Genomic DNA, 109,706 nt, shown 5'->3' with positions numbered 1-109,706 from the left:
GTTTGTGAAATGAATTCTGTGCCATCAGTTGTCCTCAGGTGTAGTCTAAGGTGATAGTGACAATGATGTTGTAGGTTGTGACAGATTGTGGGGGTGCGTGTTGACCAGGTGTGGGTCTTAGTCCAGACTGAATGTAACCATGTGAATAAGAGTGTTTTACAGTGACCAGCATCCCATGTCAATATGTATATTGGTGCTGTTAATCTTGATCTTTTGTACACATAAAAATAGTATATAGTTGTATATGTATATTAATATTTGATGTCCCTGATTTTAAGCTTGTATGATGGTGACCATGGGACCCTTACATATTGCAGAATTTACATTCCTTAATTTTAATCAGCTCAATGAAGTCACTCTCTGACATTCCATGTTGACACTGTGACAATCTCTCTCCATGCAAATGATCACACTCTGCCCAGTGTGACCCCCCTTATGCTGAAGGTCCAGCTCTGCTTTATACTTTATATTGCAACGACTGAATGGCTCTGCTTATTATGGTGGTTACTCGGCGTGAATGAAAAGACCAGTCTTGTGTCTTTCTTACCATTTCAAACCCAAGATGACCACTTTATTTGTTGTGCTTTATCACAATTAGTTCTGTTGAATGTGACTTTGCTACGAAGGCTTAGTGAGAGAAGTTAATGACTTCTAGATTGGCCTTGTTGATCTTAATTTGTTCAGTGTGCTCTGGCAAACCGCCAGTTGTGTTTCTGAAATATTAACAAGTCTTATAAGCAGCTTTACGCACTAATTGTTGTGCAAAACTGATCATTGCATAAGCTATTCCACACTTTTGCCAACTTCTGTCTTGTGTACATGCAGTTGCTGGCTGTAGACATCCTTCCAGAAGTTTGTTGCTGATGAATGTATTATTTTATATCTGTCTGCATAATCGAGAGAAATGTCTCAGATGCTGGACCGTGTGTGTGTGTGTGTGTGTGTGTCTGTGTGTGTCTGTGTGTGTGTGTGTGTGTGTGTGTGTGGGGATGCACACACACGATGTAAGAAGTATTTTTGCAAAGCTGAGTAAAGCATGCACTTTTGCACTCACAAAACACTTTCAAGGACTCTTAAGTAGTGTTCAAATTTGGTTTGAGGTTATTTAGTATTATGGTTTCTTCATGTGTTTTTTTTGTGACTAACCAGTTACATTAATCCCCTATAACAAACATGAAACACTTTGTTTTCCAAATTAAATGCTATGTCCTTAACAGCCCAGTAAGAGGTTTCAGAATAAAGTTATCTGCATTTTCCAAAGATGGTCAGATTAAAAAGAGCACTGCTCGATAGAATAAACTAAACTTATTTAACAAAAATGAATCTCAGTCCTCAGATGAATTGATATTCAAGAATTATGAATGCCTTTCCTGCAGCTAATGTATTGACCTTGAGCACTACGACTAAGAATTCAGGTGAAAAAATATGTTCCTAAGCATTGATCCTCTTGAACGTTAAATTTAAAATATCAAAATGAACTGGTTATGAATATATTGTTTTACATGTGGTGGTCTGACAAGGTGTCAATAGATTGGATTCAAGGAATGCTTATATCATCACTTAAAATTAAAAGCTGTTTTTATAATGTTGGCTGAATCATGCTCTGGTGCAGTTTATTTGGGAATAACTTGGGGGTCAGCTGTCATTTAGGCAGGACGGTCTACTCAAATACAACTGCATTACTTTGTATAATTATTGATTGGCTTGAGGATACCCAGCAAAAAAATAAATAAAATAATCCTACATTGAAAGACAATTTGACAGGAATTTGAAAGGTAGGAAGTAAGATTTATTTTTTTCGGTTTTCTAAAGGCCAATTGTAGTGTATTAGTCTGCATTGGGCAGAAGAAGGGCCTCACACGGACAGGATGCTGTTAGAGGCTGACAGTTTGAGCTCCTCTCTGATCAGCTGCAGGGTGTCTCTGGGGGCGGCGTAGTGGGTGACGTTGGGCAGCCCGTGCACCACACAGCAGCTGAGGGCACTCCGGAACACGCCCATGTCGTGGGCGTCGTACCACTCATCCGTCTTGGCGTCGTAACACTCCACGTTGAAAGTGGTGGTGAAGCCGTTGAAGCCGCCCACCACAAACAGCAGGTCGTCCACGACCTCGATGCCAAAGTTGCTGCGAGGGTTGAACATGGTGGGCACCGTGCGCCAGGCGTTAGTCATGGGGTTGTAGGCCTCTGCATTGCGCAGACGGTTGGCTCCGTCGAAACCACCCACCTAGGACAGGACGGGGAGAGTCAAGTTCGAACTGGTCAAACGCAACGGTCATGCTTGATCAATGCAGGACTTTTTATTTTATTTGATCTGCTTCTCACCGCATAGACCTGTTTCCCATAAGCTATGATCCCCACTCCGCTCCGCCTGCTCCTCATGGGGGCGATCAGAGTCCACTGGTTGGTGCTGCAGCTGTAGCACTCTGCAGTAAACAGGCACTCGTTGCCGTTGAAGCCGCCGCACATGTACACCTGGAGTATAAGTAGTGCACAAACTCGTCATTTTCTATTCACCTGAGAGAGAAGAAGAAGAAGTGTGTCCCCCTAGCAACCACATGGTGCTGTTGTCATTCGCTCACCTTGTCGTGTAGAGTCGTGGCACTGGCGTCGCTCCTCTGCTCATGCATGGGCGCGATCATCGTCCATTGGTTGGTGTCGGGCTCGTAGCACTCGGCGGTGTTCAGTCGCACGTAGCCGTCGAAGCCTCCCATGGCGTAGATGCAGCCGCCCAGCACGGCCACGCTGACGTAACAGCGTCTGGAGTGCATGGGCGCCACCTGGTGCCACGTGCACGTGACCGGGTTGAACTTGCGCACACTGTTGAAATAGTCGACGCTGTCGAAGCCTCCCACACAGTACACAAAGCCGTTGAGGTAAGCAGCACCATGGTAGGCCCGAGGACTCTCTTCCTCCTTGGTCACATTGACCCAACGGTCTGCCCGTGCGTCGTATGCCTCAATGGCATTGGTGGGGCTACCGCCACTCCAGCCACCGATAGCCAATAGGATGGCATAGGGCAGACGAGGGCGGGTCAGAGGGTTGCGAAAATCCGAGTTTGAGGGACCATTCATGTTCAGGTCATACATGGCCTTCAAGGCGTTGATGATGATGGGCTTGCAGTCGTCATTGTCCTTTACGAGAGGATTGTTCTTCACATTGTTCATGAAGTAATCAGCTGTCATCAAGGCCATGCGTACCTGCAAGCAGATATTATGGACAGAACATTCAGTAAACAGAAAAACGTGTTACCTACAGAACATACCCTAACATCAACAATGTAGGTTACCTTGGGCAACAGCACGGGTATGAATCCTTTGCGTTGCTGGGATGCGTGGCCAATCCAGTGCAGGATAGCCTCAAACACCACATCCTCCTGCTTTACATTCAGGTCATCTTTCTCAATGATGTCACATAGCTGGGGCAGCGAGAGCTCGAGGAACTCCTCTGAAGAGCGGACCATCTCCTCGAAGTGATGCAGGATGAAGAGATAGGCCCGGTGCTTCAACTCGGGGCACGAGTAAAACTCTGCAAACTTGCAGATGCCGATGCAGTTCTCCAGGCACAGCTGGGCCTCCAGAAACTCACAGCATGCCCGCACTATTCCCAGGACGGAAAACTGGTCTGCTGTCGCCAGAAGCTGCTCGACATTCTCTGCAGTGACAGGCACAGAGCGAGTGTATGCATACTCAACGATGAGGCGCATCATGTCAGGCGTGACACCGGGAATTGTGTAGACTTTCTTCTCAGAGTTGTTCCAGCCACTTGTAAACAAAGCCCTGTGGTTTCATATGAACAGTAGGCTTCATGAATAATCTTCCCATTTCATGCCAGATACCAAAGTGGTTTTGTGTTTAACAGCTCTTGTCAGATAATATTGATAGCCAACAGCTTTCTGGAGAGGCTGTTGGCCACACACCATATCCTCATAATGTAAATGTTTAATCCCAGTACCAAGATCTTGTTTGTTAGCCTTTGTAAGCAGTTTCGTTATTTACATTAACATCCAAGTTAAGCCACTCACCTGAAGTATGAGCTGCAACCACAAAGAATGTTTTTATGAGCATTGAACTCAGTACCATTGACTATAACTACCACATCACAGAGTTTTCCTTCCAGTCTTAACTCATTAAAGATTGTACATGTCATGGAACTCATCTTCCTTTCCATGTTGCATCTTTGAAATTTTGTGGAAGTGGATGCCTCCTCCAGTTCATTCATTCTTGTTTCATAAATTCTGTAGGCCTATTTATATTAAAAACTATTACCAAAAATGTTACTACGCTATATTTTTGGCCAAGACATCTAGGTGGCACATAAACTTAATCTGAGAATTCTGAACCCTCTCACTTGCTTTTAAAAGATGATGTTCTAGAATTGCTCATTATTACATCACAATGTAAGAGATTCAGCAGAGGTCAGCATCATATATTTAAGCAATAAGCCCCATATATATATATATATATGGCCACTAGCATGACCATAGATATATATATATAAACATATCTATGAGCATGACAGCCACTTTTGAATCCAAGAGGTGGCAGCTGCAAAAAAGACTTGCCACCCCAATCCCCCCCATGCTAAAATATATAATTTTCTACATCTTAGTAAATTCCATGTACAAATATAAATATTATTATTGGCATTAATGCCACAACTTCCTCCTGCCACTCCCTTGCCACTCCAGGTGAAAATGTTTATCCGTTACGATCACAGCACATAAACTCGGTGACCTACAAAAAAATGTGTTTCCCCCACACAAATTGCTAAAAAATACTCGTTTGTTCCAGAGGTCTACAATATTCTCATTGAAAACTGTCTGACAAATCTAAAACGATTTATTGAAAGAAATAACAGTAGTTCTATACAACCAGAAATCAAAGTATCTGGAAGGAAAAGGTAGGAACGTCTGCATACAACTCTAGTGGCACTGGGGAACCTTTTTGCGCGGAGCCGTGTCTCGTTCTCCACCACTATTACAAGACAAGTCACATTGCAAGTTAACACTACGGTTTGGGTGCGAAACTAACCGTTGCTACCAAGTTTAGATACATTTCCTGAACAAAACCACACCTTTATCCACAATGGTAAGTGTTTTTCTATGCCATTCAATCTATGCATTCAATGCCCGATGAACCCTCAAACTCATGAACGCAGTACTGACAAGTCTTAAGATTCAACGCCAACTGAGTAGATTGTAGCTAGAGCTACCTAGCCAAAATGGAGCAATAAAAACTATGCTTTCATAGAGTTAATTATAAAAATATTCTGTGAATGTAACCAAGCATCAAGATAGCAAGGTAGGTGGGCAGAATAATAATTTAGATACTTGAGAGATCGACAATATTCTATTATCATAAATTTCCCAGTAGTTGTGTCAGTTAGTTTTTCCGTTTTTCTTCTTCGTGCTTTTCTAAACCTCTATCTGTCACTGTCATCTCAGATCCCAGAGCTAGCCAATCCCTATGTGTGTATGAAGGACCCTCAGCGGGTAGAGGAGATCCTCACGGCCATGCAGAAAGCTGGCTCCAACACTCTGCAGGTATATTTTTTAGTGCTAGAGTGCGTTGTTATTCTTATGTTTGATTATTTTGACTTTACATTTGTAGTTAACATGTTGTTTTGTTAGATATCAGACCAACAATTGTCTTTGGATTGTTATCCAGGTGATTTCAGATTTTGACATGACCCTTACAAGGTTTGCTTACAATGGGAAACGCTGCCCCACCTGCCACAGTAAGACTTTGCACTCATTGATCTCACATGGTTTTTACAAATCCAAAACAGACATGTTTCTTTACTTCATGGTATTACCTTACAGATATCCTTGACAACAGCAAGCTAATCAGTGAAGATTGCAAAGAAAAGGTATACTCTTGAACATATTATACGTTTGTAGGATTCTACTTTGATAATTCACCATTAGCATGTCACTGCTGAACCAAACATAACAATATCTCTACTGGATGTATTCTAGCCAGTGTGTGCTTTCTGAATGTTGTCAATACCCCATCAGCTGAAGGAGCTTCTTAACACATACTACCCCATCGAGATAGACTCAACTCTGTCTGCGGAAGAGAAGTTGCCCCTCATGGTGGAATGGTGAGACAGGCCTTTTAGTAGATTTCTCCATGACCAGGAAGCACCCTCGCCCTACTGTTAGATCACACACCCACCACCGTTGTTGATGTGCGTTCCTCAGGTGGACTAAAGCCCATACCCTGCTGATAGAACAGCGGATAAGGAAAGACTGGCTGGCCCAAGTGGTGCAGGAGTCTGAAGCTAAGCTGAGGTAAGAGGAGCTGTCCTTCGTAGCCAAAGAATACATCATGATCAGGAGTCTTTTAACCCTCCACAGTCCACAAATCTCCTCAGTGGGGATGAATACGGTGACGTTCATCAGGTTGGTTTTAAGCCTGGTGCTGTGTGTGCTGTGTGTGCGCTGTGTGTCTCCACAGGGATGGCTACCAGCTGTTCTTCGACCACCTGCAGGAGCACAGCGTCCCCCTGCTCATCTTCTCTGCTGGGATCGGGGACGTCCTGGAGGAGGTGATCCGCCAGGCGGGGGTCTTCCACCCCAACGTCAAGGTCTTCTCCAACTACATGGACTTTGATGAGGCTGTGAGTATCACCGACTCACTGAAAACCCCCGACGCTCACGGCCTCTGTGCCGTTGAGTTTGAGAGACGGTCTATGAGCAGGGAATGCCGATAATCTAGGTGAGGATTTAACACCCTGGTTTTGTTATTCTCAGGGTATCCTGAAGGCTTTCAAAGGAGAGTTAATCCACATCTACAACAAGAGGGAAGGCGCTCTGCTCAACTCGGACCACTTCCAGGAGCTGAGCCACCGCCACAACATTCTGCTTCTGGGCGACTCTCTGGGGGATCTGAACATGGCTGACGGTGTTCACAACACCGAGAACATCCTCAAGATAGGATACCTCAACGACAAGGTACCCCCCCCCCCCCCCCCCCCCCCCCCCCCCCTACACACACCGTGATGTGTTCAACAGATGTTTCTGTTGGGTTGTTTGGTTTAAGTGTAGACTTCTGTTCATTCTCTGGTGTCCCTCAGGTGGAGGAGAGGAAGCAGTCGTACCTGAACGCTTTTGACATCGTCCTGTTGAAGGACGAGACCCTGGAGGTGGCCAACGCCATACTGCTTTACATCACAGGGAAGAAGTGAACTGTTGATTATGTTACTGGCCAATCAGTAAGCGGCACTAAACCGCCACAGGGATGGGGTTGTCAATTGATATAAGGTACATACTTTTTTGTATGCATCTCTGGGTACAAATACTGAAGGATGTTTTGAAATTATTCCTATGCTAGTCTTGTTGAAGACCATTTTAATGTCACAGAATCATCTCAGAGTTTTACCTTCTTGTTATACAGTTAAAGTTAGGAAATATCAAAGCCTCAACTGATTGGACTAAAAGCTGGGGCTTATTCCAGCGTCAGTACTGCTACTAATGGAATGCATGGCCTTCAACATGCTTGTGTGGTATTGGTTTGTATTGTTTTCTGGTTATTTTCTTCCGTGTGGGTGAAACTTGAAGGAAGTAGAACTTTGCCATCCTTGGCTCATTATTCGGGATTTGTACTCTTCATGTGTTGCAATGATAAAGGGAAACAACATTGTTTGTGGCATAGGATATATATTTGTGTCTTTGTGTTGCTCTGCTTTCTCCTTCCTCACTTTCACATGATTGGATTGTCATGGCCTCTTCACATGAGCACTGTTTTATTTTCTCCAAATTGTTATTGTAGTTATAGTCTCTGACACAACAGCCTTGAGTTGTGTTTAAAGCACCACCAAGTGGTCACATGTGGAAAAGGCCTACTTATGGCTTGCACATTGCCACCGCCATTGTTGAAAGGAGGACATAGAGCCAACACAATCTATCAATGTAAACTCCATATGCTGTCTCTTGTGACACTGGCATAAATAACAATTGTGATTCCCTAATGTATCATTCTGTCACCAGTATGTAAGTTAAGGCAAAACAGTTGTCATGCATATGGTGCAGCCCAACAAAAGCGATGTTTGGTACTTTCGTACTGGTTGCACTAATAATTTGAACTGTAATTTCAAATTAAGAGCAGTGTAAGTGCCACAAAGTAAAATGTTACAGTAAAGGTGTTTGTAAATCCTATAGCATGTTGTAGGTGTAGGAGCTGTGTGGTTAAATTGTGCATGCTGTATTGCAGATTTTATACCAAGCTGTAATACATCATCTTTGATACCTGACAAGTATATTACAATATGGAGGATGTACTGTGTGTCTGAAAACATTGCATTCCATTTGGAATAAACTGCTACTTGTCTCTCTGAAGAGTTTAAAACCGGTTCTCTTCCATCATTTTATTTTTTTGCTTCCGTTCTATTGTCTTCTGACCAGCGAACTGGACTTAATTTGATCCAATGTTAACAGCGAAGGGAATGTTTAGCTTTCATGACAAATAACTTCAAGGGTTATATATTTATATTTTTTATTATAAAACCATCAGTTGCTTTCTGTGATATGATACACAATGCAAGGCACTTTACTTAGAAAAAATCTTGTATTGCACAAAATAGCCACTCTGAAATATACAACCCAGTCTTTACATCACTCACATCTGGGGGCGGGGTTTTGGGCAAAGCCATCTGTCCCATCAGCCATTTTGAACCCACCTGCAGTGCATCATGGGAGTATAGGCTAGCCCAAATGGCAGAAAAGGTAATCACAAAAGTGATTTATTAAGTTACAGAAGAAAAAGTACCAAATAGAACTGAAAAACCCATTTTTGACCTGTTATATTTTCATCCTGCTTTTCTCCAAAAGTTAAAAGCCATCTGGATGCATAGATATTAGTTTTACCATATCCATGTGCCTGTCCCCCCCTCCCTGTCCCCTTTAAATATGTCACCCCCTACAGTTCCTCATGTTTTGCTTTTTCTGAGTCCTCCTCCACCTTCAGCTTCAGCTCATCAGGCACAATCTTCCCATCACCATTGCGGTCCTGGTTCTTGAACATGTCCTTAATGATTTGGTCAGCATCCATTGCTGGCCTCAGTCTGCCTTTGCCATCTTTAACCTGCAGCATGAGGAATTCTGAGAACTGGAGAAAGCAGAGGGGTAGAATGAGAAAATATTTGCATTACACCAGTTTTACTAACCTTTACAGAAACAACAACTTTTGGTAACAATTTCGTCTTTCGATACCTTTTAATAATCTGCCCTGGTTACACTAAAAAAGGGGCTAGAATGATCAAATGTTGATAGACAGCGTATACTGCCAGTGAAGTTTACCTCCTCTAGAGGAACCTCTCCGTCCTTGTTCAGGTCCATGGCAGGGAACAAGGGGTCTGGGCTGTCTCCTAGCCACACAAACATGTAGCCATCAGGCACACCCTTCTGCAGGTCCAGCAGCTCAAGCTCAAAGTATAACACGGCGCTGCTGGGCACGCCCCTGGCTGTAAGGGCACAAGGGTGAGAAGAAGGAAGTATGAGAGCCACACGATCCAGACAGGACCAACGGCTTCAAGGGACGCGTTAGCTAGCTACTCGAGGGTCTGAGCAGGCTGGTTGAGACGCCTCACCTCCATTCTCGCCGTGCCCGAGGTGAGGCGGGACGACCACCTGCCTCTTCTCGCCCACGCACATCCCTCTCAGACCCTCGTCCAGGCCCTCGATCACCTTATTGGCCCCCAGCGTGGTGACGGGAGGACTATCAAAGTGGTCTCTGCAAGAGGAGAAAAGAAGGTTGTTACAGACCAACTGCTATCACTACATTTGATGTGTTGTACTGTATGCAACTATATATCCTCTAACATGTAAAAAAAAAAATATATATATATATTCTTTAGTATCATTTATTGTCTAAACTGCACCAACAGCCCTGTGTAGCTGGGGCTGAGTCGGCCTTCCTAGGTGCTGCTGCTCAGGCCTACTGACACCAGTCAGACGAGAAGGAGCCATCAGTGATTACGTGCAGTGTGGCGGTGCGGGGAACAGGGGGCGCTCACGAGGAGTAGAGCAGAGTTCCGTCCATCAGGGAGCAGTTGTAGCGGTACTTGATCAGGTCGTCTATTTCACTGGTGACGTTGCACTTCTTGGGCTTGTAGGTGACCTTGATCTCGATCGCGTCCTTGGGGTTGTGGAAGTCGATGACGTGGATGTCGAAGACGAGCACAGCCGAGCCAGGGATGATGTCCCCTGTGAAGGAGAACCGCTTTAACCAGGAGGAGACATAGGACTGAGATATTTACAAACTGGACTTTCCCCCCCCCCCTCACGCAATACGTGCAATGCCCTTTACCCCAGCCCATTGCCGTAGGCTGTAGAAGACAGTCCCCACGCCAGACTCACCAGTCCCCTTCTCTCCATAGGCCATGTGAGGTGGGAGAATGACCCTCCTCTTCTCTCCGACACACAGCCCCTGGAGAGCCTTGTCCATGCCAGCGATCACATAGCCCATGCCAATGTATGTGTTGTAGGTGCTGTTACGCTGGTAGCTGTAGAGGAGCAAATATTTACAACTTATTCAACACGCCAACTTAGGAGTTGATACTGGATACTTTGATCACCATAACTGGCCCACATACGGTTCTATAGATGTGTGGCGTGTGTCTATAGGCGTGTGCATGGGCTGGAGCCCCCGCAAAAGTTTCATTAGCCCCCCCCCTTCAATTTTTTTCTTCATATTTTAAATCTAAATTTGTTCATTTCTCTTCCTAAAACCCACTAGAGGACACTATAAAAGGATATTTTCAAAACGTCCTTCTGGGGGAACATGCCCCAAGACCCCCCCTAGTTTTCCTGGGTCATAGGAAAAATAACAGGTTTTATCTAGGGGCTTAGCCCCCCCAAAAGTGGGAACCTAGATTCACCCCTGAGTGTGTGTACCTGGAGTCGAAGGAAGAGCCGTCCTGGAAGGTGCCGTTGTAGTGGTAGCGGATGTAGTCTCCCACCACAGTCTTCCGGGGGCAGGGCTTGGGCACCTCCTTGACTTCCACGATCAGGTCGTCATTAGGGTTGAACAGATCCACCAGGAGCACTTCAAACACCAGGGTGGCCTGGGAAGGGATCTGGGTGCCTGTTGAGAGGGAAGGTGGGGGTTTAGAGGGATCTGTGATATACAGGCACCTGCATCAGTTGTCTCAGTGGTAGATGTCTGGGCTGGAGGAGTTTACATGTAGCTACATATAAAAAGCATTACAAATAAAATAATACTAATTATTATTATACTAATTATTATTATTATAGTGGTTGTTACCATAGCCCTTTTCCTCATAGGCCAGGAAGGGAGGGATGATGATCGTTCGTCTCTCTCCCAGGCACATTCCCAGGAGACCCTCATCCATGCCTTTGATTAAGTAACCCTGTCCCACATAGGTGTCGTAGGTGGAGTTTCTACTGTAGCTGAGTTGCACACATACAAAAAAAAACTAACAGTTCAAAACAAACGCACCTGCGCACACACATCAAAACAAAGTCCGAATACACAGTTTGTCGTCACTGACCTGGAGTCGAAGGGGATGCCGTTCAGCAGTGTACCGTTGTAGTGGTAGCGGATGAAGTCAGAGGCCACAACAGTACGCTTGCAGCTCTCTGGTTTGCTGAGGGTGCGAATCTGGACCTTGTCGTCCGTGTTCCAGATGTCGAGAAGCACCACGTCAAACACTAGAACCGTGTCTGGAGGGATGACCCCACCTGAGACAAGAGGGAAGACAAGGACTTGAAACTCATCCCTCTCCTGTTCACCCACAACACCACCACTTTGTTTAGCTAACAGAAGATGCTAATCTTCTAATAAGTGCACATTTTTGATTGGTCTTAACAATTGTCTTTGATATATGTGTAGGTAGATGAATACCTGCTCCGAGACTTCCATAGGCCAGGTGTGGGGGAACGGTGACCTTTCTACGCTCATTGACGCACATGCCTTGCACTCCCCTGTCCATTCCTGTGATGAGCCTGCCCAGTCCTACCTGGCCAATGAAAGGGCTTCCACGCTCAAGACTGTGTGTGGGGGGGAAGGGAAGGATAGAGGAAGAACACAGATTGGCTAAATAATTTTACAATATTTTTCATACATTAGTATGATCCTAATAAGTATATCGTTCTATTTCAAGGCGACGTCAAAGCGATACTCTATTAAGTTAATTCTCTAAAATATTGGACTATTTGCTCAGACAAGATATAATATCTGCACATGAACTTCTGTGCGCCGCCGCTCTTGCGTTCAGCGTGCGTGGCATGTTGCAGCCTCAAGCACCATTGAGTTGTCTACGCAGATATTGTGCAGAAACACCACAGCCAAGTAGTGGCACATCTTTGCAATCCTGCACGTTAAATGCATGTGCCTAGAGCGTCACACAAAACTGCAAAGTTGGTTACAAAGTGTCTGAAGCCACGGACCGACACCTCTTCAAGCCTTAATCATGAGAACAATGATGTGTAAAAGCCAATTTAAAAAAAAAATGTCCGCCTACTGGCGCAGGATAAAAATCTGAAAATGTTTCGCACAATTCATTAAAAGACAAGGCCCCAGCTCTGGAGGAGTAGGCTAATCCAATATAGCGTAATCATATAAATAACTTACCTCGAGTCAAACTTCTTTCCGTCTAAGAAGGTTCCATTATAGTGGTATCGGACAAAATCTCCGGTTTGTACTTCTCGGGGACAAACTCTTGGAATGTCATATCGATCGATAACAACATCTTCTAACGGTCCAGGGCTGCAGCTAATATAAACCGCGGACAGCAAAACTAAAACAACAGTCAATTTCATTATCAAGCCTAAAAGGGTGTCAACGGTTTAGCGTTTTATAAATCAATCTGAAACATGAGACAGCAGAGGTTACTACCGTGATAGTTCCGCTAGTGATGTACGGAGAAGAGTGCAGCCACCAGAGCGGACGTAGCTCCTTTAGAGGTGGGGGGAGGTGTGTTCCCCATCTCCCCCTCCTTTTTTTAAAGGAATTCTGCAAACGTGTAAAGAAAAAAAAACACGCCACTGGGTCCGAAACAGGAACCCAGGGCTATAAGCACGAGTGAAAAGATCCATAGGATGATAGATAACATGTCATTCTAGAAAGTCATATATTTATTTTACCATAACCTAATTTACTTTGTGTCACAGGCTATATTTATATATATTTGTATTTATTTATATACTCCCTAAATATGAAATAACATGTCAGTAGGCTATTCCTGATTTAGGCAATTAGAGGAGTAGCCTATAGTGCTCAGGACGTCATCAGTAGGCCAATATATGCGTAACTAAAGAGTGCAAATAACAGGTTTCAACATGTCAGTATTCTCTCGTTTACGTTGGAATGCTGGTAAATCTAAATGTTTATAACCATGAACCTAGAACACAACAGCTATTGGCAGGGTAGCCTACTAAGACCATAAACTAGTGACATAGTATAGTTTAACTCATTTCAGATTGTTTTGACATGTTAATAGAGCTGATTTGTGTTTCAAATCAGTTATTTTCATTCATATGAAACCTCAATGAAACTGACGTTTTCCCCTCAGTCTGAAAATCAAGGGCATTATGACCCGGGGAATGAATGCTAGGATCATATCCTCTTGCGTCGGACTCCTGTAGGACTAAACCCAGACTTCTGTTCCCTCCTCCTAAACTTTGAGAACCGGGCCAATGCGATGTACGTGCAGACCGACATGACCGTCTACTGGTAAAGAAAAGCCAGGATAATTTAAACTACACAGATGTTCGATGTGGATACGACAAATGAAAGAGTGAGATCATGTTCCTGCATGAAAAAAGGAAGAGCTGGTCTCAATTTTTTATCTGTATATTTTTTATCACCACGGTTCTGGTCGAAGCCCAGTATGAGAAATATAGCTTCACAAGTTTCCCCCAGAACGACATTATGCCACTGGATTCTGCTTACGGGCATGCCATTGACCAGTACTCCGCTCAGAGCTGGAAAGAGAGCATAAAATACCTGGAACTTTGTTTGCGCCTCCATCGGCTCCTGAAGGACAGTGAGGCGTTTTGCAGCCAGAACTGTACTAATGTCAGTCGGGAAAATGATACTTTATTCGCCGACAGCAGCCTCCGAATTATGCGACATTTCTTACTCCGGGCATCGTGTCTAAAAAAGTGTAAGGCATCCTTTCCAGTGTTTGCAGTAGCCAACCCAAGGCAAGATGTTCTGGAAGCTTTCGAAAAAAGGGTACCATACCGGTACATACAATATGCCTACTACCAGGTGAGATCAAAATAAAAGCGTCGAGATAAGAAAATATTTCAAATTTTAGCAGAGAAGTTCCAAACCAAAGAAATTAATGTTGACGATGTACTAATTATTTCTACTTTTGACCTATTCTATGTGTAGAGACATACTAATAATTAGCTTACGCAGTTAAACGTAACTATAATACCTGTCATTAAGATGGACAAGTCCTCAACGAATAGCCCTGAGGTTGTTACTAACCTAGGATAATTAACAGTTTTTGACATGGAATTTTAGAGTGAAAGGCTGCATATTTGTGTGCATTGACATTTTCGGTGAGGAAGTAGCCAATCCTAGCACTTTCCACATGTTCCCATCACTGCGTCCATACCTCCAGGCTGATTCTTTACGCTACAAGATCAGAGTATGACTCTACTCAGCCCTCCTGTTGAGAAGGTAGCGAACTCAGCAGTTGAGCATATGCCACGTCTCTCACCCGACATGCGCCCTATTAAACACTTCAGCCCTCCAGCCCAAACAATCGGCTCATTCTTCTCTATTAAACACAAGGCATGCAAATCTGACTACAGCTCGGATTTCAAAGCCATGTTTTGCTGGAGATGACTCCTTTTCAGTTTTCCAAGTGCACTATAAGCGTACCAATGTGCCAAACATGAATTGTATTTTCTCCATGCCCCATGTGTCCGTCCTGGAAGTTTGTGGTTGCTCTGACTAGATGATCTGTCCTCTGTCCCAGTGAGAGACATTCCCATAGGTGGGTGGTGATCTCATGGCTCATTTGAGTGCATCTGTTTCTTTGCTTACTTCTATTCCGAACCCTCCAGAACACACCACGGATGACCCAAGGACACCCTACAGTTATACTCCTAGGCCGGGCTTCCCAGATTCAGGAGTCTTAACGCTAAGAGCTTCTTAACGAATCTGGGAAACCTGGCCCTTTTCACTGGCATTCTTTGTCTTTCATAACGAAATCAGAACACTTGCCTTTTTACAATGCCTTGTGATTGGATGATAGGTAGTTACATCCTACTGTCACGTTAGTGTTGGCTCATATTGACTCGACACCAAGCCTGTGATGTTAATCAGGGACCGGGCTATAGGTCATATTGTAAGATGAAGAAATCTGCCAAAATGGAGCACCATTTGTTTCAATGAAGCATTTAGGTTAAGGCATAGGAAGGTGTTTTAAATATAAACCAGCCAACAGGTGAGAGAAAAAAAACACTTCAAATAACAAGAGCTTTACCTTCAAGACTCAGTCAATTGCAGTAGCTGTTCAATGTTAAATGAGATATATTTGTGTCTTTTGCAGTTAAACAATTTGGAGAGGGCTGTATCTGCAGCCTACACTTTCCTCCAGAAGAACCCAGAGGACCCTTACTTAACCAAGAACATGAACTACTACAAAACTCTTTTTGAAGTGGATGAATACCTCATCGACCTTGAGGAGCGTCCTTATGAGGTTCAGTATCAACACCTTGGTGTCACTATCCGACTCTTGTTGACCACTTCAATGTTGTCGTTCTGCAGCTGTGTTAATAATTGACCTCTTACTGTTACGATCTGTAACAATGAGCCTCAACATGTGGTCAGTGCTACAGTACTGTACTGTCCATTCTATCCTCCAGGGCGTCTTCCTGAAAGCTGTCAAGCTGTACAACTCTGGAGATTTCAGCAGCAGTGCTAGAAACATGGAGCAGGCCACCACTGAGTACTTCAAAGTGTATGGTTTCTGTCTAGCAGGATGCGAGGGCTCATATGAGATCACAGAGTTCAAAGACTTCTACCCTACATTAGCAGGTGAATGGGCTTCTCAATCATTTCATTGACATGACCGACAAAGCTAATGACAAACAACATTGTCTGTAATTAATATGTCTCTTTCCTCTCTCTCTCCTTCTCCATGAAGACCTCTACACTGAGGTGTTGAGGTGTAAGGTGAAATGTGAGGCGGACTTGATGCCCAACGTCGGGGGTTTCTTTGTGGAGAAGTTTGTGGCCACCATGTACCACTACCTCCAGTTTGCTTACTACAAATGTAAGGCGCATGTAAGACCATCATCCATGATATAGATAGATCTTACAGATCTATCTCTACAGCTCAGACAGACTGTTTCATATCAGCGCTTCCGAACGCCTGTTTCAACATCATAACAATGAGTGAATGATGCAGTGGCATGACATGACGGCGTTACATGTCTGGTTTTATACTGCAGCTAAGCTCCCATCCTTCCCTGAACAGTGAACGACGTGAAGAACGCCGCCCCGTGTGCGGCCAGCTACATGCTGTTTGACGCCAGCGACCAGGTGATGCAGCAGAACATGGTGTACTACCGCTTCTACCGAGAGCAGTGGGGCCTAGAGGAGAACCACTTCCTGCCCCGACCAGTGAGTGACCGTGACAACTACCGCCTTGGTGTGAACACATACGCCATACCAGGGTAGCAATTCAAAACCCATGGATTCTCGTAAAATTCTTGTGATTCTTAAATTCCTAGCTTTTTTACAAGCGTTTAGCGCTTGCTACAGCTGCCTTGAAGCAGTTGCTTTGAAGCATCCAATTAAACAAAGCCACGGTTTCCCGACACACACTGCTTATGCTGCTACTGTCGCCGTACATTGTGTAGTAAATACTTTCGAATATTGTCATTACAAGGCTGAAGGGGCAGTAAAACAAAAGGGAAACAATACAGGCCGTAAAGATAGGCACTGTTTGGTTTTCTTTCGTGCCATGTCACTCACCCCACTGACCTGCCTTGCTGTGTTTGTTTCCCAGGAAGCTCTGATGTACTACAACCAGACCACCAAGCAGAGGGAGATGCTGGAGTTTGCACTAAATTACCTACAAACAGATGATGAGGTAAGATTCAGGTGTCACACAGGGGAAGTTTCTGGACAGAACCATTAAACCGGTCTGTCATAAATAATATGATGATATAATGTAAAGTTAAAAAATATATATTTTTGGTCCTGTCCAAAATAACTAAGTTGACCTTTGAATCAACTTCTACTCACTCTCAGTACTCAGGTGAAAAACAAACCTGGAAAAAAGCCCTGAAAGGATTTAGGGAGGAGCAATGGAAAGTGTCAGTAACTATGAGAAGGAGAGATGGAGACACAGGGAGAAGGAGGGCGGACTGTTTTCCTCCGGGTGAGTGTGGTATGTAGCTGGGAGGTGTTGGCCATTGAGGACCTGCCACATGCATTTAACTCTAGCCAGCCCCTCCCAGCTAACCACGTAGCCCTGGCCTAGGAGGGGGAGGAGGTCTCGGGAGGGTTACAAGAAAAGGAAAGATAGCGACAGAGACAAAGATGACTTGCTGCTCAAAAGATTTAATGGCATGCAAAGCAAACAGGGACGTAGGAGTGACAGAAAAACCAAGCGACAAAGACCATCAGAGAAGCGTCAATAAATCCGTTTTTTTCGTAGCACTGTAAATTAATCTGTGGGGGTCTCCCCCTGACAGGATGTGGTGAGTCCAGAGGAGGTGTCCCTGGGTCCCTCCACCCCCCCTGACGCTGAGTTTGAGGGGGTAGGAGACTATGAGGAGTCCTTCGTAGCAGAATGGTGGCAGGAGCCCAAGACCAAGGGAGACACTGGTGATCCTGCAGTCTGACCCCCCTCCCTCCCCGCGATCACCCCACAGGAAAGCATTGCTGCATCTCCCCAGTCTCTACACAGCAACACACCCAATAAAGTAGCTAGCCTGAAGACACTTCCTATCAACAGTCCACTTGCACACATGCCTGGTGGGACATACATAAACAAACAGATGGAGACTTCTGCGGAACCCAAGCTTAGAGAGCCCCCTCTCAGAGAAGCCACTCTCAGACCGCTGGTGGAAATGACAGCGATCCAACCAGGAAGGAATGTTCAAATATATATTCAAGCATTTGTGTAATCTTTTAAATAAGGAACGATGTATTATGCTTGTTGATATGGCTTATATTTTTGTCTGTTACATTTCTAATTTAATGAAATGAGATACGTTTCGTGTGCCTTAGCCTAATAGGAAAGAGATCTGGGAATGGTGACTCATCAAGAGTATTTGGTACAGCAAGTTCAAATGTCCACATACTTATGGCCAAGCAAACAACTGCACAAAAATGTGGAATAAAGTGACACTATTCTTTTAAGAAAGATGAGCTTTTTATTTCATTTCCTACACGTTCAGACACTTTTATCTGTTCTCTTGATGGTCAGACACGGGAGACATTTGTCATAATACGACATTCAAGATACGAGCTAGATCTCATTATAAATGTCTGTCTTTCACCTTTGTTGTCTAGGGAACAAGTTATGTCCTTTCACTTGAGGGGCCAGTTCATATTCAGACTAACATAATCAACCTCTATCTGTATCACCCGAGTCATTCCAAGGAGGGCTGAGCCCCTGGGGAGGACCAGCTGGCTGGTGTCCCTATGTCAAGTCCCAAAGAGCACCCCCTGGTGGAAATAAGAGAAATGAAGGACAAAAGTCTTAAAAGTTGTTTTAACTTTGAGATTTTTTATTATTTCCTTCATACTTCCATTCATCTACAGGACTTGGTTTATATTTTTTTTGCTTTGTTCTTAATTCAAAAAGACAGTGTTTAAAAATATGGGCTAGGACACGTCTCTTTTTTCCACAGCTTTCCAAATCCAAAATGAAAGCAAAACGGCCATCATGTCCACAGACTGTATTTAATACCAACTCAGTACATATTGTAAGGACACTATGTACTAATTCGTTATAGTGCTCAACAGAATGTAACGGACCACGACATATCCACCCATGTCATTCTGGCTTTCTCTTAATCACTAATCTAGAACCCTATAATCTCATTTACAGTGTAACCCTGGGGATCAATACAAGGGGTCTGTGGAAGCAGCCACTAAGGGCTGGTAACAAATAGACAGTCTTAAGATCTAGGCTAGTTAGCTGGGATGGCAGGGCGACATGGCCAGGTGGCTATTTTATCAGCCACATTTACACGTACAGTGACAAAGTGGAAACGTATTGAAGAGATTTACAGATGCAAGTCAAGACACAGAGCAATGCTCGTCGAAACAGATCGAATGAATGAACTATAACATTGCATTTAAATCATCGATTTCATTAACATACAGTGTGTCAACGTAACTATTTTGCAAGTATGTACAAATAGGTGTGCGTACATATGTGAACACACATATAGGCTAGTGCTTGTTTTTATGATGTTACAGGACATAGAACATCTTTTATGTTCATGTGCTGTCATGGCGACAGAGCACAGGTCACAGAAAACATGTCTAGATGTAAAAACCTCTCCACGTGTTGGCAGGAGTGTCAAGGGGGAACATTCATCCGTTCTTCCTAGCTCTAAAAACACCATACATTCACACAGACACACTGAACCTCCGCTAACATTCACACTTGGGGCCTGGAGAGGAGGTGAGTAGGCTACAGACACTAACAGGCTTTGTTAACACTAGGTGTGGAATGTACTACTTTGACAGATTTGCGGCTGAAAACACTGAGTTGCGGTCTCTGCTGCTAAGTTCAGACTCTAACATGATCCCAAAACCCTAATACCTGGCCCTGTTCTAACACATTACAAGGATGTGTGTGTTAGTGTGTTGGGGAGAGGGGTAATTGCCCCCAAACACTTAACTTACAATAAACAAATACATACCCCATTGTCAGCCCAGGTACCCCTCTACTGGTATATTCATTCTCTGTCAAAATCATTCTGATATCAGCTAAGAATTCTTTATTGTCCATTGTTCTATTCTATCTTTGGAAAAAGGCCGGTACCGGGCCTGTACTCTACACCCTTTCAATTCCGTCCTTGTTGTTTGAACAGTGTCTTCGCTGAGCAGCTGCTCAGCCAGCTGTGGTGCCCCCTGACAGGGCCAGTCCACCACTCTGGCCTCAGGTCCTCTTCACAGAGACAGAGCAGCTGGCTCTGTTTACTTAGGACTGAGTAAGAGCCCATCCCAGGGCCAGTCAATCCCATCTGTGGTTTGTTTTCAGGCAGGCAGGCTGACACTGGAAAGACATGTCTCTGGTTGAGTTGGTCCATCACTGATATGTTCTTCTGTATACTGTCGGAATGAAAGGGAAGTGAAGACGCAGACGCACTGCTGTGGGGTCCGCTGGCAGTCCGCCACTGAGCTGAGATATGATTGCCTGGTATCGCGGTGGGAGGAGCTACAGAAGCTCCGAAGGGGTGGGGTTGGAGAGACGGGAAGACAGGAAGTAGACAGGAAATACAGGAAGTAGACAGGAAATAGACAGGAAGTAGACAGGAGAAGGTTAGCATCCGGAGAGGGTTTGACAGTTTCAGGACAGGAGTGGAAGACTTCTTTATCCCCTTTTCTCCGATGTGGAAAAGACACGGTGAGAGGAAGACAGGCGGGCCAGACACGAAAAGAGAAAGACGGGCTGGCATCTTATCCTCCGCCAGATCTGTTGGGAAATACAGCGCAGCGTGAGAGATGGTAGATCTTTAAGTTAAATTAAAAAGAGACATTCTGTAGATACTGGCAATGTAAGAAGAATGTAGAATGATAGATGGGATTTGGATAATAGCAAGTAATGGTCGTAAGACAGGTTAGAAAGTAAGGTAAGACTGAGCTTTAGGTGTTAATGAAGTCATGCAGTGGGGCATTGCCCTCAGGGAAATAACACTATGGATGAGGTCATGGATGGATGAGGTCAGTCCGTTGCCATGGATGGATGAGGTCAGTCTGGTCGAGGGTCGTAAGGTATCATCCAGTGGGGTTTAGCACCCAGCTTGTTCATACCTTCCTCTCCGGATGTTCCTGTGTCCAGGGAGAGCCAGGTTAGCAGGAGAAACATGAGGAGAGGAAAGACATGAGAAGAGGAGAGACAATAACAGCAGCAGCATCAGTGGCATGTTCATAAGAGAGGCTGTGGCGACTGACTTGAGTAGGAGTCATTTTATAAAGCCCATCACTGTAGCCAGTGTTCTAGCACTGTAGCCAGTGTTCTAGCACTGTAGCCAGTGATCTAGCACTGTTCACACCAAAACAACCTAATGTCCAGAGTTGATAGTTTGAGTGCAGAAATGGATGGGCTTTATTTTTTGACCTGAAATGAAGTAGGGTCAGCGTTAATAATCTTTTCTTTCCTCTTTGATGCACTGATACCACCACCACATCAAATTAAAAAAAGAAAATGCATTAATCAATTGATCAATGAATCAATCAAGCGTTCATTCATGGTATCCCACTATCTCATCATTTCAGCTTGCCACCATACTCCATTCAACAAAGTATAGTGTAATAGCATAACAAGCTGCTGGTCAAATTGTTATCATGGCACCAACCATCTCCCACCGGGTTGACCCCTCCCATACTGCCCGTTTGGACCTTGTGTCTGGTGGGTCCGTCCATCAACCCTGACCCCTGCTACGGTACATCCAGCCTTCACCCAGAGCTCTCTGTCTGGGGAGCACAGCTCATGCACACATGCACAGACACATACCCCTGTCCCTGAAAGGATTCCACACTGTCAGAAGTGATGGCCAAATCAGTTCCAGAGTAAAGGTTATTAACAGGGCTTTGCTAAAGCAAAGACCCCTATTTAGACCTCCTCTAGAAAAGCAAAATTGCTTCAATAGGTATAGTTAGTTTGGGTAGCTTTAATATGTCTTGTTATGTCTCTGAAGTAGGTGGAAGGGTGAAAGGGAGGACATCCTTTTAGGTCAGAGTCTGAGAAGAGAGCAGGCATGCACAGCTGGGGCACGACTGAGAAGGTAGTGAGCTAGTCTACAGGTCGGTAAGGCTGGACTATGAACAGAGGAACTATAGACTATAGGCAATAGTTCACATAATCAGTTAACTGAACAGATTTGAAACATGTATGGCTTCAGATGAGCTTGTGAAGCTGCAACTAGAGACACAGCAGGAGTTGATCCTGGCAGGGTACCAGGGCGGTCATTTCCGGTTCCACTAAGAGCTGTGTAGGGAGTCAGGTGGCTGAGTGGTTAGGGAATCGGGCTAGTAATCAGAGGGTTGCCGGTTTGATTCCGTCCGTGAAAAATTACGTTGTGTCCTTGGGCAAGGCACTTCACCCTACTTGCCTCGGGGGAATGTCCCTGTACTTACTGTAAGTCGCTCTGGATAAGAGCGTCTGCTAAATGACTAAATGTAAGAACTAGGGGACTGGGCGGCAGGAGAGGACAGGATAAAGCTACAGGTTCTTCACCATCAGGCCAGCCTCTAACGGTCACATTGCGTCCAGGGGAGTCAGGTGATGCGGCCCGATTCTAGAACACGCTACACCGTTTAAGGGCGTAGTTCAGGAGAGGTGTGAGTGGGGGCCTTGGGGAGAAGCAAACAGGTACATAGAGGCATGCCAGGACTCTTACTTAAATCCCCATCCTGTTCCCCCTAGGACTATAGCTGCCAGGAGAATAGCACCTGCGATGGACCCTATTATGATATTGGTGCCACTGGGACCTGCGCAGAGGAAGGAGGAGGAGGGGAGGGGGAGAAACAAAACAACACCACCAACAACACACATCAGAGGACAGCATCAACACTGTACATCCACCACGCCAACCAGAGGCAGGAAGAAAGAGAGAGGCCAAACAAGATACCTGAAGACACAGAGAGAGAGAGACACAAAGAGAGAGACAGAGAGAGACAGAAAGAGAGAGACAGAGAGAGAGAGAAAGACAGAGAGAGACAGAGAGAGACAGAGACAGAAAGAGAGGAGTTCCAGCACATGGGGGTAAGGAGGGAGAACGGGCGGGAGAGCGGAGGGAAGTCAGGGAGACGACAGGAAAAAAGGAGGGTTTTTATTACTTCTTTCTCATTCCCCCACTCTTGCTCTTTCAGCGGGACCCCCCTTGTGCTCAGGGGGGGGGGGGGGGGGGGGTGCCCTTTGAGAGCAACTGTCAAACTGCTCTGTCATTGGCCGACTGCAAGAAAGTAAGGAAGACATTTGAAGATTGCAGCCGGGTCTCAGCAACTCAGACACACACAAACACACACAACCATATTGAATGGCTTACACATTCAGACGTCCACTTAAGATCCTTCCATGAAACCATGAACGAGGACTGAGAGAAAATATGATGAAATGCAACTATTGATTAACTTTCTCTCTTTTGTTTTTCCCTCGGGACATAACTGAGAAACTGAACCAGGCTCTTGAAGGAGCACGGGCCAGGGTGTGATCTACTACACTCAAAGTCAACACAAAGATATCACTCCATGGAGAACAGACTGGGAGAGGGTTTTAGAGAGGGCGCACAGATAGACAGACCAGACTGACAGACAGACCCGGCTGACAGACAGACCCGGCTGACAGACAGACAGATAAGACAGTGGGGGGGTGGGATGGTATGGACCTTTCTTCTCTGGGCCGGAAGAGACGGTGGGGTCAGGGATGGGGTCAAACACACTGCAGTCCTTCCCCGTGTAGTCCCTGTCACAGATACACTTCACCTCGTTACTGCAGGTCTGAGGGAGGGAGAGAACCACACAGAGAATAGTTACACACACACACACACACGTCTGGAGCAGAAGGCTCCTGTCAGCGCGGTGGGCTCGTCTCACCCCGTGGTCGGAGCAGGTGTGTCCGAAGGCGGATCCTGAGCAGGTGCTGAGGTTGAAGGCGCCCACGGCCAGGCAGCGGCGGTCCAGACACATCATGTTGGGGCCGCAGGGCGTGCCGTCCTCCACGTAGCCCAGGTCGGACCCGTCTTCCAGCAACGCGTGGCCGCCTCTGAACACACACACACCACAGAACAAGGGAATAGAGCAGATAATGACACACACACACATGATGATTTAGTCGTATGCGAGCCTCGACAGTAAGGATTACATGTCCAGGCATGTCTGCATAGCCACCCACCGGCAGTCCAGGTACTGGTTTTGATGATATATAGTCAGGCTGGTCACCTCTCCTTGCAAATCCCCAAACTTTGGCTTCACTGTCATGTTGGCACAGAACAGGAAGCCGCACAGCACATCCCTGTAGGGAGGAGGGACATGGGGATGTACTGGGTGGTCTTTTCCAGAGCAGAGCTCACAGTGCAGTGTGACAGTACGACCTGGGGAGACTCACGGCTTGTTGCACTGCAGCCACCCCTGTCCCTCAGGGCCGAGACCACAGTTGCCCTTGTCTGTGCCCTCAGAATTCAGCTTCTCGTAACAGAACCGGTCGGCTGAATCTGAGAAACACACGGCGACTCGTTAGATATGGATCACTTGTGTTTCTGGCCCCTGCACTTCTGCAACTGACCAGCAGAGGGCAGAGGACTGCAGCAGCCAAAGTCCTATTCTCTATCCTCACCAGCGAGGGTGTGGCGTTTTCTTATTAAACTGAACTTAAACAAACTCACTGTATCCCCACAGTCCTCTGCACTGGCCATCACGAGTTCTGCATCGACCTCCATAACAACGACCCTGACAAAGAGACGGATACAAAAAGATCAAAATATAGGACAAAAGGGAACACGACACACATCTAACCATCCTGTGTTCCGTAACAGAACACGGACCCGTGAAATTGAACCAATACCTGAGTGCTGTCACACATGTATCCGTCCAGTTTATGCACATTATGTGGACACTGCAGAGAAGGGGGGGGGGGGGGGGGGGGGGGGGGGGGTGATAAAGGACGTCAGCCTCTGACATACAACACACTCATAGAAAGCTCTAGAAGCGGTTGTGAGTAGGGGGGTGCAGCACCTGACTAGAGTCTCCTGTGCAGGTCTCTGGGATGTCACAGTCGTTGACAGCGTCACGACACACCGCCCCTCTAAATTCATACTGGGGACAATAAGACACAACAACAGCACAGATTAGAGAAGCCAATCAGACGGCACTCAGACGTTTTATCACGTGGAGACGACCAGCTCCAGAGTTAAAGGAACGCCCTGCCATGCCTGAACCGAGTAGGGGAACATGGTCGATCCGAACGGGTGGAGACTTACCCTACACCCACTACAGCACAGTCCATTACTGCACATGGCATCATGGGTCAGCGTGCACTTCTTACAGCACGCCCCTCCACTGCGAGCACACTCCTGGAAGCACAAACACAGATGACCAATGAGCAGGCTCCCTGCTAGGGAGCCTGGGGATTGATTGCAGGTTATCTGCTAAAGAGATTCCCCATGACAGACACTCACCAGCTGAGAGCCACAGTCACACTCTTCCCCCGGCTCCACAAAGCCATTCCCACACTCCGGAGGGTCCAGAAGCTGGAGGGGGGGGGGGGGGGGGGGGGGGGGGGAGATGAGGGGATGTGAAAGTGAGACAAACGAGATGGGTGGAGTACAAGAAACGATTAAACATAGAGGGGAGGCCGGAGGAAGGAAATGATGGGGATGGGCAAAGTACGGTGAGTAAATATGTGATCTGAGAGAAATTAGGGCATTGGGATAATGAATTAGGCTATAAATAACAGCCCTCAAGAGGGCTTCAGCCTCCTCATCTCCCCACTAGAGCAGCCAGGGGCCTTGCTGCCTCCTACACCCCCATGTTGGGCTCACCTTGCTGGGCTTGTTGAAGAGGCAGCTACCGCCCCCCTGCAGTAGGAACAGGGTGTACTCATTGACACTACAGCGAGAGAACTTGCGGGGTAGGTAGTAACTGTAGGTGCACATCCACACGCACCACGACACAGAGAGGAAGAAAAGAGAACGAGACGAGAGAGAGACGGAGAGAGTGAATTCAAAATATATCTGACAAGATTTGAGATGGAATTTTCCCATCTGGCAGCTGAAGAATCAGAACATCTCTGCTAGCACATGACTAAAAATGAAGTATTGCACCATCTGGCACACAGTCAAAGCCAACTCAAAGCTGCCATAATGCTTACTGTTCCTTTTCGTTCACCCACCCAAAAAGTCTTAATGGCCAAACACAAAATCATCTCGACTCCAGCTTAGTATGGTGTTTCAGCAAATCATTTAAAAGAATAACTGACCAGATATCCTTGGCAAATAAAGTGCTGACTACCCGTCAAAACAACCTAGTCTAACACTAGTGTTTGGTGAGTGGATGTGTTGCAGCTTTTAGAGTGTCTAATTGAGCAGACTGAATGGCACAAACAACACTGAGGTGAGAGTGAGCTGGTGGAGTTCCCAGGTCCACTGGGTGCACCGTGTGAATGTCAGAGTGAAGGCAGCAGGGTGCTTCAGCAGGGAGGGCTGGCTCATTCTCAAGCCTCACCCTGTGTCTTCCATGATACAGCCCAGCCAAGCATCAGGGCACCTGCAGTCGCCTGAGAGAGGAGAGAGAGGTAGGGGGGGGGGGGGGTGGAAGAGAAACAGAGAGGGGGGGGGGGGGGGGGTGGAAGAGAAACAGAGAGAGGGGGGGAAGAGAAACAGAGAGAGGAGGGGTTGTAGAGCTTAGTGTAAAACGGCTGGTTGTTGTCTAATTTCGTTTTTTAGGAACAAGACGATGTATTATGATGAAACCTCAACTCTATTCCGCGGAGAGGTTAGCAGTGTGGAGGGCAGTAGCGTGAACTACTCTCTTCTTGCTCATCCTCGCCCACCCTCCTTCATCCACCTCTCTCTCCTCTCCACCTGGTCCTCACCTGCCGAGCTGCGTGCGTTGTTCCACCTCATCCCGATGTTCTGGCCCAGACTCTGGCACAGGGTGACGGCCATGGAGCCCACGTTGCCATACTGGAGGTCACACAGAGTTACAGAGTTACAGGTGTGTGTGGCATCAGGAACCACACACACCCTGGCCAATGGAAATGGGAGACATGGCTAGTTCCTGGTGGCTGTCCTCACCTCGTTGATGCCCCCTCCTCTGGTCGGAGTGCACACCCCGCCGGTGTAGGCAGTGCCACTGCGGCTGCTCTGGAACGTGCGCCCCCTGGAGGGCACAAAAGGAACGACAATGGGCCCCTTCTGCACACACGAGCGCCCGCAGTCAAATGTACTGATGGTCGGGGCGAACGTGTATTACTCTGCCTGTCAGAGGCCACGAGAGGAGGAAGGCCGTCCTTACGAGAAGAGGTGCACGGCGTCGCTCTGCTCCTTGACGCTCTCCCTCCTGTACTTCATGAAGTTCTGCAGCGTCGTCAACGGGTCCGCCACCACGGACACCATGTTTGCAGAGGACCAGGTCTCCATGGCAACCAGAACAATGCGAGTGTTGAGCTGCTCCTTGTAGATCTGGAATCCCAAAATACACCCCACTAGCAAACCATGACAGCCGCACATCTTACAGCCACGGACATGCTGGTTTGAACCAAAAAGGACTTTGAAACACTGACCCCAGAGTTAACTCTGAGGAGAGAAGGTGAGTATTATCTTACCGCGTCCGCCATGTTGACCACTGCTTTGGCAAAGTTCCTGGTCTGGGTGGTGGATCGGCGCAGCTGCACAAACTGCAGACACATGGTAAACGATTGCACGAGGCACACACACGCACGCACGCAAGCAACGGGTACGAGAGTGGCAACTCACCATTTCGTAATCGTTGACCACCATCAGCTCGATGTATTTGGTCTCCGTCTGCACGGTGGGCCTGCGTACCTGCCTCTTCGAGCGCTTCAGGGCCCCTGGGGCCCCCCGCTGCTCCACCTGGTCTCCTTCATCACCAGCACCTTCCTCACCCCCCACACTAACCGCCTCGCTGCCCTCTGTGCAATCTGAAGACACAATAACACACACACAGACAGAACGGGTCACGGGTATGAGAGACGGTAGTTTCTGCTCAGAGAGATAGAGAGAGAGACACAGAGATAGAAAGAGACACAGATATAGTACAAAGAGAGACAGACAGACAGACAGACAGAGAGAGAGACAGATATAGTACAGAGAGAGAGAGAGAGAGAGAGAGAGAGAGAGAGAGAGAGAGAGAGAGAGAGAGAGAGAGAGAGAGAGAGAGGAGAGAGAGAGAGAGAGAGAGAGAGAGAGCAAGCAGGTATGCTGGCTGTCGTGGCGCACCTGGACAGTCAGGAGACAGTCTCACATCAGGCATCCTGTGGATGAGGTGAGCTCCATTGTCCTGCGGTGGAAGAAACCCAGGAAGGAGATGAGACGCCGGGAGGAAACACGGCTCGTCTTCAAACACGTCGCGAAAGCCGATTCATACAGTGACTGATGACAAAGAGGTATGGATCCTCCATAGCTGGCTGCCGTCTAAACCAATCACTCACCTGACTGCTCCCGTTGAGAACAGGCTGACTGCTCCCGTTGAGAAAAGGCTCAATCCCATAGGAAAACATCCCATCTGAGAACATCCCACTGAGGGCAGAGAGTCGCAATCAAACAACCAGCATGTCAACAGTCCTGCCCGTCTGATACAGTTGGGTCAAGGAACCAAACAGGACTTGTGGAAGGTCTCGCTGGTGCCCTGTCAGGGTGTATCCGGCGAACAGACTCACCGCAGGCCATGGCAGGTGGATAGGGCAGCCCAGGACCCGGGCAGGCCTCGCAGCCTCCCCTGGTAGTAGCAGTGTTCCCCTCCCTGTGGATGACATCACACACCCCGTCACACTCTAACCAACTCCTCCTTCTTGCCACGGGGGGGGGGGGGGGGGGGGGGGGGGGGGGGGGGGGGGGGGGGGGCTGGGGGAGGAGGTTGACCCCACACGGTGATCTAGCTCATACAGGCTCTGTTAACTTAGTTTCCTCCTTTTCTTTTCTATGTCTCTCTCTCTTTCACTCTCTCCATTACGGCTGTTATTGCAGACTGTGACCTACTTGTCCTGTGCTCAGCTATACTCTAGTGCTGCTCCACTGACAATGGCTTCACTGCACAGGAAGCTTTTAAATAAGTGAACATGTGAGAAACCATCTCTGCGCGCATACCATGGAATACAGAAATATCAGATGGCTCACCTTGCACACTAACCTTGCACACTAACCTTGCGTGCACATGATGAGATAGACACAAGACCCTGGGAAGCTCCCATTATGGTGCACTGATGTTCCCTTCTTAAGAGTTTGGTTTTGAACCAAAAATGAAATGAACAGACTGGAATGTTGCCTAGCTGTAAATGGAGGGGCTTGTGAGGCGTGGAAGGAGCATCCAGCGGAGCCAGCAGAGCCCCTGGTCTGTCTGAGAGGCTAGAGGCAACAGGATCTAGCCTGATGGCTGCTTCACCACCCTGCCGGCCAGTCCTCCCACTCACGGCTACTGGAAGAGACCAACTGTCTGCGAGCCGCCACACTTACAGGGATGCCGGTTATGTGGAGGCACAGACACACACACACAGACAGACAGACAGACAGACACACACACACACACACACACACACACACACACACACATAGAGATGCCAACTCTAGTCTTGGAGTTGACCAGCATTTCATTTCAGTCCCGGTTGCTCTCTCTCTCTCTCTGTCTCTCCCTCTCCCTCTCCTGCTATCTCTCCCCCTCTATGTCTTCTTTCATTCTCTACTCTGCCAAGAACTTAATGACACCACAGAGCGGACTCGTTGCCATGGGAACACGTTTCTGATTGGCTCAGAGGGCTGAGGCATGGTAGGGAATGCGTGGGTGGGGATGGGGAGTACGAAGAGTTGGGTGGGGGTGTGGGGGAAGCTAGTAGCACATTTATTTCAATGAGAGAAGATTAAACACTGTCTTCCCCACTAGCTCTCGATCGAGCAGGCAGTGACATTCCTTCAGTCTATCGTCAAGATCAAACTAGGCATGGAAGTTCCATTTTCTTCAAGCTGGGGCATCTACACAACCTGTCAACTAATTATATTCTCATCTGATAACTGCACTGAACAGAATGGAGCACTTGGATTTTACAGAGGCAGGAGAAATCTATTTACCGGACACGTACTGTATGATCTACTGCACACACACACACACACACACACAAACATTGTATCCCATGGCTTTGTCTCCTTTCACACACACTGACATCCTGTACATACAAACACACACACACACACACTGACATCCTGTACATACAAACACACACACACACACACACACTCACATCCTGTACATACAAACACACACACACACTCACATCCTGTAATACGTAAACACTCGCATACTGTACATACACAATCACACACACTCAACAGCAATCTTACCAGAGACTGGGAGGGCCTGCCGTCGTGGTCAAAGTGTCGCTCCACATAATCTGAAGACAAGAACTGACTGGAGCGACAACAAAGAGATACTGTGAGACAAATATCTTTCAAAACAACTTTCCAAACACAATCTGGAGGCACACGCAACATCAAGGTCTTATATTAAGATTGAAACATGACACAGTCAAACCCTGACTCTAGTGAACCTTTATATCAATCACATAAAAGGCATTTTGGTGTGAATATAGTACAGCATGAACACTGAGGCACGTGTTGGGAACACATATACTGTCAGGCTACAATACGAGAATACAGTCCCTGTGCAACTGTAATACATGCAGTGTATAAAGGATGACAGTTATGTTGACTCACTGAGGGGAAGTGGTTCAGCTCTGGAAACTCATGAATAGTCAAATCCTAATAATCCAGGCCACTCGCATTCCCCTGTCCTGCGTAGGCTGCACTGCGTGGGAATGGGTGTGTTTGTAAATATGTGTGTGTGTGGCAGTGCGTGTGTGTGGCAGTGAGTGTGTGTGGCAGTGAGTGTGTGTGGCAGTGAGTGTGTGCCTCTTGCCCTCGCACTGTACACATCTGCTCATGCAGCATAATCAAGGGGATACGAGGGCTCTTTAATGGAAGCAGTTAAGGACAGGCCAATGTGGACGTGTATGGAGATTAAGCAAATAGGTACTGAACACCAGTTTTTTTTAAATCTATCCTGAAGAACAAGGCAAAAGAACACGATGACACGATCTATCTAATCTCATCTAGCGACTGGTTAGAGTCATAGCGATGGTACTGACTGGTTAGAGTCATAGCGATGGTACTGACTGGTTTAGCTCGAGGTCCAGTGTGAAGGTGTGTCCAAAGGCTGCCACCTGGAAACTGCTGTGGGCCACATGGACAGTCTGAAACAGGAAGACAGATCTCTGAGCTGAAATGGCTTTGCTAAATACAATATCTTGTTGAGACCAATCCAATGATGCCGGAGGGGGCATTCCTTCAGGAAGGGCGGCACAGAAGGAAGGTTCCTACAGGACCCGTTAACAGAGGAGGGAAGCCACGGCTTCTGCATGCAGATTTGACCTCGGATCCATTTAGCAGATTTTTATCCAAGGAGATGTTCAAATGCATATTCAACTGGCATTCTGCAGCTTATATTAAATTCCTGCTTACATAATATAATCAAACAAAATGCAATGGAATTATTTCCGAAAGCAGTTTAACAAATGAAAGGGAGCGAATGATAAATGTCTATCGATTGAGATCATTTCTGCAGGCCTACTTGATGCTCTATAGGGACTGAGTTTGATTTCCTCCGATAGAGATGGACAGAGAATGACGGGTTGACAGAGGGACGGTTAAAGGTTTGGAAAACCGTATAGAGATGAGCTGGTGTGAAGTCCTTCCTGAGTGACAGCCAAACCCCTGAGAAGTTCAGGGAGTGTGAAGCACAGAGAGGCTCTCCAGTCAGGTCCAGATCTACTGCACACCAAACACTGTCTCCATCAGCCCACAGTGGCAGCACTGGGTCAGCCTCACCCGTCAGTGAGTCTGACCGCAGGGGTTGCATCACTGGGTCTCCGTTTAGACAAGACCAACGGACCATTCTGACCAATCATCTCCTCCAGTGACTCCACACTACTCGGCTCAGATGCAGTTATACGACAGAGGTTGTTTGGCTTGCCTGGGATACACTGGAGATGCTGGAGTGTGGCTGTTCTACCAGTGTAGGTTATAGTCATAATAATAACATTAAAAATGTGAATAGGAAAGTGTGGCTCCTGTCAAAAGTCACTCTACGTTGAGAGATTGAAATCATACAGCAGGTTGATTCAAGCAACCTAATCAGAGCATGACTGTTTTTCAAGTGAGAAGCTTGGCTTCTCAAACCAGAGGAAACTGTCTGTGCTTGTTTTCTAACTCCAGCAGCACCTGCTCTCACCCAGCACAATCTCCCTCCACAACCCAGTCAGCACTGAGAGGACATAGAGTGACTGTGAGAGAGAAACACTGAGAGAAAGAGAGAGAGAGAGAGAGAGAGAGAGAGAGAGAGAGAGATAGATAGATAGATAGAGAGAATGGGAAACGTGCTCAGGAGTTCTGGCCCATACGACACTTCTCACACAGGCCTGTTTATATATTAATGGGGACATACTTCAACACACCATTGAATAATGGAGGAGTCAGTAGCTTCACAAGGAGGGATGATCATCGGACGTGATACGCGCATATTTCATTTAGGGCCTCATTTTATCATGAGGCAGTGAACACAGCTAAACACACACACACGTGAGAAGCCTTTGTTTCAGCTCTCCAATGTGTTGTAATGGTGCATGCAGCTTCATGAGTGTATAAAGCAGGTCAGAGGGTTCTGGATTCAAGTATTAGATAGTGTAGACTTCTCAAAGGAAAGGCAGTGTCTCACATCAAGGTTTGATAACTGAAAATAGGGAATAGGCCCTGAGTGTAATCAGACAGGGGCAGCAATGGTTTCCAAACACAAGGGGTGCAACAAAGTTGTAAATAAGTGGGTCTTAACTGGGTCTGAGAGAAACGCTTAAATTAAAACAAAAACTGTGCCTGGGGATGTATGGTTGATGAAACTTACCGACGTGTCTCCTCCACTACTGCTGTTCTTCGCTCTGGTACTCAAATAGCCGTGGGCCATTTCCTTCCCCGACTTCATCTGCTGCAGCAACCGCTTTGGATAGGTAACCTCGGCCGCAGTGTCGCTGCCGTCTCCCCGTTCCACAAGCGGGAACCAATCCCACACACTTGCATCCCGCGCAAAATCCCTAACCCCGCCTGTAACGCGCGTCAGTTAGAGGAGTTAGGTGTACTCTAGCGACTCAAGTCTTTAACTCATTAGTTTACGAACTGAACTATGATTTATTTGTGAGTGATATACGATTAGTGACTTATAAAGGTATTGGAAAAGACGTTTACGGGCATAAAGAAACGTGCATATAGTCTGGATGGCGATAGGCGCTGCGGTTAAAATGTGTTGATGCAGCAAATCTGCTGCATCGGTTGTGTTGACGGGTAAGCGGCACAGTCTACGGCTTGGCACCCAGCACCTACATTGTAAGTGTAGAGACCACAGAATAAAAAGTGATTGCAGGTGCACAATTTGACGACATAGGTCTAAACTACAGCAGAGCCTTCTGGGTGAAGTTGGATATAAAAAGGCGTTCCGTTTCTACACTCAGCTAATGTTGGCTTTACCCATCCCTTATCTTACCTGAAACGACCAGCCTCTCGCCCACTGCAGCAAAGACCAAGCACCACACCGCCAGCATGATCTTCACATATTCCTTCGGATTAACATCGAGAGTGTTTAAATGTCAAAATTGCAGATGATTGAAAATCGGCGAGGAGCAGATACTAGCAGAAAAAACATCGCCCGAGCCTGTTACACATCTGAGTAGCGTCCTTTCATCTTCCTTCTCGGAATTAGCCTAGATCTGTCTCGTCAATGGTAGTCAGGCAGCCTCTCAACATTTGAATTGGACATCAAATTCTACAACAACAACAAAAAACTCTTAGCTGAGCCAATCAATAAACTATTGATCAGCCGATGGAATGCGCATAATTGTTTGAATGGGGAAATGTGTGCACGTACGCATGATTCCTGTAGAATTGTACGTGTGTTAGTCTGTCTCAACGTGTATGTGAGTCTGTGCGAATCTGCGGTATGCGGAAACAGTGGATAGAAATTGAACAGGGTATGCGGTGAGGAGGGCACGTGGGACAGTGGAACCCTCCCTTAGCTATCGCCAAGCATCCTCCCGTTGCCATGCAGTTCTCTGCACAGGTTGGAAGCGCAATAATGCGACAACCTGGATGCGGTGCACAAGAATCACACAAAACTGTTCATGAACTTTCCATAAAGATTTGGGATTAGGAAGGCAATTCGTTGAATTTATGAAACCAGTAGAATGCACCATACATAGACTACACAAGAAATCAATATGCTCCTTATAAATTGTCACCATCATTGGGTACCCATATACCTTAAAAGTTGAATGTGATTAATCCAGTCTTGTAATTTCTCCAAGTGCTGTTACTGTATCCTCAATAACAAGAAGCCATACATGATGTAGAGGCCATATCTGGGAATGGAACAGTAAAGTAACCTTAAGGACCAAGTCCTCATGTTCAGTAAATGTAAATTGGGCAGTGTATCTCCCTCTTCCTCTATGTTATAATATAACCGATGACTGGAGAAGCTGACCCAAGGCTTTCCCACACAAGAGATTGACTGAGATTCAATGATTCAAAGATGTGGTTTATAAACTTCTACAGTTCAGGAGCATTAGCAGAGACCAGGCATAGATTTGTGGGGTCTGGCTCGGACAGAAGAGTGGTCTCTGGTTTCCTCTGCTCCGTTAAAGCCTGTGTGAACCGTGGACATGGAGGCTGGCTACCGCACTTCCCCTAATGGAGGGGCAGTCTGACGGCCTTCGATGAATTTTTCATACCCCTCCGAGAAGGAAGGAGCTTTCTCCCAGAAACTCATTTATCGGTGCCCGCAGCGAATCTAGATTGCCACTTTTGGGGGGGCTAAGCCCCTAGATAAAACCTATTATTTTTCCTGTGACCCAGCCAAACTAGGGGGGGTCTGGGGGCATGATCCCCCAGAATACATTTTTGAAAATATCCTTTAAATAGTGTCCTTTAGTGGGTTTTAGGAAGAGAAATTAACAAATTTAGATTTAAAATATGAAAAAAACTAACGACAAACTTTTGAGGGGGCTAATGAAACATTTTGGGGGGGGCTCCTGTCAAAATATGGCTAGATACGCCCATGATCTCTGTGCCAAGAAACCTCACTGTCTGTGCACCTGTCTGAAGTTGTTATTTCAATCTCCTTCTGAGAAAAGCGTTTGAAAAATCTTGAAAGCAGATAAAACGGCTGGAACTTGTGGCTCATCCTTAAGGGAAGGCAAAGTCAGTCATTTTGAGGGTCACTTGCTAACAAAAATGAAATAGAGGAACCAATCAAATTCTGCCTATTCGTGTAGACTACTAATGTATTCATGTTCACATTGATTACTGTTAATGTTTCTGCTTTTATTTTTAGCTCTTTAATCAGTGGATTCACTCTGTTTATAATATATTTTCCATTGTCACTTCACTAATATTATTGTCACAGTTACACACGTAGGCTACAAGATGTAATAGAGTGGCACACCGCCCTCTATCGTGAAAATGAATGAACTACAGTTTTTTAGACTTAAATTCGACTAAAACATTTGGTCACGCCTACCTCAATTATACACAGGTGGTGGTCAATAAATCACCTAATTAACCCTCAGAGGCCATAAAAACAGTTATTATGTGAGGCAGGCTGCTTAAACAGTACATTTGAAGGAATACACACCAGTTAATTAAATCCAGCATTGAAATCGTTAGTATGAACGGGTTGTATTCTGAAAAACTAGACGTTGCTCCTCTACAGCTCTTCAATTGTACACATGCCGACTGTGGAGCCACGTTCACTCGGGAATGGCGCCTTGAAGAGCATCAAACAGTTCACACAGGAGCGGTACAGTTTGCAATTTGCTTATATCTGAGTTTGGGCTGTCGCGTTTAACAACAGACTGTGGTTGAGTTGTGGTGTTGGTTATAGTTTGGTGCAACTAATGTACAACACCCTTACTGTCTCAGAAACCCGTTCAATGTAAGGTGGAAGGTTGCGGACGTCGATTCTCAAGGAAATCTCACCTGAGCCGCCACGCTCTCGGGCACCCCGGGGTCAAGCAATTCAGGTATAGTAGGGTGCATAAGAATCATTTCAACTGTAATTAGTGGGGTGCATATATAACACATCTTTCTTTCTGATAGGTGTACTTTCGTGAGTTGTACGAAGAGTTTCTTCAATGCTGACAGTCTGAAGAGGCACGTTCGTTATGCCCACGGAGAAAAGGATGCATATTTTAAGGTTCGTCCACAAGATGGTGCCCAACAGCTAGTGTTGCTTTAACCGGATTTTCCTGTAGCCTTTTAGTTTTTTTTCCATGTATTAATCATATTCATTTGTATCGAATATTTTATCCTCAGTGTAAATTTGAAAACTGCTTGTTGTCGTTCAAGAAACGGAGGGCGTACAAACTACACTTGAAGGTGCACGGCACCTCCCATAATTTCAAGTGAGATTTTGCTTTTCACGTTCTCCGTACTACATTTTTCATATGGCATTGGTGAGACTTTCTACTGGTATTAGTATACACTGTTCAACACCTTACTTTAGGGTGCAATAATCCTTTACTGTACGTAGAGGAATGGAACAATGAGGACAGGGCCGTCCCTGGATTACTGTTTAACCACGCTTCTCTAGGATTCCTTACGCTACCATTTCATGATTGCATATAGTGCAAGGCCCATTGTGCGCACCCGCCACGATTAGCCTAATGTTTTAAACCTGAAACTGATTTGTTGAGAGACGCTTGCCAGCTAGTTGGAATGGCTAATCTTGACGCTGATTGGTTTTGTTCCCCAGATGCTCAAAAGAGGGCTGCATGGTCAGGTTTGATTCCCATGTTACTCGTAAAGCCCACGAGAAGACCCATGCAGGTTAGTCCATGAGTTCTGCCAATTCTTTCCCTCCATAATGTATGTATCCGTTTAGGGCTTTGTAGTAATCTTGCATTTATAATCCATATTAACATTTCAGTCCATCATCTTAATTGTTTGCTAATGTTGAACAGCATTGAATTGACAGAATGACTCTTGTGAGTCTACGCAGGTTACCGCTGCCCACAAGAGAACTGTCAGATAATTGTAAACACCTGGGGCAAACTGCAGAAGCACGTGGCTAAACACCCAGGTAAATCATCCCCTCCAGTTATCTCAAGGCACACTGCGCAGGCAGAGAACTCTGGAGGAGTTGCAGAAATTGACACGATGACAGTTTCACAAGTACTTATTACTGTGTCGCATTTCTGGGCCAACTTCTCTCTCCCATGACAAGGCTGTTAGGACGTCAGTGTGGTTTCACATGAGCAAATCTAGGGTGATTTATTTCTCCTTATTCAGCTCAGATGGTTTCTCTACCATCCAAACTGAGTCACTGACACATTTCTGTAGCTGAACTGTCGGTTTGATCTCAAATCTGCTGTCCTGTATTGATAACCTGTATGGATGAATTTACTACTAAGGGCTCTGTTCCTCATTCACTAATGGCAAAATTTTAGTTAAGAACTTTGACTGTAGGTTATAGGCATGTTTGATCCTATTATTCAGGGGGTGTATCACTGGGGGTCAGATGGCTGAGCGGTTAGGGAATCAGGCTATTAATCAGAAGGTTGCCATGCAAAATGACGTTGTGTTCTTTTTCAAGGCACTTCACGCTACTTGCCTTGGGGGGAATGTCCCTGTGCTTACTGTAAATCGCTCTGAATAAGAGCATCTGCTAAATGTACTCCCATCTTGACTGAACCATTACAACCACTCCAGTAGTGACCTTCTCATTGTCCTCCCGCACAGCCACATTCACCTGTAAACAGTGCCAGAAGGTGTTCAACAAGCAGGATGGACTGAGGAGACACAAGCGAACTCACGCCCTGCAGAAGCCCGTGCTGCTGTGTCCAAGCCCAGGCTGCAAGGCCTATTTCTCCACCACCTTCAATCTGCAGCACCACATCCGCAAAGTGCACCTACAGCTCCTCAAGTACCACTGCTCCTTCCCAGACTGCCCGCGCACCTTTGCCATGCGGGTATGTTTACGTGCCTCCGTTGATGCAGTAGTGCACCTCCCGTGCCCTGAAAGACGTGCTGTTCCCTTTGCACGTTATCTTCTTGGCTACACACTCCGGCTCCCTCGGAACGCATTGAAAATTGTTTTAGCGATTTGTTTCCAATTGTTGTTATTGACAGGATAAAGGTTTTTGATTGAACTTAATTGAATGTAATTTGGCAATTTTCTGCTTTTCGATCAAGTGTTTGCAGTTCATGTTGGACATCAAATACTCTAGTAATTGTCACACTGTAGTGAACACCAAGTGCAGGATGAAGTGCTTTCAATTGCACTATCCCAGTTTCTGCTGTAGTGTAGGGGGTCCACCGTCCTACGCTGTTGAAGGATTATGCTCTAATGGCTTCATCAGAAACTCCAGTCTGCTTGTGCTTTTAAAAGCTGCCTTATAAGAAAACCCATTTGAACAAGGTCTTTCATAATGGCATCATTGCATGGGACAGGAGGCTCCTGACTCTGTAATCACTCCAAATCTGATGTTCAAATGGTTAAATCCTTGGTCCTGTGTTCAGATGCATTTTTTAAACTTGTGTGAAATATGGGTCTCGGCTAGTATCTTGGTAAATGTGAAGCATGCCCATCGTCATGTTTCCTTCTGTTCTTCTTCCCAGGAAAGCCTGTGCAGGCACATGATCCTCCACGACCCAGACACCAGCCGACTGAGGGTAAGTGTTTTCTGTCTCTCCCATGGTGAAGTGACGCGGGTCTCTGCCTACCTTGAGCCTACCTGTTGGGTGTTCAATGGTGTCTGGCCAGGGGACTATTGATTTTGATCGGTCCCTTGAACCGTTCTTTGAAGCTAGATTTTTCAAATCTGTTTGGTGGTTTGAAGGGACTAAAATGCCCTCAAAAGCCCTTCTGGATGAGGGTGGAGATGTGCCCATCATAAAAATAGGCAGTAGCATTACTTTGGCCTAGCAGGTCATAACATTGATGGTAACGCAGTTAAATTGTTGCGCAATTTAACACTTGCTACAAATTGTAACATTGGTTTTCTGAGCAGCAGAAGAGCCAGCGTTCCAAGAAGGGCTGGCAGAAGCGTCTGGAAGGCCACCACCAGCTCCCCCTGGTGACGGAGGACCTGCGTCGTCTCTTCACCCAGCGCATGCACATCTCCAGACGGGCCAAGGTGGAGGCCGACCTCTCGGGCCTCTTCAGCGAACGCAAGATCCCACACTACGTAGACCCAGAGGTCAATCTGCGGGACCTCTTCAGCATCAAACCCCCTCGACTTGGGGGATCCCCTGTTGCTCCGCTCAAAGGTTAAAGGTCCAAGTTTCCTAGTTATGATCTAGAAGAATTGTTGCTATCTTAGTTGTCTTAATTTGAGTTTTGTAATTAAGCATATTGTAATTAAGCATATTGTTTAAGGTATCTAAAGCAACGTATTGGGTCATATTGTGTTGTATGAAGAGCAATTTAAGTTTTCACTGCCTGACTTGATCAGACCCAATAAAAATGTCAGGGAATTTCATGCTTCCTGGTTTTGTTAATGGAGGGGAGATGTTGTTAGAGAGGGATGGCCAAGGGATTTGTAAAGCAACTTGCACTCCTTATCGAGTCAAAATCTGCAGTTTTCCTGAGGTGTAGTTCTTGGTATTGAGATTTTCCTTGACTCAAAACAGATGAGCAACAGAAGCTGTCAACCAGCAGGCATGTGGACCAGAGAGCAGGGCATGTGGACCAGAGAGCAGGGCATGTGGACCAGAGAGCAGGGCATGTGGACCAGAGAGCAGGGCATGTGGACCAGAGAGCAGGGCATGTGGACCAGAGAGCAGGGCATGTGGACCAGAGAGCAGGGTTTGATGTGGTTGGGTGCTTCGTTGGGAACTGATAAACGTGACCAGTGAACCATGGTGAGTTTCAAGCTCAGTGCTGGCTGGGTTGACGTACTAGGAAGTGAATGACTGGGTCCAGCTTTGTCCCTGTGGTCACCCTGAAAGGTCATTCTCCACATCAGCTGGTGAGTTGATGTCTAAGTAGCCTTAAAATATCACCCTCACTTCCATAGTATTTCTACAATGATTGATTTCAATGTAATCAGATCCCTGCAGTTTGTTCCCTTTTCCTGATTGCGTTCTACTCATCCCTATAGTGCAAGACAATGCACAGCATGGAAGACGGGAAATAAATCTGTTTATAGGTTCCACTGTCATGCTTGTTCTAGATCAGGGGTCTCCAGCTCAGGGGCGCAGTCAGAATCATATTTTTGGGTTAGGGTTAGAAAAATATGGATGGGCATCTTTTCAGTTCTTATTTACTTCGCGTTGTGCACCCGGTGCATAATTTGAGATATTTGTTGTTGGGTAGGCCTTGGAACAAATGGGATAGGCCTGTGCCTACCCGTGGCTCCGCCCCTGCTCCAGCTGGGGTCCTGGAGAGCTGCCTGTAGGTCTAAGCTCCAACTCATCCAGCGCACCTGATACTAATTAGCTGGTTGTGGGGTTGGAGCAAAAACCAACTGACACATAGCAGGATTGGAGACCCCTGTTTTAGAAGGTTAATCAAGCTCTGATAACGACCAATTCACTTGATTCAGGTGTGTTACATTTAGTCATTTAGCAGACGCTCTTATCCAGAGCGACTTACAGTAAGTACAGGGATATTCCCCCCAAGGCAAGTAGGGTGAAGTGCCTTGCCCAAGGACACAACGTCATTTGGCAGAGCGGGGAATCGATCCAGCAACCTTCTGATTACTAACCCGACTCCCTCACCGCTCAGCCATCTGACTCTGTGTTGGGGCAGGGCAACATACAGGACAGTCCCCTGAGGACAAGGGTTGTAGACCAATGGGTCTCTCTCTCTCCCCCTCAGACATGGGGCTTGCTTGTCCACCACAGAATAAATATTTGTTATATGAAATAGACTGACCCAGTGGAAACTTGGATGCCTTATTGATTTCACCTGTTAAATCCACTTCAGTCAGTTAATATGAAAGGATTGTTTGGTTAAGCCTTGAGACTATGACACTGGACATTGACAGTTGTCAACCACCAAAACACTGCCGGGTACATGCACACTATTAAACCACTATACGCACACGCCTTATCTCATTTTATATTAGATATATTTTATATTAATTTAAATTCATTTGGCTGACTTTTTTTTTTTTAAATCCAAAATGACACACAAATGGTGCATTTAGGAAGTATAGTGGAACATCAAGGCTCATAAGTGCACAGTTAGACAGTGTTTTGGTCTCACCAATAAAAATCCTACTTTAACCAGGCTCATCCATTTCAGCTGATTTCGAACTGGATTTAATACGTAAAATCTGTGAGGAATAATATTCACCTGGTCAGTCTGACATTTAAAGAGCAGGCGGTCCTTATATTTTTCTAGAGACTTAGCATTTTCTGGGGGCTAAGTAGAATATGAGTTGCAATGCACTTAGAAAGTGTGGTAGAGAGCAACACTCAAACACAGTGGTACACATGTTAGCTGGCTGTCTGCTGCCTATGTGTCCCTAATGAGACCGGGGGAAGTTTGACATTTCAAAGCCTCTTTTAAGCCCCTTTTCAACCTGTCAGTTTGAGCTCTACTGGTGTCATTACTTTTGATGTGGGTTTTTTCTTCTGCGGCTGCTGTTGTGCTCGCTCTCCAGGGTCGACTGCCTCGGGCCATCCCATCTCTAAATCTTCAACATAAACCTGTTGTGTGTCTGCTCAGCACACACTCTGACACACACACAGGCATGCTCACACACATAGATTTGTTGTTTTTCTTTTTAGGATATTTTATTTTTTGTGTGCCAGGGGTGCTTCCTAGAATGGATTTTTGTCTGGGAATCTGTGGTTACTCATGTTTTAATGGATCTGTTGTGTTTCCTTTAAACCACTATCTGCCATCTAAATTCCCCTTGAATGGCATAAATTGAATTATGTCTTTGACCATACCTGAACCATTTTAAAAGTCCTTGTACCTCATTGAAGTATATATTTGTGAACATGCTTAGGCAATTGAGGCATGCCTCATATGAATTCTTCAGAGACTAAGCTGTTCTGTTTAACATCCAGGTAGCTAGTCGCTGCTGGCTAATCTAGTACAACCGCTATTTTCCACCAACGCCTCTGCCTTGATTACTGCAGCTTCCTCAAGACACGGGTCTTGAACTGGCTTGCTTTGTTGCTGTGACACAAACAACAACCAAGACCTGAGTCCCAGATGTTGTTTCACCACACCCCGTCTCCCTCTGGACAAGCCTGAAATGCCACACTAATTATTTACAACCAGTCATGACCTTTGAGATAACATGCTCGGCTTAGTTCTAAAGCGCTTGTATCATAGAGATGTCGAAAAAAGTAGTCTTGTCCTCTCTCTCTCTTTCACAACCAGGGTGGACAGGGGCACAGTGGGAGACTGAGAGAAAATGATTTCGCATTCATCACATATCCTTTGATTGCCTCCCTGGCAATTGCTTTGAAGCCAATTCATGGATTGCCTTTCGTTTTGCTTTTGTTGTCAATAGAATGACTGGGAAAGTACAGTGCTGCATTCCTATGAGGAGAATAAACCATATTTTGTATTTCTGTTCATAGATGTACGTAGGTAGATAGAATGGGCGGTCAGATGGCTGAGCGGTTAGGGAGTTGGGCTATTAATCAGAAGGTTGTTGGTTCGATTACCGCCATGCTAAATGACGTTGTGTCCTTGGGCAAGGCACTTCACCCTACTTGCCTCGTGGAGAATGTCCCTGTAATTACTGTAAAACGCTCTGGATAAGAGCGTCTGCTAAATGACTAAATGTAAGTGTAGAATGACACAGATGAGAAGGTGAGGGAAGGAGACTGATATGTTGTGATGAAGAAGGACATGTGCATTAGCAGAGCCTGCTTCATATTCTCGTACCTGCTCTAGATTGGTGAGTGGATGTGTGGGTGGACAACAGAGACATGCAGTAACCCCTGGAGAATATGCTGGATGTACAGTACACACAGGTAATTACGCCTGATGGAATGGGTTGTGGATTGACAAATGGGTTAACTGCTGGGTTGGGGATTGTTGTGGCCCTGGTTACAGGCCTGATGTTGTTATGGAGGCCTGACTGTTTAGAGCTGGAACTGAGTGAGTGGGATGAAGAAAGAGTTCTGGCCTCTGGGAATAACAGAGATACTCACATGGGTCGGGTGATTGGAATCTTTGAAAGTCCATCTCTCTTCAAGGAGCACCGCTTTAAACCAATTAGACTTTTGAAAATTGGAAAAATTTGAATTTTGAAACCCACACCCTCTTGTCTCATTAGTGCAAATCCAGAGCCTGATTAAAGGAGAAAGGCAGACTATCATATACAGTGTACGACCACTACAGAACATTAACTGGATTGGGGATATAAAGTGAAGTAGGTTATCTGCCAGGCCTCCAAACCCACATTTAGCTCTCCCATCTCCAGAATAGATGACCCAAAACCTCTTCTCCCCTCCCTTCTCTCCCTTCATGCCCAGCCCTGTTTGAGAATACATCTGCTGCTCTCTGGAGCTGAGGTACGGCAACCTGCTAACACGATCTAAACATCTGTGCAGGTGATATTTGGCAGAGTGCCTTTAGGTCCTTTATTACTGCTGTTCAAGTGTAATAGGTCTCTGGCATTTGATGTCAGGAGTTAATTGATAGACATTTCTGTCACTTTCGTCAAAGACCAATGGCAATTGATATGAGCATCGAGGGAGGGGAGCGTTAACCTGTTCATGGCTAGGAGCCAGTGAAATCTAACATTCTTCCCGTTTGTGGTTTTGGCTTTCTTGATTGGTTGCCTAAGCAGGAGGGCCTGGTTCCTAGGTAACTGGAGCAGGCACAGCTGTGGTCAGGACATTGAAAGTCACCAGTGGAGAGTGATAGTGGTTTGAATGTCCCAATGGTGTGGTTAACAGTGAAATACACCTACCTGACAAATTGTACTGATCATTTGGTTATTTAGTTTTCAACCTCTCTTTCTTTGTCTTATTGACCATTCTAATGTTTTTGTTTTCATGTTGCTGTCTTATTGATCTTCTTTGAATACTTAAAGACATAAAAAAAAAAAAAACTTAGACCACAGTCCTTTCTCTCTGTTCATCAACCCATCTTAACCGAACTGTTAAAATTCCACTGAATTTGTATGTTTGTGTGTATCTCTTGTGTGTCTCTCTGACCACACAGCTTCACATCCCCGAGAAGGTCACAACAAATAGCCTGACCTGCCACTCATCTCATCTTCCCCCTCATTATATCACATCAGATTACAACCATACCATGTCCTCTCTGTCCACCCTGTTTACTTCAGTGCACCTTCTTTTGCTCTTGGTGGCATTTGTGGTTTTCTTTTCCGTGCCATTAATGATCCTTTTTCTTTTCCACATTGCTCCAAGCCTCTACTAATGTTGTATATACAGCTCTCTGTGGGCTGGACTCATTATACCTCCCCAAACTCCCTTTTCTCATACTGTACAAATGTTCCATGAATACATGAAAAGGGCACGGACCATCGCACCGCCTCTTTGTCTCAACTCACCTGCAAACAGGCTCGGTTTCATTCTCTTCTGTGAAGCGGAGCTATTGCTATTGGTATCACTGAGCTGCTGCTCAGGCTATACTTATGTATCCATGTGTTATATATCCAAAGGTGCCATACATTCCCTATAGCAGTGAACCTCACAGGTAGTTCTGTGTTTGGTTTGGGAATGAATGGCAACGAGCGTTTCGCTGACAGTCAATTGATGTTGTACAGTGCGAGAAACCCCTCGCACTCTCCTAGGCATGAGATTTGCATAATGTAGTCATGAATGTGAAACAAGATTTCCAAAAATGTGTTATAATTGACAGGATTTATTATTGCTGGGCATTAGAATGTTTTCTTTTATCAGAGTGTACAGTATCCAATTTATTTTGTTTTGATTATGTGCTTATGTGCTGATTACTTGAAGTTACAATTTAGCCTTGATTACATTTTGTTTTCCTGGCACCCAGACTGTCATTTGCAATTATTGCTCACAGGGGTTAGTTGGAGCAGAAATAACCTCTACCAATCATAGCACACGTCAGAATACTTTGGCCACCAACCACACAGGTCTGTTCAAGGATTGCAGTTGAGACAGTGACCACGTACAGTATATTTTAAAACTAATAATAGTTACCAATACATTTATCTTTGACACAACTCTGACCTAACCATACACTTTAAATCTGCCTGTGTTTCTGTATGTGTTATCTGGTGTCTGCAAAGCTGGTGATAAACCTCAGGGCATGTGTCTGGAAGGATCACCAAGGTGATGGTAAGGAGGGGAGACTGGCAGGGGCCGGTGCTGTCACACAGAGACCCTTATTGCAATCAGTAGAAGAATCATGCTTACCTCCATGTCCATTTCACATCAATTTATTCCTCAGAAAATTTCAAATATTTCAGTTCTCAGAATGTCTTTGGTGTTCTGTCCTTGTGTTAGACTAGTGCACTGCAGTAGCCAGAAAAAAGGGTCAAAATGTAACACTTAATCAAAGCATAGTTTGGAATGTTCTCTGAAAGACAGATTAATGAGAACGCTGTGTAAGATAAAGAGAGGACAGGATGTTAGGGTACTTCTGTCTGTTTCAGGCTATGCAGGAGGCTGTGAAAACATTGCAGCAATTGTGTGTCAACAATGTTCAGTTTAAAGTATAAAATACAAACTGGCTAATCCCTGACCCGGCACCTTTACCATGGCTTCCAACAACCAGAACCCATCCTATGAATGGCACACACCTTTCCTCTTAATGACTCCACACTATATTTTATTTTAGTTAATTGTACATTTTATTTCATTCTAATTCCACACAGTACTGCTAGTTTATGTACCCTTAGTATAGATAGTCCACATATTTACATTTTAGGTTCCTTTATGTTTATTGTATGCACCTTCGTGCCAATGCAAATTCCGTGCAAAGTCTGTGCAAACTTTCATGGCGAATAAATCCCATTCTGATTCAGATTCACATTTAGATTCAGATTCACACCTCTCCTCTCAATTACTCCACACACGTCTCCATGCTAGGCGCCAGTCTGTGTTTGTGGTGGACATAAGATACAGCTGCAGGAATATAATTGTTTATAATTTGTTATACATGATCAAAGTTTATAATAATTGTCTGATCAGGATATGGGTGGTAACTGATGACTAGTTTATATCAGTAGTGAGACTTCCGCCTCGGCTACTGGTGCTGTTGGGGTCTAAAACAAAAAGATTTTGAGTGACTGTCTCTAGAACTTAGCTAGACTGGAACTGTCCAGTTTCTGTCACACCCAAGGGTGACAGCTCTCTGATGGAACCTTATGACATGACCCAGTCACAGCCTAGTACCTGCTCCTTTTCCTCCGTTCCTTCCGCATTTCTCCTCTCTCCTGTGTGTGCGTGTGTGTGTGTGTGTGTGTAAAGGGGGGTGGGGTTGGAAGGAAAGGGGGAAACTACATCATATCTGTTATCGTGGGAGGACGGGGGTAATGGTATGTTATACTTTCTACTGCAGGAAGAATATATTATCCCCCTGTCAACAAATGGCAGCAAGATATGCTTGTGTGGCTAAATGTCTGTGTGTGTGTGTGTGCGTGTGTGTGTGTGTGTGTGTGTGTGTGTGTGTGTGTGTGTGTGTGTGTGTGTGTGTGTGTGCGTGTAACCTGTGATTATCCGCTTTGTATAGAGCAGATATGTGTTCAACCAGAGCTTCTTTTTCTGAGCTTGAAATCTCAGACAGTTACTGTCTCCATTGTTTACTGTGTTTATTGATTGTACTTCCTTCCTTTCAGAGATGGAAATAGAGAAAATTATAGTCCTATTTTGGTTGACTGTGGTTAGATTTAAACAGTTGCGTTTTGGACTGGTGGTTAGAGGGTGCAGGTGGGCTTGATTTGGAATGCTACTGAAGTGTAAACTACAGACAATAGCCAATCCGACAATGGCGATCCCATTTCACAGATGACAGGGAGAGACGCAAGGCCCTTTATGTTTGGGCTCTGTAATCTTCCATCATAATGAAGCATCCGACAGGGACAGAAGAAATGTTTTCTAACCTGAGGATTAAATCTGTGACACGTGACTGAAATCTAAGCAAGGAGGGTTGCTTTCACATTCTGTCTCTTGATTCCAGCTCTCCGCCCTTGCGATGTCAAGCTCCTTTTCTCTACGTTCTTATTTTGTCCTCTAACCTTGATCTCCTTTCCCCTGTTCTTTTTTCCAGTGACCCTTTCTGTCATGACAAAACATTTCTGCAAACAGGCACAGGCCTTTTTAACCAAACCTACACTCCTTGATTTTGTCAAGGCGCCTGTCACAGGAGCACAGAGGCCAGCGTGAAGGCGGGGGAATGGGAGCCATCAAAGAACCACACAGCTGAGGCGTGCAGAGAGACATTGTTGCACTCCACACCATATCTCCTTTCCCTGTCCAGACACCCTCTTCTTCCTCCTGTGCATCGGGAACACCATAATAGGAGGCACGAGGGCTGCTGGTACTTCTGTATGCTCTAAGGCATCCCAGAGAGTAGTCAGCGATAGTAGCACATGAATAATGATAATGACTTTTCTTTTGAAGAGAAAAAAACTCACTGTGGAGTCTGTGTTGGAGCTGGGCAGAGCACGGTGCGAAGCTTCAACCATAACGAGTTTCACAAAGCCATTATTGCCCCCCACTCTCTATTTAGTATCTGAAGAGTTGCTTGAGCTATGGCAGAGTAGACAGTAAGAGACTAGCGTTATTAATGGTTTATCTCACTGTCAGCGCCCTGTCGCTCTCCCTCCTGCCTCTTAACATTTTCTTTTCCCCTCTACCTCATGTGCCAGGGTGAATATAGATGAAGACCTCCTTACAATAACTCCAATCAAAACTCCAATCAAGACAGAAGCTGAAGTTAAGAGGGTGAATTTAAGAGGCTGAACAACAAAGAGCGAGTTAGTCATCTGCCCCTCAATGATTCATCATGTAAGAGAGAGGGGGAGGAACAGAGAGACTGAGAGGATTGAGTGAGAGATTGACTTAGATTGACAGTCTGGAAGAGAGAGACAGAAAGAGAGATACACAGAGAGAAAGAAAGAGAGAGAGACACACAGAGAGAAAGAGAGAGAGAGATAAACAGACAGAGAGAGCGAGAGAGAGAGAGACTGATTGAGTGTAGGATAGGAACAGGAGAGTTGGTCCAGTAAGTGTCGTATCAGTGTGACTGACACAGAGATGGAAGGATGCTTGGGACATCAGAGACAGACAGATAAGACCAGAAGAGGAGATTGCTGACATCATTGGACAGCAGTTTCTTCAGGTCCAGGAAGGTGCCTGCAGCAGTGTTAATCACCAGAAGAGAGGGCTGTGCGGCGTGTGCGGAGCCAGAACACATGGGCTGGACTGGGAGTGCTGATGGAAGGAGGCACATGGATGATGAAGTGGCAGAGCCCAACAGTCTGCACTCTGATCTGGGGGCCTGTTCGATCAGAAAAGATCCACGATAGGGATTGTCCAACTCTGAAATTGGCTTCAGTCCTTCACAAAAGATCCCATCGAAATAGGGAGACTCCAGTAGTTACGAGAGACACATGCATCTACCATTCAGTCACTCTAGATACGTGATCTTTTCCCATTGATAGTAGACTGGCATAGATGCTTTTCTGGTTAATCAGGGGATGTTTCAGATCAGGTTCTGTAGCAGAGTCACAGGTGACAGGATGTCCTCTACTGGCTCCCTCACTAACAGCTCATTTCTTCAGAGCCAATTCTGCAGAGACAGCGCTCTCTCTATTTCATTAGATGTCCCCAATTAGCAGCTTTAGAATTATGGTTCCCATAGATGATCCTGTGTGTGAAAATAGAAATAGTCCAAATCTCTCTGTGTGTGTGTGGGTGTGTGTATGTGTGTGTAAGTGTTTGTGTGTGCGTTAAGCTGTTGTGCCCAGCAGGCCGCTCCCTTGTATCTCTCCCGGGACTAATTAAGCAGACGATACGTCCAGACAAACACGAAGGGAACAAAAGTCCCCTTCTGCTTTATGAGACCCTTACCCGGGTACTTTCTCTCCCTTACCCTCTATTTCTCATTCTCTCTCTCTCTCTCTCTCTCTCTCTCTCTCTCTCTCTCTCTCTCTCTCTCTCTCTCTCTCTCTCTCTCTCTCTCTCTCTCTCTCACACACACACACACACACACACACACACACACACACACACACAAACACACACACTGAATTTGATGACGCATTGATGACGCATTGATGTGTAAACACATAATTTTGCTCTTCATATTTACCAGCCTCAGCTGTGACCAAGTAGATAACTGTCGTTACAGGAAACAGAAGCATGGAGACTCCATAGCCCAGGGCTGTTAGGTATAGACCTTTATTGATCATAGGGTCTTTGGGTGACTCGGAACTAAAGCTACATTCACACACAAACACCAGGCCCCTTCTGTGAGACAAGTACACAGATGGGTGCTACATAACTAGGTAATAATACAGGCTTGTTAGAGGGTGATAGATTCTGTATAAACAAACTCTCTAACCATCCAGTTTAGCACAGTTATCTCTCGCTGGTTTCCCTGCCTGCCGGAGTCAGAATCAGTGAGACAGAGAAACAAGCTGTAGTATTTTCATGAGAAGCAGGTCATCATGGGGTTTGATAGTTAACACTTTATTCAACTGTTAATATCTCATCCTCTAAACGTGTGTTAGGTATATCATTTGAGCTATTGTTCAGAGATTTTTTTTATTACTGAAAGAAGATACTTAACCACTATCTCATTAACCATGCACATTAGATATAAACAAACAAAACCTTCACTGTAGTTAAATTACCACATACTTCATTTTTATATTTTTGTTTGGCAACAACTTGATTTTAAGTTATTTCTTAATAGTTAGGGCCTCTATTATCCCTGTGTTAGTGAGTTCAGTTTGAAACATTTCTAACCGACTCATAACCCATATTCAGTCATAATCACTTAAACATGCCGACAAAATTAAACTAGCTTCTATCACCCAAACAGACCACCAGAAGAGAGCGGTGATGACAAAGTGGCATAATCTCATGGTGAATTAAATACCAATGCGCCAAACATCTTGGTTGCTCACACACACATACGATGGTTCAACATTAGAGTTACCCCCCCCTTCCGATACTCTGCATCTGTCCTGTCTTTCCTTCTCTCTCCCTCGAGCTACAAAGGGGACTGACTTGTCACAGAATCTGTCCACGTTGTCTTCCACACGGCTGTCACATGTTCATTTTCCTGAGGTGCAACAGAGACCAGCCAAAAGTATTCCAACACCTCCCCACTCCAGCGCTGCCACAGCACTGAGTGGCTCTCTGCTAAATCTACCAGAAAATCTTGACAAATCATTTGTCTCTCAGTATAGCCCTGTTATTATACTACAATTTTTACTGTTGACTTTCCACTGACACAGCCAAAACGCATATACATAAACTCATCACCACTGTCATATTCCCTAGTAGGTTCTATAAAGTGAAAATAGCAAAACAGATGTTCATTTATTTTATATTTGCCAGTTTGAAACGTACATTATCTACATTGTATCATAAATTCCTGTCTGGGCAGCAGGAGTATAAGTGTTCATTCAGGTGACTGGACAGAGCCTGAGGGCTGAAGGTCCATCCGTCAGTGTTGAGGTCAGGGGAGAGTGTGTCCTTGCTTCCAGTCTGACCGCAGAGTCCCAGAGCTCCCAGTCCTCGCGCTGTCGCCAGAGTTATCTGCCCGTCTAAATTAAGATGAAACCAAGTCCCAGCCGAGGGACCGAGACGAGAGCGAAGGAGAGAGGGCACGGCAGAGGAGAGCAGTGTGGGAGGAGCCAGTGTGGGCGGAGCCAAGTACGGACCAATGCTAGTCAACCTGTTAGCAACAACCAACCTCCACCCCTCCACCACTCCTCACATCAGTCACTTCTGCTGGACATGGAGCCCTTGGCTCCGGTGTAATCAAGCCTCAAGCTTTTAAAACCAACAGTCCATCATGAGAGCATTAGTGGGACTCCATAACTGCCGACACTAATCATCTAACCTATAGGAGAAGAACACAGGAAAAGACACATCTACTCTGAAACAAAAGTACAGCAGGAAAACACATGGTGATGAGAGCTCCCATTGGTCATGTTCAGTGGAGGAGTGCGGGGGTCCCTGACGTCTCGCAGGGTGTGTGAGTGTGTTCCTGGACATGCTGGGCGGGTCAGGACGCAGCGCCTCAGATCTCCTCGATAGACTCGGCCGGGACCAGACCTCTCTTCTTACCGCTGCTCAGCCGCAGGAAGCCCTCGCTGTCCTCCCTCTTCCCCACACAGATCTGCTCAGAGACAGGCAGGGGGAGGAGAGGGGGAGACGCAGAGGGGGAGACGCAGAGGGGAGCGGGGGAGAGAGAGAGAGACAGAGAGAGACAAAGAGAGAGAGCCAGAGAGAGAGAGAGAGAGACAGAAAGAGAGAGACAGAAAGAGAGAGCCAGAAAGAGAGAGCCAAAGAGAGAGAGACAAAGAGAGACAGAAAGAGAGAGCCAAAGAGAGAGCGCCAGAGAGAGAGAGAGAGAGAGAGAGAGAGAGAGAGAGACAAAGAGAGAGACAGAAAGAGAGAGCCAAAGAGAGAGACAGAGAGACAGAAAGAGAGAGCCAAAGAGAGAGAGCCAGAGAGAGAGAGAGAGAGAGACAGAAAGAGAGAGACAGAAAGAGAGAGCCAAAGAGAGAGAGACAAAGAGAGACAGTAAAAGAGAGAGCCAAAGAGAGAGAGCCAGAGAGAGAGAGAGAGAGACAGAAAGAGAGAGCCAAAGAGAGAGACAGAGACAGACAGAAAGAGAGATCCAAAGAGAGAGAGCCAGAGAGAGAGAGAGAGCGAGGGAGAAGGAAAAAGATGGATTGGCATTGTGGAATAACCTCTTGAGAAGCAAAGAGAAAAGAGAAAGAGAGATCAAGGGTTAGCGCTCACCTGATCCTCCTTCACAGCCAAGTGACCTATCTCCCTGTTGCCCTGGGCACCCTGGGTGACGCGCCACACCCTCTCTCCTGGCCTCACCCTTTGGACAAAGTTGGCTGGGAAGAAGCCCACTCTGTCTCCACTTTTCCCCTGCACACGGATCAACACAGACATCATCCTGTAACCATGGTGACAGTTCAGGTTACCTGCCTGTGGGGGGGTTGGGCATCGCGTTGAGGAAAAGTGTTCTTTCTAAAAAACCCTTTAGTTTTTGGTTAATATCTGTTATATGAACATAAATAAGTTGGGGCCCAGGCCAGCTGCATTCACATGGACCATTTCCATGCTGCAACTGGATATTGGATAGCGAGATTCTACGATTTTCTTTCCTGGGAGTGAAAAGGCACATCCCGTTTTTTTCCATGTCATTACAGACTCAATGAAAAGCTCTTTCAGGTCACAACGCCAGTTCAATTCATTATGCGTTACGTCTTTAAGTGATTTTCCGAGAAAAAGATGATCTATTTTTATCTCTGACTGCCTAGATGTGTATTATGGGAAGATGGCGGGCAGGTGTTAAAACATCACACATTTATGCAGTTCACACACGTGTTTGTGTTGGCTACACACGTACACTATGGAGACACAAAAGCACAGGTACAAGTCTGCATTCACACACACACACATACACACACACACACCCACACACACACATACACAAGTGATTCATTACACACCTTCCACCACTCCTCATTAGAGTCATCAGTGACCAGTACTCGATCACCAGGTCTAGAAGAGATTAGAAAGGAGGGAGGGGGAGGGAGGGCAGGAAGAGGAAAGGATAGAAATATAACAGAAATAGCAGCCAGCATTAACTAAACACAGAAACACCAAAGACAAACAATATTCAGAAGTGTATGTGTGTTTTTTGTTATGGCTCTCCTAGAGAGGATGCTTGCTCGTGAAGAATTTTTGCTTTCGGTCTTACATGCACACATGCACACACACACACACACACACACACACACACACACACACACACACACACACACACACACACACACACTCATCTGTCCTATATACAGAGTTGAGCTTGTGTCCCCACTGCACTAGTTCTGTATGTGGTCTAGGAGATTCTGAATGTGGACTATGATAATCTCCAGGGAGTCTGCTGCCCTACATGATAGTACCATTCCTCTCACACACTTCAAGATGTATGACTCCAGAACACTGAACTGCCACACACCTTACTATGCACGCATTCTCCTACAGGCCAGTACCCAGGGGTGACGGCAGATGGCTGAGAACTAACCCTGTGGTGATGCACCTGAACAGCCCCGCCCACTCCTGCCTGAAACGTGCCGCGTCCTCATTTGACAATCCCCCTCTTCTCTGCCTACTTCCTGTCTTCCTCCTCTCCTCTCCTCCACCCCATCTTGGGCCTTTCTCACTCTGTGTTATGCATCCCTTTTGTCTCTCCCTCCCCCACCAGCCCGGCTCTTGTCCCTCCCTCTGTGCCTACGCCCGTCTCAAGCTGTTCGCTCCTCTGTCGAGTTTCCCCTTACTTCTCTTCATCCTTTCATCCCCCAAATTCCTTTTATTATTTGGTCCCCCCACTGTGAACACATTTGTTGCGTAAGCTGTGTGGAACAGTAATGGCCGCTCTGTATATAATTAGACATCCTTAAGGGCGTCTCCTCCTCCCCGTCCTCTGCAGATGGTGTGGACATCTTCATCCCCGACATGACAGGTGTAATAAAACACACACACACAGCCACAAGCCACACACCCACCTTCGCATCCTCTCTATCCTTCTCACGTGTGCAACTGCACACAAAAAAAAGGCTACTCACATAAACACACACCACCAGACACACACACCAGACACACACACACACACACAGAAAGTATGTCGTCTCCTTGGTTCACTCACTGTAGTTCCAGGTCATTATGCTCCTGCGGCAGAAACTTGTAGAGTGCTACATAAGTGTGGATAGAATGAACCTCGATTCGCTTAGGCACCTAGAGAGAGTCAGACGAATGCATACTAAATATAGAGGCTGTTTGTAGGAGCGGAACACAGGAGGAGACAGAAGGAAGGATGAAGGGCTTCACAGTACCTTGACAGTGTTGTCATCGGCAGTAGGGTGGACAGACACAGCACACCCATCCTCCAGCTCTGCCTTCTCCTCGTCTGGAAGAGGAATATCTGATAGAACTGAGAAATCAGGTCCCACTGTCAACACAGACATGGACCCAGACCCAGACAGGACCCAGACCCAGACAGGACACAGACCCAGACAGGACCCAGACCCAGACAGGACACAGACACAGACACAGACCCAGACAGGACAAAGACACATGACACAGAGACACATGGTTCCTACCTCCTGCCTCCTGAGATAGCTCCTCCTCCATGCTGTTCTGTCTCTGCTCCCTCTCCTCCCCTCCCTCCCCCTGGTCCAAGAGACACAACACAAAACAAACCATGGCACCACAACACGATGACAGAGAAGGATAAGATGCACTTGGGGTATTAAACTTAAAAACCCAGGTTCTAAATTATTCAGCACAGCAAGTGTGTTGTTCACTCTCATAAAGTGCCAGACTATTGTAACAGCATTTATTGTATCTAACACTGTCTCCTGTACTAGTCACACCTATAAAACAAAAACAAACCCCAAGGCATTGGGGGGGGGGGGTTATCTGCAGGTGAAGAAAGCTTGTGCATTAAACTAGGTGTTGTGCTGCGTTTAGCGGGCCTTGACCTCCTGGTGCCCCCTGTACCAGAGGGTGTCTTACCAGGCTTTTGGTGGGTGACTCTGACACACTCCCAAAACTGGAACGGCTCATCTGTGCCAGGGAGGTCCCGAAGCGCAGGGTGGCATACACAGGGTCTAAACAAGCTCTTCCAGCTTCTGACACACACACACACACACATACACACTTTACACACCTTAGAAAAACATGAAATTGAGACTGTACACTAAAAAGTAGCTGTAATGACACTGTTTTTGGCATGTCAGGGTGACCCACTTTATATCTGAAAGGAGGCTGCTGTAGAAATCACACATGAAGGTAGGCAGAGCCTCTGTAACCCTGCAAGAAGGTTTTTCATAGAAATAACTCTCCATTCACACTGGTTGTGAGATTATTGGAGACATTTGCAATGCAGCAGTTCTTGGGTAGTTGTGATGGTAAAAAAATGTGATCGGACAGTCATACGGGATGCAAAGACAAAGTAATTCAGTCTCGAGGATTGAAAAGGCAAAGTTAAATGCGGACGGCTCATTTTCGACCACCGCTGTGTTGCTGTGTGGCATGATAGCTGGTTGATTCAGAAGCTGATGAGCTTGGAGCTGCTTTCTCTCACGCACAGCCCGTCAGTTTCCATCAGGATTTGAATCAGGCTATTTTCCTGCTCTCCTCAGGCTGAACCGAGGGCAAATGGGTCTTTCTGTGTGACAGGGTGCAGTATGTGGCTGACAGGTGATGGTCCCTGGTCCCCTGGCAGACCCCCAGACTGGGGAGGGCATCGTGTGGGCAGGGCAGGGCTCCAGAGGAGATGGGCAGCCTAACTGAGATTCTACTGATGAGTGGTGGAAGGGAGGATTGTGGGATGGACAAGTATTGACCTGTATTTTTGAGGATCAGCAGGGTGAAGGTCAGTGAGCACACGCATACCCACTTTGAGCAGGTTGCACACATACACAGACACACACAGACACACACAGACACACACAGACACACACAGTCACACAGAGACACACAGAGACACAAAGGCACAGACACAGATACACACAGACACACACAGGGTTACCTTGGGTAGGCTGGACCTCCTGGACAACTGTAAGTTGGTCGTTGATGAGCATGGGCGAACTGAAGTTCCGCTTGAAAGCTCCCGACTGCCGGAGGAAAAAAAGAGACGTCACGATTTACTGTTTCCAATATTTCCTGTTTATAGGCTTGGCTGTCTACTTTTATGTATCTAGCCCCTCATGGAATTGCATTAAAAGAAATGGATGGGAGAAAGAGGAAGGGTTAGGGTTTTTTAGAAACCCAAAGAAGTCAATAATGAGTTAACTAAAAAAGGGATATTCGAAAGCATGACGGTTTATCTGCTTAGATAATCTGTAGTTGTCCGATTTCTGACAGCCAGTTTCACAGAGCATATTAAGATGCACACAAACTCACATACAATGACACACACACATGATTTCACAGTGAATTAAGCCACAGTGATGCTTTCAACAGTGCTATTGATTTTCTTTTCTTGCACTGACTTGGAGATGAGCTCTTTGTACAGCCTAATATTGGAGAAATGGGGTGGAGGGTGGGCCATACTAAAGATGAAAGGTGGATGCTGTTAGTTCTTAAAAAAATGTCCTCCCTCAAACATCTGACGTTCTTATCCAACCTTGAAAATTTCAAAACCGTTTATTTTATATTTGGAGTTAATCTTCAGTGGCTTTGTCTGCCATTTTCCTTTGCCCTCTTGGAAATTATAAACAAAGAGATCGGATCTGCTTGGAGACAAATACCCAGTTTACCGTCTTTGCCTGAGAGAGTTCGAGCCACTGATTAATGAAACCCCATCTCCAACATCAGCACTATCTCTGCATGTACTCACTGTGCTGTGTGTGCCTAGGTTCTGAAAGCACTTCAAATTTACTGCACACATGGACAACACCTTGATAAGCACCGACTCAGCCAGCTCACATCTTTGTGTACGTGTGTGTGTGTGTGTGTGTGAGTGTGTGTGTGTGTGAACTAAAGAGAGACACACCTTGCCATAGCATGGTTGCTGGGACAACTCTGAGGTACACCACAGATGAGCTCCTATCTTGCAGGTTTTACAGCGCAGGCCTTGTTTTGAGTTTCCTGGAGGAGGAAAATCAGAGAAACATAAACAGCAGTGAAAAAAATGATGTGATAGAGAGAAGGAGAAAGAGAGACAAACAGACAGCAGGAGAAGTACAGAGACAGAGAGAGAAAGAGAGCAAGTTAAAACAGAACTACACACCTGGGAGATGGAGGCAGGAGGAGCTAAAACACAAGTTGGCTTCTAATCAAAGCAGGTTCCTCTCTGACGTCAAGCTAGTGTCTGTACCCAGAGAGCGTTGATCAGCTCTGCCCCACTTACACTGAGCTGGCTGGTCTGCCAGAGTTACAACTAACTGCAGAATAATCGACCGTCCCTCCCAAAACCTTTGGAAATTCTGTAAACCAGCTGGACACTTTTCCAGATCTAATCGATTTGGCATCATGTCCAATATATCATCAGGCTTTGTCTTAATGAAATACCATCAAACTTTGGGGGGGGGGTGGGGTTTCTTTTTTTTTATCTAATTCTTTTTTCACAGATTTCTCTGAAAGAGATCCTCTTTCACGGTGGTTGGCGTCATTGTTTTGAGTTTGTTTTAATCTATCACCAAGACTCCAAATTGGGAGATTTAGACATGTAGTCTTTCGACTTGTAGACATATTGTGCTTACCTGCCTATGGCAAAGCCAGTGCATGACAATACAGACAAAAATACATGTGACATAATGAGCCAGCCATTACTCCACCTGCCAGATTTCGTGTTTTCCTTCGGGAGGTTTGTGGTGGGCGGGGCGGGAGGTTCAGAGTAACGACAGCCCCTCTTTTACCTCCCTGGGTCTGTCTCCTTCTTTTTTGTTGCTTTAAGTGATATTTAATACTTGTTTTCACACCTTACAACATCCGACATTCATATAACCCCCCTCATTCACTCGCGCTCCAGATGCTCTTGATTTGCATGTTTAGTCCTTTCTGTTAAGCCTTTAGCTGAGTAAATCATTCACGCTTTTTGGTATCCCATACTCCAAGTGTAAACTGTATTTGTCACAGCTCACAAGCCAGTGGGAACATGCAGTATGGTTCAACTAATTGCGCTGTTTTAAAAGGAGCTGTTCCACTCAAAGCTTAACAATGAGACTCTGGAGAGGCCGATGGGGGAGTAAGGCAGCAGGGGGCCACTGGGAGTGCAGCTGAAATCGGCTGATGCGATGCAGAAGGAAAACGATGATGTATGCAAACGCAAGCAAGCTGGGGAGCAAAAAAAAAACCTGGAGCTGAATAGACGATGCAATCAATCACAGTGACAGGAAGTAAGCAAAGAGGGAGGTAGTACGACACTATAAGTAACCCCTGTGCACACAGCGTATCAAGTGGAGGAAATAAAAAGGCCAGAGTGGTCCTCAGCTGCCCAATTCAATCACACGCTCTACGTCAGAGAACAGACTTCGGCCAAGGCTGTTCCTTTTCAACGGAATGACTTCCTCTTATTTCCCCCTGCTCGTCCTTGAGTGATAACAATATTACACTGCTTTCACCGAGAAAGCTGTACAAAAGGATTTCTGATAATAGCCACAGATCCTCCAGAGGCTGGAGTGTGACCGAGGTACAGATGTCATCTTACCCACAATCATGTGCTTGCAGTGTTGGCAGTTGGTTGGCCTGCGAAACACGTGGTCCTGGAAGCAATGGTTCACCTGGGGGCGTGGTGAGAGAGTGGGCTTGGCGGGCAGCGAGGGGGAGGGGCATAGCGAGGGGGAGCGGGAGCAGAGGGAGGGGTTGGGGCTTAGGGATGGAGATATAGAAGGCGAGCGCTCGTTGGCGAGTGGGGAGCCAGGGGCCAGGGGCGGAGAGGGGGGCAGGGGGTCGTTGAGGAAGTCCGGGGGGAGACGGGCATCGCTGTACGAGCGCTGGAAGAAGTTCTCCACGCTCTTACTGCGCATCAACGTCTTGAAGGAGAGGGAGCGCTTCAGGCGCTGGAGCTGCAGAGACAGAGAGGGGTGGAGGGGTGACAGGAGAGGAGAGAAACAGAATTCAGATGTGGGGAAAAAAACTTGAAAAATACACATGGGAGAAAACCGAAATTGATCCACGCCAGCATCTTCAACCCGAAAGAGATGCGGTGTCGGATAAGCTGTTGACCAAGACTTATCTCAAGTAACAAGACCTTAGGAGAAAAACAACACTGTTAAGAAAAAGAAAGGGCTCTCTCACAGGGGGACAATGAGACAAGACTTGTGAAAGCACAGCGGGCGACACGAGAGGACGAACAGTAAAACATGGTAAGCCCCTCCCTGACAGCCCAGAGCCCAGATGTGTGCAAACCTCCTTTTCATTGGCTGTGTGGGAGGCCAAACACTAATGAAAGGCAGTAAGCCAGTTTACCCAGCGTTATCACCTATCAGCAGCCCCATCTTCAGCCTCCTAATCTGATCGAGAAGGTCACAGGTCCTCCTGATCTGGAGGACGCTGTCACACCAATGTCGACACACCAGCAAACCACATCACTGGCACTGACTCAACGGGTCTATTGGGCTCCATGACATTCATACACACAGACACATATACACACACGAGTGTGCAGTCACACACGCAAGTATGCGGGGAAACACACATGTACCCCATGCAGCATCATCGGATTACACAGCAACGATAACCCTTCTGCAATGTGATTGGCTGCGTACGTCTACTATCTCTATTGACCAAGCTGTTGCTTCATGACAAATAGGAGGACAAAGGACTAAATCCCTCCCTCCCATAATCTCGCTCACCACCAGGTATTGATTGTCTGCATGAAGGCACACGAGGGTACATCACCAGCAGCTACTGGGGTTAGGTGTCCTGGATGACCATGAGGTTAGGTGTCTGATAACAAGGAGTGCTCGGGAGGGAGTGACCTCCTGGAGGTATGGATCAGCCCAGGCGGACTGAAACACCAAATCGATACAGCTCTGATGGTCCCTGTGCATGCACACACACACACACACAGAGCCTACATGCTAGCGGCTGGCTAGATAATTTGCTTAGTGGGAGATTCCCCGCTTGCACCTCGGAGACTGTGAGAGGGAGAGAGGAAAACTGTAGGTACATAAAGTGTGTGTTGTTTTGAGAAAGGAACAGAGTGTTCTTGTGTAGGAGTTAATAAGAGAGAGAGAGAATCTTTGGGTGAGCGCACGAGCATTAAAGGACGTTCTTTTTTGCGTGTCAAACCTTATTAATAATCATCAGAGTCTCTCGGGAGTGAAAGCAATGTGCAGAGATGGGCTGGTTCAACACACCTGTCGCAGTGTTCTGATCTGAGAGGTGTGTCATGTGTTTTTGCTCCGAGCATTTTTCAATCAGAGCGAATGAGTTGCCCTAGTCCATGCCAGGCAGGAACACATGTCTCAATTTCAGCTAATCTAATCAACCGTCTGTGCATGAGTAAAGAATTCCTCCCAACTTCCTTTTATGTGTGCCGAGAGGTCCACAGTTCTGACGGGCTAATACAGATAAGTTCTGATTAAAGTCATCGATACACAGAGCCCTGTCATCTCATTTCACCTCATTTCATGTCCACCATTTCCTGATGATGTGGCTAAGCTAATCAAGCTTTACCAGACCATCCAACCTCTGTATGATATAGAACCGTGTGAGCTGTATTGTTTCCCTGCATTTTAGGATGACATCTAGACCAACAATCCTGCCACCGACGGCTACACATGGAATAAACAATGGGACAGTTCTCTCCCTTTCCTGATCATTTCGGCTCGTCTCCCAATACAGTAAGCTGCAATGGCTATTGGATCCTAAACACAGCATGAGATTTCCAATACCTGTTGAGTACAGTGATGAGAAGCCCAAACAGCCAACAGTGGAAGAGGCAACATGGGTCGAAGGACATGTCTGTCTATGAAGAACAATAAGAATAACATTGGCTTCACATCCTTACCGACCAGATCTCCCTGTTGTGAAGAGAACTGAGGTGTTGCTCATTACCTGAAGACACAAGGGCCCCAGGAGAGATGATTGGCACATAATAGGAACTACTAACTGCCAACAGGTGGCTGTTCAACAATGAATGGTTGTCTAGGTTCGTCACGTGAGCACACACACTCTCTCTGTGCTGTTTAAAATGCAAACACGACACGAGAGGTGGAACTGACTTAGAACAGTGGCCCGAGTAACGCTTCACTGTCACAGCCTTGACTAGGAACGGCTGTGATGTTTTGTCATCTTGATATGTTTTTCTCCCAGGGGTCCCCTCTCCTCAGCTCTACTCTTCACCTGTCGGACTCCCAGACAGGTACATTAAGTCGGTTCTCAGTTCAGCTCAGTCATCCTGGGACTGGCCACCTCTCTACAGAGGTTAACTAACAGTCTCTGAGAACACGCCCATCAAGCCTTCAACTATGACTTGTTTATGTTCAACATCAAACGGCCATACATTTACACTTGCATGGACTAAATCAAGAGGAGAGTCAAATGTGACATGGTTCCCAAGGTCTGTAAGTCATTGTTAGGGCCTATCTGGAGGTGTGAACTGACCCCGGGGTCTTCATCCTTCAAGACCAGGCTCTTATAACCGGCTCAGTAAGTGATGAATGGAAGGAACACAAAGGAGAAGGTCAACAGAGACCTGTGACAGTATTCCAGTCTTTAGTCAAGACACGATGCATAACCCTGTGGTTTCTATGCTGATTTACAAGATTTGTCTTTGTTTCCTTATAGGCTCATTTGTAGTTTGGAGAAAACAAGGGCAAGCTTGCGTGGGAGTCCGGGAGAGGATGAATACGATTCGTTGACACAGTTCCTGATGAATGGGTGAAAGGATGAAAGAGGTGGTGATGTGAGCTTCACTTTGTTCTCTATCATTCTGTGAGGAAATCAAAGAGGACTTGGGAGTTGTTTAAAGTCATAATATTTTCACTGCTAGTCTAAAAGCTGCTCATTATGCATGGCAGCAGCACAGCAGAATTCCAACGTTGAACATGAGATAAGAGATGCATTGGCACACTGTCAGCTGCATTTTATGTCATTGTCTCTCCACTCTTTCTCTCACCCTCAAACATAAGGTGCTGAGAGAAAACCAAGCTATGTGTAAAAATGTCTTTCCATACCTCAACACCCCCTTCCGCCACAGCAATACCCCCCCTCTCGCTCTTCATCACCCTGGTACCCTTCATCACCTTCACCCTGACAGCTCATCACCTGTCCATTACAACCCTGCAGTCGCCGTTCCCTCACAAGCCCCAAAGCACAACACTGGCTGTCAATCACAGAGAGAAATAGACTTAGATAAATTGGAGAGGAGGAAAGGGTTTCACGAATGTGGATCGTGTTTGTCTCATCAATCACTCGATCTATAAAGAACACACTTGTTGGTGGATCTTCCTAATGAACTGTGTGAATACAGGACAGAGCCCACCAGTCCGTACCTGGAGTCGAGGCGTCACATCAATAAACGCTCCAGCAGTGAAGGTGTTACATCAATTAAAGTCCCACCTCCAAATCCCAAGCCATACCACATCAGCCTGCCGACTCTCCACTTCTGTCAGTGACCCTGTTTCTAACGGAAGTCAGACACGAGGGCTATTGCAGACACAACCCCACAGCTAGCCCCGGTAGAACAATCTCCCCTACTGTACACAGATAAAACACTGGAGGGTCTGGTGGTTGTGTCCGTGTGTGCGGACTCAATACAAACTCATTCGAGTCTCCGTTGGACCCTCCTGAAGACTCCTAGAGTTTGAAGCGATTGGCTAGCCTGCCTGGACAGCTCTTGTTAGAAGAGGCTGAGAGAGTGAGTGTTGATGGGCTCGAGCACAGCTCTGAAGAGGGGTGTTGTATTGGTGTCTCTGTCTGCTTCAGCAGCATCTCATCTCTCTTCCTCAACACACTCCTGCCAGCCTGGACTTGGGCCACGGCACACCAGTGGGTGCCAGGGGCGACACTCAAGAGCTCTCCATCATGCCTTGCTTCTCTGGCTCTATCTGTCCTCCATCTCTATTTTGGTAATTTGGTCAAGTTGGGAATTCAGAGCTTCTGTTATCTGATGAAACCACTCTCTCCCTATCTCCCAGAAAACATCTTGGAAAGGCTGAAAGTTTTTTTTTGGGGGGGGGGGGGGGGGGGGGGTGTGATATCAGATTTATTCTAAATGAGTCTCTCCCACTGCCATCTCTTCACAGAGCATGTCTGATTCATTGATAACGTCAGTGAAATGGAGATAGATAAGAGGATGAAAGAGAGCTGATGGCGTGTTCACTGGCAATAGGACTGTGTGTGTGTGTTTATGGGTGAAATAGAGTATCAACAAGACCCCGTCCAGCAATCCAGTCCATTCTATTGGGTCCAAATACCCCTACGTCCTGTAGTGTGTATTTGTATGAACAGGTTTGACATTTGCAGCAATTCTCTTCTAATGGATCTTTAACAGACTCCAATGGTCTGAGTGAATCAGTGACTTTTAGGGCCAAGAGCTTTGGCATTGAATTCTAAACATTTAAACAAAGCCATATGGCAATTGCCACACTGCCTTAACCCTGAGATGGCATGAGGCAATCAAAAAGCTGGCGGGGGCCCCAAGATTCAGGGGGACACAGCCTAGACAAGAGCATCTCTTTCAAGCTGCCGCCCTGACAGGAGCACAGTGGGAGACAACAGTGAAGGACAGGTGTGCTTGCGGACTAGCTGTTGTCATCCCTGTCAGTCACAGTGTGTTGCTCCAGAATGGTGGACTGATGGACATGGCCCAGTGCGTGAGAACACCAATCTGTGCAGACGCAGACTGTCCCTATCACAGCTTCTGACACGCCGGGCGCTCTCTGAACACAGAACAAAGGCTCAGGGATGATGCCGCGAGACAGACTGTTCACTTTGTGCCTTCAAAATGTCATTCTGTACTGGATTGGCATATTGGAGTCATGGAATACCTCACAGTCTATGCTGCAGTGTCTGCTGTGTTAGTGTCTGTGTGTGTGTGCGGGGTTAGTGTGTTTAAATGTATGAACACCAAATGTATGAACACCAAGTCGGTTTAAAAACACTGATGACTTCAGAAATTGGTAGGACTGATGTAAGTGTTGCTTGCTGCATGGAGTATGGCTGAATGTTTTCCCTTTAAAAGGCACATTATTGTAAAAGCAAAGCAGAGGCGTGTTATATGGAGTGATTAATGCTCATTAAGTATTATAATTTGTTACCGTATATTCTGTTTTCAGTCATAAATAAAGACAGACAGAAAAATAGAACCTTAGCTAGAGATGCAGATCAACAGAGTAATATAGAGACAGTCTCAGTCTTTTCTGCCACATCAGACTTCATCTGAGCGACTTTACTAGCTATGACGTAACCAACTGATGATACATATTGCATACCTGCTGTCAACTACAATAATGAGGGGAAAACATTTAACTTTCTATGTAGACCGTAGCATATGCATCTAGACATTTTTATGTTCTAATATAGAACTTGGGTAGGATATTCCAAAGTAGAAATGAGTATAGCCCATTTACAAAATGTGAAAAGCCTTCAGCCTTTCTCACTACCTGGAGAAGGAAAAGTGATGGTTTTCAGTGGCTGGAACGCAGACCAAAATCACATGATGTTTGGTACTAACATAAAGGTTATAATAGAAAATGCCTGTACTCTGTTGCCGTTACGTATTTGAGCTACTTGCCTTGGACGTTACCGGCTGGATGGACATTGTACTCGGCGAGCGCTGAAGCTGCGGTTCGCTCTCCATCTCGCTGTTTTCCGTCATTGTCAGATGTCTCGTGATGCGCCGATCGGTTGTAAAGGTGTCGAACACCTGTTAAAATGCTTTTAAATCCTTGAAGATGGTAAACGACGACTGGTAAAGCTCAATTTGGCCATTAGGAAACTTCTACAGACATTTTTTTTTAATTAACCGCAATCTCTGGGAGCCTTTTTTGCGCGCGCAGGCAGTGGGTAGTTTGGATCTTTGCCGCTAGACACAGGTTTATATCCAGTTTGTGTAGCCTACGCCACAAGTCAAATCCGCAAGAAAGCAAGTATATCTTAGAATAAATGGTATCAAACTGATACAAGTATCTTTTTAATCATTGTTCAACGCGTATCTTTTTGGAGAGTGTTGTTTCTTGATGCGTAACAGAACGTCACATTTTAAGTCTAAAACAGTTTACTCTTTTGAACCGCAGGAACAATATTCTTATTTCGTGTAGGCTACAACTATTATAAGAATCTAAGAATAATTATTATAGACGTAGATAGTCTTCTAATTCCAAACGATTGGCGAGTTTCCTCCTGTTCTGTGCGCTGTAACGTTTCTATGGCCAGGCAACACCAATCCTGGGATCCAAGTGATCGTCGACGGACGTTGGCTGGGTCACAGTTGACATGGAATTCAATTTAACCGCAAAATGAGTCACGCCTACTCGTGCGTCTGTGGATCATGATTGGATACGTTTTTACAACTCTGCTAAATTCGATGTATTCTGAACCCAGGATTGGAGCATAATAGAACCACTATCAGTTCATTCTTTCAACTGTTCCATGAGTAATGGCTCAATATCAAGGACAAAACATTCCCGATCCAATCTAGTTATTTTCCAAAAAGGCCACCTGCTGCTGCCGCTGCTTTCAGGCCTTCTGCGTTTTCATATCAGTTCAATTAGAGGGGTCCGCGAGTACAGCTGGGGGTGAGGAGAGAGAGGAGTCTGGAGATCATGACAACTGGGGTCCAACTCAATACAACCGATGAAAAATATTTATACATTAATAATTCTCCATTGTGACAGGGACATCATCCATCCATCCATCCATCCATCCATCCATCACTCTGCTCTCTCTCTCTCTCTCTCTCTCTCTCTCTCTCTCTCTCTCTCTCTCTCTCTCTCTCTCTCACAATCTCTCTCTCTCTTTCTCTCATCCATCTGTGTCTGTGCGGGTGCTTGTGTGTGCCAGATTAGAAGTTATCACAGCTCAGTGTAATGTGTTTATTCTGTAGGTGTCCGAGGCACACTCCATGCATTCCATTACCTTATGTGGCAGGCACACATCAAAGTTTGTACTGAACGATCAGTACAATTGAGGGAGATGGAGGGGAGGAGGGGGGGGGGTGAGTAAGTGTGTTAGAGAGAGCGAGAGAGCGAGAGAGAGAGAGAGAGAGAGAGACAGAGAGAGAGAGAGAGAGAGAGAGAGAGAGAGAGAGAGAGAGAGAGAGAGAGAGAGAGAGAGAGAGAGAGGAGAGAGAGAGAGAGAGAGAGAGAGAGAGAACCAGGGAGCTGTAACATGTATTATTGTTGTCGAGGCTCTTGAATCACATTCACATGAATTGTTCCTCTTCTTCTCCAGTGTCAGAAGCAAGGGCCAGCTGCGTAACATGCAAGAACACAAGCTCTTCTCCTGCCTGGCCCCCCAATGGTGGAACCAGCTCCCCACCTCCATCAGGGACACTGACTGTCTCCCCACCTTCAAGAAAAGGCTCAAGACGCACTTGTTTCCGGGAGTACAACGGCACTTAGGAATGCTTGATTGGACCTGATGTTAGTTTCCTCCAGGATCACAATGACTCTTATTGAGAGACTTGTTGCTCTTGTAGGTTAGTTATAACGAAGTTAACTCTTGAACTATTGTACTCGCTGTGAAATATTTTACTGTTGATTGTTCTTCTACAGGTACAGTCTTGCACTTTTTGGGGTTCATGTTGTTTTAATTTGTAACTTGTATAACTGCATGCTCTTATGAGTCTTCCCTTGGCACTTGTTTAGTTTTTTCACAATGTATGCTTCATGTTTTGGCTGCTTGCAATGTTTGGGACTACCTCGTTGTTATGATCAGTGACCTATGCTCTTTTGTAAAGCTCTGTCTTGGATGTCACTTTGGATAAAAGTGTCTGCTAAATGCATAAATGTAAATGTAAATACAAGAAGTAAAGAAATATTCTCCTCTACCTGTTTGTACATGCTGCAGCATGACATGCTGTACATATTGCTTGATATATATTCGAACTGCGGAACTATCAATTTAATAATAATAATTTATAATTATACCTCAATCATACCTATAATTAAAATCATTTTCATAAATTAACTTTTCAAATAAGAAACAATCACATCCACTCTATTGGGATTTTGACTCATTTTCAGACTGAATTGAACCGTCTTGACTCATGTAAATGTATTCAAGACTGGACAGAATGTGTGTCTATGAATTCACACCTAGCTCTGAAAAATCCTTCTACGTTCATGAATTTTCATTCCCAAGGGGATCTGTTGGTTATAAATACACATCCAAACTGAAGAAAACTATATCTCTGATGCAAAAAGCAACAGCAAAAAAATAACTAAACTAGCAGTAACAGGGGGTAAGATTATGCAACATATCTTCAATGTGTCACAAGGACAGAGCTACAGCACCAGCCAAGGCCTTGGTCACCATGCTGCTGTCAGAGTCTTAAGTGTGCCATTGTCCCTTGTGAGGGCCAGGAAGTCTGTTCCAGACAAGGGTACTCTAATCCCAGTTACATCATTTGCGCTTTTATGCCTGGTATGGAAACTTGTTATTGAATTTGCTGCACCCAAAGTAGATCTATTAGAAGGTCTACTGCCATAGTATCATTCAGATACAATAGGACTGATTGTTTTCAAATGATGTATTATTTAGAAATGAATGCCTTAATTATGTTCCAACAATTAGTAGTGAACTATTGCATCATCTAATTGAAATCCATTAGCTCCAAAATCTGATCGTTTTCTCAAGGTTCCAGGATGTCATCATATTGTGAAAATTCGATATCCATGGTTATTATGACATCACAATGCTAATGCCACCTGGATATCTTGCCTGGAGCATTCCAATTCCAGACCACTGAATGGAAAGCTCTGTTGGAATATGCATGTGGTAATGGAATGGAATATACAATTTGACTCACTGTCACAGTTTGAGCATAAGGTTGCTCTGAGTATAACCAATAACCTGGCATCTCTCTCCCATTACTTACACACAAGAAACTAATCTTTGTATCATCTTTGATTCAGACTTTAAATTTGATACACAAATAAATGTCATCAAATGTGGCTTTTTCCAATCAATCCTGCTATTCAAGAGACTTATGCATGCCTTTGTTTTGTCAAAGCTAGACTAACTGTAACTCACTGTACATGTGAACTGTCTTCTCTGTCGCCTTCAGGGGGTGCGAAACACTACTACTAGACTTCTGACTGGAACCAAGAGGAAACACAGGGTTAGTGTTTTAATGGGCTCTCTTCTTCACCTCCCAGTTCAATAGACTTATATTTCAGGTTTTATTATTTGTTTACAAGGGATTGCATGACTTGGCACCCGACTTATAGGCCTGGATGCCTGTTTGGAAAGGCTACAGCCTTTGAAAGGGTTTTAGAACTGGAAGGCTCATTGAGAGGCAAGTCCACTGCTGCCCTCTAGTGTCCTCATTTAGTATGACTTGATCCCTTCCAGTGATATGACCTATTAAAATAGAATACTACATAAAATACTGTCTTCATTTACAGTAATAACAGACATACAAATCTTAATAATATAGTTATATATTTATTCATACATACGTATTCATTTATATCGGTTAACTGTAAAAAAAAAAAAAAAAAAAAGAATAAAATTAAAAAAAAAGGAAAAGATTTACAGTAAATTAACTACAGTCATTGTCAACATTGTAATTGTAATTCCCTGGCGTAAAACTACCAAGAACACAATTTAGATTCCTCTTGTCCTCCTAATCCCCACCCCACCCGCCAGGGATGAACTTGTATGAAATGGACTGATGAATTTGTTTTGGGGATATCCTGCAACAAGGAAACTGCTGGAAGACCCGAAGGACACAGAAGTGGTAACAGATCGTTGTTGTTGTTGTTGTACGGTGACACAACCTGGTGTTGGTACCCTCAGTGGTCTACCACTCTACGACTGTTTGAAACGGTTGTCAATACAGCCTATGCCATCAGTGTGGGCTTGGTGCACGGCCTGTGGCTCAGCATGTCCTCTCTCTAATCTGAAGGTGTGGCTTGGATGTGGAAGAGCATGGCAGTAGACAGCCAGCATGTCCAGTACGACCCGTGTGGACTCACGTCCACCCCCCAGGACTGCCCTCTCCCTGCGGGATTCGACAGTCCTACAGCACGCACACACACCCAGAGTGAGAGTCCACCACACGTCTTTGCCATGTTGGCTCCTGGATGTTCTCTAATCCTCCATAAATCCCCATTCAAACAAAACAGATCAGACTGGATTACACTGCATTCATCTCTGCACACATTATCCTCCCCTTCCTAACTGACAAATCACAAGGCATAACAAGTTAGGGGAAACCACATCAGGAGAGGGTCTGACTGCCATAGCAACACACCACACATGCCCTTAAAACACACGTCCAGGTCAAGTCCTTCATGGTCAAGCACATTCAATATGTATAACATACTACTGTATATATATCTCATACATACAAGCGATACCAATTAATCTTTCATAATGAAAAACCGAATAACATTTAAGTCATATTACAATTGCACTGGCTCCAACCGTTCTCCTGCACAAAGGCTACACTCTGGACATTAAGTAACAAGAACTCTTAAAAAACAAAAAAACGAACAAACTTCATGAGCCCAAATCTGGAAGGATTAGGGCTCAAACTCAACTGAGAGACACTGAATTCATGACTTTAAAACAAAACAGCCCCACTCCAAAACACACCAAACAGAACTGAGAAAGTAGGGGTGTGTTGTGGGGATGTGTGTTGATGAGGTCACCCTCCTAGACAGAAAAACAAAGTAAAACACAGATCCGGCAGAAAAATAAAGAAAACAGACAAGACATAGAACTGAGCAGGAGAGAAGAATCCAGAAGGCAGGCCTTGATGTGTCACACGGAAGAATCATACCTAGTCCACGATATCTCTCAGTAGGCCAGTTGTGTGTGCTCACTCCAGCTCAAGATTCAAAACACGTCCTGTTGTAGTGTCCGCTCACCCTCCTGTGTCACTGGTCCAAGACGGGGGGGGGGGGACGGGGGGACGGGGACGGGGTCCTGTTCCTAGGGGAAACCCACTGTCTCTCCATCCCCTGAAAGACCTCAAGGGTGCTGACGAGGCGTTAATGTCACTGACCCTAGGTCACACTGTGACCTGGTCACTTGAAACGGTGTCCAAACTGGCACTCCGACATCAGCAGATATCTCTTTGCACCGTGTGTGTGTGTGTGTGTGTGTGTGTGTGTGCGTGGTCTACCACATCACATTTCTCACAACTGTGACCAAAGCCCCCAAAAAAAAAACTATGCAACAAAATGAATCAGAACTAACTGAAAATAGAGATACATTGATTGTTTTCAGTTGGCTTTTTCTTTCCATTATCCTTTCTTTCTTTTTTCCCCCTTCATTGAAGTGTCTAAAATTCTGTTTTTTATCATTGTTGAGAGAAGCTTGCTTTGACCAGTTTCCCCCTTACTGTCCAAATCCTTGCTTGGTGCAAGCCTATACTGTGAACTATTCAACATGTCTCAGGAAACACTCGTTAAACAAGCGTGTTTGTGACAGTGGTTCACCGTGCTTTGTGTTGTGAGACCCACAGCCATTCATCTCTTCAGTCTTCTGTGGTCTGGTTGTGCCGACATCAGCGTTTAGATTCCCACAGTACGTACACATATATATACACATTTTGATTTAAAAAACTAGAATTGTGACATGCAACATTTGGCATCTTCTCAAGTCCCCATTATTAAGTCTCAATTGGTGTCCATTTTAGAAAAATATCAAACTTTTCTCTATTTTTTTCCACTATTTTTTTTTTTTTTAGGTACAATGAAGCATCTGATTGTAACAGAAAGAGAGGGGAGGGCATGAGAGTATTGAATTAGGTGTGTATGCGTGTTTGTGTGCAAGTGTGTTTTGGAGGTTTTCAGGTGGCAGTAAACTATATGGAGTAGTTTAAACTCATCTTGTAAAGTGCCATCATTATATCTGCAGTCAGTGCAAAGGATGATACCAACACTCATATCCCTTAACAGGCCAGTATTATATTTTAGTAGCAGTCATCATTTAGTGTGCCTGCATCCGTGTGCATGTGTGAAAAGGGAGTAGTAGGCAGTTTGTGGCTGTGAATGACACCAGAACTGTCATCTAGGAACAAATTACTCCATCATCTGAGGTCAGCTTGAAGATTAGACCTCACAAACAACCTCTCACGATCGAGCGCAGTTTTGAGTAGAGGTAGCTTGTCAGTCACCTTATCGGTCTAAGGGGCATTTCAACCTCTTCAAAATTCGTTGTGGTGGCTACATGTACACTGATGTTGTTTCCAAGCAAATTGTCTGTCATGGTCATCTTTAAGTATTTTGAATCAACCTTTTATCAACTGAGATTTTGGATCATGGTACTTCTAACAGTGTATCACAATGCTAATCTCTGAACAGCAGTGGTAAGAATCAGATCTATTGTGTAATCCCCTCTATTTGTAATACTGGTTTGTTTTTTAAACTTAGGCGGGGGGGGGGGGGGGGGGGGGGGACAGCAGGGAATGTACTCATGTTAGTTTGCGGGTGTGTGTGTGTGTACATGTCTGTGTGTAAGGCTGTTGACAGTGGGTCATTGGAAAGGTTCTCCCAGAGCCTGTGGTCCTGTTTGTCTCTCTCCCTCTCTCTCCAGCTCCGGAGAAGGGGGACACCAGCATGTATAACAGGGGACTGAGGGCCGGGGGCCGGGCAGCAGGTCGGGGGTGGGGGGGGGGGGGTGGACTGGTCAGGCGTTGGGCTGACCAGGGGGAGTGGGGGGGGTCGCTGTTTCTACATCATAGCAGGATACAGCATCGACAAAACCTCTGGCGACTTCCCCCGACCGAGGGGGGCGGGGTGACGGGGGCGAAGTACGCGTGCACTTTGATGTTAGGCAGATGGGTCTGCATGGAGAGGAACAGAGAGAGACACACAGAGACAAATCCAGCATGAGCACGCCTTCAAAACACACAGCTCAAACGTGTCGTCGACTCGACGAACGGACCGCGTTCAAATGGCAGGAGGACAGACAAGCGTGAGTGAACGACGGGCTGCTCCTACCCTCAGCCTCTTGATGCCAGCACGGGTAATCTGCTGACAGTCGTACAGCTCGATCCGGTCCAGGCTGTGGCAGCTCTTCAGGTGCTCCAGCGAGGCGTCGGTGATCAGGGGGCAGTTGTCCAGCTCGATCACCTCCAGGCGGTCGTGGGCGCAGGGGCCGCTGCCCAGGTGTCTGATGCCGTCGTCGGTGATCAGCTCACAGTGAGACAGGCTCTGGGAGACAGCACAGAGACAGGCCTGGCCTCACTAACAGCGCTCGACACAAGCTGACACACACGGCTGGCATGGCGGCGTTAGCCGCTGCTCACCAGGACTTGAAGGCGAGGACAATGGATGGACAGCTGGATGAGAGTGCCGTCTGTGATCTAGAATCAAGAGAGAGAGAGACCAGCTTATCTTTCACAGCACTGTTCTGTAAGTTGTGGGTGCTTAGGCCTGGTGGTGTGGCTGCGTGTCATCTTTGTCACCTGCACACACTCCTCCAGGTCCATCTTTTCCAGCTCATGACAGTTCTGCAGGAGAAAAACAGAAGGAGAGATGTGTCATCTTTCAGACATTTGCTCTGACAGTTTGTGTGTGTGTGTGTGTGTGTGTGTGTGTGTGCGCGCGCGCATGATCCTTGCAATAGCTGGTGTACTCACCCTAGCTAATGTAGTGAAGCCCACATCTGTGAGCTGAGAACAGCGAGCCACTTCTAATATTCTGAACAGAGAAGGACAAAGCCAAACCATTTACCAGAACAGCAGCGGCGATATATTCCTTCATGTACAGTGTCCTTCCAAACTACCTTTCAGTGGGAATTAAGACTTGTTTGTGTGTGTGTGGGTGTGTGTGTGTGTGTGTGTGTGTGTGTGTGTGTGTGTGTGTGTGTGTGTGTGTGTGTGTCTTACCTGAGGCGGGGACAGTTCTGTCCCAGAGCGTGCAGTATGGCGTCGGTGATGTTGGCACAGCCAGACACACAGAGGGACTGCAAGCGGTGACAACCCCGGCAAATAGTGATGAGGCCCTCGTCTGTGATCTGCTGCTCAGAGAGAGAGAGAGAGGGGGGCGAGGGACAACACAGAGAACAGGGGGGTCACTCTCAAAACCCCCCCACGACCACAAAGTCATCACATTCAATAACATGTTGACAAAATGGTGATGAATCCGGCATACATACAGCTAACCCACAGTCAGCATTTGGTTATTTGTCGTACACCAACATGGCCACTGCCTTATCACATCCAATCTCCACCTGCCCACTCAGCATGGATAATGGGAAGAATTCCTGTTCATTACTGTCCTTCACCCACTGTGCACATTGACAATATGACTGCAGGGGGGTGTGGGACTCAGAGACAGAGGAGGTACAGGTGGAAGGAGACAGATGGACACACAATGATTGGAGGAGAACAGTGAGAGGTGATTTACTGGCAGGAAATGAGAGGGTGACCTGCTGAGAGGTGAGGGGAGGTGCGTAAAGAAGCAAACCTGAGGAACAGAGGAGGGAGGAAGGAAGGGATGGAGGAAGGGATCTGGGGGAAGGAAACGTGGAGGGAATTTGATATAAGGGCAGACACCATTAGTGAGGATGCCAGAGCAACAAATGTGTCTGGGCGGGTTTCACACACTATGAGTTATGTGGGTTAGATGGTGAACAGCCTCCTCAAGGGCAAGCTGCAGACCAAGCAGGCCTGTGTACCAGCCTGTCCTTAACAACCCCACACAGGGAAGGGAAGGGCACAGTCTGACCCACTTCATCCCTAGCAGGCTGCGCCCAGACCTCTATATGGTTACACCAACAAGCAGATTACTCAGAACTACCTGCATCTAATTATGAAGCATAACAGAACGGATTCCAGGTGTGGGGTACTGTGTGCAATACAACATACTGATACGAGTCGGTCATCTGCAGGTTAAGGTTGTGTGAAATGTTTTTAAACTTTTGCAGTACATAATTATAGAATTCCATCCAAATGCATCATTAAGGTGAAACTCACTGAACACGTCTGCAGGTTGAGAGTGACCAACTCTGGACAGTGTGCTCCAATGTGCTTCAGCGCCTCGTCTTCCAACTGCAGCACAGATGAGTTTGGAGAAGGAGAAGAGGAGGGCGACAGGGATATTGGAGTCATTTTAAACTTCAATGAAAGATTTGCATCAAAGTAATGCCTTCACCAACACCTGTTCTTCAGACTGCCTGTGACTCATCAATAAACTACACACTGAGTTAGGACCTGGCATCAGCCATAGTCTCCAGGCTCAACAGACACCTCACTGTCCTCTCTCCATACCTGTGTGCAGCCTTTCAGGAACAGTCCTTTGAGTCCGGGACAGCATCGTACCAGGGCTTGGATGCCATCCTTGGTCACCTGGTCACACCAGGAGATGTTAAGCTGCTCCAATAGGGGGCAGCCCTCACTGCCACCGGAGGGGGGGAAGGCAAAGGAGGGAGGGGGGGGAGGGGGGGTTGAAGAGCGAGAACGAAAACATGAAACAGTTGACGAGGGAAAACTCCAAGTCACTTGTAATGCTGCATGTCTCACACTAACAGCATGCATAACTGAATAACTTAACCTGGTCACCGTGTACGTGTTCTACAAAAGCAGCCATCTGCTACAGGAGTAAAGCACCCCCCTTATGTGTGTGTATGTGTGCAAGTGTGACAGGAAACATTTAACAGACAAAATGAGGAGGATAATATAAGGTCAGGGGAGGAGGGGGGGGGGGGGTGTTCGTTAAATTGTATGATGAATTCCATCCACTAACCTGAGGGCTTTGAGTGACAGGTTGGTGATTGAGGTACAGGATGCTAGGTCCAGGTGCTTGAGCTTGGGACAGAATTTACTGAGGCTGTTACATGTACTGGAAGGAGCAGAGATAGATATATTGTTAGCGTACAGCCACGAGAACACAAATAAGTACTGAAATGTGAGTCAGACTTGAGTGCACACCTGTCTGTGATCTTGGTGCAGCCATTGAGACTAAGCAGCTCAATATTCCTGCAGTTCTGAGAGAAGGTTCTGTTGAAAAGTAAACAGAACCCCCCCCCCCCCACACACACACACAAACACACACATTAGGAATGTTTGTCGGGTGTACTTATTTACCCTGCATGTGAAAGAGAGAACTGGCCCACTAGCCCTTCCCTGGGCCCTTACCTCAGAGCACTGTCCCCCACCCCTAGACACCCCCTCAGGCTCAGCTTCCTCAGGAAGCCCCCGCATCTCTTGGAGATGTTCTCCACCACACGACCCTGCAGATCAACACACAGCCAGACACCCACATCCCTGTCAATCACGTCTGCGCTCATTTCACAATGGAATACATCCATTCAGATCTTACAAGTTGCCCCTAAGGGACAAATAAAGTGTATGGAATTGGATTGATTTTGAATTGGATTGTGAAGTGATCCATGTGGATACAGGGACAGTAAATAGATGGCCATCTGTATTTACTTAACAGATAGTGTTACTAAACAGCGCTCAGAACAGTGACAGCTTAGTGCCAGTGGAATATACAGTACCAGTCAAAAGTTTGGACACATTTTCCCGGGAAAATGTGTCCAAACTTTTGACTGGTACTGTATATTTCTTATAATTGGAGCTGCCCACTACTTCCGACAGCCAATCGCCTTTGGCGAAGGGGGCCTTCCTTGAAGCATGCCTTCCTCATTGGGTTATTTTGTGAAACCACTGTCAATCAAACTCGACCTGTAGGATAATGTTACCTATTGCAGCTTTAAGGAAGGAGTCAGAGGTTAAGAGAGAGAACCATGCGGGGATGAAAAGACAGGACAGAAATAGGAGACTTTCTGACCTCAATATCTCTCTGAAAGTCGAAGAGGTCGATTCGTTGCCAGTTGCTGCCGTCCAGAGCGAGGACATTCCAAGACTGAGAAAGAGCAGAAGAGACAAAAGGTCTAAAGTGTTACAGTTTAAAATCGTCTCTTCAACGGTGAGTAACACACACAGAAAAACCAAACAGACTTACCCGTGACACCTGGGCACAGCGACAGAGTGTCACCACATCTAGAAAGGAGAAGATTCTGGAACACAGACAGGGATAGCCCGTTACACATCACCACTCTTTCGTAAAAGGCCTCTCCCACACAGGCCTGGGACAACACTGTGGTGTAAACTCTGATGACAGACCCCACTGTGTTTGAATGTTAATTAGATAAACAAATGTGTTTACCTCAACATAATAGGGTTTTATCATGCAGATGTGTCAGTGCTTTGTCATCTCCTTAGTGACAAAGTTAGGTACACACATAGGACCGTTACTGCAGCAAATACTGCGATGTAGAGTGAAAAGTGTTGCAAAGTGTTGCAAAAGTCAGCTTCAACTGCTCCAGTAAATCAGCCCTCTGCAACTGGCCAGGCACACCCCCATGTCAGCAGGCCTCAGCTCTGGCAGCTTCACTGGCAAAGCCCAGGCTTGAGTTACGGCCTCCATTTTCTGTTTGCTCAGAGGCAAACTTTTTTTTTATTGTATTTTTTTTACTTAATCGATTTGAATGTTTTACAACCCCAAGCATCTGTTTTTAATAACAGTTTTTAGAATGGGGGAGGGAAGAGTGGAGTATGGGGCATGAGGGAAAGGAGAAAACAGAAGTTGTTTGCCAACGCAAAAAGACAAATGTACACATTCAGAGATGTGGTGTCTTTAAGAGGACTAATCAAGTCTTGTGCCCCGTTATCAGTTGATGTGGATGCTTAGCCTGGTAAATGTATGTTCACAGATGAGGTGCTAATTGTGTTTAAACAAATATAACGTTGTTCATGCTCAACCTAGAACCTACATATAAACATACTTGAGCCTTCTTGATTAAACACATGTTCTGTTAAATGCTAAAGATCAATGTTGGGAAAACCTTCACTCACCGTAGTAACAGCTCTTTGGGAAGCTTCTTGTTAATGACAGCCTCGTCACTGTTTGAGAACATCTGGAAGAGAGGAAGTAAAGACAATGGGAAGATGAAAACATCAAGCAGACTGTTAATGTGCGGTCAGGGTCTCACTCATCCAAGACAAGTTAGGAAATGGCACCTTCTTCCTGTCTATAAGCAACGATGCTGTGTTCACCACAATGTTCATGTTGGTTCTCTACGGCTTGCCTAATACACACCAAATCAAGTGGGCCATTACCTAACCTGGATTTCCTCAGCTACTTTTCTTTGCACAGTTTCCAGCGTCACACAGCTAAAAGGCTCTGGTTGCATGATCGAGTTAAATCTACTGTTCCTTTTGACAAAATTGGCATTTGACCAGAAGGTCATCATGGAGGCCTGCTACTGTTTTAGGGTCTCAACATCAATTACACTACTGACTACTTTAGCATTATTTTATTTTTTTCTGTCCCAAATTTGACCTCTGGGAAAAATATTGTGGTGGAAAATAGTTTCCTGGTATGTTTTTCAGAACTTTGTGTGTCCTATGAGAAGTCCACATGAAGACCTCTTCAGTCCCTGAGTAAATATCACAAAGAAAAAGTTGATTTACTAGGTACTTTGAACTCGATAATCAAACACATAGTCATCACAAATTCAGATGACGGGATGCCTGGTTGGGGCGTCCTATATCTTTCTCATACTCTCACAATCACACAGCTGTCTATGCATGGGTTGTCTGCCAGCACAGACATGTGTACTCTGAGGGAGCAGGGGGGAACAGACAGGCATTTCGTTTCAGGATTTGGGGCAAATTCACTGTGACAGCTCACCTTTCAGAGATCTACTCAACCGGTCAAATAATCCACAGCCATTTCTAAAAGGCAGATGCACATGTGGTCTGTGGCGTGTTTCTTTTGTAATGTAACGTTATTAGGCTGTTGTACGTCATTTGGTATAGTAGCCTAGTTAGTTATGGGCAATTTTCATGCAAGGACTGTTCAATATACATGAATGTTGGGCGACGTTGGCATTGTTTTCCTTGCAAGCCCTATGCTCAGTGTTCTGGTTTTTATCAACTTTACTGGCTAGGCAGCCAATTGGGCCTAGGAAAGCACATAATCATCCCAAAAGATTGGCCACTTTCAACACATTATACAAATGTCTCGCACAAATATAAAAATAGACTACGTCTCAAACTGATGTAGCAGTGTCTTGAACATTATAAACAACAGATAATTGACGTCTAGGCTACCTCCAAGTCTATTGTTATTGGCTAATAAACTACAGATCACGTATCTGCTGCAGCTGTCGGGCTGTCAGGCCAGAAGGTACGGCATGAACGTTCGGAGTCGTCAGCTGTTGCATCGTTAAAAATAAATAAAACCACACAAATCCCACTCTGCCTAGCTGGGGATTAAACACCACCATTCTCAGGGCAGACAGACCAATGTCACGGTGCAAATACATACAATGTATTCATCAGAGTTTACTAGACTATCTACAATGCCATAATTCACATTTTGGTGCATTCTTTGCCACTGCGTAAATTGTCGCGAAGTTTACAGGCAAATGCTGAGTAGCGATCGAGCAATAACAGCTTTTTTTCAATATCTAAGGTTTTCCATGACAACATATTAGGATCATTTAACGCTTTTAAAAGGTGTTCAGGTTAATATAGGAGTGTTATAGGCAATAACCAAGCTGTGGTCGGGCCGAGCTAATGGCCCATCTGTAGCAGAATCAACCCAAGGCCCCCGCAGCCGCAGCGGCCACGAGCGTACACAACAGCCCCCTGATCCAAAACAGTCCCAACTCCCAGACGCTTGGAATAATTCAGACTCTCATGAGAATTCGGAAGCTTTAAATTAACAATTACAGATAATATTTGCTGGTGTAGAACAATAAATAGCCAAGTCAACATTGCAGTGGGCCAATGCCTTCACGCTATTGTCTTTGTTTTGAAGGCACAAAGAGAAAACTCAAGTACACATTTTGACAACCACAAAAAACATGGATTCAGACGACAGCAAATGTAGCCTTTGGCATTAAGGCAAATGAATGCGTATTGTTTTATACGACAGGCAAGATGCTGTCGTGTCTTGAAAACAACAGTAGCCAGTCTAGGCTATATTTGACCTAATCCAAGCATTGACTGCGGAAGCTGCATCGGAGTGACATTAACGCAGTTTACCCATGAACACGCCACATCAACAATCATAGGCTAAATGACGACTGGTCTAAAACGACTGTGTTGAACCTCTAATACTATGTACAAACTCACCTCAAACCTGCTCCGCGAAACACCATTAACCTCCTTCCCCATCTCGGACGGTGGTTTACCCGACTCGATCAGGGGGATAACAAAATCGGTGTTGAAAGCACTGCAACGTGTAGGCGCTCGTTTTGCGAACTCCCTTCCAAAACTATCATAGTACCGTTTATTCGGTAGCTCAGACGGTGGATTTCATTGTTTCTCGAACTAATGTAAATTAAATAACCTACCCTTTAAGAAAAATGCACCAAGCAAATCGAACTCTTATCTGCCCAGCCACTCGTTTGCCCTCCCCTCCAATCCCTCCTGTGAACACCGCAACTGCTTAGTAGGTTACAGAAATTCTATAGACAGCTGAAACAAAACAGTAACTTTTTTTCCCCAGTGTCTTTCTTTGATAGGCCACTTTGACACTTATTAGCAGTTTCTCCATCGACTAATAGGCTACATATGAGCACATCTCATGTAATATAAACAGTGATTGTTTACCTATTGCCTAACTATGCATTAGTCTATACATTTTGCATTGGACCCGTCGAGGAGTCAAAAATACCAGAAGACAACAAATGTCAAATGAACCATGGAAGGCCTCACTCTACCTGTGCACATTACTATGACAATAGCTATGTCTGGCAGTTGTCTGTATTAAGTAATGCATTCAAGTCAGATCGTTGTCGAAAAACATAGGCCTATGGGTTCGTATAGGCCCTAAATAGACAAGATTCGTTCTTTTTCTAATTTAGACTGTTAAATGAATCCTGATCATAAACAATGCAGTAGCTCAACTTCATTTTTTATCTTTCAAATGCCAATGTGCCGAGTTACTAACGATGTGTATCGTATATGAAGACAAAGTACTATCAACACAATATACTTCCCTTCCAGTAAGACTTAAAAACGAATCGTTACATTGTAACTTTGTTTGTATGCTGTCTGGTGAATCTGCACTTCCGCTTTGGTTGTTACTCCGCCTCCAACATACACGAAACCAATCAAGATGCACATACGAAATACGTCAACGTACGTCATTATAGCGGGAAAAGAACGCATGTAAACAAGAAAAAGAGTTCAATTTTCATTCAATATCACTCCACATTATTTACACATGAATGTACAATGCCACATTTTTGACTTGACATGTAAAAAAACTGTAAGTCACGCTTTGTGATCCAGAATAGGCTACTGAGCCTTAGAAAAGACTGAGACGTATGAACAACTACGGTTCCATAGCCTTAGGCATCATCAAACTAGGCCTTACTTACTGGACAACCTTTCAACTGGCAATTCACAAGTACGTTTTGGGGGTATTGTAGGTAGGCTACTGTCGTATAGAAGCGAATTCTCTTTTACAACGCCAATACGGCTACGTGAGCACTGCTGACAGTTGGCATAATCAGCTTCTTTCAAAGGGTTTTCTTTATGGATGAAATGCTGGTTAGTTAACAGAAAGACAAGAGAGGGGATACTTTATTTCAGTATAGATCGGTGGGTTGTGTTACACTACTTAATGGCTTTACTTATGCAAAACACCTGCCTATACTTTGCAAATGTGCACAAACTCTAAAATAAATATACCAAATCAACTAAATGACATAATCACAAACTGCATCACGGGCACTGCACTATCTATAATTGCAGAAATGTCACCTTCATCTTACTCGTCGACTGCATCACAGGCACTGTACTCTATAATTTCAGGAATTTCTGCGTGTGTGTCACCTACTTCATCATTGGCACTGTGCATTATAAAGCTTTTGATCCAGTAATCAGTTTATGTGTGTCTTCAACTTAAACCCCGACTCCATCACGGGGACTGTGCACTAGTCATACTAATGTCAATACTTATGTAAATGATCATACAACACTCCTTTGAATTAAAAGCAATCCGATACGGCATTACATTTAAAGGTATGGAATTTGGGACAAAACTGGACATAATGTGCTCGTTGAAATCGAAGAATTTCCTATTTATTGTACAAGATATTTTTATATACATATCGCAATAGACAAATAGCTCCCTGACTAGGCCAATTTGGGTTTCTTAGGAGCCCAAGAAAGTCATCATTGGGAGCCCTCTACCGGCAGAATGCTGCAGCGAGGAACCAAAAACGAAAGGCGGGAGTCTCTTCGGATTGGCTCTTCCTTGGATACTCCGAAGACTGACAGCATTCGAAAGTTCCGGTTGGAATGAAATCGTGCAGTTGCAGAATTTGCTAGCCACCATAGGAGCCACAATGGCGGTTGTCTTCTTCTTGCAGGGCTGTGGATGTTACTAAATCCACTATCATCGCCCTAAAGATAGGCCTGGTTGATTCCCAGAGCCATTGATAATAAACTGGAACATCTACTGCACACGAATATACTATAATTTCAGATCAATATAGAATTTATAATAGAAAAAAATATATTAAAGGGAACATGTAAACAGCACCAACCGGGTCAAGTTTTCATTTTGTTCGTGAAACAACATCGCCTTTTAATGACGGCCTCTACTTGTTTCCGAACTCTAGAGCCGTAAATCTATGGAACAGTAACACCTTTACTAAGTTTGGCACCGGACAAGGGAATCTTAAACAAAAGGGACTTCTTTTTTCCTTTGTTTTTTTCCTTACGAAACAGCATGCTAGCTAAGCAGCAATAGCTGGCTAGCTAAGTTAGCTGGCTAGCTAAATAGAAACGGAGACGAGAGCACACGGCTCCGATTTATTGTTTGGGCCTTTTTCAGCCACTTACCCCGACTAGCCAGCTACATGCTCATGCGTTTTTGGCACTGGCTACCTACTTCGGTATTTTTCTGCTTTGACACACCATGCTGGCGACCTGATTGGAATGCACTTGGATAATGCAAAAGGACTAAACGTGAGCGGCCTGTTATGTTTATGTTGCATGTGTTTTCTGCTTGCTTAGAACACTTGGCATCCTTTTACCGGATTTTTGGAGCATCACTCTCTTGTTAATGTATTATTTCGGCTACAGAGGCCCACGTTCAGGAGAGGGACCGCCGCTGACGTGAGGAATGCCTGGGTCGGATCGACACCATGGGACCAAGAGGAAGCCGGAATCAAGCACTAACGCAGCCCTGCAGCCTCCAACAACTAGCGGCAACAGCGGGCTACACCAGTCCCAGGTCCCGCTTCATACCTCTACGGGAAACATGACGAGCAAGGACGGTAAACTTCAGTCGAAATCGTCAATGTCATCTTCATCTTCGAGGCGTAAACGACATAAATCAGCCAAACATGGTCGCGAATCTTCGGTGGCTCAAGGCCCTGTAGTTTCTACCCTTAGCTCGACGTCGCCTCCTACTGTCAACGTCGTGAAACCACTGGTAGAATATGATGATATCAGTTCCGATTCGGATACGTTTTCGGACCCCCCCTCTGCAAAGCTTTCTGAACGAGGTGCAGGAGAGCGATTAGATCCTACCATAGAGTACGCCAAGGGCGATGGGGGCGGGGCCGTTAGTGGAAGAGATAGTAGGAAGCATCGGCACTCCCGCAAAAAGTCAAAGGACCCAAGTAAAGTTAGAGAGCCTGGGGATGGGCCGCGGAATTACAAGAAGAAAAATAGTAAGGACCGCGACAAAGGGAGTTCTGGGAAGAACAAGGAAAAGGTGGCCTCTGTTGCATCTGTAGCCTCAGGGTCCCGGCGCCAGGGTCAGCTGGAAGCCGACCCTGGGCCAAAGCGTGGGGAGTTGCCCCCAGCCACTCACGTCCAACCTGCAGCCAGCGTGGGAAGCTCCACGTCCTCCTCCTCCTCTTCCCGCAGCAAGGAGAGAGGCCGCTCAGGGAAATCCCGCAAAGACAAACAGCAGAGGCGAGAGGAGAGGGGGGAGGCCAGCCGCGGCTCCTCCCTCAAGGACCGGCCAGAGAAGAACCACCGCAAGTCCTCCAAGGGCCACAAGTCCAGCCCCAAGGGCAAGGCCTCGAGCCGAGGCAGCCCTCGCAGGAAGGGAACAGCCTCCGCTCAGTCTCCCAGTCCCAGGAGAGGGGCTGCCAGTGAAAGCCCCCTGAGCAGCCGCTATGGCCAAGAGGGGGAGGACAGCTACCATCACAGACGCCGGCCGGCCCAGCAGAGCCCCAGCCCCTATAGGGACCTGCCTCGGAGGAGCAGGCAGAGGTCCTCCAGCTACGAGAGGGACAGCAGCCCTTACTCCAGGAGACGGTCCCTCAGCCCGTACGACAACCGCCGCTCGTCCAGCACCAGCCCCATGTCCCGGTGAGTAACTCCTGGTGGTGAGAGCTAAGCCACGCTAGTTACACTGGCAAGCTTGTTAGACGCTTTATCTCATTCACATTCTTATTGCTCATTGGAAAATCCTCGTGGACTGCCACATGGCCTTGTCGTGAAGTGACCTTCACGCTAGTGATACTAGGCTAGTGAAATCATGTGTAGTCTGCACTGTATGTTGATAGGATCGAAAGATGAGCTTGATGTTTTGCTGAGCAGTATTGAGGTGTGGTTACCAGTACGTTCCCCACTGTATGTGATGAAAAAAAACACACACCACCTCTCTTTCGAACTAGATACATTTTTTTTCCTCACCCAAGTTTTTTTCTCTCTTACTTTCTGACCCCTCCCCCCCCCAACGCCATAAAAACACCAATGACGTTGGTGCTATTTCCTTTTTTTTGCAAGCTACGTATCAAAAAATAAATGAGGATTGTAACGATTTGCCAGTGTAGCCTAAAGCTGGACGTAAGCGTGGAATAAAAATGTTTATCTTCAGTACCCGATTTTTTTTCTAAAGCACCGAAAACATTTGTATCTTTGAAACCAGATCTTCAAAAGGGACACACGGCAGTCAGTGCTAGTGGACTCTCAACCTGAGAAAATCTTCAGGTGTTTGGGATCAAACTGGGAGCCAGTGAACCAGAAGGAATGACCTGGTGGCAGAGCAGTGTCGACAATCAGCCATTTTGAGTTTGTGTTGCAGCATGGTAGACCTTGAGCAAAGGGGGGGGGCTTAAAGATCAAACAAGGCCTCTAGGTTTGTGCTTTTTAAGTAGTAATGCTGACGGTCTAGGTAGTATAATGAACTGCTAGGGTCTTACTGTTTCTCAACTATACATGGAAAGGCTAGCACAGCAGATGTGAAATAGTTATCCGTTTGCCATAGTGTAAATGTGGCTGTGTACCACCGTTTGAAAATGCAGTAGCAGAATTCTAAAGCTCATGGAGGAAAGCGGCATACGCAGCAGTCATTCCTGTGAGCGGAGTCACACGACGGGAAGGCGGTCACGGCTCTGTCCTGGCGCCGTGTCTCGTGTGCGCCGCGCCGGACCACGCCCGCTAACCCTCGCCTCGTCTTCCCCCCTGCAGGCGCTCAGCTCGCTCCAGGAGCCGCTCCCCTCTGCCGTTCTCCTCCTCCCGCCGCTCGTCCTCCCGCTCCCGCGGCAACAAGCACTCGTCTGCGGGGGGCGGGATGGGCGGGGGGTTGCACAGCAGCCGGCCCGCCAGCCCCTCACCCCCGGCCTCCCGCCTGCCTCTCAACTCCAGCTTGGGGGCGGAGCTCAGCCGCCGGAAGAAGGAGCGCCAGGCCGCGGTGGCTGCCGCCAAAGGCCCCTCCCCTCCCCATCTGAGCAGGACCACAGGCCCCTCCTCACGGGCCCCCAAGGCCGAGGCCAGCCCTCCGGAGAGGGACTCGGCCGCGGCCGTGGACTCCCAGCCCGCCCCCACGCCGCCCGTGCTCCAGGACGCTGCCGTTAGCGAAGAGCCGGGCGCCGCTCCTCCTTCCTCCTTCTCGTCCCCCGCGCCCCCTCTGCCTCCCAGCCAGGCTGTCACACATCCCCCTCCCCCTGCACCTGCCGCCCCTGCCCCCGAGGCCAACCTTCTCCCCCCCACAGCCCTCTCCTCCCACGCCTCCCAGCCCAAATCTCCCGCCCCTGTCCCCACACGCAGCCCAGCGCGCCCCACGCCCCTCCACAAGACCTCCACCCTGCCGCCCCTACCTCTGCCCCCCATGCTGCTGGGAGACTTTCAGGACAGGTAAGAGGCTCTTGGAAAACTCACACACAGGCTCTTCACACATACACACATACACACAAACACACAGACACACGTCACAGCTCATCCTGAAGCACCACTTGTTGCCTAGCAAACCAGTCGTCATCAACATAACAAGCTCTCCAAGCTCAGGTTTCTGCTTGCCTGTAGCTGTGTACCCACAGTAGAAAACCCAGGGGTCTTTGATATGCACATTTTAGATACACAAAATGGAAAACAGCAACAGAAACGCTACTGGCTGAAGGTGGAAATCTTTTTTGGTTCATGAACAATTCTGCCCTCTCAACCTCTCCCTCCGTCAGTCCAAAGAAGTCCACCCCTCCTCAGAGGTCGTCCCGGAAGGAGAAGGATGTCCGGGGGCGGCCGTCACTCATCGACCTGCCTCTCCCCCCCATGCTTTCAGGGGGAGACCCCTCGCCCCCTCAGTCCCCCGTCCAGCGGTCCTCCGCCACCCCCCCGACCACCCTGAAGAAGAGACCAAAGTGAGTTCCCGCCGCCCTAGCCTCCTCTCACATTCCGGTGTTTGGTTGACCCCTCCTGACCTCTTGTGTGTCTCCCTCACCTAGGCTTATCTGTGCCCCCCTCTCCAGGTTCTGCTGCCCGCGCTACGGCGAGAGGAAACAGACCCAGAGCGACTGGGGCAAGCGCTGCGTGGACAAGTTCGACATCATCGGCATCATCGGGGAGGGCACCTACGGCCAGGTTTACAAGGCCAAGGACAAAGACACTGGTGAGGGCCAGGACCACTCCCAAGAAGCAGGCTGGTGTGTTTGTGTTGTGGGTTGTGCCTGACGCCCCTCTTTCTCTCTCTCTCTCTCTCTGCCCCCCCTGTGCCAGGCGAGCTGGTGGCTCTGAAGAAGGTCCGCCTGGACAACGAGAAGGAGGGCTTCCCCATCACGGCCATCCGGGAGATCAAGATCCTGCGGCAGCTCAACCACCGCAGCGTAGTCAACATGAAGGAGATCGTCACCGACAAGCAGGATGCCCTCGACTTCAAAAAGGACAAAGGTTGGTTGGAGGAATGCCCTCTTGTTAGCTAGTGTGTTTGTTTGTGTGTGTGCATGTTCCTGTCTGTGTATTCTGTGACTCACCCCCTCCATCCCTCCCTTCCTCCAGGGGCGTTCTACCTGGTGTTTGAGTACATGGACCATGACCTGATGGGCTTGTTGGAGTCGGGCCTGGTGCAGTTCTCCCAGGAGCACGTGCGCAGCTTCATGCGCCAGCTCATGGAGGGCCTGGACTACTGCCACAAGAAGAACTTCCTGCACAGAGACATCAAGTGCTCCAACATCCTGCTCAACAACAGGTAACCTCACTCCAGGCTGGGGGGGGGGGGGGAGAGTTCCCTCAGACGCTGTCAGTCGCTGTCTCTCTCGTCGATGTAAGGTTCTGTGTTCTAACCTCTCGCCGTCTCTCTCTAAATCCATGCAGCGGTCAGATCAAACTAGCTGACTTTGGTTTGGCCCGCCTCTACAACTCCGAGGAAAGGTGAGACAAGACCGTCTTGTTCTGTGGAGTTTATATGAGGTGACTTGTGCTGGGAGGTGACGTTTGCTGGGAGGTGACGTTTGCTGGGAGGTGACGTTTGCTGGGAGGTGACGTTTGCTGGGAGGTGACGTTTGCTGGGAGGTGACGTTTGCTGGGAGGTGACGTTTGCTGGGAGGTGACGTTTGCTGGGAGGTGACGTTTGCTGGGAGGTGACGTTTGCTGGGGAACCCGAGGGAAGACCCTCACTGTCCTTTCCGCTTGCCTGCAGTCGGCCGTACACTAATAAAGTCATCACTCTGTGGTACCGCCCCCCCGAGCTGCTCCTAGGAGAGGAGAGGTACTCTCCAGCCATCGATGTCTGGAGTTGTGGGTCAGTACACACACACACACACACATGCTGCTGTTACATAGACACTGTTTTGGTAAACGTCGACAGAAAAATAAATAAAACACTACCGTAGTCTGTTCGCAACACGGCGCTGTAACGCTAGTTCGGCCGGCGCCTAACCGTGCTTCCCTGCGGCCTGTGCCCCAGGTGTATTCTGGGAGAACTCTTCACCAAGAAGCCCATCTTCCAGGCCAACCAGGAGCTCCTGCAGCTGGAGCTGATCAGGTGAGCTGCTGCCCCCTGCTGGACGCATCAGAGACACACACGCTTCCGGCCTCTGAAACTCACACAGTGTGTCTCTCTCCTGACCCTGTCCCTCTCTTGCCCCATGTCTCCTGCCCCCCCCCACCAGCCGTCTGTGTGGGAGCCCCTGCCCGGCCGCCTGGCCCGACGTCATCAAGCTGCCCTACTTCAACACCATGAAACCCAAGAAGCAGTACCGCCGAAGACTGCGGGAGGAGTTTGCCTTGTACGTATGCCCCTGAACGCTAGCCGCACGCACGCACACGCCTCTGGGGGGCCCGCCTCTGGGGGGCCTGTGTGCTCGTAGCGTCCTGAGTCGCTCTCTCCTCTCCTCCAGCCTGCCCGCTCAGGCTCTGGACCTGCTGGACCGCATGCTGACCCTGGACCCGGCACGGCGATGCTCCTCAGAGCAGGCCCTCAGCAGTGACTTCCTGTGCAACGTGGAGCCCAGCAAGATGCCCCCGCCCGAGTGAGTGGCTGCTCTCCTTCCCCTTCATGGTCCAGCCAGGGTCTGGGAACACACACACCCCCTGCTGTGTCCCTGGTCCCCTCTGTGATGCTACGTGTGTGTGTGTGTGTGTGTGCAGTCTTCCTCACTGGCAGGACTGCCACGAGCTGTGGAGTAAGAAGAGGCGTCGCCAGCGTCAGAGCGGGCTGCCCGAGGACGTGCCTGTGCCCAAAGTGCCCCGGAAGGACCCCACGGGGGCCTCCGGCGGAGAGAACAGTCGGCCCCAGGCCAGCCCCGCCGGAGCCCCGCCTCCACCTCCCGGACGCCCGCCCTCCGCTGCCATCTCAGCCAATGAACTCGCAGGTTCGGACAAACATGTCGTATTAAAGGTTGAGCCGTATTGAGGGTCGTGGAGTTTGGCGATGTGTTGAGTGTTTCTTCCAGTGACTTTTTTTCTTGTGTGTGTGTGGTAATTGTGTGTGTGTGTGTGTGTTTGTGGTATTTGTATGTGTGTGGTGTGTGTGTGTGTGCGTGCAGGGCTGGGAGCTGCAGCTGACCAGCTGAACCAGACAGAGCTGGCCCTGCTACTGAACCTGCTGCAGAGACAGACAGACCTGAGCGTGCCCCAGATGGCCCAGCTCCTGGGCTCCTCCAGCCAGCCACAGCTGGAGGGCTTGAGTCGGCCCCCGGCCCCGGCCAGCGAGGCCTCCCGCCACCAGAGGGCCTCCGAGGACCAGGGGCAAACCAGGCCGGCCTCCCAGCCCCCAGAGCCCCCCCCCGAGCCCCGGGGGCTGTCCCCAGCCCCTGGAGACCCGCCTCTTAGCCAGGAAGACCAGGCTAGCTTGCTGGCCCTCCTATTGGGCCAGTTAATCAAGCCACAGGCTGAAGGGGCGGAGCAAGGGGATGAAACCAATGGTGTCCAATCAGAAGAGGCGATGACCCGTGGTCCCTCTGCCTCCAGTGCTGATCGCAAGGGCAAGTCTGGGTACAGTCTGTAGGGGGCGGAGCAGAGAGAGAGAGGGTTAGGGTGGATTTCTCACAGGACTGGTGGGTGAGGCTAGGGGGGCTAGGGGGGCGGAGACCAGAGAGGGTTAGGGTGGATCTCTCACAGGACTGGTGGGTGGGGCTAGGGGGCTAGGGGGGCGGAGACTAGAGAGGGTTCGGCCCTTCCTTGGTTTCCTGTCAAGATTACAGATCATGCAGATCATCTAAAAGACAGTTATAGAATACTTTTAAACTATTCGACCAGATCCGAGGAAATTAAATTCAAAATTGGAACGAAAGAAGCTTTAAACGTGCTTCACAATATTAAAGATGGTTATTTGGACTACTTAGTTTATGGGCAAATCAAATGATTCTGCTATCTCTGCCCTCCTCCTCCCCCCCCCTCCCCACACCCCCCTCCCCACACTTCCTCTATCGTCATGTTAGTCCCAACTCCACATCTGTGTCGCCCATCTCTCCCTCTCCGGACTCCTCTCACCACCTCACACACACTGTCTCTGGTAACACGCACTCATGGAGCTGACAAGACCCTCCAGGCTGACCCCCGAGGGCCTCCCAGCGACCCCGCTGACACGGAGTGGGGCCCTGCCCACATGGACACGTCTGACTGGTGTCACGTAGTAGCCAGGGGCACGAGTAGTGTTACGCTATCAGAAACACCGGGTTCTCTCTGTCCCCTCCCTGTCTCTTCACCCTAACCCCTCTGTCCCCTCCCTGTCTCCTCACCCTAACCCCTCTGTCCCCTCCCTGTCTCCTCACCCTAACCCCTCTGTCCCCTCCCTGTCTCCTCACCCTAACCCCTTTGTCCCCTCCCTGTCTCCTCACCCTAACCCCTCTGTCCCCTCCCTGTCTCCTCACCCTAACCCCTCTGTCCCCTCCCTGTCTCCTCACCCTCACCCCTCTGTCCCCTCCCTGTCTCCTCACCCTCACCCCTCTGTCCCCTCCCTGTCTCCTCACCCTCACCTCTGTCCCCTCCCTGTCTCCTCACCCTCACCTCTGTCCCCTCCCTGTCTCCTCACCCTAACCCCTCTGTCCCCTCCCTGTCTCCTCACCCTAACCCCTCTGTCCCCTCCCTGTCTCCTCACCCTAACCCCTCTGTCCCCTCCCTGTCTCCTCACCCTAACCCCTCTGTCCCCTCCCTGTCTCCTCACCCTAACCCCTCTGTCCCCTCCCTGTCTCCTCACCCTCACCCCTCTGTCCCCTCCCTGTCTCCTCACCCTCACCCCTCTGTCCCCTCCCTGTCTCCTCACCCTCACCTCTGTCCCCTCCCTGTCTCCTCACCCTCACCTCTGTCCCCTCCCTGTCTCCTCACCCCTCCCACCTCTGTCCCCTCCCTGTCTCCTCACCCTCACCTCTGTCCCCTCCCTGTCTCCTCACCGTCATCTCTGTCCCCTCCCTGTCTCCTCACCCTCACCTCTGTCCCCTCCCTGTCTCTTCACCCCTCTCTTATTCTCACTCTTGTTTTTCTCATTATGTGGATTGTTTTTCACTCAGAAACATTGCTTTAGAAACGGTCTGTAATGTCAGCCTTTTTATGACGTCTAATAAATTATCAAGTGGAAATAAATGTTTTGAACCTTAGACTTCACCTGCATGTGTTTCTTTTAACTTTCATTTAAAACACACTTTTGTCTTTTTTTTTTGTTTCTTTTTTTGTTGGGTGATGTCTATTTTCAGTTCCCCTCTGGGTCATGTGACTTGTCTGTTATCTGTTGTGGCTGAGGCCCTCTCTCTGTCTGGAGACACCCTGCTCGCTTTGGAAGGGTTGCAACACAATCGCTGTGGAAACAGCCGTGGCAACAGTGTAGCTGGGTAGCCATGACAGCAGACCAGGAGACTGACTTGTAGTCGAGCAGTGTGTTGACGTGGTCTCTACTGTGGCTCCCTCACATAACAACTCTGCCTGCCCCTAGCTCAATAGCTCCTCTGAGTATGTTAGCCCCTGTGTGCTCTGTTCATCATGGTCTGGGAGTTAGTTTGGAAGTGGGTGGTCCACAACTACATGAGATTTGAATGTGTGACATGTTTTTTCTAATCGATAGTGAGGGGATGGAGGGTGTAAATAGTGAGGCATTCTCTGGTGAGTGTTCTTCACTGCATCAGTGAGAGAAGCTATCAGGTTAGCTTCCTATAGAGGTCATCGAGCACAGATCTCTTTGAGCTGTGTGTATATCACAGTCAGCTACTGTTAGTTAACTAGTGACAAAGACTTTTGAACTCTCACTTATTGTTTGGACAAATAATATAATATTTTCAACAGTTTGTATTCTAGTCAAGTCAACGTTCAGTATCTGGCAAGTCGTATAATGTGCCCAGGACTCCCCCTAGTGGGGGATATGTGCAATTAAACTTTGAATTCAGATTTATGTGTATAGACCCTCCTTTGTCATCCTTATGTCTGTAGCACAGGGTATTTCAGGTCTACCTACAGCATCATTTGCCCTGTTATAACACTGCTGTTTGGTATGTTACAATGTAGCTAACCCACTTGTCTGTGACTCTACTTAGATGGTGCTGTGACAAAGCGAAAAGCCGTCGGGGCAAACCAACCCCCCCCGTCTTCAGAACGCCGCCCCCCCTCCCCCCCAGGACCTCCCCCTTCGGCCCAGCCCCCACCTAGCGTCCAGCCCCCCAGCTCCGAGGCCCAGCCCGGCCAGGACATCAACCCGGCCGTAGCAGCAGCCCTGCTGCAGCTCATCTCCAAGCAGGACCCCGAGGCTGGCGGCCCCCCCCAGCCCAGCAAGGGCCCTTCCCCTGCCGTGGGCACCCCCATCAGGGGACAGCCGCCCCCCGCCTGGGGGGCAGACAGCCCTCCTAAACCCTCGCCTGGTTGCGAGGCCCCTGCAGGACTGGCCTCCGCCACCGCCGCCCCTGCGGCCGCAGCACAGTTCCCCAAGGACCAGGACCTCCGTTTTGCCCATGGAGCTGGTCGCTGACCGCTGTGGCGTCACGGGGCCTGGGCAGCAGGGGGCCTGGGCAGCAGGGGGCCTGGGCAGCAGGGGGCCTGGGCAGCAGGGGGCCTGGGCTGCGACGGACACCAGTGATGAAAAGGATGTGGACTCAGTCTCTCACGAGGTGGGAACAACTGCTTTGCCGAGTCCGGGCCGGCCGTAATGATCTGACAGCAGCTCGCGGGAGGCAGTCTTAGATCTGGGTGGTGTTTGTGGACTGGTGGCGGTGCTGACTCGCATCGCCGACCTTGCCTTCTTTCCTTCCTCCCTCATAGTGCTGGCCGATCCTTGGTCCAGCTTCCACACATGGAATGTGATTTCGCTGTCGATCGATTCTTTTCGTTTTTTTGTTTTTTTTCCGAGTAAATCTAATGATTGTCAAGTGTTTACTGCCGCGCCCACTACTGACAAGGCTGTGAGCCTGTGTGTTTTGGAGTCTGGTGACGTCAGGGGCTACCTGCAGGTAGGCTGGTGACGTCAGGGGCTACCTGCAGGTAGGCTGGTGACGTCAGGGGCTACCTGCAGGTAGGCTGGTGACGTCAGGGGCTACCTGCAGGTAGGCTGGTGACGTCAGGGGCTACCTGCAGGTAGGCTGGTGACGTCAGGGGCTACCTGCAGGTAGGCTGGTGACGTCAGGGGCTACCTGCAGGTAGGCTGGTGTGGGTAGTGTTTGTGACCATCCAGGTTTACACAGCTGGTGTGCGTGCGGTGGTGAACGGAGGTGGGCTTGGATCCTCATCAGGAAATGTGCAGGTACAGTCCTAAACACTGGGGAGCAGAATGAGTTGACTGTTCTGCCAGCGATGCTCCCGATCTTCAACTTTGCCTCCTCTGTGACCTTAGAGACCCCTGAATGACCTTTGCCCCCCCCCCAGATAAGTGCTTTGTTTGTTTTGTTTGTTTACCTCTGTTCTAGAAGGCTCATGCAGAGAAGACAAAAGATGACAGAAATATACAATTGCCCTTTTCATTTGTCCTTATCTCGAGACAAAAGTGCTGAAGATGGTCTTTTGTCTCCCTCGTTGGTCCGTCACCCCCTCATATAGCACTGCTTCATGGCGTTGAACCTGCAGAGGTGGACAGGTCCACTGACAGCACACACCGACTCTGTAGTAACAGCTTTATGTGCCTGTAGCCTTCATGCTCCCCCTCATTACTCACACTGCAGAGCCACTACGGTTAAGGACACCTCTCTCTCTCTCTCTCTCTCTCTCTCTCTGATAGCTCCATGCTTTCTCTTCGACCTCACCAACCCTGTCAAGTCACTCTTTCCCAGCTACACGGCGACCTGTCCGTGGCCCCTCAGCCAGGACGGCTGTGGAGCTTCTCCTGACGCTCTCTGAAAGCCTGCTGAGCTGTCTGCCCTCTGGCCCTCTGCCCCCCACTCCCCTCCCCCCCCCTCTTCCCTGATCAACTGTGCAGCAAAAGCTTTTTGTGTGATTCTTTTTTACTTACAAGTTCCATGCAGAAATAATGGTCCATGGTTTCGTTTTTGTTTTGATTTGTGAAGGGGCAATGGGGATGAACTCATCTGGTGTCAAGTGACTGTAAAAAATGATATTTTGTAATATGTGTTTTTTTCGGTTAAGTTTAATAAAAGGAAATCATGTGACCAATTAAAATCCGGACTAATTGTCTTTTCATGGTTGTTCAGATAATGACCACCAGGTGGCACCGTTTATTACTTTCCCACAACCATCCAACATGCTTAAAAATGGGAAATGATGAAGGTAAATGTGCGTGTAATGTTTTAAAACAAGTGACCGAATATTGCAAAACATTTCGCCAAAGTTTTTTAGCAAAGCCATTTGAAAAGGTGTAGTCTAGACCTTTAGAATCTAGGTGGTAGACGGTTCATAGCTGTCACATTTTGTGTTGTGTCGTGTGCGCAATCGTGTAAGAGCCCGTCAGTAAATCTCTGATTTCCATCTCTCTCAATTGTCCCCAGACCAGTCACTTGGCATGGCTACAGACACGCTCCCCCTCCCCTGCCCCACCAAGCAGACACTAGCCCAGCTGAGCTCTCTGGGTGAGGGATCTGTTAGAGTGCAGTCGATAGCAGCCACACCTTCCCCTCCCTGTCGCCTGGCGCATGTGAATGAGAGCCGTGTGTGTCCGCGTGGCCCGTGAGTGTGGGGGGGTGTGGGTGTGTGTGTGGAGAGTGTGTGTGTGTGTGTGTGTGTGTGTTTTCGCCCCATCGCCTCTCGGGGCTCAGCATGACGGGGAATGTGCCCGTGGGGAGTTTCTGTAGGAGACGAAGTGACCGTCTCCAGTGCCAAGTCACAGAGACAAGGAGAATAAATCAGGATTGAGGAGAAGAGAGAGGGGGGGGGGGGGCAGTCTAGACTCTCCCATCAATCAGGGGAGCACCTCGAGGTTGGGGGCCTGGCCATAAATGTGCCATCCTGCCAGTCGGGTCCTCATCCTCTCCACGGCGAGAGGCAGTCTCGTTGCGGTAAGCGCCTCCATTCTGCACCGTCCGCTTGCAGCATGAACCTTCTGTTCCTCAAGCTCTCTTCCAGGGGCTCTAGAATGTGGGGTCTGGATCCTCTTGGATTGGGCTGCCCCGTCGTCTGGGCAACCGTGCCTCAGCCTGACTTGTGTGTGCATGCGTGTTCTTACGCACACGCGTGTTGGTGGGATGTTGCGTGATCCTGTGTGTGTGTGTGTTTCCCCCTCCTGTGTGTGTGTGTGTGTTTCCTCCTCCTGTGTGTGTGTGTGTGTGAGAGTGTGTGTGTGTTTCCTCCTCCTGTGTGTGTGTGAGTGTGTGTGTGTGTTTCCTCCTCCTGTGTGTGTGTGTGTGTGTTTCCTCCTCCTGTGTGTGTGTGTGTTTCCTCCTCCTGTGTGTGTGTGTGTGTGCTTCCTCCTCCTGTGTGTGTGTGTGTTTCCTCCTCCTGTGTTCTCCAGGAGCGAGCAGGAGCCTCGACGCACCATAGCTGCTGTGGTTTGATGTTGAGTTTGATGACGGAGGCTCTTTGATCAGTCGTGGTGTCGTCGTCTCCGGGAGAGGAGGCGGGGGGACGGGGGGACGGGGGGGGCAGGGGGCCCCAGCGGCCCCACAGACACAGTCCCTCTCATGCACAAGCCACCCGGACTAATGAACACACAAGTTGGATTTCAGAACTCTTTCAAAAGTCGCATGAGCTCGCGGGAAAAATCTGTATTCCTTATCCAAAACTGAACATTAACAACCCACCCCACCCCTTCAACAAGCCCCACGCCCCCCCCCCCCCCCCCCCACAGACACACACACATTCACTCACACACACATTCACCATTCACTCACACACACACTCACACACACATTCACTCACACATACCCTCTCCCCACTTCCCCTCATCCCTTTGTTTTCTCTTGACCATCTTTGCCTCATCATTTTATGTCTGTCATTTCCTTTATGGTTGCATTGTTATTTATGTGATGTTTCGAAAGCTGATTGACTTCTCCGTTAGTGATGTATGCTTTACTGCAACAGTGTTTTATTGGTGCCATAACACGAGATGTATTTCCACTCTGTTTATAGTGTACCAAATGGTGTCACAATCTCATCACCAAAAAGGGTGGAGAAAGTATTCATGTCATTTGGATCCAGTCCTCCCATCAACTCCTTGTTTCTCTGCGTGGCCTGCTTTGATCACTTTCTGATGTTATCTTTCAAATGGTTATTTTACGCAGCCAAACATGTTGTATTTAATCATTGTATTTTCAGTCTTTTACGTCACGCGTGATGTTACCTCCATCACCCTTCAGATGCTATGGTCTGCCCGGGAGTCGAGCTGTTTCCTGACACACAGGAAGAAGGCTTTACATTGTGTTTTTTTTTTGTGTCCACTTATTTCTGTCTGTTGGCACGACCCGCTTTTAAAGGCAGGGGCTACTGGGATAGCATGCAGGGAGGGGGGTGGTGGTGGTGGTGGGGGGGGGGGGGTCTGGAGCCCTGCAGGACCATTTGTGCTGGAGCTCATTTGCACAGCGACACTTAATTGGCTACAACAATTAATTAATGTGTTGGAAAGTTGGCACAAAAAGTTCATTTAAGAGGGTTTTAATAAGCAATTAGAGGAAAACCAGAGGAGAGAGGGAATTACCAGAGAAGAAAAGAGAAAAGAAGAGAGAGGAAGCAATAGGAGTGTACCAGTCGTGAACATGCAGGTTAGCATGTTTGCAAGTTACAAGACAAAGCCTTCCTCTCTGACCTTCCCCACTGTCGTGCAGACTGTTGAAGAAGTGAGCTTCAGCATGGAGGATTTGCAGTGCTTCCTGACGGTGCTGTTGTTGTTTGTAGTGGACCGGAACACCATGGTGTGGATGCTGCACCTCTTCCTCCTTCCTCCCTCCCTCCTCCCTTCACTTCTTGTCCCAGTGCCCAGTGTAAAAGATCGCATGACTAATGAGTGGAGCAGGTTGGAATCCTGGGGAAGATGTCCTTGGAAGAAGAATGCATTTTCAGCAGAATAATTAACTTAATTAACAAATTCACATGCATATTCATCAGCCTATTAATGTCTGCTCCGCGCAGCTTGATGAGCAATGCAGTAATAACCATTTCATTTGCATACTGCATCCACTCTCTTACCCTTTCCGAAAAGAGAAAGACAAATAATGTCAACGAGCTTTTCATGGGAGCTTACACAACTTGCCGACACTTCACATGATTCTGCAGCATGTTATCTGCAGAACATTGTTCAGGAAAATATTACATGCTGATGTCAAATACACCTTTACACTGTTATCTGCAAAGTTTCTTTTAGACTGTTTACTTTCAAACTCGAAGGATGTGTCAGTTAACTTTCAACAGAATTGAAAGAGATTTATATTGTTTCGTATCATCCCTCCCCCTTTTCTATCTCCTCTTGTGCTTCCTCTCTCGCTCCCTGATGCTCCCTCTCTCTTGCTCTCGTTTCCTGGTTGCAGCTCTCTCCTTGTTATTTATTCATCCTTATCAGACTTGTCTTTAATTTATTTATTTGTCGCTTTTGAAGTTTTGCTCGTCTGTCTGTCAGTCTGTGTTTGTGAGGGCTTGTGTGTGGCTGGCAATTTGAACGCTTGTGACAGTTACTTTTTTTTTCTCGCGTTATGTGTGGTATGTTTGTTCATTTGGCTGTGTGTGTGTGTGTGTGTGTGCTGCACTGGTATTTTGAGAACATCCTTCACTTTCTGCTGCTGTCACTGATGGAATGTTTGTGTATTTAACTCTGAGCCTGAACATGCATAATCATGGGCTCTTACCATTGTCTGTGTATTTTAGTTTGAAGCTTTGAGGGAACTTCTACGATGCTTTAGAGGGCTCATGTGTTTAGTTTGTGTGTGTGTGTTTAAAGAGTGACAAGACAAATGATTCCATTCCACACTGTAAAAGTTCAACTTTATTTGCACCCATAGATTGACTTGGTCTACAGTGGATGACTTCATACATCTTGACACATTTTTACAAAATGGATTCAAGAAAAGCACGATACGGTCATCAAAGTTTTGTCAATGTGAAAATGGGAGAACATCCTTAAACGAAACAAATACTACCACACCTTTTCACACACAGCTTCAGAATCTTCTTCAGAACTCAGTTTTCAGTCAGTAATTGTCCCAAGATATCTAAAGGATTTTACGCAATTTATTGTCAGACTCCTAATGAGAGTGACTTCTTCATGTGACCCGTTTCCTAAAATCAATGATTAAATCTTTTGTCTTAGATACGTTTTATTCCTCTCAGCACTTGACAATGACCTGGCCAGGGCTGACAGGGTGTACATATTCGGCTGGTATGGTGTTAGAGAGACTATATACATGCATGTTCGGGTGTGCTCTGTGAAAATAGTGTTAAAGTGCATCCATGTGCATTTATGCACGCTCGTGTGTGTGTGTGTGTGTGCGTTGTGCCATCTTGTGCTCAGACATCAGCGGTTTGCGATGCAAGAATAAAAAGTGAGGAGTGATGCCAAGTGTGTCCCTGGAGACCGATTCAGGGGACAGAGAGAGAGGGAGCGAATAAAAGAGCTTGTCTTGCTCTCCCTCCCTCGCTCACACACACACACAAAGAGACCAAGGACTCTTCGTGTTGTTCAACATGAAAAGCCCTCTTACGCGTTTCACCTGGCACATTCGCAAAACAAAGACTAATTCTGACTGATGTGTCTGTTTGTCTGCCTGGCTGTCTCTTTTACTCTCTCTCTTTGTCTGTCCCTCTTTCTCACTCTCCGTCTCTCTCTGCTCCCCTTCTTTCGTTCCTTATCCGAGACTGGTGACACATTGTGTGCAGTGTGACACATTGAGGTCTGATTTCACCTCCCACTTGCTCACTGGCTTCACACCTCTGCCCCTACTGGGCTGGCCTAGCCACAGCACCCACCCTCCTCCTCCTCCTGGCTCACCAACTGTCAAGTGCCTTTACGTCTACTCGTTTTTTGTTTTTCTCATTTACCACCTCAGTCCCACAGTAACGATGAAGCCATAGCATTATGATCTGACCCTCTTGAAGATTCATAATTGCATACAACGAAATACATAAGGGGGGAAGGTGATATTTACACTGTGGTGGGACATTCTGTGTTTTCTGTGTGTGTCCAGTCGGCCAGGGACGGAGAGATTGAGATATGGAGCATTAGCCGGTGTCAGGAATAAATTAGAGGCCAGATCTGTTTTCTAATCAGAGCACAAGCACCGCGTTAGAGGAATTAGGACGACAGCTGCTGGAGGTTTTTGACTCCTTCCCCTCTCTCAGTCAGAGACAGGCAGAGCCTCGCTCAGGGACCACCTCTTTACCACAGCCACCTGTCTACACCGACGCAAGCGTGCGTGTGGATATCTGCCTGCACGTCCGACCCTCGTCTACCTGCAAGTATTCACACGCACACGCAGTCTGCTACGTCGACCTTCTTCTACTGTACATCTGCACAACTAATGGCGGTGCGTGTCATTTAATGTCGCGTCTCTCTGTTTGTGCCAAAGGCCCCTTCGAATTGGTGAGGCGGTGGGCGGCTTTCCACATGTCTGTTTACCCTGCGACTCAAGCCCCCAAGAAGAACCAGCCATCCGTGTACATAATCAGCTTAATGAAGGCAGACAAGAACACACCAGATAACTGTGTGGGTTTGAAATGTGTTGATTTTTTTCGATGTTGTGTTGACACCTGTGCTCATTAGGAGGCTCGACTGAAAGCTTGTACCTGAGGAAACACGGACGTTCTGCCAGGCAAGGGTGGAGGAGGAGGGTGGAGGAGATAGGCATGCTGCTTGGCCTGCCTCCTCCGCCCAGCAGGGGCAGGACTGTGGGCAGGACTGTGGGCAGGACCGTGGGAGGGTGAGAGAGGTGTGGGAGGTGGCAGAGAGAGCTTCACGTCGTGTCACACGCTCACTCGAGATGTGTCGTCCGACGTCAGTGGTAGCAGAAGCCATGCTTTCACCCTCTCAGCACCTCTCACCGCACCACAGCTGTTTAATAGCAGCTTTGTGTTCGGCTTTTGGTTTCGACCCCACATCCTTGACAGAATCCATTGTAGTTTGTCTTCCCCCCCCTCAGCCCGCTCCATGAATCAGTTCCAGGACTGCAGAGGCTAACGACATCGACTCCTCACTTGCCACACACACACACACAAACACACGCACACACACAAACACATTCCCCGGTCTTTCTCTCACCCTTGCGCATCACACACATGTGCCCTGCCACATACTGTCATGAATACACATACACTCCCAATCAGAGGTCTGGAGGGGAGCCAGGCCTGCAGCAGCCCAGGAGTTCAATTATTAACAGCGACCGGGGCGAGAGACAAAGAGGAGCTGAGGAGGGAGGAGGACAGAGAGGGGAGTAACACGGAGAGGTAGAGGAAGAGAGTGAGGAAGAAGAAGAGGGGGAAGAACAAGGAGGGGGAAGAAGCGGGAGGTGAAGGGATGATCGTGAACGAGAGATTCAAGCATGGCAGGAGGGTGCTGGTGTGTGTGTGTGTGTGTTGAGCATGTGTTGCTGTGTGTCTTTGTGCATGTTTGGGATGGTGTGTGTGGTAGTGTGTGCGTGTGTGTGCGCGCGTGTGTGTGTGAGTAAGTGAGTGAGGGGAGGGGTAAAGAGATGGAGGGAAATCTGGGGTGTTGGTTCTGATCCAGAGAGTTAATGTTGCGCTCATTGATGGATCCAAGTGCCAGGCATGAGGCTCCGTATCCACACAAGATGGATGGAGCTCCAACCTTTAGCTCTCTTTATCTTCTTTCTCCTTTTCCTATTTCCCAGTCTTTCCAACCTATTTCACTTGACATCTTATTCTCTCCTTTGTTTTATTGCAGTTTTGGCATATTTTTTCCCGCCTCTCTCTCTCTCTGTGTCTTTTCTAATTCTCTTTCTCTCTTTCTCTCTCTCTCTCTCTTTCTCTCTCTCTCTCTCTCTCTCTCTCTATCTATCTCTCTCTCTCTCTCTTTTCTAATTCTCTTTCTCCCTCTCTCTCTCTTTCTTTCAAAATATCATATCAGAGAGATGCCTGTCACTAATCACATTCAGATTCTTCTCATGGCCAATTGAAGCACCACATGTGTGCACACATGCTTCATGGGGCACAGCAAAACGTAGTCTTGTGTGCTGTCTGATTGGCTGTTGGCACGTGGCTGTCTAACAGAAACCAAGGTGGACTATGAAAGTCTGTGTGGCTGTGTTTAAGCGTTGAGGAAGATTTGAAGCATTTTGTGCATTTTGTGCATTTTGTGCGCTCATATCTGGGCGGGGGGCATCAGGGGTGAAGTGATCTGTGCGAAAGCCTCCTGTTTTGTGCGGCGTGGAGCTGAGGCAGAGGGGGATTGTGGGTAGCTGTCTGCAGGGGTGGGAGGGCGGGGGTGAGGGGGGATAGAGGGGGTTTGGGAAGGGGGCAGAGGGGGGGCCGAGGGGAGGTTGCCGGGGCGGGGGGGAGGTTGCCGGGGCGGGCGGCACCAGATGGCGTGCCACACTGTGAGGGCCGTCGGCTGGCATCCAGAGGAAGGGGAGGGGGGAGGAGGGAGGGGGGGAGCGGGGGAGGGGGGGGAGGGGGGGGGGGAGGGGGGGGGGAGGGGGGGGGTGGAGGGGGGAGGGGCACCGGGATTGGAGGGGCACTGCTCCCAAAGTGCCAGCAGGCATCAGGAGAGAGAGAGAGAGCGAGGGAGGGAGGGAGGGAGAGAGAGAGAGAGAGAGAGAGAGAGAGAGAGAAGAGAGAGAGAGAGAGAGAGAGAGGAGAGAGAGAGAGGGAGAGGGAGAGGGGGAGGGGGAGGGGAGGGGGAGGGGGGGAGGGGGGAGGGGGAGGGGGAGGGGGAGGGGGGAGGGGGAGAGGGGAGGAGGGAGAGAGGTGAGTCTGATGGGAGATTTTGATCACAGGCTGATATAAAAGCAAGCAGTTGAACAAACCCGGAAATCAGGGCTTTATCAGTGAACGGTTTCCGAGCTAATTGCATCCACTGAAGGAGAACCAAAAGACAGATTTGTTTTTGGAGCCAAATTCACCAGTGACTTTTGACCCTCTCCCTCACATACTAAATAGGAATCTATAAATGTATAAATCAACAATTTATAAATCCTCGTCACCCTGACAGCTGTTTGGATTATGGTCACAGGATTGCCACTGGGGGTGGCAGGAGGTTGGCGTGTGGATGGCACAAGGTTGGCATACGTGCTGTATGGCACAAGGTTGGCATACGTGCTGTATGGCATTGACACAGGCTCTGAAATGACATGACATTTGGCATTGTACTGCCATGCATGCAGCATGAGATTTGCTCAATCTGGCAATTGGAGTAATCATGCAGTGTGTGCATTGTGTCCGTGGCAAGGGTTTGTGTGTGTGTGTGTGTGTGTTCGCCCCCAACTGCCATCGCAAGTCAGGAGTTGACATTGACACACAGGAGCTTAATATTTCATGGCTGAACCTCACTCCCTAGTTCCATATACTGTATACCTACATTACCCAGAAGGCTTGCAGGCACACAGGCATGCAACTCACAACGACTCAAACAGACTCTTTCTCCAACCAGGTCAAACAAGCTCATTTGAGCTTAGTTCAGTTTAGTGGCCAATAGCCGGTCGTCCAGTTGTTCTCAAATGCACCATGGGTGTTTGAGAAAGGTTGGGTGTTTTTTGCTCCTGACTGTAGAGCTGGTGAAGGGGACCCGCTGCCCCTGTGCCGGACACAGAAGCCCTACTGGACCACTGGTTCATCCAGGCTGTCTGCGTGCTGTGGATGTGTCTGGGATGTTCTCATGCTACCTGGAGTTTCTGTGGAAAATGAGTCTGTCTGAATGTCTCCCTCTAATTAAAGTATGGGAACACACACAAACACAAGCACACACACACACTCACACACTCGAGCACACACACCCACACACACACTCGAGCACAAACACTACAACGGAGGATGGATGAACAGATGTTGAGGAATTTAAGATGCAAACGGGAACTGGGACTGCTCCTCTCTCTCCACCTCCCTCCCTCCCCACTCCCCCCCCCTCTCTCCCTCCCCCCCCCCATCTCCCTCCATCACACAAAACACACAGAAGCACCCTCTCACTGTCTCTCAAATAAACACACACACAATCACTCGCACACACGGGCACACATGCATAGTGCAGCCCCCCCCCCCCCCCAGGCTGGCCCCCCACTCAGGGGGGCACCATGTGGCACTCTATCCCCCCTGGCACCATGCTCCAACTCTGCCAGCCTTGTATTGTCCTCTGTCTATTCTGGAGAGCGGACGCTCAAATCTGGTTCCCTGCCTTCCTCTTTATTCACTTTGCCATCTATTTCTCACCTCTTTCTCTCTCTCTCTCTCTCTCTCTCTCTCTTCCTCTCTCTCTCTTCCTCTCTTTCTTGTTTACCATGCATTTACAGAGATGGATTACGTTAGCTTGCTTTTGGTCTCAGAAGCGTAGAAAGTGAAGATTAATGGGTATAAGTGTGCCCTGGTGTAAGGCTATTGGGAAAAGATGTTCCCGTGACAATGTCAGTGGTTCAATGTTTTCTTTAGTTTTCATCAGATCTAAATGACTCAAACTCAACTTTGGCGACTCCCCCCTACCCACAGCTTGAACACAGAGTTCTCCATCACAGAGAGCGTTGTTTGTCAGAATCCCACGCTGTCCCTCGATGCTGGAGGTTTTCCAAAACTTCCAGACTCAGCGAAGAAAATGCCACTTAAGACAACATCAAACTTCTCTTAGTAGTGCTTGTCCCAGAGCCACTACAGGCAGAGCAGGTTTGAGGCTGGTGGTTGGCATCTCTCCCCTCTTCCAGCCCGCCATGGAGAGGGACGTGCTCTGGCCCGGCAGCACAGCCGCGCTGGGTAGCTAGGACGCACAGGGCTCTGGAATCTTAGCTCTCTGTGTCTGCGTGAGAATTACCCAGCTTTATCGCACGCCTTGCCTTGTAATCTCTTAATCTGTCCGAGGCTGAGAGGCTGAGAGGCTGAGAGGCTGAGAGGCTCAGATGAGGCTCTGCAGGGAGGAGGCTGAGGCTGAAGGGTTGAGAGCTGGGAAGTCTCTTCTCTGCATGCCTCTCCTACTCTCCAGCCTCAGCAGAGGCATGACAGAGAAAGTGAGAGAGAGATTCCTTCAAGAGGGCTAAGGGAGACATTGTTAATTGACAGAAAAGTTTGCAGAGTCTGAGTGATTAATGAGTGTGAGTTTGTGCCCCCCCAAAAAACTCCAAGGAACCCATGATGGGCCATGATGAACAGCTACGATCAGTGTGCATCTTTCTTTGTGAGAGCAGTTCTATAGAGGAAGATGAATACATTGGCAGACAGGACCCCATTTGCCAATGTGCTCATCTGAGTTGATTTATCAAAGTCCTCATGCTGTTAATCTACACTCTTTAAACCTTTAATCTGGTTATGTTTACAGACACACCACTAATGCCCCTTCACAGTGTACTGGCTGGTGTCCCTTTTCGGCCCTCTTTCTTCCTCATCCGACTCTCTCTCTCTCTCTCTCTCTCTCTCTCTCTCTCTCTCTCTCCCTCCCTTTCTCTCTCTCTCTCACTCTTTCAGACACATGCGACATCTTGAGTGCCTGCAGCAAGATTCTTCCCCATGAGCGACATTCCAGAGCAGGCCCTCCCAGGGGAGCTGGGGAGTAGGATGGGGCATGCTGGTGGGGGCAGGGCACAGGGGGGCGGGAGGGGGTGGTCGGGGGGGGCAGAGGGACCCTGACAGACAGGACACGGGGGTGGGGGGGTTCTTGCTAAAGTGGAGATGGGAGCCACAGCCGTACCACACTCATACGGGTGCTCACGCACACCCTGTACACGTGCAAACACAGTTATTGGGCCTTTGCCTTTGACAGGGAGAGATGGATGTAGTCCTGTGTGCTGGGCTGGTTGGTGCACACCCCGGTATCAGCCCTGCCAACCCGCTCTGTCTGTCTCCCTGGTGAGTCCGTCTGGGATCTGTCTGCCGTCGTGTCACCACCCCTCCTACCTAACTCAGGTACTGCTTCACACACAGCAAGTGACAAGCTGTCACTGTCACATTTTGTCTGTAAACGAGATTATTTTCTTCGGTATTTCATTCTTGGTCACCGTGAGTCACATCCATAGGGATTGGAGAATTGTGTTTGTTGTTAAACCAAACTTTTCTTTAGTTTGTTTCAGTTTATCAAAGCCTATTCCTGAGCATCACAACACCAAACAAAACAAAGCTTTTTGTGCCACTCGTTCACTCTCCCTCTTCCAGCATGTGAACCGGATTTAGTTACAATGTCATAGGCACTTCGTGCTCATGTTTGTCTGCATTTGCATGTTTCCGTGCCCGCATGTTTGTCACAAATTATCCTATCAGAGGTTTCTTCTACCCATCTTCCTGTCTTCTTTCTTTATTCTGTCAGTCTGCCTGTAAATATTTAATCTGCTGTGCAGTTCGGGCAGGCTGGTGCATTAACCAATGGTGCCAGTTGAGCTTTCTGCTTGTGGCTGGCTGTATAAAAATAAACACACTCTAGTTGTAATGAACAGATGTCACTGAATATAAACGTGCACTCCCCCTCCCCCCCACACTCCCCCCCCCACACTCCCCCACCCCACACACCCATCCCTGCACACACAAACCACCCCCCCCCCCACACACACACACAACCACACACACCTTCCCTTTCCTCCCTGCAAATGCAAAAAGCAACACACACAGCATACAAATACAAGAGTGTAATCATATGTGTTCTCTAACACACACACAGACACACACACAGACACACACACACACACAGACATACACACACAGACACACACACAGACACACACACAGACACACACACAGACACACACACAGACATACACACACAGACACACACACAGACACACACACAGACACACACACAGACACACACATGCACTCTCTTGACGATGTTGGAAGCCACCCACACATAGGTGCTGAAGCACTTGTGTGCATGAACGCAAGCTCTCGAAAACATTTGTTGACATGCATATGTAGAGAGCTCACACCCAAACACACACACACACGTTCAACACCTCATCTACACACAGGCACTTCCATATTCCCAGGTGCATTTCTTCTGGCGTGGGCCTTGGCATGACTGCCAAACCTCTGCCTGTCTTGCTCTCTGTCTCTCTCTGTCTTACCAGGTAGCATCGCAAAAGTGGCCTCCTCTTTATTCCAGCCTCCCCAAATCCTCCTTCCTCCCACAGCACAGCCTGCCATTCCAGAATCCTCGGTTGTGTCTCTAGCCCATGCTGGTGCTGGAGGGGAAGGGTTATACGTATGTCCACCGCCCTCCTGACTCCCGCACTCTTCCCAGTGACTGTGTGCCGGCTCTCTGTGTCTGCTGGCTGACAGGGATGAAGGCTAAAGGATGAAACTGAGCAATGTGCCGCAATCCAACCCTGTGTTTTTCTTAATCATCAACCAATGAGATCAAGCAATCTCAACGAAACACACATACCTGGCAACACCCGGAACCTCCAATCTCCACCTGGCGTCCTCCCTAATCTCTGTCTCTCTCTACCACCACCACCACCTCCAACCCTCTCTCTGCCCCCACCACCACCACCGACCCTCTCTCTGCCCCCACCACCACCACCGACCCTCTGTCTGCCCCCACCACCACCTCCGACCCTCTGTCTGCCCCCACCACCACCTCCGACCCTCTGTCTGCCCCCACCACCACCTCCGACCCTCTGTCTGCCCCCACCACCACCTCTGACCCTCTGCCTGCCCCCACCACCACCTCCGACCCTCTGTCTGCCCCCACCACCACCTCTGACCCTCTGTCTGCCCCCACCACCACCTCCGACCCTCTGTCTGCCCCCACCACCACCTCCGACCCTCTGTCTGCCCCCACCACCACCACCGACCCTCTGTCTGCCCCCACCACCACCTCTGACCCTCTGTCTGCCCCCACCACCACCTCCGACCCTCTGTCTGCCCCCACCACCACCACCGACCCTCTCTCTGCCCCCACCACCACCTCCGACCCTCTCTCTGCCTCATGTTCTTCTCCTGGCTGTGTTTCCAGGAGTTGCACATCCTCTGTTCAGCTCCAGCCTGCCCACACTCCGTGGCCTATTGTGTGCTAACAAACAGATGCTGGGGAATTTCCACTGAATTGCCTGCCAGTGACAGCCTTTCCCCCTGTCTGGCATTGGCACTGGCATATAGTGTGGCATCAATGAGTTTTGAGACTCAGTTTGTCTTATTGAGCGTGTGTGTGTGTGTCTGTGTGTGTAAATGCCCATTTATGTTGCTGTATAGGTTGTTTAATGATACAATAATGAATTGGTATGAAGGCATAAATTAATTGGGATAATCTCACATAAATGATAGTGATATACCTATTTTTCTTGGTAAAATTGTAGTGTAATTAGGCTGGACTGATAATTGGAATTCACACCAGTTAAGTACTTGTGACAATTTGATAATGACACTCTTGACTGTTATGTCAGACAAACACTCTTTTTTGTGCCCTATCAAGTTGAGTGAGAAAAGAGTGGGCATTCGCGCTAATTAAAACAGCGAGATTTCTTCTCTTTTTGGCGGGGAAACGGAATTGTTTAATGTCAAGTTTTATAATAGAACTTTGTAGAACTTGAAGACGTGATCAAAACAATTGTTATCACGTGTAGAACGTAGAAGAACAGTGCACGATGCGTTATGGTGTATCACGTAACTTTGCTGATATCTGCAAATAATCCATTTTAATATTAGTTTAGTTTATAAATGTGCCGTTCCCTGATCACTGCAGATCTACCACCTGTGTGCGCGAGAGGAGAACGCTGACACCGAGTGAGAAACCTTCCCAGTGCGCGCCCCTTTGGAGCTGTCCACAAGGCTAAACTGTTTTATACCATGCATTCGTTAAAAGCATTCCTATAGACCCATCTGTATCAATAGTCTGTAGTCTTGGCTATACTTGCAAAAACGACTTATTCTGCGATATTTGTCACTGTTGACTTTCCATCTCAGAAAGTTGTTGAAACTATTAGTTCATAAATGACTTTTACAATTAAAGGTAGGTCATAACGACTACTTACTGCTTCTCGCGCGTTTGTGTGTGGTGAAGGGTGAGTGTATATAAGAGGGTTCTCGTTTAAATGTGCTGGATAATGAACAGATGCCGCGAAATTAGGAAAGAAACATAGACTCCTCCCAGCAGTGCTAGTTTGGCCGGGCAAACTGGCACGCGGCAGCGGCGAGGCATGCGGGTGTCCTCTCTAGAGCTCGTGGTTGTACTGGGGAACATTAAGGAACTTGGCACGCTCCCCTCCACGACTGCCAACTTCCGCCTCTGGAAAGCGCGCATGCACCTCACGCCGGCCGGACAAGGGAATATGTTGATAGATGCCCTCTTCCACTGCCTCTATAGCCTGAACTCTCCCAAAATGTTTTCCTTAGCCAATTTGACAAAATATAGCATATATAAATATTTATTCATGGGCAGTTATTCTGAAAAAACTACGTAGCATAAAGCACCCAAGTTTATTGCCTGATAAGTTTATGCTCACACATTTTAATGGGATAATTTGACAGTCCTCTGCCACTGAATTTGTTCACGGCCAAATGAAAGACTGAATTGCCAGTTAATGTCTACATTAGCGCATCATTCGATTTAATCTATTTGTCACAGTATTGTTTCAGTTGCCAGTATTTTAACTGTAAGGTTCACATAATAATGAATATAATAGCATAACTTTAGATAACTGATAGCTAACTTCAACGGGCTGTGCTTCATGTCCTGTCAATGATACACGTGTCAAACAAGCTGACATTTTTAACTGTCTCTGTTAATAGCAAATTGTTAACATTGTGGCAGTTCTGTTAAGGCCTGATTTATAAATAGGAAGGTGGAATAAAAATGTGATACTAGAAATATGTAATTTGGGTCCATGCGGGTGACCCGGATAATCGGATTGAAGACTGCAATAGCGCTCTGTGCGCCTGCGTTAGTTAATAGCACCCTGGCCATTTTGCGGAACATATGGGTCCCGGGGCAGCCCTCCAAAGCTGTGCGGGGCAACAGATTATCTGAGCACAGCGTACGCGTGAGGGCAACAGCTGCACTTTGCATTGTATCTGTACTGCACATTGCATCTGTGCGAGTGTGTCTGTGTGTGCCTATATATAAAAAAAAGTTTGGATTCATTTTTACATGCTTTCCTAATTCGATCAATTATATTGCTTAAAATGTACATTTTTTTTAAAATAAAATATTTAATACAAGGCCTCAAATCGAAATCATTTGTTACTTTAATTAAGTTGTACGGCAAGTCAGAAGCCTACTTTTACTTGAACATTTCTTCAATGTAATATTTTATGCCCATGAAATTTTTGGATGGCTAACATTATACAACATTACACCTATTTTAATCAAGTTTTGAATCGAATTTAGCTTTGTATTTGTTACAACATGTTTAATTAGATGTTTAAATCATCTTCTCGTTTCCTTTTATTATATTATTTAAGAGAGTCCTTTATCTTGGCTTGCACGTAAAGGCCTTTAATTTAATGTGGCTGAAAACTTTGTAATGTCATTACAAAACCACAAAGTTGATTGGAAAATAAATTATGTTTATCGTTTTCTCACTACATGGTAAGATTTAAAGAGGCCTCTGACTATCTGATGTGCAGGCTATATGTAATCCTAAGAGATGCAGTGCTACAATTCTCCGAATTTTGCTTAAATAAATCTTATGCATTAGGCTACAGATAAGAGAAAAACGTAGTATAGAGAAACAAACAAAACACATAATAATTAATGAACAACATTTCTTGCATGTAGGGAGTCAGATGGCTAAGCGGTTAGGGAATCGGACTAGTAATCTGAAGGTTGCCAGATCGATTCCCGCCCGTGGCAAATGACGTTGTGTCCTTGGGCAAGGCACTTCACCCTACTTGCCTCGGGGTGAATGTCCCTGTACTTACTGTAAGTCGCTCTGGATAAGAGCGTCTGCTAAATGACTAAATGTAAATGCATCGACAGATTTTGTTGTAAAATAAATGGTGACAGAAGAATATGGCTCGTAGGTTCCATAGACCCCGTCCCCCTAATCCTGGCTCTAATAGTTTACATCAGGAACTGAAATCATATAAGAAAGGCAAACAAGCAGGACAATAGAAGAGCAGCTCTTGGCCATAAGGTACAACTTTGGAGCCTAAAGCGTCATCATTTACATGAAGGGGAAACGTGTGCATCTGTGTGTGTGCAGTATCATGCACCACACATTTCCATGTATTTAATGGACAAATGTTACCCGCTATGTTTCATTCTTAAATTTCCCCAAAATACCAAAACAGCACTTTAGATAAGACTCTTTGTGTTTCAAAAACACTGTATGCCCCCAAACGGCAAGAATATTGACTCCAGGGCTAACATATGACATATTGGATGTTATGTGCTTTGTGTTTAATAGGTCTAAAATAGTTCAACCCCTTCTACACCACCCCACATGCCATGACATGAACATACATTTATCACATATGCTAAATATGATTCTCGGGCTAATAAAACAAGAAAAAAACATATGGCTTTCATATTATTGATTAAACTGTAAAAAGTTACACAATGTGGTTTACCATAATTTTATTTTTACCACACAAGTGTTTAAGTACAAAGTTTGTACTTTCATGAAACATTGTCAGCAACAGATTGATGATTCAAGGGGCCCCTTCATCTAACTTCCATAGCATACTAACACTGACATAAAAATAATCAAATTAATTCATCGTTTCATTAATAATAATAATAATAATAAACAATAACTATAATAATAATCGCAATTACAATACGGATGTTGATGTCATCAAAATACATAATGTAAAACCAACTGTTTT

The 109,706-nt window shown here is 47.1% G+C and overlaps 9 protein-coding genes across 16 annotated transcripts; 4 read left to right on the top strand and 5 right to left on the bottom strand.

Moving 5' to 3' along the window:
• Positions 1-1,767: 1,767 nt before the first annotated feature.
• LOC124479897 (kelch-like protein 10) lies at positions 1,768-4,125 on the bottom strand. The gene is made up of 5 exons (XM_047038849.1): positions 4,022-4,125; positions 3,287-3,776; positions 2,580-3,197; positions 2,323-2,472; positions 1,768-2,224 (listed from the first exon to the last, which is right to left on the bottom strand). The coding sequence occupies exons 2-5, from the start codon at positions 3,704-3,706 to the stop codon at positions 1,856-1,858; spliced, it is 1,557 nt and encodes a 518-aa protein (XP_046894805.1). The 5' UTR covers positions 3,707-3,776; positions 4,022-4,125; the 3' UTR covers positions 1,768-1,855.
• Positions 4,126-4,936: 811 nt separating this feature from the next.
• On the top strand, positions 4,937-8,348 carry LOC124479909 (cytosolic 5'-nucleotidase 3-like). Its single transcript, XM_047038861.1, has 9 exons — positions 4,937-5,087; positions 5,444-5,542; positions 5,667-5,736; positions 5,822-5,868; positions 6,017-6,102; positions 6,203-6,292; positions 6,459-6,621; positions 6,755-6,955; positions 7,078-8,348. Exons 1-9 carry the CDS (start codon positions 5,085-5,087, stop codon positions 7,186-7,188), a joined length of 870 nt encoding a protein of 289 aa, XP_046894817.1. The 5' UTR covers positions 4,937-5,084; the 3' UTR covers positions 7,189-8,348.
• Positions 8,349-8,489: 141 nt separating this feature from the next.
• Positions 8,490-12,910, bottom strand: fkbp10a (FKBP prolyl isomerase 10a). Its single transcript, XM_047038850.1, has 10 exons — positions 12,594-12,910; positions 11,865-12,010; positions 11,512-11,701; positions 11,265-11,410; positions 10,895-11,084; positions 10,358-10,503; positions 10,015-10,204; positions 9,589-9,731; positions 9,299-9,462; positions 8,490-9,107 (listed from the first exon to the last, which is right to left on the bottom strand). Exons 1-10 carry the CDS (start codon positions 12,779-12,781, stop codon positions 8,919-8,921), a joined length of 1,692 nt encoding a protein of 563 aa, XP_046894806.1. The 5' UTR covers positions 12,782-12,910; the 3' UTR covers positions 8,490-8,918.
• Positions 12,911-13,617: 707 nt separating this feature from the next.
• On the top strand, positions 13,618-18,340 carry p3h4 (prolyl 3-hydroxylase family member 4 (inactive)). The gene is made up of 7 exons (XM_047038853.1): positions 13,618-14,234; positions 15,532-15,681; positions 15,848-16,019; positions 16,129-16,257; positions 16,462-16,607; positions 16,996-17,079; positions 17,687-18,340. Exons 1-7 carry the CDS (start codon positions 13,767-13,769, stop codon positions 17,834-17,836), a joined length of 1,299 nt encoding a protein of 432 aa, XP_046894809.1. The 5' UTR covers positions 13,618-13,766; the 3' UTR covers positions 17,837-18,340.
• A 369-nt stretch (positions 18,341-18,709) lies between these two features.
• LOC124479891 (disintegrin and metalloproteinase domain-containing protein 11-like) lies at positions 18,710-33,933 on the bottom strand. Of its 5 annotated transcripts, XM_047038835.1 has the most exons (26): positions 33,489-33,933; positions 32,856-33,052; positions 31,076-31,152; positions 30,245-30,311; positions 28,573-28,655; positions 28,345-28,432; positions 28,133-28,193; positions 27,650-27,834; positions 27,499-27,570; positions 27,189-27,355; positions 26,969-27,053; positions 26,767-26,857; positions 26,397-26,448; positions 25,715-25,814; positions 25,352-25,423; positions 25,154-25,246; positions 24,909-24,989; positions 24,739-24,789; positions 24,560-24,623; positions 24,283-24,388; positions 24,070-24,189; positions 23,772-23,940; positions 23,564-23,675; positions 22,577-22,667; positions 20,988-21,005; positions 20,329-20,649 (listed from the first exon to the last, which is right to left on the bottom strand). In XM_047038835.1, the coding sequence occupies exons 1-26, from the start codon at positions 33,544-33,546 to the stop codon at positions 20,634-20,636; spliced, it is 2,376 nt and encodes a 791-aa protein (XP_046894791.1). In that variant the 5' UTR covers positions 33,547-33,933; the 3' UTR covers positions 20,329-20,633. The 5 variants fall into 5 exon arrangements, with proteins under 5 accessions (XP_046894789.1, XP_046894791.1, XP_046894790.1 ...); XM_047038833.1 differs by lacking the exon at positions 22,577-22,667 and having other exon boundaries at positions 18,710-20,649; XM_047038834.1 differs by having other exon boundaries at positions 20,557-21,005.
• A 1,730-nt stretch (positions 33,934-35,663) lies between these two features.
• Positions 35,664-39,293, top strand: si:dkey-208k4.2 (P43 5S RNA-binding protein-like). The gene is made up of 9 exons (XM_047038859.1): positions 35,664-35,795; positions 35,918-36,018; positions 36,095-36,191; positions 36,311-36,399; positions 36,750-36,823; positions 36,996-37,076; positions 37,736-37,965; positions 38,615-38,668; positions 39,010-39,293. Exons 1-9 carry the CDS (start codon positions 35,664-35,666, stop codon positions 39,268-39,270), a joined length of 1,119 nt encoding a protein of 372 aa, XP_046894815.1. The 3' UTR covers positions 39,271-39,293.
• Positions 39,294-50,162: 10,869 nt separating this feature from the next.
• On the bottom strand, positions 50,163-64,652 carry LOC124479902 (SH3 and cysteine-rich domain-containing protein 2-like). The gene is made up of 11 exons (XM_047038854.1): positions 64,368-64,652; positions 58,332-58,689; positions 56,676-56,770; positions 55,710-55,794; positions 54,692-54,807; positions 54,277-54,346; positions 54,010-54,098; positions 53,823-53,911; positions 52,627-52,678; positions 51,902-52,039; positions 50,163-51,272 (listed from the first exon to the last, which is right to left on the bottom strand). Exons 1-11 carry the CDS (start codon positions 64,449-64,451, stop codon positions 51,174-51,176), a joined length of 1,275 nt encoding a protein of 424 aa, XP_046894810.1. The 5' UTR covers positions 64,452-64,652; the 3' UTR covers positions 50,163-51,173.
• A 5,594-nt stretch (positions 64,653-70,246) lies between these two features.
• On the bottom strand, positions 70,247-79,836 carry fbxl20 (F-box and leucine-rich repeat protein 20). Its single transcript, XM_047038852.1, has 15 exons — positions 78,906-79,836; positions 76,617-76,678; positions 75,724-75,778; positions 75,550-75,624; positions 74,892-74,986; positions 74,685-74,753; positions 74,500-74,595; positions 74,025-74,151; positions 73,731-73,805; positions 72,642-72,772; positions 72,393-72,453; positions 72,219-72,263; positions 72,060-72,116; positions 71,752-71,964; positions 70,247-71,594 (listed from the first exon to the last, which is right to left on the bottom strand). The coding sequence occupies exons 1-15, from the start codon at positions 78,945-78,947 to the stop codon at positions 71,487-71,489; spliced, it is 1,311 nt and encodes a 436-aa protein (XP_046894808.1). The 5' UTR covers positions 78,948-79,836; the 3' UTR covers positions 70,247-71,486.
• A 1,222-nt stretch (positions 79,837-81,058) lies between these two features.
• cdk12 (cyclin-dependent kinase 12) lies at positions 81,059-93,047 on the top strand. 4 transcript variants are annotated; one of them, XR_006957489.1, is made up of 16 exons: positions 81,059-81,755; positions 81,873-83,114; positions 84,219-84,884; positions 85,205-85,384; positions 85,469-85,632; positions 85,740-85,910; positions 86,019-86,208; positions 86,334-86,390; positions 86,659-86,760; positions 86,926-87,003; positions 87,131-87,247; positions 87,359-87,490; positions 87,609-87,832; positions 88,007-88,444; positions 90,983-92,012; positions 92,075-93,047. XR_006957489.1 is itself a non-coding variant. In XM_047038827.1 (15 exons), the coding sequence occupies exons 2-15, from the start codon at positions 81,913-81,915 to the stop codon at positions 91,408-91,410; spliced, it is 4,149 nt and encodes a 1,382-aa protein (XP_046894783.1). In that variant the 5' UTR covers positions 81,059-81,755; positions 81,873-81,912; the 3' UTR covers positions 91,411-93,047. The 4 variants fall into 4 exon arrangements, 2 of the variants coding, with proteins under 2 accessions (XP_046894783.1, XP_046894784.1); XR_006957488.1 differs by having other exon boundaries at positions 90,983-92,043; XM_047038827.1 differs by having other exon boundaries at positions 90,983-93,047.
• The last annotated feature ends 16,659 nt before the right edge of the window (positions 93,048-109,706 follow it).

This window comes from Hypomesus transpacificus, chromosome 17 (assembly GCF_021917145.1).
Source record: "Hypomesus transpacificus isolate Combined female chromosome 17, fHypTra1, whole genome shotgun sequence".
In the NCBI taxonomy this organism is placed as follows: Eukaryota; Metazoa; Chordata; class Actinopteri; order Osmeriformes; family Osmeridae; genus Hypomesus; species Hypomesus transpacificus.
The sequence above is the reverse complement of the archived record's forward strand: the minus strand, read 5'-3'. Positions and strand labels throughout refer to the sequence as shown.

What these genes read in the sequence shown, in the direction of transcription:
- p3h4 (XM_047038853.1), top strand. Translation starts at nt 13,767, where the DNA reads ATGTTCCTGCATGAAAAAAGGAAGAGCTGGTCTCAATTTTTTATCTGT. An exon ending in TACAATATGCCTACTACCAG is followed by an intron (nt 14,235 to 15,531) that starts GTGAGATCAAAA and finishes TGTCTTTTGCAG; the next exon opens with TTAAACAATTTGGAGAGGGC. An exon ending in TTGAGGAGCGTCCTTATGAG is followed by an intron (nt 15,682 to 15,847) that starts GTTCAGTATCAA and finishes TCTATCCTCCAG; the next exon opens with GGCGTCTTCCTGAAAGCTGT.
- fbxl20 (XM_047038852.1), bottom strand. Translation starts at nt 78,947, where the DNA reads ATGGGGAAGGAGGTTAATGGTGTTTCGCGGAGCAGGTTTGAG. An exon ending in GCTGTGCCCAGGTGTCACGG is followed by an intron (nt 75,625 to 75,723) that starts GTAAGTCTGTTT and finishes GCTCTTTCTCAG; the next exon opens with TCTTGGAATGTCCTCGCTCT. An exon ending in ACCTGGAGGAGTGTGTGCAG is followed by an intron (nt 72,117 to 72,218) that starts GTGACAAAGATG and finishes TCTTGATTCTAG; the next exon opens with ATCACAGACGGCACTCTCAT.
- LOC124479902 (XM_047038854.1), bottom strand. Translation starts at nt 64,451, where the DNA reads ATGACGGAAAACAGCGAGATGGAGAGCGAACCGCAGCTTCAGCGCTCG. An exon ending in AGCAACCATGCTATGGCAAG is followed by an intron (nt 55,795 to 56,675) that starts GTGTGTCTCTCT and finishes TTCCTCCGGCAG; the next exon opens with TCGGGAGCTTTCAAGCGGAA. An exon ending in CCGATGACAACACTGTCAAG is followed by an intron (nt 53,912 to 54,009) that starts GTACTGTGAAGC and finishes GACTCTCTCTAG; the next exon opens with GTGCCTAAGCGAATCGAGGT.
- si:dkey-208k4.2 (XM_047038859.1), top strand. Translation starts at nt 35,664, where the DNA reads ATGAACGGGTTGTATTCTGAAAAACTAGACGTTGCTCCTCTACAGCTC. An exon ending in AAAAGGATGCATATTTTAAG is followed by an intron (nt 36,192 to 36,310) that starts GTTCGTCCACAA and finishes TTTTATCCTCAG; the next exon opens with TGTAAATTTGAAAACTGCTT. An exon ending in GCACGTGGCTAAACACCCAG is followed by an intron (nt 37,077 to 37,735) that starts GTAAATCATCCC and finishes CCTCCCGCACAG; the next exon opens with CCACATTCACCTGTAAACAG.
- LOC124479909 (XM_047038861.1), top strand. An exon ending in GTGAAGATTGCAAAGAAAAG is followed by an intron (nt 5,869 to 6,016) that starts GTATACTCTTGA and finishes ATACCCCATCAG; the next exon opens with CTGAAGGAGCTTCTTAACAC. An exon ending in GAGTCTGAAGCTAAGCTGAG is followed by an intron (nt 6,293 to 6,458) that starts GTAAGAGGAGCT and finishes GTGTCTCCACAG; the next exon opens with GGATGGCTACCAGCTGTTCT.
- fkbp10a (XM_047038850.1), bottom strand. Translation starts at nt 12,781, where the DNA reads ATGAAATTGACTGTTGTTTTAGTTTTGCTGTCCGCGGTTTATATTAGC. An exon ending in CTATGGAAGTCTCGGAGCAG is followed by an intron (nt 11,702 to 11,864) that starts GTATTCATCTAC and finishes CTCTTGTCTCAG; the next exon opens with GTGGGGTCATCCCTCCAGAC. An exon ending in GAGAGGTTCCTCTAGAGGAG is followed by an intron (nt 9,108 to 9,298) that starts GTAAACTTCACT and finishes TGCTTTCTCCAG; the next exon opens with TTCTCAGAATTCCTCATGCT.
- LOC124479891 (XM_047038833.1), bottom strand. Translation starts at nt 33,546, where the DNA reads ATGCTGGCGGTGTGGTGCTTGGTCTTTGCTGCAGTGGGCGAGAGGCTG. An exon ending in TCCACCTGCCATGGCCTGCG is followed by an intron (nt 28,433 to 28,572) that starts GTGAGTCTGTTC and finishes CTCTGCCCTCAG; the next exon opens with TGGGATGTTCTCAGATGGGA. An exon ending in ACTGTCTCCTGACTGTCCAG is followed by an intron (nt 27,835 to 28,132) that starts GTGCGCCACGAC and finishes TTGTGTCTTCAG; the next exon opens with ATTGCACAGAGGGCAGCGAG.
- cdk12 (XM_047038827.1), top strand. Translation starts at nt 81,913, where the DNA reads ATGCCTGGGTCGGATCGACACCATGGGACCAAGAGGAAGCCGGAATCA. An exon ending in CTGCGGGAGGAGTTTGCCTT is followed by an intron (nt 87,248 to 87,358) that starts GTACGTATGCCC and finishes CCTCTCCTCCAG; the next exon opens with CCTGCCCGCTCAGGCTCTGG. An exon ending in CTCCAGTGCTGATCGCAAGG is followed by an intron (nt 88,445 to 90,982) that starts GCAAGTCTGGGT and finishes GACTCTACTTAG; the next exon opens with ATGGTGCTGTGACAAAGCGA.
- LOC124479897 (XM_047038849.1), bottom strand. Translation starts at nt 3,706, where the DNA reads ATGATGCGCCTCATCGTTGAGTATGCATACACTCGCTCTGTGCCTGTC. An exon ending in TACCCGTGCTGTTGCCCAAG is followed by an intron (nt 3,198 to 3,286) that starts GTAACCTACATT and finishes ATCTGCTTGCAG; the next exon opens with GTACGCATGGCCTTGATGAC. An exon ending in ATGGGAAACAGGTCTATGCG is followed by an intron (nt 2,225 to 2,322) that starts GTGAGAAGCAGA and finishes GTCCTGTCCTAG; the next exon opens with GTGGGTGGTTTCGACGGAGC.